Source organism: Helianthus annuus, chromosome 1 (assembly GCF_002127325.2).
Source record: "Helianthus annuus cultivar XRQ/B chromosome 1, HanXRQr2.0-SUNRISE, whole genome shotgun sequence".
In the NCBI taxonomy this organism is placed as follows: domain Eukaryota; kingdom Viridiplantae; phylum Streptophyta; class Magnoliopsida; order Asterales; family Asteraceae; genus Helianthus; species Helianthus annuus.
In genome coordinates this window covers 74,610,370-74,754,548 of record NC_035433.2, presented here as the reverse complement: position 1 = coordinate 74,754,548, position 144,179 = coordinate 74,610,370, and the positions used below count along the sequence as shown (strand labels likewise).

The following is a 144,179-nucleotide window of genomic DNA, read 5'->3' as shown; positions in this document are numbered from 1 at the left end:
GTTGTTAGGATCAATAGTACTGCACAGATTCAGATTTCATGTGATAAACAAGATAAGCAGAGAGAGGAGATGAGTGTGGGTTATTTCTTTTAATTTTTTTATTGTTTATGGGTAATTTGGTCATTTCACATGTACTTAACTGAAAAAATTAACATAGGTTAGTGATAAGGACCAACCGAGTGCAAAAATTACAACTATTAGGACCAACTTTGTAATTAATGAACCACTGGGACCAAGTCTGCAATTTTCGCAAACCATAGGGACCAACCAGGCATTTAACTCTTTTTTAAGCTAATGAGAGTACATTATCCTCAAGAGGGAAACTAATACTCATTCAGCCAGTGTTAACCTCGCCACTTACTATCTTTCTTTATTCCGTGCCCCTTTGTAGGTCTTACAAGAACTTATCCATTAGGACTTTTTTATGAGGCGGGTCGGTTGGGATCAAATAAATTCATTGGTGGCGTGGGGGAGGTTTTGTTAAGCCGAAAGATCAAGGTATATTGGGTATCGACAATATAAAGGCGGCAAACATGGCCTTAATTGTTAAATGGTTACAAAAGTACAAGACTTGCCCGCACGCTTTATGGTTTCGTTTCATCAACTCTCATAAAGGTAGAAGTAACACAAGTAACTTCCCATTGGAAAAAATAAAAAAAAAACAATAACCGGAATGTGGAAAAATATAATGAAGACATGTGAAGATCTGAAAACCTTATGTTTAAATACTCTTTGGAAATGAAATGACAACATTCTTTTCGGAAGATAGTTGTCTTGAATACGAGTTATTAAAGACATGTTCCCATCTCTGTTAGGTATCAAGTGGCATAGCAAACCAACAAACACGCATAAACAATATAAACATTCAGGCAAGAAAATAATACATTAATACATGATAAACACAACATAAGAATTTTACGTGATTCGGTCCCAGTAAGGGACCTACGTCCACGAGCTGCAGTTAGGTTATTTCATTAAACTCAAAGGCACCAAAGATTGCAACTAGGTTTAGGGTTTAACTTTAGGCTTTAACCTTTCGGGTTTAGCTTTTAGGGTTTATAGTTTATGTTTTACGGTTTTGCTTAGGTTCTAGTCTTATGGTTTAGGGTCTAAGGTTTAGCTTTAGGGTTTAAGATTTAGGGTTTAAAGTTTCTAGTTAAGGTTCGACGAGTGGTTCCAATGCTACTGGATTGAGTCCAATCAGGATTTGTTTGAGTCGGTTCCCCATTTTTTTAGTGTTCCACACACACACACACACACACACATAGAAAGTTTAAAATACAAAATTCCTTAATGTGCAAAGCGTATGCGAGTAAATCATAGCGTGCGTAATTATGAATATAACATGCGTGCTTTTTTTGTGTAACCACATGTGTGATTATGGTTGGTGTTCATGCGTGATTATAGTTTTCTGTTCATGCGTGATTAATGTTTGAGTTTTATAACTTTACTCGCGTATTTGAGTTTTATAACATGCGTAATTTTACTCGTGTATGCTTCGCACGTTAATGTCTTAATGTCGATTGTATGTTAACCATCCTCTCTCTCTCTCTCTCTCTCTATATATATATATATATATATATATATGTATATATATATATGTAGGGGAAGGTTCTATGCAGAACACTAAATATTGCGAGAACACACAGAACAAAATGAATCACTCATTTTTTCAATCCTAAAACTCTAAAAAGTAAATGAAAATGTTATAAATGTAACATATATTGTTTCTTACACTAGAATTTAAATAAAATATGAAAAATCTTCAGTTTTTAAATAACCTACACACTTGTAGGTTATGTGCAGGCTAAATTACCTACATGTATGTAGACTATGTGTAGGGAAAATATGTGATTTTTTTATGTATATATAATACACATATGAATGTAAGAAACATAAATATGAACCTTAAATCCCAAAATTAGTGATTTAGAGTTGTTCTTTTTGTTCTCGCAATAAGTAATGTTCTGTAATGATCCTTATCCTATGTATATATATATATATATATATGAGTAGGGTTCCTACGGAAAGTGTGTTTTTCCTAGAAAGTCTAGGAAGCGATCTGGTCCATCAGATTGGTGTGTTTAAGGGTTGAGATTAAATCAATGGCAATCTTGTAATTTTAACTATATTTAATAGATTGTTTTAAATGATAAGGGGCAATTTCGTCATAACAGTGTTTAAAATCAATAAAAAATAGCCGTCAACAAGTCACATTTCCATATTAGACGCGAATTTCCCTCTCTCTCACTTTCTCTCTCTAAACCCACAACGAAATCAATCAAAAATCATACCAAAAATACCTATAATCATGGATGAAGATAAGAGATTTTCCAAACTTCTATATACGTAAGATCAAACGGACATTGTGTTCTGTGTTTTAGTTGGCGATTAGGGTTCAATTGTGTTCTACATTGAAGTGTTTTATGTTTGCAGGGAAGAGATTAAAAAAAAATAGGGATTTGAACAAGATGGATGGGAGCAGACTTGAAGTCGCTGGAAGAGAAAACACAGTCGCCGGAAGCAACGCCGGAAGAGAAAACACGGTCGTAATCTGCTTGTAAAACACATTTGTATGAATCTGCTTGCTGTTAAAACACAGCTGTATGAATCTGAATTGCTGTTAAAACACAGCTGTATGAATCTGAATGATAAAACACATTTGTATGAATCTGCTTGCTGTTAAAACACAGTTGTATGAATGTGAATGCTAAAACACAACTGTATGAATCTGCTTGCTGTTAAAACACAACGGTATGAATCTGCTTGCTGTTAAAACACACATGTATGAATCTGAATGCTAAAACACAAATGTATGAATCTGCTTGCTGTTAAAACACAACTGTATGAATCTGAATGCTAAAACACAACTGTATGCATCTGCTTGCTGTTAAAACACAACTGTTTGAATCTGAATGCTAAAACACAACTATATGAATCTGCTAGCTGTTAAAACACAGCTATATGAATCTGAATGCTAAAACACAACTGTATGAATCTACTTGCTGTTAAAACACAACTGTATGAATCTGAAAAATAAAACACAGCTGTATGAATCTGTTTGCTGTTAAAACACATCACCCAGAACAAACTGTTAAAACACAGTACCAAGAATATGCTGATAGATTCCAGCAAGAAAACGAAAGAATAATTGATATTAAGTGAAATCAGAAATCGAATACAAAAAATTCCGAAATTTATGGATAGTTAGTTATTGAAGATAATTTCCTAAAATAAAAATAGATTGTGAAAGTACATAAATGCCATTTTAGATAAAATCCTTCAATGCCACATGTCGCGTTCTTATTGCTTCCTAGACTTTCTAGGAAAAACACACTTTCCACCCAACTCCTACTCATATATATATATATATATATATATATATATATATATATATATATATATGTATATATTAGGGTAAAGTTATTGTAAAAAAGACCAAAAGTGTGAGAAATGTAAGAAAGAATCTCAGCCATTAGATCTAAATTAATTGAAAAGGGTAAACAAGTAATTTTATCATTAATTCAATTAATTAAAAACTTCCCATAACCGCCACCTTAATTATAGGAACTATATAACACCATTCAGCAAGTATATAACACCATTTAGAAAGTATATAACACCATTCAGCAAGTATATAAAACCATTCATTGACTAAACATCTGATCGAAACATATTTTTTTCTCTATATAAGTATAACAATATGGTACTCATATTACAGATAAAAAAACGCTCGTTATTATGGTGTAATTTTTTTTAAAAAAAAAGTTACGTATAAAAAGTTATTGACGTTTAAAAAAGACGGGGGAAGTTACATGCGCATTACCTAATTTCTAGTGGGTTTAAAAGACTATATTGCCCCTAGATATTTCAAATCAGTCCAAATTAATGAAAATATTTTACAATTTGGTCTCTATTGATCTCAACCATTAGATTAAAAGATCTAATGGCTGAGATTCTTTCTTACCCTTCTCACACTTTAGGCCTTTTTAAAGGATCATCTACCTATATATATATATATATATATATAGAGAGAGAGAGAGAGTAGGAGTTGGGTGGAAAGTGTGTTTTTCCTAGAAAGTCTAGGAAGCAATAAGAAAGCAACATGTGGCATTGAAGGATTTTATCTAAAAGGGCATTTATGTACTGTCACAATCTATTTTTATTTTAGGAAATTATCTTCAATAACTAACTATATATAAATTTCGGAATTTTTTGTTTTCGATTTCTGATCTCACTTAATATTAATCATTCCTTCGTTTTCTTGCTGGAATCTATCAGCATGTTCTTGGTACTGTGTTTTAACAGTTTGTTCTTGGTGATGTGTTTTAACAGCAAGCAGATTCATACAGCTGTGTTTTATTATTCAGATTCATACAGTTGTGTTTTAACAGCAAGCAGATTCATACAGTTGTGTTTTAGCATTCAGATTCATACAGCTGTGTTTTAACAGCAAGCAGATTCATACAGTTGTGTTTTAGCATTCAGATTCAAACAGTTGTGTTTTAACAGCAAGCAGATGCATACAGTTGTGTTTTAGTATTCAGATTCATACAGTTGTGTTTTAACAGCAAGCAGATTCATACAGTTGTGTTTTAGCATTCAGATTCATACAGGTGTGTTTTAACAACAAGCAGATTCATACAGGTGTGTTTTAACAGCAAGCAGATTCATACGGTTGTGTTTTAGCATTCAGATTCATACAACCGTGTTTTAACAGCAAGCAGATTCATACAAATGTGTTTTATCATTCAGATTCATACAGCTGTGTTTTAACAGCAAGCAGATTCATACAAATGTGTTTTATCATTCAGATTCATACAGTTGTGTTTTAACAGCAATTCAGATTCATACAGCTGTGTTTTAACAGCAAGCAGATTCATACAAATGTGTTTTACATCAGCAGATTTCGCCCCAGCTTTCGATCGGCTTCCGGTAACTGTTCCGCTGCTATCTATCCTTTCCAAAGTTTCCTGCTTTTTGAATCTCTTCCCTGCAACCAGCAAAATACCGTCAATTACAAACAAGAATCACCCGTAATCGCTTTGTAAAACACGGAGTACAATGAAAGCTTGATCTTACGTATATGGAACAAGGAAAATCTCTTATCTTCGTCCATGATTTTAGGTATTTTTGGTATGATTTTGGGGGTTTTCGAATTTGGGTTTAGAGAGAGAAAGAGAGAGAGAGAGAGAGAGAAATTGGCGTGTATTAAGGAGATGTGATATCTCTGACGGTTATTTTTGATTGGTTTAAATCACACATAAGGACGAAATTGCCCCTACTCATTTAAAACAATCTATTAAATATAGTTAATTATTACAAGATTGCCATTGATTTAATCTCAACCCTTATACACACCAATCGGATGGACAAGATCGCTTCCTAGACTTTCTAGGAAAAACACACTTTCCGTAGGAACCCTACTCTATATATATAACTCTATATATATATATAGGGTAGGGTTCCAGCGTGAACAACCTCTCAAGAGTGAACTGCGTAAACAGATATAGACCCTTGATTTCCTTTTTAGTTGTTAAGGGTTGGATTGTAATTATATAAAAAAATAGATTTAAATCATTATTTTAATAATTGAATTAAGTTACATCTTTCCTAACTTAAATTCATTATCCACATTATGTTTATTTATTAATAAGATAATTATCAAAACAAACAACAAATCATCAGATTTCAATTTTAATTTTTATTTCAGATTTCATCACCAGAATTCAAATTTTGATTTTTAAGATCCACGTAACCTTCATATTTCAACGGTATACACATGTGTACTTGGATATAAATAAAACAGTACACATGTGTACTCAGCATCGTACATATGTGTACAGTAATTCACAGGTGTACATTAACATTCAATACAAAAAAAAATTCTGAGATATCTCAAAAAACAGACGATATACACATGTGTACATCGCATTAAAAAGAGGGCAAAATCAGAATACACATGTGTACATCGCATTTAAACAAATAATTATTTTAATAATTAAATTAAGTTACATCTTTCCTAATCCTTGATTTGATTTGTGAGAAATTTATGCAATCAATTTAAGAGGATAATTGATTACTTGATTTGTGAGAGATTTATGCAATCAATTTAAGATTGAAATTACACATATACCCTTTTTGTATTTAATTAAATGGAAAAAATTAACCAAATAATTACCATCATGTCACTCACTTTAATCTCAAGATCATAAAAATCAAGGGCCCAGATCAGTTCACGCAGTTCACTCTTGGGATTTTGTTCACGTTTGAACCTAATCATATATATATATATATATATATATATATATATATATATATATGGTTTTAGGCTTCGTGAACAAGAAACCCTAACTGGACATTCTAAACACCCAATTAAAACAAACATGATAACAAAGACTTCAAACCCAACAATCTCTCAACTGACTGTGTTATGATAAAAACCAAACCCGCAAATAAGCACGCAGTAATCCAATCTTCAATTCTTAATAATCTCTCAAAAAATGTTTTCCAGATCACAAACCAAGAGTCCAAGACTTCAATCCATCCACCTAGTTGTAGCAGCCATTCCCATCCACTTTGTGGTCTACTTGGAAAACATGTAATTATAAGATTTTCAACAATCATGAGAAGAATCCGAAGAAATAGTGGAACAGATCAAGGCAACCCCATTTGTCTGGGTTAAAAATAGAGTAAAACTCAATAATCTTACCATGAATGATTGGCTTACCATTCAAATGGTGTCATGATACTTTAACTTTACCATTCAAAAATAAAAATAAAAAAGTCTTAGATTAAATATTATAATAAGAAAATAAAATAAAAAACTGCCTGAAAGGATTTTATTAGCTCACTTTTTTTTAATTTGTTTGAAGCAATTTCCCTCACAAGCGTGAGGACAACCACGCTACGTTCGTGACTTGAGTGTGTCACAATGCTTGGATAGTAGCGAGTCCAAAGTGACGTCTTTCCCCCTCATGACCACCCACCATTATATATGTTCATCTTAAATCTTCGTTTATATATGGCTCCCTAGCAAAGGTAGATGGGGGATGCATCCAATCTGCCAAAAAGTCAGTTTGTTTCAAATGGTGTCGTGAATCCACATTTATTGTCATCTTTTAGCAAAAACTAATTGCCTAAGCCTCGAAATCAAACACATAAACCCTAAATCAACTTATGATTTGAAGAAACACAGAACTAATGATTGTTTAATAATTGTTACATTTTGGTTTGTAATAACTGAAAATAGTGAAGAGCAAGGCCAAGTCAATGGCTGAAAATGCTGGGTTCTAATAGTTTGGGTCCAACAATTTACTCATATACATTTAAACCTATTTTTTTTAGGTATTTAAATACCCACAATGAAATTAACGGTTTTGTCAACAATTACCAAAACCCTCAATCAGCAGAACACCTTTTTTAAATAATAGGCTATACAGTCCATGTAATACATTATTCTATTCTACTTGGGTATTTTATGCAATTCTGTCTCAATGTTTGATATACAATTCCTTTTTTTAACCATTGTTCATTACTCTTCATTCCCTTTCAAGGTAAGTGTGACACATACACTCAAAATATCACGTTTTTAAATAAAATAAAACTATGGAATAAATTAAAATCTAGAAAAGAAATATAGCTTCGTTTACTGAACCATATCCGTCATGAAAAAATCAAGAGGTTCACCCAATAACGATGCCCACTCTATATTCCTGACGTTTACGGGAGACCGATTCACAAAGGCAATCGATCCCTGCTTTTATACATCAGGTTCCTATAATATATTCAATTTTGTAAGAAATTATAAATAAAAAAACAAGTGTAGGTCTAATCCAGGCCCCCAAATCAGAGAAAATCAGAGGGAGCAGACATGACGACCTAAATGTTACTTAATCTCCGTGCACATTACCATGCTTCCTTCATTACTTATTATTATTATCCAGAGCATCGGCTTATTGTACACGGATCGAATCATTCTTCGATGAAATAAACGAACGAAGTAAAACTCAAAATAAACAGAAATTAGAAGCTGAAAACGAAAGCATAGTTTCAGTTTCTTTGAACAAATATTTAGAAAACAGTTATAAGAGATCTGAAATCGGCACAAAGAGGAGAGATGAATGTTGGAAGAAACCGAAGGTTGAATATATAAGTAGGATGATGATGTGTGATTAGTTAGGGTTTGTTATTAAATTCGAGCAGAAAACAGTCTTTGATGGGCTTTGGTAGTCTTATAGTGCAAGCCCATAATATATATTTTTTGGACAAGTTTGGCCCATTTTGAGAAATTCAAAGTAGGAGAAAAAGACATATTTTAAGTTGAAAGCAGGTAGCCAGGTAATAACGTAGCTTATAACCGAGACCTGGAGTCGTTGGCAAACTCGACTTGTGTCTTTTTTTAACGGCAAAAATGGTACTCCTTTACACCAATAATTCTAAATTTCTCCTCCTTGCTCAAGTTTGAACCTAAACATGTGACTCTACCAACACATAAATAAGTGTATTCAGTTTTTTATTTTGTCAACATGTAAATTATGTCATAAAACGTTTTTACTACTTAACAAAACAATACAATGGAGGTTAAAACCTGGTTCAAAGCAACAAACTTTTGAATAAAAATTGAACAATACATGAGCATCGCAATTATTACCGACATCAGACCCATCATCTTGTTGTGATGGCATCGTCACCATATTGTCATTTCGGTTGTTTAACACTCTTGATTTAGCATGTGAGAACTAGTTCTGAGTGTAAGTAGGAACAACACTTTGCCGAGGTCGTACCACCAACGACCTCTGCCATGGTAAGTTTTTTTTATCATTAGAAGTTATTTGTAGTTATGTCATTTAACCACAAAACTTTCTTAATCTTTTCACCTGATGCTAGATTTTTGTTTGACCATAAATGGTGAATGTCATATTGTGTATATATATTTAGTTGTATAGTGATGTATGTGACAGAATATAGATTCTTCATCGTTGATCTTTATAGAAGTGTATCTTCGTGTTCAAAGTTTGAGAGTTTGACTTTTGACTAAACTTATACTTACGTAGAATGTGGATGTTTATTATTATTTTTTATAAGTAATTTTTAGGTATAGGTGATCGGGGCATGATTGGTTGATTTAAAGCTTATTAAATAGTTAAATATTTATTAATTCAATATTAAAGAGTTTTACATCACAAATAATCCAAATGAAACAAATACGTAAAAGACATTGTACAAAGTAGATAATCAACAATAAGTCCATATCTTGTTACTAAAGCCCAATCCTATGTTGATCTCCTTTTCATTCCTGTTCACATGTATCATGTGTAAAAAATAATTTTTAGGTCAACAAATGTTAGTGAGTGAATCTTATTGTTTTTGTGAAAATGATAAGCTTATTTTTTGTATATAGAAAATGTGCATATAACCAAATGATAAGCTTATTTTTTTAGGTCAACAAAGATTAGTAAGTGAATCATATAAACTGAACTAAACATTTATTCTTCTTCATTTATTTATTTTGTTAACATATAAACTCAAGTCGCAGTTGATAATCAAATCGAATAGAAGAGATGAAGAAAAGAATTTAGATCGAATAACTCTCAATCTTATTAATCAGAAAATAACTCAAAACTGATTACAGACTCTCAAACCATAACTCGGTTTCTCTCTAGTCTTGTCTCTTATCTTCTCTTGACTCTTAATAATGTCTAACCCTACCTTGGTTTATATAGGCAAATCCTAACTTGGTAGCCAAGACATTACCAAATAACCCTAACTTGGTGACCAAGACATTACCAAATATAATTATAATGTAATTAGGAAACTTAACCAATTTAACCTACTTGTCAACATTGATCCCTCAAGTTCACCGACTTGTGACTTGAACTCCTTTGTCACCCTTTTCACATCACCGACTTGTGATGAGTCGGGAATTACCGCCAACAATCACCCCCTTAATTTCCGACTCGAAATAGGTAGGCTCTAACATGTCTTCTTTGTCTTGATTCTCATAGAACTCATCTTGATCTCTAGCTGTGTTTTTCGGCTCCTTCCTAGCTCGAACATTCTTGCGACCTTGTACTCGACTAGTCCTTTCTCCATGACTCGCCCTTTGATCATAAGAACTCGCATCACTATTGACTCGGCTGTGATCTTGAGCAAACACCTGCTTTCTTGGATCATTAAATGTACCTCTTTGGGTTTGAATCTATTGTTTGATCTTTTCTTTGAATTCTTGAACATTTTTCTTTGGACTTTGAATTTTGGGTTTCTTCGTTAAACTTGGATCTTTGAGAAGATTCTGACTCGTACTTGGCGTTTCATCTTTCATTTCAACTCTTTGTAGATCCCTACCCACAAAATTCTTTATTCCAATCATTTTATCTTGTGTACCTTGACTTGCTATCTTGAGGTTGATCTTGTATAAACGGTCTTTGGTCTTTGTCACCTTCATCATAAGCTTTCCCGTATCATCATGAATGGTTAGCAAATCATGTTTCATGTGAATGTCGCATCCACCTTCCGTTGCTTGACCAAGACTCGTGATATTGCTTTGCAAACTCGGTATGTAGTAAACATCGGTTAACAGGCGCTTCTCCCTAGTTTTCCCTTCAAGTAATACCGATCCCTTTCCCCGTATGTCAATACAAGATCCATCTCCAAACTTCACCTTTCCCGTGACACGTTCATTAAGTTCAAAGAAATAAGCTCTGTTACGCGTCATGTGATTCGATGCTCCGTTTTCGAGATACCAAGTGTCTTTCTCCATTGGCTCAGTCTTGAAACGCTTTGGAATCACCCATTCTTCATTTAGAAAAACCGTTTCTTGATCACATCTCATCATGAATAATGATGGATCAAAATCATCGTTTTTAGCTAAGTTAGCTTCATCTTGTTTCTTCATACGTTCCGGACATCCTGACGCAAAGTGACCAAATTTATCACAACGGTAACACTGAACCTGTGATCTATCTTTCCTTCCTTTTTTACGATCATTGGTTCTTCTTTGACCCATGATCTTGACCATCTCGACTTTGACTTCCATCTTGGCCCTCATCATCCTGGTCTTGACGTCTGCCTCGGTAACTTGAACCGCCTCGCCCACCCCCACGCGTATTTTCATAGGATTTGGATTTCGAGGATGACTCGCCATTGGCAAACATTAGATTACCTTGATTTTCTGCTAAAGACTCGATACCCTTAATCCTGTCTTCGAACGTCTTCAGTCTACCGATCGCTTTCTGAAACATCATGGCCTTCAAATCTGGGAATTGTTCAATTGATGCGACAATTGGAACATACTTAGCTGTAACAGAGCCTAATAACTTTCTGGTTAGCTTTTTGTTTTCGTAGGTGGTTCCCAAACTGGCTGCTTTGGTAACCAACTGACTTATCCTGCCCGCGAAAGAATCAACTGTCTCTGTTTCTTTCATCTTCAAGGATTCGAACTCATTTTCCAGTTGCTCAAGCTTTGCCTCTCGAACCCGTTCAACCCCAACATATCGTGTCTTCAACGCTTCCCAAATTTCTTTTGTAGTCTGAAACTGAGCTACTTGAAACACGAGCTCTTCGGGTATTGCCTGAAGTAGAAGTGCAACTACCATGTCATCCTTTTTTGTCTCTACCTCCTTTTCGCCTGGTTCTAAAGCTTGCTGTATTCCATGAACCTTGAATACTGCCTTGATACGAATCGCCCAAATATTGTAATTAGTTTCTGTTAATATTGGACATTGTAAAGTTGTGGTACTTTTATCCTTAACCACAACCGGTGGTGGTCTATTCCCGTCCGTCATTGATTTCTGAACAACTTTTCAGAACCGAACGCGTTTGCTCGCAGAAACCCGGTCACGAATACCTCTCGAAAACCGAATAACAATCCTGAATTGAACCCGCTTATTCAATCCAAACAACGTTTAATAGTTAAACCCAAACTTAGTTTACCCAACAAAAAATAGAAAAAAGAAAAAAAAATAAACCAACAAGTTTTTCTTTTCTTCTAAATGTTAGAAAAAATCAATTAAATATTGGACTTTTTTTTCTCGTAGGTAGCTTTTGGTGTAAAACCAATTTCTATTATTATAAAGAATCTGTTACAAAAGACACTAACCAGCAAAACGATTTTCGCCAGTAACGTGAATTCCGTGACCAACGATACACCAAAAGAAATTAAATCAAACTTGTAACACAAGAACCAATCTGTATTATTCCTTCTTAATTTGCGAGCTTGCAAGCACAACAGAACTTTCTTATATTAAGCGAACCTTTGCAAGAAAACACGACAGACTTCTTCTGGGCGATAACGGTTTTCGATTCTCCAAACGACAACAGTGTTTGAACTCCTTGTTCAATATTGAAAGAACAGGTAACGATAACGCGAATGGTGTGACAACTGTCACTTTTCCGTACATTCCGTACACCAAATGAACAGTGATATGTACTTAAATAATTGTGCATGATCTAGTATACAAGACAAATGAATTTCTGATTACTGTTATATACAAACAATGGCATTTCATATTACAAGACTTTATTCGTTGCTACATGCAACACGAGATAGTTCAAATGATACACAGAACAAAATTGGCACCATTATCAGATAGATAAACTGAAAATGCTGACAAAGTTCAGTACATAGACAGACAATATTTTGAGGCCCTGTATGAGCCAGAGATGACGTAATACACTAGTATAGTGCGTAGGGAAGTAAGGACCACAAAACTGCTTTTCTAGGAAATAGGTAAAGTGTCGGAAAGTGCCTAAAACCCACATAAAGTGCATAATTCTGCATTAATCAGTAAAATTCAGCTTTTTAATAAGCAGTAATGTGCAAAAACATGGCAAAATGGTCCTGTATGCTTTCCTAAGTGTCGGGAATTAAAAGTGTCACAAAAAGTTACATAAAGGACACTATACGGTATAACTTGACACTTTAACGAACCGGTATCTAACCGAACAACCGGACATTACCCGAAACACTAAAATATTGCTAGAAACATTGTTTTACTTTTTCTGAGCTAGACTTTACACTTAACACCCTACTAATTACCTATTTTTACCATCAAAATTACAATTAACCCCCCCTCATCTTATGGACGGTTGAAAGGGGTGGCCCCCACCTCCAAATCTTGCAAGATATCTCTAAATCCCCTAATGATCTTTTCTTGGATTAAGCAAGATTGTGTCTTGTACTTATGAAACACTAGAACCATTGGACAATAGAGATAATGGGTTATAAGAACAAGCATCAACTTCACACATTACACCACACCATCATACCTCTCCCTCTCCTTCAAGTCTCGGCCGTGAAACCCCCTCCCCACCACCATCATTTTCATTTCAAATCCATGCAATCCAAGGTTATCCCAAGGTGTTAGAAGGTGGTTAACGAAGCTTGGAATTCTCGGATCTTGAAGGACCTCCTTTGTTAGCTTTTATCTACTCGATCTTCATCATTGTTTCTTCCCTAGCTTGAAGCTAGTAGTAAGACTCTTTTGATCCTTGATACTTCATATTTTTAGTGGTTAAAAGTTGTAGTATGATGATTAACACAAGAACACTAAAAGACATACACTTGAATCTTGAAACATAAGATGAAATATGATGAAATCTTGTGAAATGATGTTGTTTAGTGCATGAATGATATTTGTTTGTTGATTTCTTGAGATGATGATGTTAATCATCACATGAAGCTTGCTAGATGGTGATTTAACACATAATCTAGCAAGTAGGAAGATGATTATGTAACAACATAAGATAATCATCTTCACATATGGACATGAACTTGATAAACAAAATGATTTCTTGAAAAGTAATAAACAAAGTGAACTAGTAAACTTGTAGATCCAAGATTTAAGAATGATTTTTCCAAGAAAACCAAGTTCAAAATATGATTTTTGAAAGACCATGGTTTTTACTAAACTTACACTATTTTTGGTAATGAAATAAGTGTAGAAACACTAGAGAAACAAGAAAGTTTAATAAAAAAAAACGTTTTTGTAAAATAAGTTTACAAGTTGTAAACATCTAAAAATTCCAAGAACAAAGTTTATCAAAAAGTAAATATAATTTGGAAGGTAACTAAGGCTACTAAACACTTTACCAAGTTACTACGCATTTTTGTGAAAGATCAAGTTCATGTTACTATGTAAATTGAATAGTTTTTGCACTTGGTAAGTGCAAGATGTTTAGGGATTGATTGTTGATCATTGTGTGTGATTTTGAAAAGAAAATGATATGCTAAATAGCATGGACACCTCCATTTTCAAAGGAAACTATGGCGGAATTTTCTAAAAATGCAAACACTTAGAAAATATTTTCTAGACAAGTATTTACAAATATGATTTTGACTTTGGTTTTCCCATATAAACTTTGCCATAGATTTCGTTATAAAAATACAAACATTGGAGGTTGGTTTTTGTAAATAAAAATGGGTGAATATATATTTAGAATATATATTTTATAATAAAGACACTTGTGTGAACATGTGTATACTTTGTGTATAGTTATATTATTTTTGGATTTAAAGTAATATGACTTAACAAAAATACCAAGAATTTACAATCCAAATTAATACCAAAAATCACAAGGAATAAAGTATAAAAGTTACACACTGAAATATTGGCAAACCGAACAAGAACGTAACTTATAAAATATTCCGGAAAATACTCTTACAAATATATTTTTGGAAAGTATTATTTTGGATACAAGAAGTGAAAATATGATTTTTGTACATATTACCAAGTTATGTCATATTTTCAACAAGAAGAAAAATATATTATTTTTGGGAGATAAAAATATATATTTTCTTGGAATACGTTGTTTTTTTGACAAAACAAGTTTAAATATATTTTCTAAAGTAAGACTTGAAAATATATTATTTTGGAACTACAAATACGAGAATACGAAAATACACATATATGGAATACTCCCATCCTTGGGAAGGAAATGCGAAATTAATACTTGAGAAGTATTATAACTTCGGAAAATGTTAAAGACATAAAGGAAACGTAACTCAAAACATGAATACTAAGGCAAGGCACGGCCCGCTCGTCTAATAGACCCTAGCACATTGTAGGTAGTCGTGTTTGCTGACGAGAATTGAGTTACGAGTACTGAAGACGCAAAACAGTGAGTTCATGCTCCCCCTTTTCTTTAACTGTTTTTGGTTTTATAACTCTCGGGGGTGGAATACATGTTACGAATGCTTAAACGGTATGAAATGCCTATGAAATACTAGATCATGTGAGCATAGATTAGATATTGAAATGCCATTAATACTTAATTAGGGACGGGGGTTAGATCTAACGGATACGGCCGAACCCCACTCATGGTCACAACTAGTACCAAGTAGTGCTTCGGAGTCCCAGTCGAGGTTAATCGACACAGTCGAGGGTAATCGACACGCTCGAGGGTAATCGACATAGTCAAGGGAAATTGACACAGTCAAGGTAAATTGACACGGTCGAGGTTAATCGACACAGTCGAGGAAAATCGACAAGGGTATATGCTTACTCATTACGAGCGCTCCCTATGTCCTCACATGCCTTAAAGTCCTTGTAAAAGATTTATGTTCATACACGCTTTTCATACCTGTTTACAAAGGAGTCTCTCAAAGATTTACAAGATTGCTAGCACTAAACGCATGAACTCACTCAACTTTTGTTGATGTTTTCCAAAATTACATGTATTTCAGGTGACAGGATGGATCTTGGGCGCGGGTATCATATCTAGAAGTAGACTTCAAGTTTAGATGTCGTCCACTTTTTTTGGTTTGTAACCTAGTCGAAGGTTGTGTTTTAAAACTTAAATAACAAGTGTTTGTAATACTCAAATTTTATGAATGGATGAACATCATTTTGATCATGTAGTTGTTTATTACGATTGAATGCAATGATATTAAACCAGTCACACATCATACACTTCCGCAAAAGTCAGGGTGTGACAGTTTGGTATCAGAGCTTCGATTGTAGTGAACTAGGATTCCTTCTCGAGTCTAGACTACAATCACTAGGGTTCTCTCACAAAAACATTTTACAAAAAGGGCCTTTCATTGCATTCACGTAAGCATCAAGATCCATGAGTCAAACATTTTTCAAAGAAGAGACAAGGCAAGGACATTAGTAGGGAATGCCCTCAAGATAAGGTGCCAACTAAGGCATAGTCTACACGAGTTAGACTTGCCGAAGATAAAATACACTCTTGGTGATAACTAGTACCAAGTAGTGTTTTTGTGTCTCAGTCGTGAATCGACAAACTAGAAAAATGACCCCCCTCCAAAAAAAACGAGAGTTATATGTAATATGATGCATCGAAATGCCTGTTTATGCTAAGTAACATATTTGTTTATCGATAAATACATACAAATAAGTGTACAGAATGATTATTGACATGAATAAGATACTTTCGACTCCGACTCCGACTCCTACTATTGTACTTAACTCGCACGATGAAGCTATCGACCTCGCTTCATTGCAAAGCTCATGGCTAGAGTGATTACCAAACAAGATTCTGAGCTTGCTTCCGTAGGAAATGGTTGCTCTTCTCTCTCGATCGTGAAGGTGCCTGACTACGTTTGTGACGGCGAGGCAGAGGCAGCAACCTTGAACAACTTCTTAATCAGCAGGACGAGATCCCTGCGACTTTTATGAAGCGAGATTGACGACATACTTGACCAGAAAAGGAAGATGAAGTATTCATCTTGAAGGTGCCCCTCCAACTACTAGGAATTCTCTCTATTCCTATTTCATTTAATCATCGTGCCCATTCGCGCGTAACGATAACGAGTGTTAGCGCGTGGACCACCGCAATGGTCCTTTTCCATGACAGAGGTATAAGGGCAGTAGTGTCCCCTCCTTGATTGACATCTACTTGGACAAGAGAAAATTGGGGTAACTTGCAAGACAATTTATTATTACGGGGGCCCACGTAATAACGACTTGTAGTGCATGGAAATCCTGGTGGACTCTGCGGGCCAAGCTAACGATCACTACACAAAAATAAACTCGAGGTGTTCACACCTCCATATGGTAGAACAACACATAGACCAGTGCTTTAGCACTTTATAAAGTAGGAAACCTGTCTTGCCTACTTCGTGTCTACCCGTGTACGAGACGTTTGAGAAACGATATTTAAGCAAGTAAAGATGGATAACATTCAGAAAGATTCAGTGACGTTACACTCTACCACTTTGTGAAACTTGTATGACCAGGGCGATGTAGCCTCGAATACATTATTACAAACAATAGGCCAAGTCACCAAGCCTATGTGAAGGCTTAGTAATTGTTTCCTCGCTCATACAATGATGATTATATATATACATGTGATATTGGGTGATTACCTGTTTACTTATGGTACTATGTACCTCATAGACAATTATGGAATATTGTCTAACCCACCTCATACCTTTTGACAGAAAAGGAATGCCGCCCAGACGCGACACAGACACCAGTACGTTACCAAGGACAGAAGCCGAGCTTCAAGAACGAATCTCACAGGCAATTGCATGACATGAAGCCCTCCGCTCTAAGCACAGCGATGGCACTTTCGGAAATAGCCCTTCAACTGGCTGCACCTATAAACAATTCCTGGACTGCAAGCCATTGAATTTTGATGGCACAGGAGGTGCCGTTGCTTTTTTTCGTTGGGCAGAAAAGACTGATTCCGTGCTAAGAATGAGTAACTGTTCGCCCCAGCAGAGAGTTACCTTTATCTCAGGGTTATTTTTAGATGGCGCACTCTCCTGGTGGAACCTTCAGGTTCAGACCCTTGGTGCAGATGCTGCTTATGCACTGAGCTGGGACGAGCTCAAGGGAATGATGGAAAAGAAATACTGTTCTAGGACCGAAATCCAGAAGCTTGGGGTGGAGTTCTGGTATTTGAAAATGGACGGGCCGAAGATTCCTGAATATGTCCAGCGATTTCACGACCTATCTAGGGTCATCCCCTACTTAGTCAAGCCGGAATTCAAGAGGGTTGAACGATTCATTTGGGGACTTGCACCTCAGATCAGGAGCATGGTCACTACCTCAAAGCCCTTGACCATCACAGAGGCTATCGATTTGAGTGTCACTCTTACTGAAGAAGCTCTACGCATGGGAAAATTTTCAGAATATGAGGATAACAAGAAAGAGACTCATGTGGAGTCATCAGGCAACAAGAAAAGGAAGTCTTCAAACCTAAAGATAGGCACCCAAGTCAGCTGTGGAAGCTCTAAAGCAAACAAAAGAAAGAAAGTGAATCCGCCGTATGGCAGGAAAGCTGATGGAGCCACTAATAAGACTGGTGGTAAAGTTTACTCGGGGACTAAGCCGAGGTGTGGGGAATGCAATTTTCACCATGAAGGTCGATGTCTGAGGCCTAAGTGCGGAAAGTGTGGAAAAGAAGGACACATCAAGGATGCCTGTTGGGCGAATGATCCAGACAAAAGAAATAAAGGTAGAATACCAGGTTGCTACAAATGTGGTGAAGCAGGGCACTTTAGGAAAGATTGCCCTAGGGAGAAACAAGCAAGGACGGGTTTTCACGATCGAAACTCGTGAAACACGCCAGGATCCAGATGCGGTTACGGGTACGTTCCCTATTAACCAGCCTTATGCATCTATTTTTGATTAATACTGGCATCAACTTTAACCTTGCATGCTTAGAACATAAGAAACTGCTTGGCCTAGTTTTGAGTAAAATAGACGTCTCGTATTCTTTAGAAATGGGCATATAAAAGGCTAGTTTAAGAAAGCGAAGCAATTAAGGATTACATTTTGGGATTCAGAAGGCCGGAACCTTCTGTTACCATTGACTTATGAAGTCATGATATAATATTTAGCGTTGATCGGAAATCCAAGTATAACAGCTGAAGTCGTTCGATATGAGAAAATCAGTCGCATCCCTCTTGCGAATGATGAAACACAACCTTCCTGCAATAGGTGCAAGGGTGCTAGACCCCACAAAGCAGCGGATCTGCGACATCTCTCATTGGTCGAAGAGGCACAGAAACGCTTCCGAGTAGACTGCAGAGCCTGAGAACATTCCCGTAATAGAAGAAGTTCCAGTAACCTTTTCTGAAGACTTGCCAGGAATACCTCCACAACGTCAAAAGGAGTCTAGGATAAATCTCGTGCCAGGAGCAGCACCAGTACCGAATGACGCCTTACCGACTAGCTTCGTCCGCGAAGCATGAGCTTCCGATATAACTGCAAGAGCTGCTAGACAGAAGGAATTAAGGACATGACATCCTTAGTTAAGGACATGAGGAGAAAGTTGACAGTTTCCATTTTGCATAAATTCCAGAGAACTGGATATCAAGAATTGGTACCCTTTGCCAAGGATTGATGACATGAACAGACCAATCGACTTGAGGACAGGACGTCCTCAACTGTGAATACAAGAAGGAAATATCCCTAAAACAACCTTTAGGACTCGCTTCGAGCATTACGAGTTCCTCGTCGTACCATTTGGCTTAACACATGCACCGGTGATATTCATTGACCTCATGAACCAGGTGTGCAAGCCGTACGTGGATAAGAACATGATCATATTTATTGACTACATTCTTATATGGCTAACGACCAAGGAAGGTCGTGAGCAACCTCTGCAATTTATCTTGCAACTTTTAGAGAAAGAGCAGTTATGTGCTATGATGACGAAAAGCGGATTTCGAATTCGCGAAGTGAGAACTTTAAGATACATGGTGGATAAGAACTAGATTCATGCCAACCCTGCAATCAAGAGCTAAGAAGTTAGGGTTGCAATTATGTAACGCTTCACGACAAAGTCTCGATTGCACGTCGATGCAACGAGACCACAACATTGCATTCGCGACACATTGATTAAGGAATCATAAGAAGAAACCTTGATCTAGATACAGAAATTGCGCGCCGCAAATTTGACGTCATTACCTGAAAGAAAACGTTGCACAACCTTTACTAATCACAAGGGTTGCAGCACACCGTTGATCGTAAGAACTTAAATATTAACGAAGACTGTATGAACATGTTGCGTGCTTGCGTGATAAACTTTGACGAAAAGTTGGAACACTCACTTGACCTTAGTGGAGTTTTCCTACAACAGTATTTATCACACCGCCGTTTAAACCGCTTCGTGTGAAGCTTTAGATGGAACATAATAAGTCGATCCCAGTCATGTTGAACGGAGACCGGAGATAAACAATCTACTGGCCCGAGTTGGTTCAGGAAAAACTAGAGGCAAACCGTTTAGATATGTGAACATGTCAAGGCAGCCCGTGGAATACAGAAAGATTGTGCCGATAAGCGGTGGAAATCTTAGGAATTTGAGATAAGAAATGTGACTTAAATGGGAGCCTCGCCTAGAGAAGGAGTGGTGTGATTTGGAAAACGTAAAGGTTGGACCCCGATGTAGGGATCGGAACCATTGCTCACAAGATGAAACTTCCAGAAAAAGATCAGTAGTGATCGCGACACATTCCATGTGTCTAGTCTTTAGAGGAGTCTAACTCAAGGAACAGTCGATGTTCCCACAAATAAGATTCACGTCAATGACAAAACGACAAAATTACTATAGAACCTGTTAAGGTTACGGACCAAGAGTCCACAAGACACAGGAAAGACATAATTGATTTACTTGAGTACGATAGAATTCATAACATGACCCAGAGTACATGGGAACATGAAGACAAATTTTAAACATAAGTGACCACATTTGATTCACAACTCCCTTGCGACCGATGGCATCGCTTGAATTTCGGGACGAAATTCTTTTAACGGGGGGGGGGGGGGAGACTGTGACAACTGTCACTTTTCCGTACATTCCGTACACCAAACGAACAGTGATCTGTACTTAAATAATTGTGCATGATCTAGTTTACAAGACAAATGAATTTCTGATTACTGATATATACATACAATGGCATTTCATGTTACAAGACTTTATTCGTTGCTACATGCAACACGAGATAGTTCAAATGATATACAGAACAAAATTGGCACCATTATCAGACAAACTGAAAATGCTGACGATGTTCAGTACATAGACAGACAATATTTTGAGGCCCTGTATGTGCCAGAGATGACGTATTACACTAGTATAGTGCGTAGGGAAGTAAGGACCACAAAACTGCTTTTCTAGGAAATAGATAAAGTGCCGGAAAGTGCCTAAAACCCACATAAAGTGCAGAATTTTGCATTAATCGGTAAAATTCAGCTTTTTAATAAGCTAGTAATGTGCAAAAACATGGCAAAATGGTCCTGTATGCTTTCCTAAGTGTCGAGAATTAAAAGTGTCACAAAAAGTTACATAAAGGACACTATACGGTATAACTTGACACTTTAACGAACCGGTATCTAACCGAACAACCGGACATTACCCGTAACACTAAAATATTGCTAGAAACATTCTTTTACTTTTTCTGAGCTAGTTATGGTTCCCGAACACCCTAACATATTATATAATGCATCCTACACATAACGTACTAGACTTTACACTTAACACCCTATTAATTACCTATTTTTACCATCAAAATTAAAATTACCCCCCCCCCTCATCTTATGGACGGTTGAAAGGGGTGGCCCCACCTCCAAATCTTGCAAGATATCTCTAAATCCCCTAATGATCTTTTCTTGGATTAAGCAAGATTGTGTCTTGTACTTATTAAACTCTAGAACCATTGGACAATAGAGATAATGGGTTATAAGAACAAGCATCAACTTCACACATTACACCACACCATCATACCTCTCCCTCTCCTTCAAGTCTCGGTCGTGAAACCCCCTCCCCACCACCATCATTTTCATTTCAAATCCATGCAATCCAAGGTTATCCCAAGGTGTTAGAAGGTGGTTAATGAAGCTTGGAACTCTCGGATCTTGAAGGACCTCCTTTGTTAGCTTTTATCCACTCGATCTTCATCATTGTTTCTTCCCTAGCTTGAAGCTAGTAGTAAGACTCTTTTGATCCTTGATACTTCATATTTTTAGTGGTTAAAAGTTGTAGTATGATGATTAACACAAGAACACTAAAAGACATACACTTGAATCTTGAAACATAAGATGAAATATGATGAAATCTTGTGAAATGATGTTGTTTAGTGCATGAATGATATTTGTTTGTTGATTTCTTGAGATGATGATGTTAATCATCACATGAAGCTTGCTAGATGGTGATTTAACACATAATCTAGCAAGTAGGAAGATGATTATGTAACAACATAAGATAATCATCTTCACATATGGACATGAACTTGATAAACAAAATGATTTCTTGAAAAATAATAAACAAAGTGAACTAGTAAACTTGCAGATCCAAGATTTACGAATGATTTTTCCAAGAAAACCAAGTTCAAAATATGATTTTTGAAAGACCATGGTTTTTACTAAACTTACACTATTTTTGGTGATGAAATAAGTGTAGAAACACTAGAGAAACAAGAAGGTTTAATAAAGAAACGTTTTTGTAAAATAAGTTTACAAGTTGTAAACATCTAAAAATTCCAAGAACAAAGTTTACCAAGAAGTAAATATAATTTGGAAGGTAACTAAGGCTACTAAACACTTTACCAAGTTACTACGCATTTTTGTGAAAGATCAAGTTCATGTTACTATGTAAATTGAATAGTTTTTGCACTTGGTAAGTGCAAGATGTTTAGGGATTGATTGTTGATCATTGTGTGTGATTTTGAAAAGAAAATGATATGCTAAATAGCATGGACACCTCAATTTTCAAAGGAAACTATGGCGAAATTTTCTAAAAATGCAAACACTTAGAAAATATTTTCTAGACAAGTATTTACAAGTATGATTTTGACTTTGGTTTTCCCATATAAACTTTGCCATAGATTTCGTTACAAAAATACAAACATTGGAGGTTGGTTTTTGTAAATAAAAATGGGTGAATATATATTTAGAATATATATTTTATAATAAAGACACTTGTGTGAACATGTGTATACTTTGTGTATAGTTATATTACTAGCTTAAGACCCCGTGTGTTACACGGGTGGCCTAAAAGAAAATATGTTATTTAAGGGTGTTTTCATAAATCTTTTATTGAAAGATTTGTTTCGGTATATATTCATTTTGGTATCACCGCGAACTCATCAAGACACGCAACATAATTACTGAAACACAATAGTTTGATATATTCAAAGGCTCATACATTGTTGACGTAAATATTTTAATTATATATACGTTGAAAGATTAACGGGAATGACAGAGAGTACACCAAATAATTGAAATACATGAATACAACAAATAATCACAACTCATTGAAGATCTCTTTATAAACAACATTAGTTGTTTTATTCGTAGGTTTGCCGTTGTTAAGTATTAGTAGCTTGACTCGATCTCGTGTTTTAACCCTTGATAAAGCTACGTACAATTGACCATGTGTGAAAACGGGTTGTCTCAAGTACAAACCAACTCTTGAAAGCGACCGTCCCTGTCTTTTGATGGCGACCGACCCAAATGTAAAGTCTTTTAAATTTTATAGTAGAAGTGCAAAAACAATTTGGTACAAAAGCTTTAAATAAAAAACTGAAATCATTGTATAACCCGATTATTCCCACCTTTTTCATACGTGACCATACCCACCATGTATAGATTTCAACTCAGTCATACCCAAGTTGAACATTCCAAAAAAATAAAATAAAAATAAGACCTATATACTATATACCTGAAAGAAAAAAAAAAGAAAAAAACCTAGGTTAGAGACCTGTGTGGTATGCAGGTTGGGTAGAAAAAAAGTATTAAATTAAGAAAAAATATAATAAATAAATATACGATATACGTCCGACCAATGAGTTTAATCCCCTAACCTCAAAATCCATCAACCTGTCAACCCTATACGGTTGACACCGATTGCTTGTCATATTACGCTGTTCTTGCTATAACAAAGGATCTCTTTCAAGTTCGTGAAACTATTTGATGCGCATTCAACGACTTTTTATACAATCCATCATCCAATCACATTTCTCATAAATATCTCTTCAAATTAACATCACACAAAAGATTTCAAAACACATTCTACAATATTTAAATATAATAATATTGATAACAATCAACAAAACACATTCTACAATATTTAAGTATAATAATATTGATAACAATCAACAAACATTAAGACTGAAAATAATAATAATAATAACAATAATAAAGAAAATGAGCATGGAAAAAATACTTGAATGTAGACCATAAAAAACTTACAACTATGTTTAGGGATAATGAATATGGAAATATGCTATATTTATCAAGTACAACAGCAACGTTAGTAAGTTGCAGAAAGACTACAACAAAACAAAACCCCAAGGTACCATACAACCCTAAACAAAAAAAAGAACAATAGAATAGAAAACAAAACACACAGCCTACTCAAAACTTACAGTTTGTATACCCATTCAAAGTAGCCACTAAAAACCATGAGAAACGGTGTAGTGCAGAAAGGAGAATACGCCAACATCGACACGTCTTTTACATCGAGTGAAAACCATAAAAACAAATATCCGTACCGGTGTTGTTTGGCCGGTATCAGTTAGTTCGTTACGACCCTGGTATGGTTCCGCAGCGCGTATGTTTGCCATAAAATGTAGTATAGAATATAGATCTTTTATCGACATTGGCAGGTCCTTTGGAAAGTCAATTCGTACAGCGCCTCCGCCACAACACGTATTGTATTTCAGTCTACTCTTTTAAGGGGACAATTTCAGCCGCTCTTCATACAAAAAAATAGAATCTTTACAGTACTCACAAACATTAGTACCTCCCAAATCAATATGCGCTCGGGTAGGCATAGGTACGCTCGGGTAATTGCATTTAGATAAATAAATGGTCAGACAAAATATCATGACATAAATGTGTGTGTATTTTGGCTTACACTCCTGGTCCCACCTCATCAAGCACCATTTTTGCCTAAACAACAAAAATAATGCATCAGACTAAGTATTGAGGTTTTTAGCATGTGAAACTTTTCATACTTGTGTAACCATTCAATCAATTTAATTGTAATCTACCATAGAGCTCAATTACAATATCAAAAGTAAAAAACATGTGTGACTTTAAAAGTGAAAAAAAAAACCAGAACCAATAACAAAGTAACCATTTACTACCCCTGCACAGCCTTAGCCATTCCAAATGCGGCTGCAGATGTTAAGGCTCCAATCACAACCGTTTGCCCGGCACTCCAAACTGGTAATACCAAAAAACTAAAGTACACATATATTAGGGTTTACCACAAAGAACTTTAGGAGGATCAAACTGATCGGACAAAAAGACTGAACAACTTGCAGGGCTAATCCATTGTACCAGTACTCCTCCATGTCTCCTCATTGTCATACAGAAAACGTTAAAAACATGTATCAGTAATTCAATTTGTATAAAGCATCTTGTTGTCTAGAAATCCAGGTTTTAAATACAAAAAATACCCCTGGCTGTTCCCTATGTCGCTTCAGCCGGCAGTTCACCCTAGACGCAACCATACTCATTCACTGAATGTCTCGTTTGAACCATTGAACTATAAGAATTTAAATAAAAAAGAAAAGATCAGTTCAAATCGTCACAACCGACTCGCCAAACTACTAAGCCACCCTTTCTGGTTTAGTTTGTTATTTTCTAAAACCATATTTAACTATTTAGTCTATTTTTTTTTTCAAAACTGATTGAACCGAAGCATTATCATCTTTTTACGTCGAACTTATATGCACCTCTTCAGGTTAGTTTTCTTTAAACACATCAACGGCTTTCATACCTTTAATTTCACTATGCGCGAACCCCAACTCGCGATCCTTCTCTGCAATACAATACAAACCTACCCAAAACATCAGTCAGCTCATTTCGCACTCGTTCTTAACTGAATGAAACATCTAAACTACCACAAACTCACCTTTCATGTGGTTACACAGTCACCAAAACATACAAAAAAAATGTTATTTAACAATTCAAAAAAAGAATTAGCACATGTTTTCTAATAACATAATCAAAAGAAAGGATTAGCACATAATCGTGTCGTGTTTACGGGTCGTGTAAAAATTTACACCCCTAAAAGGTCGTCCAAAGTCTATTTTTAATGCATAAAACCTTCAAAAACAATTTTAAAAATAGATTATTGCTGAACTAATATAATTTTTTTTAATCGTGTTTGATGCACTAATTACTTGTTATAAAAAAATGGATAAAATGGGTTTGCGTCAACCCAACCCAGCCCATTTTGACACATACAAAAGTCAACCCATTTTGACCCATTTAAGACTTGAAGAGGAGAAACAGAACATAAGAACATTTTGGTACTTACAACCATATGAGGCATGAACCTGCCATAATAGCTGACATTACGCCTAATCCTAGCCCGAAGTTTCCTTTCCAGAACCGGGTCAAACCCGTCATACAACCGCTACTGCTCATCAATCTCCTGCCGGGTGCTAGTAATAACCACCTCAGATGAATCAAGACTCGATTCTTCCGCCTCTACCCTCCGCATGATTTTGTACGTAGTGTTAATTTCATCTTTCGTTAATCTTCCTTGTCTCAAAAGTTGTTCCAACTTATCTTGACCAAGCGAATGACCCGTGAAAAGCATTGGTATGTTTAACGCACCGGATAACCGGCCCGCTGAGTCACCAGCATCCGTATAATGACCGTGAATCGCAACGGGCCATACTGGGTGCCCACTGTTTAGCTGCTCGCCTAAAACTTTCGACATTTGCATTACGTTGAGATATGTTGCTCTGACTCGTAACAACTTCTTCAAGTAAAATAACCTAAAAAAAGACAAACAGTTTAAAAGTTCAACAAATATGAAGTAGAATATTTCTTATGAGAGGAAAGAATGTGCACCATGTTGATATGCGACAGCAGTATGCATTCCAATGCACTGATGGCCTTCTGACCCATGAACCGAAAATAATAATACTGAAGGAAGAAGAATGATTTGCATATAAGTTTAAAACATATAACCTATGTGTGCCACAATCAACTTAAGTTTATTTCGCTTACAAATGTCAATCAACTTAAGTTTATTTCGCTTACAAATGTCTGATACTTTGTCAGAATTCAAAAGTAGTTATAATGCATTATTATCCGAAACTGGACAATAGAGGTGGCAAAATAGGGAGGTTGAGTAACGCCTCAACACCAAAAACTTTATATTTTTCTGGCATAGGTTGAAACAGACCCGACCATGTTTTGTTGACCCAGAAAGCTTAACCATTTTTATAAGCAATCAATAATAATATAACTTGTCGAATAACTTGGTTCAGAAGAAGGTTTTATCTAAATATTTTTTATTTTATATGTTTGACCCGTTAGAGATATACTAGTTGAAATTGCCACCTCCAGTAAAATCTTGAAAGTAGAAAACTGACTGCGAATTAAAAGAAAACCCTAACTTCTCATATCTTGATTAAAAAGCGTCATGCATTGTCCAAAGCGACAAAACCAGGTTAACTTACATATTGTGAATACTTGTATTAACCTTGACCAGCAAAATACTCCATCCTATGGCTATACCCAGCCATTGTCGGCCCACCAACACCACTTTCCTTCCATTCCCACTCCCCGTAACCCTTCCCCTTCTTTCCACCACTCTATTTATTTTGTCCTTAAAGTTATCGTCAATAACTTCATGTCCATTGCTCCTTTTACCCTCACCAAATCATTGCTCTTATTCATCGATATCTCCACAAACCCTGTAAGTATTCACACCGATAGTTAACAACGTTAAAAGATGGTGTCACTCGCACTACTCAAAATATGATTTCCATAAATAGTTATTTACCCACATAAATATTTATTTACCCTCGGTCTTCCTGTCCGGATCTTGAATCTTCTTGATGCATCCTCGGCAGTGTAATGGTATCTTCAACACCGTTGTCATCACCTGATTCATCGAAAAAATCACACAACAATTATCAATAAAAACTAATTATTCAAAAGTAGCTCACCGTTGATGCATAACTTAGCAGGAGAGCTAACTTTTTTTGTGTGCACTCTCGTCTTTCACGGCAACAAACACCATCGTTATATAAAAAATCTATAAAATCTATGACAATAATATATTTATGGTATTCTTATAAGTATTAAAATTAAAAAGAACGTAAGGGTGATATATGACCTTGTGCAATTTATCTGAGAATGTGAATGCCTCTTGTATTTGTCGTCTTGCCCCGCAAAGTGGGTTATAAGAGTGACAATAAATTAACTTATTTGGTAAAACAAATATGGAATTAACGAAGAGTGGTAGTAGTATATCACATAAAAAAGTCGGTAATACAGTCAGGATGTAGAGTGTTCCTGTACCTGTGTTTTAATAAAAAAAAATCAACCATGAGGTAAACTTAGGGGAAAAAATTAGATACAATAGTATATAATAACAACTGGATAGTGTTGTGGGGGTGAATAAGCAACTCCCAAATGACTTAGTGTACTCTCTAATGTGCATATAATCTTGAATAAGCAATCGAAGTTTATGCACGCTATATACAACAACCAATTTAGATACATTACTATACTAATATTTGGTTGTTGCCAAGTACGGGTAGAAGAAAAATACCAAATTCATAGTCGCTGATTAAAGTTTAAACTAAGAAAGCCTATATAGCTAGGGCCGATTAAGCTTGTCTTAATTCATGCTTTTAATTAGCTGATGTCAAGTAACTCACGTATCATTTGACTTGTTTACATCCATGTGTTATCATCCGGACTTGCTGTTCATGGAGAAGCCACTTTTAAAACGTAAAAAAAGACCCCGTTTATATCCCAAAAAACCCATCATTTAGAAAGATCTCAAAATAACCCCATTTATTGAGAAAGAAATCCTCACCAAACTTCAGAAGACAACTCAACCTCCGGACATCGGATACAACAAACCCCCGGACAAAAGTCGGAGTCTTAACATTATATCGCGGTCATTCGTTAAAGCTATAAATAACAATTTTATCTCCTTCATAAGTGCAGCCTCATGGTCACCACTTCAATATCTCACTCTAATCAATATTATACCTGGTGTAGGAGTTGTTAATCAATTTCAAATAACTGTAATTCATTCGAGAGCCTGGCTCGATTCAACAGACATAAGAAACTATCAGATTCGACTTTACACTCGCCTATACCCTGTTCGATCAAATGCGTAAGAGGAGCGTGGTTCATCTGAATAGTTGGTGATGCTGCTTAATTTTCACAATAAAATTAGGCATAATATTCAGAATACAAATTCATGAAATTCCTACTGCTCGATACTCGTAAAGCATAGCATTTTTTTTCAATCAAAAAGCAAACAGTTACAAACCATATATCGATCGTGAGGAAAAAAGGAAAGTCGTTACTTGCCAGCCTTAGGTTCTTCTTTAATTTCCTCCGCACTACTCCCCTACATAAAACCAACATTGCAATTGATAATTGATACATAGATAGCAAGAACCCATTATAGTTAACGATCCAACCGAAAGAAAAAAGCCAACCTGCAAGTCGTAAGTCCACAACGTGAGGTTATCGCGAAGAAGCTGCATAATCAGGGGGTTGTCCTTGTAAGAATCCTCTCCTAGGGTATCCAGTTCTGCAGTTGCTTCATCAAAATCCTAGCAGATCACAAATCAAACACGAGCCAACTTCAAACATCCATAATAACAATGACTAATCTCTGAGTGATTTTATAAATATATAAAAAGGTCACCATGTAAATACTTTCGTTTTCTCAAATCCGACCCGAAAACAATTAAAAGAGTGTGCTTTGTTCAAACCAAAATTATAATTCCTCTTTTTCATAACTCTTTTTACCGAAATAGTTGTTTAATCAGATCATCATCGTAGGAAGCATACAAAATCAGTTTACCTGTAATAACGACAAAAGAAAGGCAAATCGCAAGTCACAATCAACAAACTAAAATTTCAAATCAAAACATTAATATGAACCACTTACCAAAACATAGCAGATTCTGTTAGATTCGAAGCAGTGGGCGACTGGTCTCCAACATACGCTAAATTTCCTTCTAATTATCAAAAATCTCTTCCGCTCCGCCATCTTATTCCATCTCTCTGCAACCTGAATTCTAAAGAAAAGGGCAAAAATCCTGAAAGAATATATCATAGTACAGTCTTTAAAACAGGTTAATCCATTCAGATAACTGAGCCGCAACGATTAGTGATTTAGGGGTTGAAAAGCTCTCAGCAATTCTAATCAACTCATTTGACCGATCAATCTCATCCTCAAAATCATCAACAAATCATAACGACTGAGAATAAGGGTCGGTGATTGGAAGATGACTAAAACAAAAAGGGGGAAAACATCAGACAAATTGGGCAACGTACCTATTAAATTCGATTGAAAAACAAAGAGCATATCTACAGTCTTCAACAAAACCCAATCAATTTTAAGATTAGAACAAAATATTGGCTATGAAAGGAGACGAAGATGAGAGAAACATGAGACCATAAGGAGAATGAAACGCCGATTTTAGGGTTTTTGATTTGGAAACAAAGCGTGGAATGAAAGGAATTAATAATTATGGAAATATGTTTTAGATTGAAGAGAGAAGGGCGAGGATTGATAAGCCGCGTGAAGTTAATGCATAGAAAATGAATAGCCCGCCTTTGGATGAATTCTCAGCCTTTTGAGCAATGCCACATCATCAAAATGATTGGCTAAGATTAAACCTTGTGGCTTAAGAGAATTCATTTAGTATAATAGATAGATTTTTGGATTTAAAGTAATATGACTTAACAAAAATACCAAGAATTTACAATTCAAATTAATACCAAAAATCACAAGGAATAAAGTATATAAGTTACACACTTAAATATTGGTAAACCGAACAAAAACGCAACTTATAAAATATTCCGGAAAATACTCTTACAAATATATTTTTGGAAAGTATTATTTTGGATACAAGAAGTGAAAATATGATTTTTGTACATATTACCAAGTTATGTCATATTTTCAACAAGAAGAAAAATATATTATTTTTGGGAGATAAAAATATATATTTTCTTGGAATACATTGTTTTTTTGACAAAACAAGTTTAAATATATTTTCTAAAGTAAGACTTGAAAATATATTATTTCAGAACTACAAATACGAGAATACAAAAATACACATATATGGAATACTCCCATCCTTGGGAAGGAAATGCGAAAGTAAATACTTGAGAAGTATTATAACTTCGGAAAATTTTAAAGACATAGAAGAAACGTAACTCAAAACATGAATACTAAGGCAAGGCACGGCCCGCTCGTCTAATAGACCCTAGCACATTGTAGGTTGTGTTTGCTGATGAGAATTGAGTTACGAGTACTGAAGACGCAAAACAGTGAGTTCATACTCCCCCTTTTCTTTAACTGTTTTTGGTTTTATAACTCTCGGGGGTGGAGTACATGTTACGAATGCTTAAACTGTATGAAATGCCTATGAAATACTAGATCATGTGAGCATAGACTAGATATTGAAATGCCATTAATACTTAATTAGGGACGAGGGTTAGATCTAACGGGTACGGCCGAACCCCACTCATGGTCACAACTAGTACCAAGTAGTGCTTCGGAGTCCCAGTCGAGGTTAATCGACACAGTCGAGGGTAATCGACACAGTCGAGGGAATGACACAGTCGAGGTAAATTGACACAGTCGAGGTTAATCGACACAGTCGAGGAAAATCGACAAGGGTATATGCTTACTCATTACGAGTGCTCCCTATGTCCTCACGTGCCTTAAAGTCCTTGTAAAACATTTATGTTCATACACGCTTTTCATACCTGTTTACAAAGGAGTCTCTCAAAGATTTACAAGATTGCTAGCACTAAACGCATGAACTCGCTCAACTTTTGTTGATGTTTACCAAAATTACATGTATTTCAGGTGACAGGATGGATCTTGGGCGCGGGTATCATATCTAGAAGTAGACTTCAAGTTTAGATGTCGTCCACTTTTGTTGGTTTGTAACCTAGTCGAAGGTTGTGTTTTAAAACTTAAATAACAAGTGTTTGTAATACTCAAATTTTATGAATGGATGAACATCGTTTTGATCATGTAGTTGTTTATTACGATTGAATGCAATGATATTAAACCAGTCACACATCATACGCTTTCGCAAAAGTCAGGGTGTGACAGTTTGGTATCAGAGCTTCGATTGTAGTGAACTAGGATTCCTTCTCGAGTCTAGACTACAATCACTAGAGTTCTCTCACAAAAACATTTTACAAAAAGGGTTTTTCATTGCATTCACGTAAGCGTCAAGATCCATGAGTCAAACATTTTCCAAAGAAGAGACAAGGCAAGGACATTAGTAGGGAATGCCCTCAAGATAAGGTGCCAACTAAGGCATAGTCTACACGAGTTAGACTTGCCGAAGATAAAATACACTCTTGGTGATAACTAGTACCAAGTAGTGTTTTTGTGTCTCAGTCGTGAATCAACAAACTAGAAAAATGACCCCCCCCCCCCTAAAAAATCCGAGAGTTATATGTAATATGATGCATCGAAATGCCTGTTTATGCTAAGTAACATATTTGTTTATCGATAAATACATAAAAATAAGTGTACGGAATGATTATTGACGTGAATAAGATACTTTCGACTCCGACTCCTATTATTGTACTTAACTCGCACGATGAAGCTATCAACCTCGCGTTCATTGCAAAGCTCATGGCTAGAGTGATTACCAAACAAGATTCTGAGCTTGCTTCCGTAGGAAATGACTGCTCTTCTCTCTCGATCGTGAAGGTGCTTGACTACGATAGTGACGGCGAGGCAGAGACAACAACCTTGAACAACTTCTTAATCAGCAGAACGAGATCCCTGCGACTTTTATGAAGCGAGATTGACGACATACTTGACCAGAAAAGGAAGATGAAGTATTCATCTTGAAGGTGCTCCTCCAACTACTAGGAATTCTCTTTATTCCTATTTCATTTAATCATCGTGCCCATTCGCGCGTAACGATAACGAGTGTTAGCGCGTGGACCACCACAATGGTCCTTTTCCATGACAGAGGTATAAGGGCAGTAATGTCCCCTCCTTGATTGATCATCTGCTTGGACGAGAGAAAATTGGGGTAACTATGCAAGACAATTTATTATTACGGGGGCCCACATAATAACGACTTGTAGTGCATGGAAATCCTGGTGGACTCTGCGGGCCAAGCTAACGATCACTACACAAAAATAAACTCTAGGTGTTCACACCTCCATATGGTAGAACAACACATAGACCAGTGCTTTAGCACTTTATAAAGTAGGAAACCTGTCTTGCCTACTTCGTGTCTACCCGTGTACGAGACGTTTGAGAAACGATATTTAAGCTAGTAAAGATGAATAACATTCAGAAAGATTCAGTGACGTTACACTCTAACACTTTGTGAAACTTGTACGACTAGGGCGATGCAGCCTCGAATACATTATTACAAACAATAGGCCAAGTCACCAAGCCTATGTGAAGGCTCAGTAATTGTTTCCTCGCTCATACAATGATGATTATATATATACATGTGATATTGGGTGATTACCTGTTTACTTATGGTACTATGTACCTCATAGACAATTATGGAATATTGTCTAACCCACCTCATACCTTTTGACAGAAAAGGAATGCCGCCCATACACGACACAGACACCAGTACGTTACCAAGGACAGAAGCCGAGCTTCAAGAACGAATCTCACAGGAAATTGCACGACATGAAGCCCTCCGCTCTAAGCACAGCGATGGCACTTCCGGAAATAACCCTTCAACTGGTTGCACCTATAAACAATTCCTGGACTGCAAGCCATTGAATTTTGATGGCACGGGAGGTGTCGTTGCTTTTGTTCATTGGGCAGAAAAGACTGATTCCGTGCTAAGAATGAGTAACTGTTCGCCCCAGCAGAGAGTTACCTTTATCTCAAGGTTATATAGGCTTACCCTAACTTGGTAGCCAAGACATTACCAAATAACCCTAACTTGGTGATCAAGACATTACCAAATATAATTATAATGTAATTAGGAAACTTAACCAATTTAACCTACTTGTCAACATTGATCCCTCAAGTTCACCGACTTGTGACTTGAACTCCTTTGTCACCCTTTTCACATCACCGAATTGTGATGAGTCGGGAATTACCGCCAACATAAACTATGTATATCCATCAACCATTAATTAATAGCACCTAAAAACCTTATTCAAATAAACAAACCATAAAAACCAATCGATGTGATTGATCCGTCAAACTTGACCAGTTTGGTTTGTCATTTTTCAAACCGTAGATAGCCATGTGGCCTGAAATGTTTAAAAAAAGTTGTTGAACTTGAGCATGAGTACCTCTGTTTCAAATTGTTTATCCCACGTTGTTTTGGTATAAAGAGTCCAGAATCGTTATTTCAACAATAACTATTCTACCCTTATTATAAGGCATTTTAGTCCCATTTATGCGAAAAACGTGTTAGAACATCCTCAATCAAAGGGTTGCACTCCACATACCGCAAATGTGGAAGTGATTGGGTAAGGAAAGAGAAGTGTGTGGTCCGTAGATAAGCCGTTTTTGGATTGGAAAGTCATGTATGTGAGAGGGAGGAGAGAGAAAGGTATCGCAGACGGTGAGAGGAGAAGAGAAATTTGTCGTAGTATGTGGGGAGTGGGGGTGTAAATGAACCAAACCACTCGTGAGTTGCTAGAGATCAGTTCGTAAAAGCTCGAACCGAGTCAAGCTTAAACGAGCTAGAGTCCGAGCATGAATTAAACTTGTATATAAAATAACGATTATTGTATATAAAAGTTATAATAAAATACCTAAATAATATACATTATGTTATATGTAATTTTTTATTATAAATATATATTAAAAATTGTATATAAATTAATTAATAAAAGAGACGAGGCGAGCCTGAGTTGGACTCGAGCTTGAAAAACTGCTCACGAGCCGAGCTCGAACTTTAAAAACTGCTCACACCCTTGGTGGGGAGCAAAGACAAAGGTGCCACGATTGATGGGAAGGAGAGAGAAGTCGGTGCTTTGCTGGGCAAGAGAGTAGTCTAACCATGAGACGTACATGACCTCTTGTTTTCTCAATGTGAAGACTATGTGTTATCGTGGGCGATGTTTGGGCAATGTTGCCATGTGACGCCACATACACACATTCTTTTTCACCTTTCAAATTGCTCCCCTTGTGGAAATGACTCCTCCTTTACCCTTCTCGATGAAATGCAACTCTCCTTGCTCCTTGCTCACACCTGCAGTTGGCTCGACGCCTCCCCCACGCCCGAGTGTGGTAGTGTTTGCTCTCCCTGCCGCGGGCTACGTAGCACTACTAACGCCGCATCCACTCCCCATAACAACTAGTCCAATAGTAATTCAAGGAATTAAATCAACAAACTAAGGATTCGAGCAACTTAATGTTTTCAAGGCTTAATCTAAAGCCATGGGTGGCCCTGGGGGTGGGCGGAAAAGACCACCAGCCAGGGCCTCCGATATTTCGAATGACACATTATTTTATGAAAAAAAACCCAATATGTATATGTAAAATATTTTTTAATAGGGTATACCGATACAAACACCAACATAGGCTCACTTACAAAACTATTCTTATGGTTTATATTAGTTATTAGCCCATTGACATTAGGTTTAAACCTTTAGTGAGCCCAATACCCAATTTCGTCAAGGCCTAAGGGCACGTTTTTTCGAACTCGAACAGGGTACATGAATTCTCATGGTCGGGCCGATCCTGCCTAAAGCAGAAATCATTTATGAAGCAACATCTTAGTCTCAAAACATGTAGGAAAACGACTTTGGAGTACATCGTTTCATCAGAGTTCCAAATAATATGCAAAATCATCAAAGTTACAACTTGTATTGTTAAAATTTTCATGGTTTTCAGATTACTTTAGACAATAGTTGGCATAAGATGTTTTTGTGGTGTAGTGGTCATCAGTGACAGCTGGCGTATTGTTTTTCTTTTTTTTTTTTTTTTTTCTTTTTTTTTTTTTTTGTTAAAAGAAACAGTTAATCATTGACCACGTTCATTTAAGTAACTGCAGACAAAAAGGTTTTTCAAATGCTCCAATTTGAGTTAACAAAAGAAGCAAAAAAGCTTACTACTAAACCAAAATATGCAGACACCTGATATTATGTGATTTCATATAGATTTTGATAATTTTATTTTGAAATTAATGTTTCGGCGAAGACGATGTCCGAAGAAGCTGACTTCAAAACAAATTTTGACCATTCATCGATTTGTCCGTTTTATCCTTGTGCAAGGGCATGCTAATCTTCTCTGTATCTTTCCGAAGGAACGATAACCATTGCTCCGCTTGGCTATACATAGAAGTCGGAAGTTCGTTTAAGAAAGAGATTATCTTTATGAAGACGATGATAAAATGGTGATCCTCCACTAAAAAAAAACAGATAAAGTTGATGGTGGTTTAGATGACCAATTAGGAGTGATGAAAGATTCTGATGAGGATTGAGGTTTAAATATGATGACATTATTCATGATGTGATCCTTAGGAGAAAGATAAAGAAGTTCAGGAAGATTCATTGGTCCTCATGATGTAAGTTTAGAACCTCAAGTGATGGATGAAGAATCAATAAAAATGCTCGATCCATGAACAAACATGACGATGAAGTATGAAACGAGAAAACGATTGGGAAAAAAATTTGGACCATTTCTCGATTTGTGCGTGTCATCCTTGCGCAGGGGCCATGCTAATCTTCTCTGTATCATTCCAATTTTATCGGATGTCCCCGAAGGGACGATTATTGCTCCTCACCTCGGCTATACATAGAAGCCACAAGTTTATCTCTGGGCCGATGTGGGACGAACTGAGTCAGACGTGATCTCGTTATGTGAGCTTAATTGCGTCTCTTTTAATCAAACTGTATGTATGGTGGAAATGCTTCAATGTTGAAACAACAGACTGACGAGAAAGAGGCCAGTTAGAGTAAGTATGTCTATGAGTATGAGATAAAAGGGTAAGAATGATTGATGATGAAAATCACGTTATTTATAATATAAAATCATTATGTTATTGTTCAGACATAGTTCTGAAATCATATTCAGCACATAATTGCTAAGCAAAAAAATTAACAATTCCGTAAATATGTTATTTTCAGCAAATGACTTTATAAAGCATAATTGACACATAATTGTTTGTTAAAAGAAAATTATTGATTCAATCAGCATGCCAGACCCGTTTAACCTGCTTTGACCCATTACCAAACCCGTCATTTTTGTCACGAGTGCATGAACTAGCTAGAAGTTTCTGTCCTAGTTCGTGTACCACAAGTTGACCTGACAGCATCTCGTTAAGCAAACTAATCAACAATTCTATAGTTACCATAAATTTATCAAAACTACCTAGCGTACTAAAGCATGCAATCTGACATGAACAAATGTAACCTAAAGCATAAGTAAATAAGGGTGTTCAGTTTGGAATTCAATCAGATATCATGGCAATTGCTTATAATCATCGTTGCTGTTACTCATTTTATAATCTTAATTATCGTAAGTCATTTTAAGCATCATAATTTGTTACTAAGCAAATAAATTGGCCAGATTTATTACTTGAAAAACAGAATAGCTAGTATGAAGTCACAACAGTAAACTATAAAACTGAAACACATAGATTTTACAAACCTTTTAAATATTAATTTTTCATAAATACCTCCTCAAAATGCAACCATAGTTGCTTCACTAGAATTTTGTTAACTTTCATGTTAACACTTTCATCAGCTAATAATTGACATAAAATGTTTCTGTGGTGTAGTGGTTATCACGTTTGCTTTACACGCAAAAGGTCTCCGGTTCGATCCCGGGCAGGAACATATGATGATGGTTTTTTTGCTGTTAATAAACCCAACTTGTCATGATTTGAGATTACTTTAGCGAGAAGTAGACATAAGATGTTTATGTGGTGTAGTGGTTATCACGTTTGCTTTACACGCAAAAGGTCTTCGGTTCGATCCCGGGCAGGAACATTTAGAAGTACTTTTTTGTTGTTACAAAAAGCTAACCGGATTCATTCAAATAAACCTTCATAAGATCCAGAAAAAGGGATTGCACCCAGATTCAATACAGTTCTCAAAGATTGAAATATGATGCATAGTTGGATGCCTTATCAACATATTTACAACCCATCAACCAATCTGAACTGTTCAAATAAGTGTGTTATACCTTACATAGGTAATGCTCGGGTTATAAGATTTTAAGTGTGTCCCAGTTAGGGATTATGTTGGCAAGTATCAATATATGATCACGTTCAGGTTCATTATGTTAAACCGGCCAACCTGACATAACTACAACCCTAGTTTTCCCCTCCAAAAATTCACCTCAACCCATATTTTGTTTTTGCCAATTTCACCTGCGTCTACACTCTGGAATGCAGAATATAATATGTTTATCTCACGTAGCATTCTATAGAAAACTTATGCAGTCAGCGAGCATTAGAGTTGCCAGAATTGGCGGATATAAACTCACAACAGATGATTACAATTATTGTTTGTACTAACATTACTAATTTTTTTCTAGTAAAGAATTAGTGCATTACAAAAACTAGAGTAAACTTCCGTTTTGCTCCCTGTGGTTTGGTCACGTGTAACTGATGCATCATTTTGAGCATGATGCTGCAACATAAAATCTGAGCATATTTGTTTGACAGTTTAAAACTAACATTTTTTTCGGAAACTATACCCGAACCCACACACGTTACGAATCCAAAAATTGTGTTAGACACATGAGCACGAACATGACTCTAGTATTCGAGGGTTTAAGATATAAATCATATAATGTAAACACATTAAAAGAAAGAAAAGAAACTTTATAAACTCATTTTCCCTTGAAGCTAGCTAAACGTGTTCATAAGTTCCATTTGAAACTAATCCGGACCCGTTAGACCAAATCCAAACCCGCAAATTTCATGACAAAACCATGTTGTGTGAAAAAATCATACTATAAGCATATATAAAAATCTGAAAAGTATATCTTTAAATGATTTTTATTAAATCTCATAAAAAACAGGCATTAATTCATAACACAGTCAACAACAGGAAAAAAAAGAATGCTCAGAACCGCTTCATAATTCGAAAGATCGAACAGGCGTGATGACCCAACATCACATGGAGCGCAGTATCTTCATTGCAAGGGTGCACCAGCCGGGAATCGAACCCAGGTCTGTACTGTGGCAGGGTACTATTCTACCACTAGACCACTGGTGCTTCATGCATGCTTATGGAGTGATGATTTTTATAACTTATTTGTTTAAGCTCCAACTTAAATGATATATCATTTTGAGTAATCTTTTTTGTATGGATCAAGTCAGCTTGCATGGGTTGGGAGCGCAGTTTCTACATTTTGAGATATACATACATGTAGATTCTAATTAGTAGTTGTTAGAAAATAAAATTATAGGATCAGAAATTATTCATCATTTCCTTTTTTAGGAGATTTCCTGCATCATATTAGCTCAATCATTTAGCCGTTAGGATCTCATCCAGCTCATATTTCCATTTTTTTTTTATTCTTGTATCCCTATATATTGGGGCTGTTTGTGTTTGTCTAATCAATCAAGCAATATACAATATAAGTTTTTCTGATCAAAGTGAATATGGTATCAGAGCAGTTCTGAATCGATTCAGGGAACTGCTCATCACCTACCCTTTCCGCTTCAAACAACCATAGTCAAGGCCACCAGGACTCCCGACGGTAGCCCCACTGTTCAAAATAATACCGACCTTTCAATCCAATTAGCCAACCTTCTCAATGGTTTTCAATCATCCCAAAACCAAAACACCAAACACAATCTGTCCGATAGCCTCACGATCAGCCTTAAACTTAACAATCAAAATTATGCCCTATGGGCTCGTATGATTCGTGTAGCTATCGGAGGTAAATCAAAAACTCTTCTTGGTCATTTGTCAGGAAATCCGGCACCTCCCAAACCAACCGAAGATGGGTATGAGCGATGGGAACAAGACGACCTCGTAGTGTTTTCATGGCTTATAAAAAATATTGAACCAACAATTGCAAGCAACCTGACCGAGTTTCCCACTGCCAAAGCCTTGTGGGATGCTCTCGTTACCACATACAGCAGTGGTAAAGATAAGCTCCAAACCTTTGACTTACATGTCAAAGCGAATGGAATTAAACAAAATGGAACTCCTCTTGAGGAATTTTGGATCATAATGCAAGGAATCTGGGGAGAAATAGATCGAAGAGATCCAAACCCCATGACATCCCCAGTCGATATTACCACTTACAATAAACTGAGAACAGAGCAGAAATTGTTTCAGTTCCTTAATGCAATTGACAGATAGTATGATACTATCAAGAGGGAAATCCTTAGGATGGATCCGCTCCCCTCGGCAGAAGAAGCATATACGGCGGTCCGGAAGGAAACCGCACACCAAAACATCCTTGGGACCACCGCTGGAACTCAATCAGGAATCGGAGCGGGGCTAGCTACTACTCGACCTGACCACAATGACAGAGCCCTAGGGCTTGCGGTCAGGGGGCAGACGCGCCGCTCAGACGTCCCATTCAAACCCAAAATCGAACTAACCTTAAGTGTGACCATTGTGGAATGATGAGGCATACCAAAGATCAATGCTTCAGAATCGTTGGCTACCCTGAATGGTGGAGCGATGGCCACAAGAAGAGTACTAAGAGTAATAAGGATGGAGGAAAAGCAGCAGTCGCCACCAACCGTACCGAAGAATCCAGCAGGGGCGGCGAAGATTCCGGCAGGAGCGGCGAGCAGAACAGTGGAGGATTTGGTGGAGTTGCTTTCGCCAGAGAAACTGAGCCAAATGAAGGAGGTAATGGGTCTGGGAGATTAATCTCAGATCCCTCTTTATTGAACCCTAGATTTTTTGATTATAGAGTTTTAGAGTTACTCAACAAAACCCCTTTAGAATATAATGTGTATGATACTGGTTAATTGAACAAAACTAATAAAAACCTTTTTATTAAACAAAATAATAATAAGGATCAAATTTTTTCTAGGGAAAATAAGAATAATATTAATAAAGGTAGAAAATCTAGATCTTTTAAAAAAACTAAATATTTTAAAAATTCTAAATATTGCAAAGGAGGAGGACATGTGTAGAACTCCCAAGCCAATATAGCTAAAACCTGTGAAAACTCGGATGAATCCTGGATATTTGATTGTGGTGCTACTGACACCATGACATATGATTTATCCGATATTAGAAATGAAAATACCCCTAGAATTGACCATATCAAAACCGCTAATGGGGGGGGGGTTGTTCCTGTCAAAGGAGGAGGAACTGTTGAGATATCTCCCACTTTAAAACTTTCAAACTGCCTTTACGTCCCGTCCCTGTCACATAAACTGTTATCCATTAGTCATGTTACAAAAGAGTTAAATTGCACCGTCTTGATGCATCCAACCTTTTGTATTCTCCAGGATATCAGGACGGGAATGATCATTGGGCGTGGCACTGAACGATTGGGATTGTACTATGTGGACGAAGTGACTCAACCGGGAAGTGTGATGCTTGCTCATGGAACAACAAATAGGGAAGCTTGGCTCTGGCATAGGAGATTAGGACACCCATCTATTGGCTATTTACGTCTTTTATTTCCAAAACTTTTTTCTAATAATAATAATTTCCATTGTGAAACTTGTGTCTTGGCTAAAAGTCATAGACAAACCTATAAATTAAATAACACCAAAGTTGCGTTACCTTTTTCTCTTATGCACTCAGATGTTTGGGGACCCGCTGAGGTCATTGGAGGACAAAACTTTCGTTTTTTTGTTCTTTTTATTGACGATTGCACTCGTATGACATGGATTTATTTTTTGAAAAACAAAAATGAAGTTTTCGAGAAATTTAAAATATTTTATACCATGATACAAACACAATTTAAAACTAATATTCAAATCCTTCGATCCGACAATGGAGGAGAGTATGTCAACAATTCCATGAAACAATTTTGTCAAGACAAAGGCATTATTCACCAAAAAACATGTCCACATACTCCCGAACAAAATGGCACCGTTGAACGAAAAAATCGGATCCTCTTAGAAATTACACGCGCCCTATTGCTTGAGTCAAGGGTTCCTACATCTTTTTGGCCTGAAGCAGCTTCTACTGCAACTTATTTGATCAACCGTCTCCCAACTAAAGCTCTTGATTCAAAAACTCCCATACAAGTTTTGTCCGATTTTACTAAAATTCCTCCACCTCTCACGTTACTACCACGAGTTTTCGGATGCACAGTCTATGCCCATATACCTAAACATGATCGAGGCAAACTTGGCCCGTGCGCTGAGAAGTGTGTTTTTGTTGGCTATGGGGTCGATCAAAAAGGATATCGATGTTATAGTCCAAAACGACGACATATGTACACTACCCTTAATTGTGACTTTCTTGAAACCGAATACTTCTATACCCCCAGCACAGTGGTCAGGGGGAGAAGACCTATGGCACACTGAGCTGGCTAACCAAGATTCCTTTTTCAGAAGAAGTCAGTCACAATAACCGGGATGAGGCACCTGCTCCTAGTCCACAAATTGATGCTCCCACCGTTAGTGCCACTAACCAAGATTACCCTAATCCAGATATTGAGGTAAGTCACGTTGAAATAAATGAAACTCAAAATATTGAAACTAACAACAATGAGAGTGCTTTAGATCAAAATTTGCAGGAAGAGTCTATACAGGAACAAGAAGAACCAACACAAGAACAAGAAGAACACGATATGGAAGAGGAAACAACAGGAAAATATGTCTTGCCTCCAAGAGCGAATAGGGGGATTCCTCCAAAACGATACTCTCCAGAAAAAGAAACGAGGCCATCTAGATATCCCATGGCAAATATTGCAAATGGGAACTTACCGAAAGAAGCCAAAGCGTTCACCACTTCCTTGTATAAGGAGCAACTACCAACCTCCATAGAACAGGCCTTGAATTCAAAAAATTGGAAAAACGCTATGGAAACAGAAATGAAGGCACTCAAAAGAAATGATACATGGGAAAAATGTGTTCTCCCCTTAAGAAAAAGACCAGTAGGATGTCGTTGGGTCTTTACAATCAAACACAAAGCTGATGGAACCATTGAAAGATATAAAGCTCGACTCGTAGCTAAAGGCTACACCCAAACATATGGGATTGATTATTCCGAAACTTTTTCACCTGTTGCTAAAATTGACACTATTCGTGTCCTTTTCTCCATCGCTGCAAACGAAGGATGGCCCCTTCATCAATTTGACGTCACAAATGCTTTTCTACATGGAGAATTAAAAGAAGAAGTTTACATGGAGGCTCCCCCCGGTTTTGCCAAAGACTTTAAAGCTAATGAAGTGTGTAGATTAAAAAGGACCCTGTACGGTCTTAAACAATCCCCTCGGGCCTGGTTTGGCAGATTTACATTAGCAATGAAATGATATGGCTTCCGGCAAAGCAATTCTGACCACACACTTTTCCTCAAACAAACAGGTAAATTTGTAACTTGTTTAATTATATACGTTGAGGATATGATTATTACAGGTAATGATGAAGAAGAAATTAAGAAGTTAAAGAAAAGTCTTTTCACCAAGTTCAAAATGAAAGATTTAGGAAGACTGAAGTACTTTTTTGGGATTGAAGTTCTTAGATCTCAACAAGGGATTTTCATATGTCAGAAAAAATATATTCTTGATCTCCTTGCTGAGATAGGGATGCTTGACTGCAAACCAGTTGACACTCCCATAATGACCAACCAGAAACTCTGCATAGAAAAAGGAAAAGATTTGGCAGACAAGGAAAAGTATCAACGATTGGTGGGCAAACTTATATATCTTTCACATACCCGCCCTCATTGCATACGCAGTAGGAGTTGTCAGTCAATTCATGCACCGACCACAAACTAATCACATGGATGCAGTTCTAAGGATCATAAAGTACCTTAAAGGGACTCCTTAAAGGGACTGTAGGCCATGGGATTTTGTTTCGGCCAAACAGACACTTGAAGATTCAGGCCTATACAGACGCAGACTGGGTAGGAAACAAAGATGATCGGAGATCTACTTCGGGATACTTTACTTTGGTTGGTGGAAACTTAGTTACATGGAAAAGCAAAAAACAAAAGGTTGTCGCCTTGTCTAGCGGTGAAGCAGAATTCCGAGGCATTGCACGAGGATTAGCAGAAGTTCTTTGGATACACAAACTTTTATCAGAGATTGGTTTTCCCCAAACTGAGCCCAGTAAAATCATGTGTGATAATCAAGCCGCCATACAGATTTCAGAAAATCCTATCCAACACGACCGTACAAAGCATGTGGAAGTTGATAGACATTTCATCAAAGAAAAGCTCGAAGCAAAGATTGTAGAACTCCCATTTATCCCCTCTAAAGATCAACTTGCAGACATTCTAACCAAGGCCGTCAACGGAAAATTGTTCAACAGTTGCCTCAACAAGTTGAGCTTCGGAGACCCTACTACTCAACTTGAGGGGGAGTGTTAGAAAATAAAATTATAGGATCAGAAATTATTCATCATTTCCTTTTTTTAGGAGATTTCCTGCATCATATTAGCTCAATCATTTAGCCGTTAGGATCTCATCCAGCTCATATTTCCATTTTTTTTATTCCTGTATCCCTATATATTGGGGCTGTTTGTGTTTACAATATAAGTTTTTCTGATCAAAGTGAATAGTTGGTATTTGAAATCACACATTATACGTCTTATTTCGTTAGTAAATTACTTTATATCTTACATGAAATGCAGACATGTAGTTTGTATACATTGTTGGGTTTTTGACATATGCATCATATATTTTTTTGTTTTGTTAAAGACACATGTGCATGCCTGCATGTTTTTTAGAAAATGTATACATTTGCATCTATATGTGCAAAACATATATATTTGAATTTTTATTAATAATGTGAATTGCATCAAATACCAAAGGGTTTGTAAGCTAACGGTTTCGGTGTGTACATAATTATATTTCTCCCCAAGTGGTTGCCGGTTCTAATTCCATAGTGGACAAAGGTGTAGAATTAGGAATATGAAGAGTTATAAAATAAAACATTACTTTCATATCTCATTATGCCTTTTCATTTGAACTCTCAATCCTTTCTTTTGAATCCCTAAGAGACGTCCGACTTTCGATGAACGAGAAGTCAGCAAAGAACCATGTTTTCTATAGCATGGTAAGTAGCCACACTCAATTTCCATCAAATGTGTGCCCTTGCCAAAGACCTAACCGAAGAAGCTGTACTGGACCAATCAAATGCATGCCCTTGCCAAAGACCAAACCAGTCGTTAGTTGGTATTCTGAAAATCACTCGTACATGCACATATAAAATAAAGGTTGAAGAAATGTTACTTTATATATCTATTTGCACCACGAAAATCGCAATAAAGGTATTTGATCCACATAGATTTTACACACCTGTAACTATTAACTTTTGATGAATACCGTTCTAAAAATAAAACCATGGTTGCTTCTATAGTATTTCGTCAACATACATAGTTAAAATTGTCATTATTTGAGATTACGTTGGCTAACATTCAACATAAGATGTTTCTGTGGTGTAGTGGTTATCACGTTTGCTTTACACGCAAAAGGTCTCCGGTTCGATCCCGGGCAGGAACATTTGCAACTACTTTTTTTTTTCTTAAAAAAGGAAAAGCTAATGCACCAATTTAACTACAGAAGCAGAAAAACGAACTACTAGACAAAAAATATGCAGACATCTGATCTTATGTGATTGCATACAGATTAGATACGGATTTTGAATATTTCATTTTGAAATTAACGTTTCGGCGAAGACGACGACTGGAGAAGCCGGGCCATACTAATCAATTAGAATGCTGGATCCATGAACTCATGTAGAAATAGTTAGCTCACAACAGTGTTGATGGAACACGACGATGAAATGCGAGAATGAAATAAGGGTTTACACAAGGACAACGAAAAAACGAAGAGGCAACGAAGAAGAAAAAAATTTGGACCATTTCTCGATTTGTGCGTGTCATCCTTGCGCAGGGGCCATGCTAATCTTCTCTGTATCATTCCAATTTTATCGGATGTCCCAAGGGGACGAAATCCATTGCTCAGCCTGGTTATACATGCCGGCCACAACTTCATCTCTGGGCCGATGGACAAACTGAGTCAGACAGGATCTCGTAATGTGAAGTTAATCAAACTGCATAGTTAAGGGAAAACACACTGAATCCCACTATTAAAAAAAAAACCCATTTGTTTCTGCTAAGACCATGGTTGCAAAAGTCGCTAGGCGCTCCCTAGTCGGTCGCCCGGGGAGTTGAGAGTACTCGGCCTAGGCGGAGAGTACTCGGGGAGTACTCGGACATGTTAATTTATAAAGAAATTAGTTTTTGGAAATTAAATATACGTCAAATAACATACATTTACTTATATCTATAAAAAATACGTGAAAATGGTATTCATTCTTTAATATGATAGGCATAGAAATTATGTTTTGTTATTTTTTAAGTCAAACTCGGCCCGGGTTAACCTACTAGATACGATTTTGGCCGAGGTTGACCGCATTTGACCGATTCCGAGTAATTAGGCGGAGTTAGAGAAAGTCGCCTCGGCGACCTACCTTGTAGCGACTACTCGGAGAGTACTCGGCCTTGGAAACCTTGTTTTACAACCATGGCTAAGACATACTTCCGTAATCACAGTGAACACAAAATGTTTATTACAAGAAAACTATTGCATTAAACAGCACACCTGACCCGTTTTAACCTGCTTTCACCCATTACCGAACTCACCATTTTGACACAAGTGTATGAACTAACTATAAGTTTTGATCCTAGTCCGTGTAACACCAGTCAACCTGACAGACTCTCGTTAAGGGAACTAATCAACTATTCTGTATTTACGAAAAATTTATACACAAAATACTACCATTTCTAGCACCTTTTGTCTTTGGATGTTTTTTATTCCTTGAATCACTAGAAGCAGCCTCTCTATCATCTGCAATAGAGGTAAGGTTTGATCCCATCCGACGCTCCTCAGACCCTGCTAATGAGAAGATACTCAACCAAAACGCATCCAGTAACCAAAATGTCAAACGCGGTGTTTCACCATAACCACTGTCAGTATTACTAATTTAGTATCAAAGTCATCATGATCGACAAACTAAATATTGACCTTGCCTAACACACAGGTTTAGAAGTTACATGTTTTTCACCTAAACAAATCCCACAGTTCTTACAAAAATTAATGTAGAAAATACTTGATTGAATTTTAGCAAATAGAGTATGTATCATGAAACATGACGATGAAGTACGAAACGAAACAATAGGGCGATCACAACAGTGTCGAATGAAACATGACGATGAAGTAGGAAACGAGAAAACGATTGGGAAAAAAATTTGGACCATTTCTCGATTTGTGCGTGTCATCCTTGCGCAGGGGCCATGCTAATCTTCTCTGTATCGTTCCAATTTTATCGGATGTCCCCGAAGGGACGATTAACGTTCCTCACCCAGGCTATACATACCATCCACAGCTTCATCTTTCAGCCGATATGGGACGAACTGAGTCAGGCAGGATCCTGTTACTAATGCAAGTTTGGTCTATTGTGACAATATTAGTGCTATCTACATATCGGGTAATCCTGTCCAACATCAATGTACAAAAAACATAGAGTTGGATATTCATTTTGTGTGTGAACTTGTTCAACGTGGTGCAATTTGAGTCCTTCATGTTCCAGCCCGATCTCAGGTTGCAGATATATTCACAAAAGGATTACCCAAGGTCCTATTTGACGACTTCCGTTCTAGTTTAAGCATTCGGCCTCCTCTCGCTTTGACTGCCGGGTGTAATAGATAATATAAAATAGGAATGTAGATATCTTATAAATGGATGTATATCTCTCCCTAAAAAAAGGAGATATTTGTGTATTCTTATATATTGTGATTATCAATGAGAAGAGGGCAAGTTCTCTCAATTCTATCAACATCAATTTGTTTCTGTTAAGACATAATTTTGTATTCACACTGAACATATAATGTTTATTACAAGAAAATTATTGCATTAATCAGCACACCTGACCCGTTTTAACCTGCTTTCACCCATTACGAACTCGCCGTTTTGACAAAAGTGTATGAACTAACTAGAAGTGTTGTATCTAGGAAAATCTACACACAAAATACTACCATTTTTAGAACTTTTTGTTTTTGATGTTGGTGATTCCCTAAATCACACACTATGCTACCTGGATACAATAGAATAGAATTCTGAAGCCAGGGGTCTCATGACTCTCATTGGAAACAACCTTTCTATTTACCCAACCCATAAATCATGATATGTGCGGAACAAGGAACTAAACAAAAGTATGTTTGGAGTCTGCGAGGAAACGGTAGATCATCTGTTAGTGGGCTACTGGGCTGCACCTACGCCAAAACTGTTTGGTGGTTCATATGTGTCTGGACCAAAGTTACACTTCCAGACAGCTTTGACTCGGTGAAACAGATATTAAAACATTTCCTAGACATCAATAAGGATGAGAAGATTTTTGAAGGTTATCTATGCTATCGCCCTCATGATGCTTTGGAGCATTTTGGCGCAGAAGGAATGAAAAGGTTTTTAATGCTGAAAATCTCTCAACAACCTGATAGAGGAGATCGAAGCCGAAACATACTGGTGGATGGAAAAAAGAACAAAAATCGTTGGCGGGGACATGGATAAATGGAGTAATTTTGAAGATTTCCAATTTGTTTAGCCTCTGTATGGTTCTGTCTTTTTTGGTTTAGGCCTTGTTTGGCAATAGTTATCATGTACTGTCCCTTTAAGCAGCTTGCTTGATGGCTGGAGTTTTTGGTTTTAATGGATTCCCTTTTGCTGGCCAAAAAAAAGATATAGATTTTGAAGGTTTCACGGCGAAGACTACCGGAGAAGTCACACGTTGGACGAACTGAGTAGTCGATGAAGTAAAAAACTAATCTGGACCCGTTTTAGACTAAATTCCAAGTGTTGGACAGTAACCAAAAAAACAAAAAAAAAAAAAAAGAAAGAACATGCTCAGAATCGATTCTTAATTCGAAAGACCGAACAGTTGTGACGACCCAACATCACAATGAGCGTTGCTTCATCATTGCAAAGATGCACCAGCCGGGAATCGAACCCGGGTCTGTACCGTGGCAGGGTACTATTCTACCACTAGACCACTGGTGCTTCATGCATATTCATCGTGTGATTATTGTTATGACTTATTATTTTAAGTTCCAGCTTATAAATTTGAGCATGATGCTGCAACATATAATCTATTAATCTGGTGAAATTGCAGTGCAATGCATATGGTAAAACACACAAGTTAGAACTTTAGACCATGTCTGGGTTTAAACTGAATAGTTCCAGGTGAGTTGTTGGTCGAACGAGCACTACATTTAGCTAAAGTTCTAAACGAAACATGTTGTGTCAACCCATCTGGTTCACAGGTTGGCCCTTTATTTTTAAATAAAATATTCAGAATAGATTGTGTAAAAGCTTTAGGTTGTGGGTGGTATTATATACTAAAACAAAACAATAAAAAATGGCACGCGAATAAAGTTTTGGGGTAGTATAGATCATGTGTGTTTTCACAATAAAAAATGGCACGTGAAAAGTTTTCACTACATCTGTGCTTCTCGAGTCGACTTGCCTCCGTAATTGTCTTCATGTGTGTTTTCACGTACAATTCAAAAAGGCAGGAACTAGAAAAAGGAAAATTAGTCTTCATGTGTGTCACAATTTTTTACATATCAAGTACTAAATCGTTCTGATCAACAAAAGTAAACCAAAAATCGTAAAAGTAATTTTTTTAATCATAATAGACAATTAGAGACCCCCCCCGGCTGAGCGCCATAGCCTTATATACAAAGTTAGTTTACCATTGTCTCACCTTTTTTTTGTTCTAAAGTTTGACAAAGGCGGGGAAGACGCTTTCTTTGTGAGCTGTTACAATGGTGGGTCGGGTCAAGTTGACCCATAAACGTTTTGTGCCTTCTTTTTAATTTCTTGTTCCTAATGGGTCATGTCGAGTAATCTTTTTAATACAGATCAAGTCCGCTTGGATACACGTAATTTTTTTTTTATTTATCATAACTATATGTTAAAAATAATTACAATACAATGTTACTATTACAATAATAATATAATCATCTAAACAAATAAAATTAGGATGTTTATGCGCATGTGTTGTATCTTGTTTACTGCGGATGAACAATTAAAGCATAATGGTTAGAGGTGATAATTGGTCAACACCAACCAGAATAGCAACTGAAATTGGAACTGAAAATATGTTCTCGAAAACAGATCCGTTGAAGAAAGTGGACCTAATCAAGGTGCTGATTCACTCATTGGCGCTGGTTGCAGCGAATGTTTGAATGGCAATTGGCATTGGCGCTGGTTGCAGCGAATGTTTGAATGGCAATTAGGGCTGGAACAGATGTAGCAATCGAAGCCGCAGATGTAGTGTTGATTAATGTCAACAGAACATGTTAAAGTACAAAATAAAAAATTCTTCACCAAGTTCATTAGGAAAAAGAATCAGCTGGGAGTTTTGGGTAACGGACACGAATACATTCTGATCGGAAGTAGCTGTTGGGGTAAAGGTTAAAAAAGAATGCTCAGAATCGCTTATCATTTATGTATACATTTTTTAAGGGGAAAAGGTAAAAAAGGATTGCTCAGAACCGCTTCATAATTCGAAAGATCGAACAGCTGTGATGACCCAACATCACAACGAGCGCAACTTCTTCATTGCAAGTGTGCACCAGCCGGGAATCGAACCCGGGTCTGTACCGTGGCAGGGTACTATTCTACCACTAGACCACTGGTGCTTCATGATTATCTTCTGGGTGATGTTTATTATGATCTATTAAGCACCAGCTTGTAAATGATACATTAATTTGAGCATGATATTGCAACATATAATCTGGAAATTGCAGTACAATTCATTTGGTAAAACACAAAAGCTAATAATCTAGATCATGTTTGAGTTTAGACTAAATAGTTCAGGACAAGTTTTTGGTCGAACGAGTACTACTACATTTAGCTAAAGTGCGAAATGAAACATGCTGTGTCAACTCATCTGGTTCTCATGTTGGCCCTTTATTTTTAAAGAAAATACTCAGGATAGATTGCCTTAAATAATGGGTGCGTCAATAAAGTTTTGAAGCTCCGGGTAGTAAGAAAAAAACACTTGAATCGACTTCTCTCTTCATGTCTGTGGCTCATCTCTGCTTCTCGAGAGTCAAGTCAACTTGAAGAGTAGACTTCAGTGGCGGATCTAGGATTCCGACCAAGCGGGAACGTTTTATAAATAAGCGGTAACGAAATCGAAAAAACGTCAAATTTTTCCAAAATTTACACTAAAAATGTCAAAAATTTTCCGACCAAGCGGTAGCGGAGGCTACCCCTTGATACACTATACATCCGCCCCTGGTAGACTTCCCTCCGTATTTTAGTCTTCATGTGTGTCTTCACATACAGTCTGGAAGAAGTAATTTATGATAAGGTGTTTGAGTTGTGTTCTACTCAAACAAGTCAAATAAAAAAAAAGCTAAAGGGAAACTAGTCAAACGGGTAAACAGGTTAAAGCATACAATTATACAACTAACTATAAGTTTTTAATCAATAAAAGCAAGTTAAAAATCGTAAAAGTACTTCTTTTACTCATAATAGACAATTAGTCACAACCCTGTACCCGCCCAGCACTATAGCCTTACAACCCATACCAAAAATTACATGTTCCGACTGTTACCCGCCTCAACGATACAAAGGAGAGGAAGATGCTTTCTTGTGAAACGTTACTATGGTGGGTGAGGTCAAGTTGATCCATAAACGCTTTGTGCCTTCTTTTGAATTTCTTGTTTTTAATGGGTCAAACAGGGTAATCTTTTTAGGAATATTGGATTTTAATAATCCCAACTATGCGTCATTAGCCGCCAACAGATCCAACTTTAAAAATAACCACTGGCAGAATTAAGTAATTTTTTCACAAGGACTTCATCTTCAAGAGTTGAGCCAAGACTCTTGAATTTGGTTCGTACACTCGAAAGCTTTCCGGCAAACTCCTCTATGGAGTCAGACTCCTTCATCTGCAATCCTTCTAGTTCACTACTAGGGCCGGCAATTTTACACGAATACACGACACGAACCTACACGAAGTTAACAGGTATCGTGTATGGCCTTAACAGGTATCGTGTACCAAACAGGTAGACACGAGATTACCTGTTAATTTTCGTGTATTAACAGGTTAAATACCTGTTTACCTGTTAATACCCGTTAGTACACGATAAGAAATTAAATTAAATAAAACTCAGCAGCCATGTGCGTGTGGGTTCCTTAATTCCTTTCTATTTCATTCCTAATTCAATTAAAAAAATAAAACCTTAAACTCCCTCTGTAACTCTCAGATAGCATGTCGTGTTCGTGTTAACAGGTAATTTTCGTGTATAACAGTCGAACAGTCGTGTTAACAGGTATTAACAGGTAATTTTCGTGTAATCGTGTCGTGTTCGTGTTCATGTTCGTGTTTGAAAAAAAAAAGACACGATAAGTTATCGTGTCGTGTTCCTGTATGGGATTTCGTGTATCGTGTCTTATCGTGTCGTGTCTTATCGTGTACGGGTATACACGATATGCCAGCCCTATTCACTACGCAAGGTCATTAGTTGAGCCTTTATGTTTGTTTATGTTTGTTCAATCATGTTAATTTATGTTTGTTTATGTTTATTCACCTCATAAAAATGTTTGACCCATTAAAATGATCGAATCGCTCTTCTCGTTAACATAAAAAATGGATGAAGTTAACCCAGTGGACTAAAATGGCAACGGTGAAACCTTTTTGGACCCACATGCGAAAAATGAAACATTTGGACTAAACTGTCAAAATGACCCAAACCACAGGGACAAGAATGGCATTTAACTCAAATAGATAAAAAGAAACTCCGCAACATGGCGTTCATTCACCTCATTCATACCTATCCTAGGGTTGTCCTTGCATATAGGCCTGTAAATGAACCGAACGAACACGAACATAGACATGTTCGTTCATTTAACTTTAACTGAACACGAACATATAATCGAACACATTTTTATGATCGTGTTTGTTTAATAAGAAATCAAACATGTTCATGTTCGTTCGTTTAAAGCCTAAACGAACAGTTCATGAACATAAACGAACACAAACGAACAATTCACGAATATAAACGAACACAAAAGAACATAAACAAAAAAAATTAACTAGACGTATTTGAATAAACATAAACAAACATAAATTAACATGATTGAACAAACATAAACAAACATAAATTAACATGATTGAACAAACATAAACGTATAAAAATGAACGTAATTGAACAAATATAAACAATCACAATTTAACATTAGTGAACACAAACAAACAACTCTAATATATTACAATTCATCTGAAAACACGTCTAAATTAGGGTTCATGGATACTAAATTTAAGTAGTTTTTATAAAAATTTTAAAATTTCATTTTTATTACTAGAAAACTCAATTACTAATTAGTTAAATTTATAAAAGTAGTCAGAAAACCTAATATTTATATAAATATAACTATTTACGTGTTTACTAAAATTTAAACGAACGTTCACGAACATAAATGAACGAACAAAAGGTGTGTTCATGTTCGTTTCATTTAATTAAACGAACAAAACTTTTTGTTCGTGTTCGTTCGTTTATTAAACAAACGAACATAAACGAACTTCCCGTCGAACAAGTTCACGAACAGTTTATGAGCGTTCGGTTCGTTTACAACCCTATAGACAAAACGGTTTTTGGATTGAAAAGCCATGCATGTGAGAGTAGAGGAAAGAATTTGTTAATATTAATAATAACTTTACGAATTCAAATTAAGAAACTACGAGAGGCTTAAAGTTAGCATAACCCAATCACAAATTTCTTGTATGGCTAAAGTAGAAATCATTTATTTTAGTCTCAAACCTGTAGAAAAAGATCGTGGGGTACATTGTTTCATCAGAGTTCCACATGATCAAAAAATTAATGTAAAATCATCGGTTATATTTCTATTGTTATTATTGTCTATATGAATACAAACTCACGATGAACAGTGTTTTAGTGATTTTGTTCAATATTATTTTTCTTTTAAGTTTTTATTATTTTATTCTTTTATTACTTTATTTGATTTTAATAATTTGTTTTCTCATATCACTTTTAAGATATGATCAGAGTATCCGTTATTAAACAAAATTATCTATATGAATACAAACTCACGATGAACACTGTTTTAATGATTTTGTTCAATATTGTTTTTCTTTTAAGTTTTTATTATTTTATTCTTTTATTACTTTAATTGATTTTAATAATTTGTTTTCTCATATCACTTTTAAGATATGATGAGAGTATCCGTTATCAAACAAAATACTATATGAATACAAACTCACGATGAACAATGTTTTAATGATTTTGTTCAATATTGTTTTTCTTTTAAACAAACTCACGATGAACAACAGTGTTTTAATGATTTTGTTCAATATTGTTTTTCTTTTAAGTTTTTATTATTTTATTCTTTTATTACTTTAATTGATTTTAATAATTTGTTTTCTCACATCACTTTTATGAATCCGTAATCAAACAAAATACCATAAAAATGAATGCATATCGGTATCTATGTTCAGTTTATCGAAAACATTAACAATAAAATTAAATATTGGTATCGACTGATACAGATGTTGTTTAATTGGTTTCAATCCAGTTTGGTACGACAACGATACAACGTCCACTTTCGAAAAAAAATATGGCAATGTTTAAATAAAATAAACAAAGAATGCAAACGAACATAACCGATATCAACTGAACAAGATCAGTAACGATGTTTTAAGGTTTTATTATTTTATTCTTTTATTACTTTAATTGATTTTAATCATTTGTTTTCTCATATTAGTTTTAAGATACGATCAAAGTATCCGTTATCAAACAAAATACCATAAAAATGAATGCCTACTGGTACCTATGTTGTTCGATTCAGTTTGGTACGCTATCATAACAATAGGGTGTCAGTTTATCAAAAACATTAACAATAAAATTAAATATTGGTACCGATTGATACAGATGTTGTTAAATTGGTTTCAATTCGGTTTGGTACGACAACGAATCCGTTCTCGAAAAAAATATTGCAATGTTGAAATAAAATAAACAAAGAATGCAAACAAACATAACCGATATCAACTAAACAAGATCAGTAACGGTATTTATATTCATTTTTATTGTTTTCGACTGATGTAATGTTTTCTCTTTGGAATAATACTATAGCAAATGTCGATGCCATAACAAACCAAATTAATACCGACTGATTCCCGCCGCAAAGCGCGGGGGACTCTCACTAGTTTGAGATTACTTTAGACAGTAGCTGCCATAAGTTGTTTCTGTGGTGTAGTGGTTATCACGTTTGCTTTACACGCAAAAGGTCTCCGGTTCAATCCCGGGCAGAAACATCTAAAGATACGTTTTTGTCATAAAAAAAGCTAAGGGTAGGCGGTATGGTTTGTTTGAGTTAGGGTGTTTGAGTTTTCTCTACCCAATAATAGCATGTCATGTCAACTTCCCATTCTACTCCTCATTTTACACTCAATCACTAGGTATGGTTCAAACACCCCTCAATTAAAAAAACTCATCGATGACTATACACCGAAATCAACCCTCCCCACTCAACTCAACGATGGACCCGGTGTGGTTCACCGATCGGTGACCCCCATCCCCGAATGAGGTCCCCGCAACCATACCGCCTGCCCTAATAGTTGGCCGGATTCATTTAGATAAACAGCACAACTTAAAATTTGATATATTTGAAACCATCATAAGATCCAGAGAAAGAGATCACACACAGTTTCCGCAAATTGTAAGTTATTTGTGTTCATTAAGAAATTGTGAAATAATTTCATCAAACCTCCATATAACAGAGTTAATTTCACAAATTTGACATCATTACAAGGTCTTTTAGATACAGATTAGATATAAATTTTGAAGATTTCATTTTGAAATTTGAAATTAAAGTTTTGGTGAAGACAACGACCGGATAAGTCGATTGAAACAAATTTGGAACCATTTATCGATTTGTGTTTGATATCCTAGCCATGCTAATCTTCTTTGTATCGCTCTGAAGGGACGATAACCATTGCTCAGCTCGGCTATACGTAGAAGTCAGAAGTTCATTAAAGATAAAGAATTTCAGTGTACTTCATTGGTCCTCATGATGTAAGTTTAGAACCTTAAGTGAATGATGAAGAATAAAAAACGTTCGATCCATGACCCCATGTAAAAATAGGCCGCTGACAACAGTGTTGAAGTACAACGAGAAAACAAAGAAGAACAAAATTTGGAACATTTCTCGTGATCGAGACCCTTTTCGTGAAAAGGAAGAAGAAAAAAATTTGGACCATTTCTCGATTTGTGCGTGTCATCCTTGCGCAGGGGCCATGCTAATCTTCTCTGTATTGTTCCAATTTTATCGGATGTCCCCTAAGGGACAATAAACATTGCTCAGCCTGGCTATACATACCATTTACAACTTCATCTCTGGGACGAACTGAGTGAGATAGGATCTTGTAATGTGAAGTGCATGTGGAAAAAATGTTTCGGTGTACAAATAAATACCTGCAACTTGGATTACAGATTGACGATGACAGATGGAGACCATGTTTTATTTCAATTTGTTTTACGGGACGTATATTATTACTTTTATGATAAAATATGTATTAAAGTATTAAACCATAAAACACGTAAAAGCATTCAAGTTAAAAATGCAGAGCAAAGCATTCGAAGGCGTAGTTTGATGAATACCCCTCAAATGCAAACCAAGACGAAAAGGGTAACTCGCGTATGGAATGCCCACTCTTGCGCAAGGAAGGTTTAGTGTTTATCTGAGAACGAAGAAAACAACAGGAAAATATATTTGGACCCGGGGTTGGTTACAACACCAAGAACAATTATTTGCTACACATGGAAGAATGATGCGTCAAGCGTTCAAACTACATGATTTGACCAGCTTTTTATTTCAGGAGATACGACTTATATGAGACGACATCTTGAAACGTTATCAATTATGTGACATTTATGTAAGAATATGAAAGACTTAATTGATTATTATTGAATGAGTAGGTTACAATATATAGGGATTACGAGTAACCCTAGAAACCTAACTGAGCCCGTGGGCCCATAGTCTAATAATTTATACCTTAGGAATAATGTTTAGGTAATGTTCTTTCATTACATATGGTAAACGAATAATAATTTCATAACATATTTTACACATATGTACTGCACCAAAAAAGAAGGATCTTGTAGCCACAAGAAGTATTAAATGGGAGATTAACTTATCCATGCTACTAAGTTTATACAGTACAAAATTAATTAAAACCTACCAAGTGCAAAAAGATTGTAAATTCAACATAAAATGATATATAAAATGCATTAAGAACGTATGAAACTGAAGTAAAGCAAACAATATTCAGTGTAAGTTGTATTAAGTTATCAAAACAAGTGGAGCTAATAGATTACAAGAGTCGTTATTACTAAGACATAATTATGTTATCATCTTTGACACATAATTGTTTGTTGAAAGAAATTTATCACTTCAATCAGCATGCCTGGCCCGTTTTAACCTGCTTTGACCCATTACCAAACCCGTCATATTGGCACGAGTGCATGAACTAGCTAGAACTTTTCGTCCTAGCACGTGTAACACAAGTCGACCAGACAGCCTCTCGTTAAGCAAACTAATCAACAATTCTGTATTTACGATATATTTATCAAAACTACCTAATGTACAAAAGCATGCAATCTGACATGAACAAATGTAACTTAAATCATAAGTAAATAAGCGTATTCAGTCTGGAATTCAACCAGATATCACGAGTCATTTTAAGCATCATAATGTGTTACTAAGCAAAAAATTGGGCAGATTCATTACTTGAAATATAGTTAACAGAATAGCTAGTAAGATGTCACAATAATAAACTAAAAAACTGAAACTCATAGGTTTTACATACCTTTTAAATATTAAATTTCATGAAGGCCTCCTTCACTGGTATTTCGTCAATTTGCATAGTTACAATTGTCTTAATTTGAGAATACTTTTAGATAATAGATGACATAAGATGTTTCTGTGGTGTAGTGGTTATCACGTTTGCTTTACACGCAAAAGGTCTCCGGTTCGATCCCGGGCAGCAACAGCAAGAAATGTTTTTTTTTTTTGCTCTTAAAAAAAGAAAAGCTAATGCACCAATTTAACTACAGAAGCAGAAAAACAAACTACTAGACCAAAAATATGCAGACATCTGATCTTATGTGATTGCATACAGATTAGATACAGATTTTGAATATTTCATTTTGAAATTAATGTTTTGGCGAAGACAACGACTGGAGAAGCCGGGCCATACTAATCAATTAGAATGCTGGATCGTTGAACTCATGTAGAAATAGTTAGCTCACAACAGTGTTGATGGAAACACGACGATGAAATGCGATAATGAAATAAGGGTTTACGCAACGACAACGAAAAAACGAAGAGGCAACGAAGAAGAAAAAAATTTGGACCATTTCTCGATTTGTGCGTGTCATCCTTGCGCAGGGGCCATGCTAATCTTCTCTGTATCATTCCAATTTTATCGGATGTCCCAAGGGGACGAAATCCATTGCTCAGCCTGGTTATACATGCCGGCCACAACTTCATCTCTGGGCCGATGGACAAACTGAGTCAGACAGGATCTCGTAATGTGAAGTTAATCAAACTGCATAGTTAAGGGAAAACACACTGAATCCCACTATTAAAAAAAAAAACCATTTGTTTCTGCTAAGACATACTTCCGTAATCACAGTGAACACAAAATGTTTATTACAAGAAAACTATTGCATTAAACAGCACACCTGACCCGTTTTAACCTGCTTTCACCCATTACCGAACTCACCATTTTGACACAAGTGTATGAACTAACTATAAGTTTTGATCCTAGTCCGTGTAACACCAGTCAACCTGAAAGCCTCTCGTTAAGCAAACTAATCAACTATTCTGTATTTACGAAAAATTTATACACAAAATACTACCATTTCTAGCACCTTTTATCTTTGGATGTTTTTTATTCCTTGAATCACTGGAAGCAGCCTCTCTATCATCTGCAATAGAGGTAAGGTTTGCTCCCATCCGGCCTTCCACAGACCCTGCTAATGAGAAGATACTCATCCAAAAAGCATCCGGTAACCAAAATGTCAAACGCGTTGTTTCACCATATACCATTTCTCGATTTGAACCCATCAAAACTAATAGTGTTCCAAAAGTAAAAAGGCCATATCTAATCAACCATAATCACTGTCAGAATTACTAATTTAGTATCAAAGTCATCATGGTCAACAAACTAAGTATTGACGAATAAACACCCAACAAGTTTGACCGAATTTTGACCCAATCCTTTTAGGCCATTGCCTAACACACCAGTTTAGAAATTACATGTTTTTCACCTAAACAAATCCCACAGTTCTTACAAAAATTAATGTAGAAAATAGAGTATGTATCATGAAACATGACGATGAAGTACGAAAGGAAACAATAGGGCGATAACAACAGTGTCGAATGAAACATGACGATGAAGTATGAAATGAGAAAAGGAAGAAGAAAAAAATTTGGACCATTTCTCGATTTGTGCGTGTCATCCTTGCGCAGGGGCCATGCTAATCTTCTCTGTATCGTTCCAATTTTATCGGATGTCCCCGAGGGGACGAAATATATTGCTTAGCCTGGTTATACATACCATTTACAGCTTCATCTCTGGGCCGATGTGGGACGAACCGAGTCAGCCAGGATCTTGTAATATGAAGTTAATCAAACTGCTGCATAAGGGAAAAATGTTTCAGTGTTCAAAACATATACCCGAAACTTGGATTGCAGATTGAAGATGACAGATGTATACCATGTTTTAGTTGAATTTGTTTTATGGCACCTACATACATTTTTACTTTTATTACAGTTATTCATTATAATAATAATAAGATGCATTAAACACGTAAAAGCATCCAAATGCAGAGGAAAGCATTCGAGGGCAAAGTATGATGGATACCCTCAAATGCTAAAGATGAAGATGCCTAAGTTAAGTACAAAAAGGCTAACTCCCTCGCGTATGGAATGCCCACTCTCGCGCAAGGAAGGAAGGTTGTTTAATGTCTGTCTATTCATAAATTGGGTTGCAAATCAATGTAACTTGTAGTACTAAGTTATCAAAACCAACAAGTGTACAAAAGCTTGCAATCTGACATGGATATTCAGTGTAGCTTGTGTGAGATTAAATATATAAATGTAATATTTAATCTTGTAGCCTATATAATCATTTATATTATATTAGATCGAAATATATTTATTAACCTATTAATAATTAGTTGGTAATTGTTGATGGACCATATTACCCTTATTAACTAATTGGGTTTCCTCTTGGGTGTATAAATAAGGGGCTTATTAGAGAGTTAAAGGGTTACACACATTACACAATCACAACCCTCATTAACATCAAGAATTCGTGACTCTCTCCCCTAACCGAAATTACCCTACTTCGGTTTTCATCACCATCATAACTTACACCCCAAAGAGGAACCAGATCATCCTGACAATCATGTCGAACTCAATGGCTGCATCTCTGACTGGATTCTCTGCTGGCCTGTCTGCTGTAACAGGTATTATTCATGTTTTCCATTACATTTAAACAGAACTGATCCAACATGTGGTATCAGAGCATATGTTGATAAACCAGTTCTGTTTTCGTATCCATTATTCTTGGATCAAAAATCTGGAAAACGGAAGTTTTTTAAGCCTTAAAATCAAAAAACTGTTTCGGGTTGTTTGTGACCGAAATCCCTGTTTTCGGAAACTGTTAATTGATAAACCGACTCGAAATTATAAAGATTAAACTTATCATCACGAAATCCCTTACAAAACCATTAAAATCAGGTTTCGGATTTCCAGATTATGTTCTTATTTTTGTTAGGGTTCATCATAATGTTCTAAGAAAACTTGAAAATTCCCTAAGATTTGGAATATAATTTAGATTAGTGGGTGTTTTTCCTGTTTTTGATCTTTATTTTATCTATTAAAATTTCGAAAACTGTTAAAAGATAATCAGTTATTATTTTCGAAATATTTTGATAAGTTTAGATCAGCATTAAAACAGGAAACATTATCCCACAATCCCTTAAATTTCGAGTTTTCAGTTATTATCACAAAACAGCTGTTAACGAGGTTGCTACTCGCAACCATGAGGTTGCTACTCGCAACCATGAGGTTGCTACTCGCAACCATGAGGTTGCTACTCGCAACCATGAGGTTGCTACTCGCAACCATAAGGTTGCGACTCGCAACCATAACGTGATTTATCGCAACCAGGAGGTTGCTACTCGCAACCATAAGGTTGCGACTCGCAACCATAACGTGATTGATCGAAACCATGAGGTTGCTACTCGCAACCATGAGGTTGCTACTCGCAACCATGAGGTTGCTACTCGCAACCATGAGGTTGCGACTCGCAACCATAACGTGATTAGTCGAGACTAAGGTTGCGACTCGAAACCATAACAGCACAACTCGAGACTAAGTTCGATCCGCGCTAACAGGTGGTTTGCTATTAAATACTTGGTTTTGTTAATACTTAATTCCTTAATCAGAATCAGATAATTTTACAAAACCAAAATAGCTTTACTTGAATGAGCTTCTGATGTATTAATTCTGGCCAAAGCTGATTTAATACATCTATTTATTGTTCAAGTATTATAAAAGGCTATGTTAAGCATGCATTACAAACCTGAAATGTCTTAATTCTGGCCAAAGCTGATTTAATTCATTTATGTTTAGCATGCTTGACAAGTGCATAACTAAAGTGATTGTCTCATTTCTGGCCAAAGCTGATTTGTCACGATTGCTTTGCACACATACTTAAATGATTACACTTCTGGCCAAAGCTGATTTGTCTTCGTTTAAGTAGAATTTTTACTAAGTCTATTATTTTGATGTTAGTAATAGACATTATCACAGCTTCATAATTAAAATGGTCATTATTTATGCCTGCCTTAGTATAACATGCCCATTAGATCACATTAGGACTTCTTCTTTTGTATCATAACTTGCTCATCTTATTTCCATTATCAGCACCCAATTGCGGGATTCCACCTTTGACTGGTGATAACTTTGCTGAATGGAAGGATGCTCTCATGCTTACGCTTGGGCTGCTGGACTTTGATTATGCCCTAAGAGAGAATAAGCCAGCGGACCTTACCGCCACCAGTACTGCTGCTGAGCAGATAGTCCATGATAAATGGACTAGGTGTAACCGCATGTCTCTCATGTTCATGAAGCAGTCTATTCATAACTCAATCAGAGGAGCCATTCCTGATTCTGAAAATGCTAAAACCTATCTGGCTTCTGTGGAGGATCAATTCAAGGGAACATCAAAAGCACACGCTAGCACTCTTATCCTCAAGCTGGTGACAACTAAGTATGATGGGAGGAGCGGCATTCGCGAACACATCATGATGATGCATGATATGGCCAATAAGCTGAAGGGCCTAGAGATGGAAATCAGTGATGGTTTTCTCGTTCACTTCATCATCACTTCGCTTCCTTCGTCCTATGAAGCTTTCAAGATCAATTACAACACTCAGAAGGACAAATGGACGATGAGTGAGCTGATCGCTATGTGCGTGCAGGAGGAAGAGCGTATGAAGATGGATCGCACTACTGATGTTGCTAACTTCACCACTTCCAGCTCAAAGAAGAGGAAGAACTCTTATCAAAGAAAGGATGCTTCTAAGGTTCAAAAGCCAAATCCAAATCCTAATTCAAGTACACCTTCCAGCTCTAAGAACTCCTTAGGCAAACCCTATTGCAAGTTCTGTAAGAAAACAGGACATAAGCAAAAGGAATGCCCTGACTTTAAGGAGTGGCTGGCTAAGAAAGGTAACGATTTTTTCATGATACTTGAGTCCTTTAATTTAAATGTTCCTGCTAATTCTTGGTGGTTTGATTCTGGTTCTATGGTTCATGTAACCAATTCACTTCAGGGATTCCTTACAATCCGGAAGCTGGGAAGAAACCAAAGAACACTTAAAGTTGGGGATGATCGGGAATTAGAAGTGAAGGCCATAGGAACATTACAATTATTTTTGAAAACTGGTTTATGTATTAAACTTTATGATACCTTATATGTTCCTGAGGTAACTCGGAACCTTGTATCAGGACCAAAGTTAGACATGGACGGTTTTGTCGTTTCTCATGGTCATCGCAAACTCTCTATTCTCTATGATTCCGTTGTTTATGGTACTGGCATTCTGGATGGTGGTCTCTATAGATTAGAACTAGATGATAATTTTTCCAAATCTTTGTTGTCATATAATATTAATGAATCACTCACAAAGATAGAAAAGAAACAAATTCGAGACTTAGAGACTTCATCTATGTTGTGGCATCAACGTTTAGGCCACATCTCAAGAGAACGATTAAATCGTCTCGTAAAGGATGAAGTCTTACCTCCTCTCGATTTCACCGATTTTGGAACATGTGTCAAATGTCTTAAAGGCAAAATGACATCAGCGAATAAGAAAGGTGCCACTAGGAGCTCTAATTTATTAGAACTCATTCACACTGACATTAGTGGTCCCTATCAAATCGCTGGCATCACAGGACATACTTCATTTATCACTTTCATTGATGATTATTCTCGTTACATGTACTTGTATCTTATAAAGGAAAAGTCTGAATCTCTTACAACTTTTAAAGATTATAAAGCTGAAGTTGAAAAGCAATTAGATCGTCAGATTAAAGTTGTGAGATCAGACAGAGGCGGTGAATATTATGGAAGACATACTGATGTGGGTCAAGCTCCTGGTCCATTTTATGAGTTTTGTAAGGGCCAGGGGATTGTGAACCAATACACCATGCCTGGTACACCTCAGCAGAATGGTGTCGCTGAACGAAGAAATCGTACCCTTATGAACATGGTGCGCAGTATGTTAGCCAACACTAATTTACCATTATTCCTCTGGACTGAAGCGTTAAAAGCAGCTGTTCATATACTCAATAGAGTTCCTTCTAAGTCTGTCCCTAAAACTCCTTATGAACTTTGGACAGGAAGGAAACCGAGTCTTAAATATATGAAAGTATGGGGCTGCATTGCTGAAGCAAAATTATATAATCCTTTCCTAAGGAAACTTGACCCTAAAACAGTTACCTGTTTCTTTATCGGGTATCCCGATCATTCAAAGGGTTATCGTTTCTATTGTCCTTCCCATGTCACCCGTATTGTTGAAACCAAGCGTGCTGCGTTCCTGGAGGATTTCAAGGTCAGTGGGAGCAGTACTAACCCTTATGAAGAATTGCAAGAAGTACAAGACGCGGGGGGGAGAGACTCGTCGCTTACCATTACTCCGTTTACTCCTCTTGTACCACATGCAACTGCACCTGAAGCCACTGCACAAACTCCAACTCCACAACCAGAACTCATTATACCTCATAACGAAGGCACATCAAACGCTCAAAACCAAGACAACGCTCAACCCGAAAATCAGCTCAGGAGGTCATCTAGGCAAAAACGGCCTACTAATTGGGATGATTATATTACCTACCTGACTGAAATGGATGCTGGAAAGCTCAATGATCCTATCTCTTATAATGAAGCCATTAGCAGTGATCAGTCTTCTGAATGGAACAAAGCAATGATTGATGAGCTTGAATCCATGAAGAAAAATGACGTTTGTGATTTGGTAGAATTACCCAACGGTATCAAACCTGTAGGTTGTAAATGGGTGTTCAAAACAAAACTGGATCCGAATGGGAACGTTGAACGCTATAAAGCGAGATTGGTTGCAAAGGGCTACACTCAGAAAGAGGGAATTGATTATCAAGAGACGTTTTCACCTGTCTCTCGTAAAGATTCATTAAGGATCGTCATGGCCCTAGTAGCTCATTTTGATTTAGAGCTGCATCAGATGGACGTCAAAACTGCTTTCCTTAACGGAGACTTAGACGAAGATGTTTACATGAAACAACCTGAAGGCTTTAAACCTGAAGGTCAGGAGCATCTAGTCTGTAAGTTGAAGAAATCCATTTATGGGTTAAAACAAGCATCACGTCAATGGTATCTCAAGTTTGATGAAGTCATGAAGAGGCAAGGTTTTATGAAGAATCAAGTGGATCAATGCACCTACCTCAAGATGAGTGGGAGTAACTTTACTATACTTGTCCTTTACGTAGATGACATTCTATTGGCAAGTAATAGTTTAGACATGTTGCATGAGTCGAAGCGGTTACTCTCGCATAACTTCGACATGAAGGATCTCGGAGATGCTTCTTACGTCATTGGCATCGAAATTCACCGAGATAGACACAAAGGGATCTTAGGATTGTCTCAAAAGACTTACATAGATCGTGTCCTTACACGTTACAACATGCAACAGTGCAAACCCTCCGTCGCTCCAGTAGTTAAGGGAGATGTTTTTGGTTCATTCCAGTGTCCGACAACAGAGGTTGAAAAGGAGCAAATGAGCCAGATACCTTACGCGTCAGTAGTCGGGAGCCTGATGTATGCTCAAGTCTGTACTCGCCCAGATATCGCTTATATTGCTGGAATGCTAGGCCGTTATCAGACTAATCCTGGCCTAGATCACTGGAAAGCAGCTAAGAAGGTCCTCAGATATCTGCAAGGGACGAAAGACTATAAACTGACTTATAGAAGAAGTGATCATTTAGAAGTGGTAGGTTATTCTGATTCTGACTTTGCCAAATGCAAAGATGACAAGAAATCCACTTCGGGCTACATCTTTATGTTAGCAGGCGGACCTATCTCATGGAAGAGTCATAAACAACAGTTAACTACAACTTCCACAATGATGGCAGAATACATTGCTGTTTACAACGCAACCTGTCATGGAATGTTGCTTAGAAATCTGATCACTGGACTCAAAATTGTTAATTCCATTTCTAGACCATTGAAGCTTTACTGTGATAACTCAGCTGCCGTTAGTTTCTCGAACAGTAACAGTTCGACTGGAGCTGGTTTATATCTCGATACAAAGTACTTGTTCGTACGTGAACGTGTTGAGGAAAATAATCTTTGTATAGAGTATATTAGTACTAAAGATATGCTAGCGGATCCGATGACTAAAGGTCTCCCACCTAAAGTTTTCGAAGAACATGTATCGAATATGGGACTTATTAAAGACCTTGTTTAATGGCATATTGTACTAGCTTATGTTTTAATTAATAAAATTTCCTCAGTTTGATTTTGTATGTCTCTAACATATGTTCTGCCGGTGTAATGACATATAGACAAATATAAATACAAATCAGACGCTAAAGGGCTTATACATATTTTGATCGTAACTATTAGGTTTTAAATTGAGGCTATAGTATGACTAATGGGGGTCCTGAGTCGAATGATGATTCAACGGCTGTATTTCTCTGCTATAGTTCTTGGTTTAAAGCTAAAATGAGTGTTAACTCCTGGCCAGGCTTACCTAATACTCATGATAAATGATTACTTGGCTAAGTGGGAGAATGTGAGATTAAATATATAAATGTAATATTTAATCTTGTAGCCTATATAATCATTTATATTATATTAGATCGAAATATATTTATTAACCTATTAATAATTAGTTGGTAATTGTTGATGGACCATATTACCCTTATTAACTAATTGGGTTTCCTCTTGGGTGTATAAATAAGGGGCTTATTAGAGAGTTAAAGGGTTACACACATTACACAATCACAACCCTCATTAACATCAAGAATTCGTGACTCTCTCCCCTAACCGAAATTACCCTACTTCGGTTTTCATCACCATCATAACTTACACCCCAAAGAGGAACCAGATCATCCTGACAATCATGTCGAACTCAATGGCTGCATCTCTGACTGGATTCTCTGCTGGCCTGTCTGCTGTAACAGGTATTATTCATGTTTTCCATTACATTTAAACAGAACTGATCCAACAGCTTGTAGTATAATAAGTAATTAGTTCATTCATTAAAGGGTGTTCAGTCTTAAATTCAACCAGTTCCCCATAACAAGAAGATAGTCAACCAAAAAATGTATAAGGTGTCTCCGTCATTTTAACCGCCAGGTCAGCTTCCAAAGTTTTCATGAATTTTATCTTTAGTTATCATGTTACCGACTTTTATTAACGATTTATTGTCTTAGGTTACGTCACCTGTTTAATGGGAGACAATGGTAAGGACACTTTTGTCGAGGGGACTAGTAAAGTGTTATGAACTCGGGCCTGGAAAGGTAAAATCTGGACTATTGTTAAGTTTCATTTTTCTTTTTGAGTAAAATGTCATTTTCGACCCTGAAGTTTGACTAGTTTTGCTTCGTCCGAAGGTTTGTTTTTCGCATCTGGATCCAAAATGTTTGAAATCTTGCCATTTCATCCAGCTTGTTAACTCCATCCATTTCTCTCCGTTACATCAGGGTATTTTTGTCTGTTTTGTTAACTTAAAGGGTAATTCGGTCCTTTTTAGGGGTATTCGGTCTTTTTACGTAACTGAAAAAACCGAAGTAAAAAAGACGGAAATACCCCTGACTTAACAGAGAAAAATGGTTGGAGTTAACAAGCCTGATGAAAATGGCAAGATTTCAAACCTTTTGGATCCAGATGAAAATGGAGTTAACAAGCCTGAAAAACAAACCTGTGGACCAAAGTCGCATAACTGGCCAAACCTCAGGGACGGAAATGGTATTTTACTCTTTCTTCTTTTGTTTTCTACTTTTTTTCTTATTTTGCTAAAGTTATGCACCAATTTGAATGTAAAATTAGGTTATTGCTGGGATTGTGAAGAGAATGCACAAAACATCGCCGATTGAGAACATTAGCGCTTGATTTGTTGCCATTTTATAATAACTGATTTTTTTTTTTTTTTTTTTTTTTTTTGTAAAATCATGAAAGGGGATTATGGAGCTCACACGGAGCAAATTAATGTAGTTGAGTTTTTGTGTATGATCATATGCTTTGTTAGTAATTGTATTCGAATCGATTATATTCTGTTTTGAGTTTGATTATTATGAGTTATTTTCCAAGTGGTTGTTTAAGCTCCGGCTTTCAACTGATGCATCATTTTGAGCATGATGCTGCAACATATAATCTGAGCATGTTTGTTTGACAGTTTAAATCTAACATGTTTTTGGAAACTTTACCCGAACCCACACACGATACGCATCCAAAAATTGTGTTAGACACGTGAGCATGAACATGACTCTAGTATTCGAGGGTTCAATTGAACATGGTGCGTAAATATGAAAAAAACGTAGTTTTTTTTTAGCGTATCAACACTTTAACATTGCAAATTTGCAAATGAGTTAAATGCCCGGATAGTCCCTGTGGTTTGCCCCTTTTTCACTTTTAGTCCCTAACTTTCTAAAATTACAGCTATAGTCCCCAACTTTTCAATTTTCATTCCCGGATAGCCCCTGTGCCTAACATCAGTTAGTTTTCTCAGTTAAGAGGGTGTGAAATGACAAAAATACCCTTTCCTTAAAAAGGCCAAACCACAGGGACTATCCGGGCATCTTCTTCATTTTTATTTGTAAAACCCCACCACCACACTTCATCTTCAACCTCCACCCACCATTACCCTCCTCCACCCTCCACCATCACCACCACAGTCACTCTCCACCAATTGTGACTACAGATCCCACCATTTTAATTTGATTAATCGCAGCTGAGATCTGAAACCAAGGCGATCAAACTCTCACCATCACAAAATATCAGGTGTCTGCATATTTTGGTTTAGTAGTAAGCTTTTTTACTTCTTTTGTTAACTCAAATTGGGGCATTTGAAAAACCTTTTTGTGCAGTTATTTAAATGAATGTGGTCAATGATTAACTGTTTCTTTTAACAAACAAAAAAAAAAAAATACACCAGCTGTCACTGATGACCACTACACCACAAAAACATCTTATGCCAACTATTGTCTAAAGTAATCTCAAAACCATGAAAATTTTAACAATACAAGTTGTAAATTTGATGATTTTGCATATTATTTGGAACTCTAATGAAACAATGTACCCCAAGGTCCTTTTTCTACATGTTTTGAGACTAAAATGTTGCTTCATAAATGATTTCACAAACCCTAATAACACATAACATCAATCTCGCCTCCCTCTCCATAACCGATTCCCTTGTCGGTTTCTTATCATCACCATCATTAGATTGCACCCTAAGGAGGAACCAGATCAAGTTGACAATCATGTCAAACACTGTTGCTGCGTCTCCATCTGGATTCTCTTATGGCCTGTGCTGATGCAATCAGGTATGTTTACATGTTTTCCACTATGCCTAAAACAGAACTGATCAACAAAATTTACCATTTTTAATGGGTTTATGTTTATCTTCTTTATTAATTTTTATTTGCATAATCACATCTCGGTAAGCATATTTGAGAAAAAACGATCAAGGTGTGATCCGAGGCTGTCACATAACTTACAAGAGGTGGTTTCTGTTGGATATAATGTTCAATTGTCGATTAAGATTCAACGTTGCCGTCAAGGTACGACCCAAAGAGTTACACTTTGGGCAACGAACATTTAATGGTGTTTTAATCGTTAATCACCGGATCACGAAATAATAAGCGTAATAAACGAAACGGGTAATTATTTGGAATAATTACGGAGAACCGGATTTAATATTATAACTAATTTGTTAATTATAATATTAAATTATATATATAATTAAAAAGAGAGATAATTGTTTTAATTATGAGATAATTATAGAGGAGTTGTGATTAGATTACAATTCCTAATCCTTATATATCTTTAAATAAAAGACTTTCATAAAATCTCTAGATTATCTATCAAATGCTTGATAGCTATGAATATGAAGGGGTGTACGAAAGTGATATAAGTGGATTACTAATTATTCTTGAACAACAACTCTCACATTAATAAATATATTGCTTTGGACGTTGTCTTCTGATTGCTTTTGATAGACGACAAACAAGAAGAAAAGGGTGAAAAACTTGTTTCCTCTCATACCTATAAACCGGAGATTCAAGATTCTGGTGAGGAGTAGAAGCAAGTTTTGTTTCTTTGATTACGCAAAAGGGTTAGTAAAGTTTTTGAACTTTATTTTTCTTTAGTTTAAAGGTTTCGTTTGAAATTGTTTCAAACGAACAAATATGATTTCGTGGTCAACGATCATCTAGCGAGATCGTTCGTTGAACCAAGATGTCTTTCTTGGATGTCACGATTCTTTAATATTATATAACCTATTTTGATTGTAATGAGATCACTGGTGGAATCGGTTTAGAACCGAACCTCGTGTACATGTTTTCCGCTGCGTTCAGTTTGTTTGACAAATTGACAAAAATTATTTTCTAAAAGTTACACGAAAACTCCAACAGTGGTATCAGAGCCACCTTACAAATCAAAGTAGGTTATTTTATAGATGTGTTTGTAGATCTATAAAATAGTTATAGGATTGCATGCTTAAAATCGAGTAGATTTGGCATAGGATCCTATCACGTATAATAGTTATATGCAAGTTTTATTAAGGCCAAACATGAACACTTGTCAAAGTACTCTTTGACAAAATATTTGGCCTTAACCTATTTCGTTTAGCTTAATGATCGTAGTATGCAAATCCGGGTCTAGAATCGTTTTTCATAATAACACGTGTACTAAATTAGTTTTTGGAGCTACACGCGTTAAATTAGTTTAAAGAAAAACGATTATATTAAAATAATTATTTTTAATATATACCAAACTAAAATATTAAAAAAAAAACGTAACTAAAGACTTTATTTTAAAATAAAGTTATAATTTTGTTAAGTCTTTTCGTTACAATATTTAAAGGAAATTTAAGTTTTCTTTATATTAAAGTTTTTTTTATTTGGATTGGATCTAAAATTAAGTGGGAGCACAAAAGCGTTTGTGCTACACTTAATGGGCTCGGTTCACGTTCTTGGGCTCGAACGAACCGAACATATTATGAACCCGGAATTGCATATTTATTTATTTATTTATTTTGCGTTTTGTCATGAGATGTTTATTACGCCATAAAATTAATAACTAATACACGATCATTAAAACGACAATTTTAATAAAAGGTTTATTAAGTATTGGATAGGTAATTAAAATAAACAGTTTATTTTAAAATACAAAAATCAAAAATTGGTTTTTCAAAAAATTAAAAGTTAATTTGAAAACCATAATTAATAAAAGTTATTGACTAAAATAATTTTGCGACACGACCAACTTAGATTAAATAGGGTATTTAAAATTAATCGGTCGAGTGATTGAAAGGTGTTTCAAGTCGTCACAAATTAAAACGTAAAATTGATTTTTACAAAGGAATTGTATAGCCTATGTTCATGCCATAGGCCGTACAAGTATTTTAAAACGACCCGAACTGGTAATTTTAAAATATAACCCAAACTGAAATCGATATTCTACGCCACCCTGAATTAAGAACACCCGAACTGATCTATCCGAACCCCTGGTGCTAGTGTTTACCCTGCATCCAGGCCTACGGTTTTGGTTAGGGGTAGTTCCGCGATTTCCATGCTTACATGGGCCGGGCTGCGGTTCTCATTTGAGGAAAAATATCACTTTTGCGACACGAGAGCGAATGTTAGTGTTTACCATGCATTCGTCTTCTACGGTTGTGAAAGTGGGCGTAGTTGGGGTTAACGTACCAATGCTTGACAACACTCGTCATGCGACCCCAAACCGAGAATTGTGTAGTTGACACAATTGGTGATCGTCACCTACCCTTCAATCTATGCCAGTGAAGAGTGCTAAGTCCATTCACTGAGTTATGGGGAGATGGGATCTCATCCTAATTCCTAAAATTTTGTATATCTTGGGTCAAAATTGAATTAGGTTAATGCATGAAAATTACTAATAAAAATTTCTTCTAAATTCTACAGATGTCTACAAACAATTCTGATAACACCAAATTCTCGCTTAAGTCCATCCTTGAAAATGCTAAACTTGATAATTCTAACTTCATGGATTGGTATCGCAACCTGAAAATTGTTCTCAGGGCGGAGAAAAAGGCTTATGTCCTTGAAGGACCAATTCCCGAAGCACCTGCTGCTAATACGGGTGCAGCCCGTAGGACATGGGAAAAACATGTTGATGATTCCCAAGATGTGACATGTCTTATGCTTGCTATGATGATTCCAGAACTTCAGAAGAATCTGGAAAACTTGGGAGCATATGAGATGAGTGAGCAGCTGAAAAACATGTTTCAGCAGCAAGCTCGTCATGAGCGTTTTGAGGTGATGAGATCTCTCATTACATGTCGCATGCAGGAAGGTACTTCGGTCAGTGCTCACGTACTGAAAATGAAGTCTTTCGTTGATCAACTGGAGCGTCTGAACGCACCCCTTAGTAATGAGTTAGCTACGGATGTGATCCTTAACTCGCTACCCAATTCATATCATCAGTTCGTAATGAACTATAACATGAATGGGTGGGAAAGAATGATCCCAGAGTTGCATCAGATGCTAAAAACTGCTGAGACAAACATCCCAACTAAGGGCAATCCAGTGCTGGCGATCAGGGAAGGAAGAATTACCAAGAAGAAGCAATCCAAGGGAAAAGGCAAGGCAAGTAAGCAAGACAAGGGCAAAGGCAAAAAGGTTGCCACTCCGAAGGCAAAGCCTCATAAAGATGCCAAGTGTTTTCACTGTGATGAGATCGGGCATTGGAAGAGGAATTGTCCCAAGTACCTGGCTGAGTTGAAGCTTAAGAAGCTGCAGATTGGAGAATCCTCAGGTATACATGTTATTGATCTATTTTCCTTTTCGAGCAAATCTTGGGTGTTTGACACTGGATGTGGTTTTCACATTTGTAATGATTTGCAGGGACTAAAAAGGATTAGGAAGCTGAAGCAGGGTGACTTAGAGCTGCACGTTGGGAACGGGCAGAAAGTTGCTGTGAAGGCAGTTGGAGAATTTATTCTTGAATTACCTTCTGGATTGTTTATTACTTTAGACAATGTTTTTTATGTTCCTAGTTTGACTAAGAATATTATTTCTGTTTCTGCTTTAAGAGAACAAGGTTTTAATTATGCTTTTGATATTGTTAATGGTAGCATTTTTGCATTTTTAAATGGTGTGTTCTATTTTGAGGCTAAGCCTCACAATGGTGTCTATGAAATAGATACTTCTAACAATAGATCAAATAATATAGTATGCTCTCTTTCCTCTAAACGTGTTAAAACTAGCTTTAATCAAACATATCGTTGGCATTGTCGTCTTGGCCATATTAACATCAATCGCATGAGGAAGCTCCAGACCGCAGGGATTCTAGAATCCACGGGTCAAGAGACTTATGATTTATGCGAATGTTGTCTAAGTGGCAAGATGACTAAGGCCCCTTTTACCGGAACTAGTGAAAGGGCCAAAGACCTGTTAGGACTCATACATACTGATGTATGTGGTCCATTCAGGACTATGTCAAGGAACGGGGAAAGATACTTCGTTACATTTACTGATGATTATAGTAGATATGGATATGTTTATCTTATGAAGTTTAAACATGAAACCTTTGAAAAGTTCAAAGAATTCCAAAATGAAGTACAGAATCAACTAGGGAAAACGATTAAGGCACTTCGATCCGATCGAGGTGGTGAATACATTAATCAAGAGTTTGATGAACATCTCAAGAAGTGTGGGATTATATCCCAACTAACTCCACCTGGAACACCACAACTTAATGGTGTGTCTGAGAGGAGAAATCGAACCTTATTAGATATGGTTCGATTAATGATGTGTCGTACAAACTTACCACACTCCTTTTGGAGTTATGCTCTTGAAACTGCTACACGTCTTGTGAATATTGCTCCTACTAAAAAGGTAGAAAAGACACCATATGAGATGTGGCATGGTAAACCACCTAAAGTCTCTTACCTTCGCATATGGGGATGTAACGCTTATGTTACCAGTGAGTCTTCGGACAAACTTGATCCTCGCGGTGAAAAAGTTGTTTTCATTGGATATGCATATCCGGTTGGTTATTATTTCTATAATCCTGCTGAAAATAGAGTTTTCACTAAGCGTCGAGGAACATTCCTAGAGGATGAGCTTATGGCGCGAGGAATTGGAGATAATCTTGTGGATCTTGAGGAAATTCGAGAACCACAAATTAATCAACCAATAGTCGAATCTGCCTCTCAACAAAATGTTGTTGGACCTGAACCTGATAGGATTCAGGAATCTGATGTAACACTAGGCGTCCGCAGAAGTACGAGGGATCGTCATGAACCTAATCGGTATTCACCTGATAGGTACGTCTTGATAATAGATCAAGAAGAGCCCTCAACCTACAAAGCTGCGATTTCAGGTAATGAATCTGAAAAATGGCTCGAAGCCATGGGCGTCGAGATGCAATCCATGTATGACAATCAAGTCTGGGATTTGGTTGAACTTCCTCCCGAATGTCAGACTGTAGGAAGTAAATGGGTTTTCAAGTTGAAAACAGACATGGATGGAAATTTGCAAACCTATAAGGCTCGGTTGGTTGCTAAAGGTTTTACTCAGACTCAAGGAGTTGATTATGAAGAAACCTTCTCGCCAGTAGCCATGCTTAAGTCTATTAGGATTTTACTTGCCATAGCCGCGTATTATGACTATGAGATATGGCAAATGGATGTCAAAACCGTGTTCCTAAATGGACACCTTACAGAAGATGTCTATATGGAGCAACCTGGAGGTTTTGTAGATCCTAAGAATCCTAAGAAAGTTTGCAAGTTGAATAAATCCATTTATGGATTGAAACAAGCATCTCGAAGCTGGAATCTTCGTTTTGATCAGAAAATCAAACAATTTGGTTTTATCAAAAATGAAGATGAGCCGTGTGTTTACAAAAAGGCAAGTGGGAGTTCTATTACTTTTCTAATCCTGTATGTAGATGACATACTTCTCATTGGAAACAATATCCCGATGTTGCGGGACGTTAAATCCTGGCTTGGTAAATGTTTCTCAATGAAGGATCTTGGAGAAGCTGCTTATATTCTAGGAATAAAGATTTATAGAGATAGATCTAAGCGGCTACTTGGACTTAGTCAAAGTACGTATATCGATAAGGTCATTCGGCGCTTTTCGATGCAAGATTCCAAGAAGGGTCTCTTGCCAATGGCAAGTGGAACCGTACTGAATAGTCATCAGTGTCCCAAATTGGACAAAGATAAAGAGGATATGAAAAAGGTTCCATATGCCTCTGCTATCGGTTCCATCATGTATGCCATGTTATGTACTAGACCGGACGTATCGTTTTCTCTGAGCTTGACTAGCAGATATCAACAGAATCCTGGTAAAAGTCACTGGATTGCTGTGAAAAATATCCTAAAGTACTTAAAAAGAACTAAGGATATGTTTCTGATATTTGGCGATTTGGATGAAGAGCTGAAAGTAAAATGTTACACTGACGCAAGCTTCCAAACGGATCGTGACGATTCACGATCTCAGACAGGCTATGTTTTTACTTTAAATGGTGGTGCTATAACTTGGAAGAGTTCTAAGCAAAGCATGGTGACCCAGTCGACCACTGAATCAGAATATATAGCGGCTTCAGAAGCTGCTAAGGAGGCTGTTTGGATGAAAAAGTTCATTGCTGATCTCGAAGTTATACCAAGCATACAGAAGCCTATCGAGATATTTTGCGACAATACAGGTGCAATTGCTCAAGCAAAGGAACCAAGGTCGCATCACAGCACGAAGCATATTCTCAGAAAATTCCACTACATACGGGAAGTTTTGGAAAGAGGAGACATCGTAGTAGAGAAAATTGATACTGATCAGAATCTAGCAGACCCGTTTACTAAGCCTATACCTCAAGTGAGACACGAGAAGCATGCTGATTGTATAGGTCTTAGATATGCTAGACAGTGGGTCTGATTTTGTAATTTAGTAATTTGGTGCATTTTGAACTGTAAACAGTATTTTATGTTTATTTGAATTTAATGGTTGAATGTCTTTTAAACTATTATATTTGTGTTCAAATATTAGTACGTTAAGTATCTATGAATATTGTATTCTAAAATGTCCGTAGTCTATCAGATTCGTGAGAACCAATCTGGTAAAAGACTATTGTGAATTAGATGGTTGATCCATATCATGGATACTCAAAGTGTTGAGAACCATATTCACTGATATGATTAGTTGAATCATATTGGGCGTAACTCGTTTCAAAATGAACTTCATGGATCTTAGTCATAAGACATTTTGAATAGGTACGATCATTGTATCCTTAGACCTGCGGTACATACTAGAACTAACTTAAATGAATGGTTGCTCTTTGATTCTATCTAACGCTGTACGTAACTGGCAGTAATAAGGATAGTTTTGGGAATGATCTGAAGTTTAGTGGGAGTTGTTTGTAGCCAAAGGGATCTGTACTTCTATACTTAGAAGAGGAACACTCTGGCGCCCTTCGTTGGTTTGAACTGGTGTTAATGCGTGGCCACGCTCGAACTAGTAGTAGTTTGATAAACCACTTCAAATCAGGAACAAAATTAGAAATGGTTGAATAATATATGAGAATGAATTGGACCCATGTCTCATGTTCAATAAGTGTTCAATACAGAGGGATAAATGAGTTGATAACCCGGGCTATAGTATTTGCATAACCAAAGGTTTGATTAGTGCAAAGAATTAGTTGACATAAATTTGTCATACCTTGCCGGGGGCAATATGATGCAGCTAGGCACCCACTATTGTCTACATTGAAACTTAATCGGCCAATCGACCAAGTGGGAGATTGTTGGATATAATGTTCAATTGTCGATTAAGATTCAACGTTGCCGTCAAGGTACGACCCAAAGAGTTACACTTTGGGCAACGAACATTTAATGGTGTTTTAATCGTTAATCACCGGATCACGAAATAATAAGCGTAATAAACGAAACGGGTAATTATTTGGAATAATTACGGAGAACCGGATTTAATATTATAACTAATTTGTTAATTATAATATTAAATTATATATATAATTAAAAAGAGAGATAATTGTTTTAATTATGAGATAATTATAGAGGAGTTGTGATTAGATTACAATTCCTAATCCTTATATATCTTTAAATAAAAGACTTTCATAAAATCTCTAGATTATCTATCAAATGCTTGATAGCTATGAATATGAAGGGGTGTACGAAAGTGATATAAGTGGATTACTAATTATTCTTGAACAACAACTCTCACATTAATAAATATATTGCTTTGGACGTTGTCTTCTGATTGCTTTTGATAGACGACAAACAAGAAGAAAAGGGTGAAAAACTTGTTTCCTCTCATACCTATAAACCGGAGATTCAAGATTCTGGTGAGGAGTAGAAGCAAGTTTTGTTTCTTTGATTACGCAAAAGGGTTAGTAAAGTTTTTGAACTTTATTTTTCTTTAGTTTAAAGTTTTCGTTTGAAATTGTTTCAAACGAACAAATATGATTTCGTGGTCAACGATCATCTAGCGAGATCGTTCGTTGAACCAAGATGTCTTTCTTGGATGTCACGATTCTTTAATATTATATAACCTATTTTGATTGTAATGAGATCACTGGTGGAATCGGTTTAGAACCGAACCTCGTGTACATGTTTTCCGCTGCGTTCAGTTTGTTTGACAAATTGACAAAAATTATTTTCTAAAAGTTACACGAAAACTCCAACAGTTTCAAGGCTGATAAACCAAGGGCGGGGTTGTAGGGGCTGTTGCGGTCGGTTGCAATCGTCGGTGAATGACGGTTCGTGACGGTTTGGGGTTTCAGTAGCCAAGTGTGTAAACACTTGAGGTGAGTTCATAACCCCTCTTTTTAATTGCTTTTAAATATTACTGGGGCTGATCATGTACAAAGAGTCAAAGAGTTAATTGTCTAGGAAGGGTAATGCTCTATTGACGGTTATAAGTTAAGTAGCCGAATGTCCCGTTTAGGTGACTTCCACTGCTGTTTTGAATAGGATTTAAAGGGATATGTTTTAATAACATATTGGTTAAAGGGTTAGTATGGTAGACGTTACAATAGCTTCAAATTGTGAATACGTTTATTGTTAACGGTGCATGATACTTATGTGTTTTAGGGATTATTGTCGGCAGAACTGAAAGAGGTCAAAGGTGACATGTTTCAACGTGATAATTACTTCAATATGATTGACTATGATTTCATGATGGTTTCAGTTCGAGAATCTGCAAAGTGCTCAAGAAGGAAAAACAAGTACATTTAACAGATCTGGAGCAAAAAGTATGTATCAAGTATTTAGTTATCTACTAAAAATTATTATTTTACAATGTCGATGTAAAGCAATAAGAACATGTTTGGAAACACCAACTAGATATAGGAACGAGAGGTGGAGAATCTGACCCGTGTATTTATCAGCGCGCTTATTTGTGGTATACGGTAAAATGAAAAAAAAAAAGCTTAAAACGAAATAGGTTAAAGGTTGCCCAAAGTGTACCTCTGATGTGTAAAGGCCCATGCCTTGGCTTGGTGCACACGCTGCTAAAGGCCCGGTTAGACCTTTGCATCGTGCTTTTCAGGCTATACCTAATTGTCAATGTGATAAATAAACTTAAAAGAATCTATTTTTAAATAGTACATGATTGGTACATTTATTAGGGTGCCCGATTGTGTATAAATGAAGCTAGAGCCTAGAGATAGTTGCATACTAGGTGACATATAACATAGTTTCAGTATATGTTTGGTATCAGAGAAAACAATAAAATCAATATAATAATTTTTTAATAATGAGAATAAAAATAAATAATATATTAATACAAAGTTTAGTTTAGATTATAAATAATTTGGTTATCTAAAAATATCTTAAATTAACAATTTAAATTTAAGGATAATATTCTATTGGAAAGATAGAAGTATTCTATCCGGCATTTGGTAGTGTTTAATTTTATCTTTTGTGGCAAATATAGTATCTTTTTTAAACTTTTATATGATATTGTACATCATAACAGTGGATGGTAGATGAGAAAGAACTATGTGTTGTACACTATACACTTGGCCCTCTCAAACCATGGGATTGGTGGACATCATGGCTATTGAAACCTATTGATACATAGCAGGTATTCTTCGTATTTAGTTTGTTTTTATTCGTTAGGTAATTTTCTAACGATACCACCTTAATTAACAGGAAGTTAGAGAGCATTTAGAAGAATCTCTCCCGGGAACTGGTGGAGGACGAAACCCTCATGATCATCTTTTAGTCGATTTTCTATTTTTGCTCCCGGTTTTCATTTTACTATTTTGTTATTACCGATCTTTTAAACAGGTTAGCATTGCCATTTCTCTTTCTTTTTTCCTTGAACTTTAGATTCATTATTTCGTTACATGAATGTTGATCGATTTCCATGTTTGTGTGGACGCGTTCTTTATGTGATCACGCCAGACATATATACTACAAGTTCAGATCAGGAGGTGCACTTGCTTATTCTACAGTATCTTCATCCACCATTAGTTCTAATCAACCGGTTTAGTTCTCTAATAATTATAAATTATTTTCACGATATATATGTTTAAAACTTCATATATACAGAATTTCTGATTTTTGTATAATTGTGATTTGTAGTTTGCTAATGGTGCACGCTCCATGGTGCCTGACTACCTTGGTGGAATTTCAGTATTAATTTGTTTCGTTGCGGCTGTTGTGTCTCTTGGATTTGGTTTTTCGGTTGTGCCTAGACAAGTGAAGCCATGGACCGGCTTGATTCTGATGTATGAATGGATTTTTACGATATTCTTTCTATTATTTGGATGTTACTTGCACATGATATATAAATGGGGGGAAATGGTGGCCAGTCAAACTGGAAATCGTGGTCCTGGAGCTTCAGATTACGATTCTGAAAAAGGTTTATTCATCTATTTATAATTCGGAAAATGCAGGTCATCAAAGGGTGTCTTGTGATGTTGCACCATGGTAATATGGGTTAGGGATGGCGTATGTATTAAACTATGCCATAGGTTTGAGTTTTATGTTTTGAAATATGTGCTTACTGTCATTTTTTCATTGATAAGCTGAGTTTGATGGTTGCGGGTGGCTTAGTTTTGGCGTCTTTTATGACATATGCCTCGGAACATCTAGCCATCAGGTAGTTCATGCGAGGCCTTGAAGATAGGGATACTTCAAAAACACGGAACGCTTGTGTCTTATGCTGCTAATTAGATATTCAAATTGAAAATGTGAGTTGTTTAGTTGTAGATGTCATTGGTAAGTAGTAATTGTTATGGTCAACGTTTGACTTTTGACTATCAAATGGACATGAAAAATGGTTGTTGCAATTAAGAGAGCAATGACAAGCAATACCAGAATGTTTAGTTGTCCATCAGGACTTCTTTTCATGAACTATATATCATATAAAGGTGTGTACAACGAGATTTTTAGTGAAATTTGAATTATATTTTGTACTTTTTAAACTTTCCCATATATTTTTAACTATATTTTGTTAATATAGAATAAAATTTCATTCTATTTTTTTATTAATTCCAAACAAACTTAATTAATGTAGAATAAAATTTCATTCTATTTTTTATTAATTCCAAACAAAATTAAACTGTCTTCATTTGTTAAACCGCGTGTATACGCGGGTTTTAACCTAGTGCACATATAAAATAAAGGTTGAAGAAATGTTACTTTATGGATTAGGATCAAATACAAAGGATCCTAATTGTAAGAAGTGTAAGAATGATTTATAGGGTGACAAGTGTCCAATAATCTAAAAAAACCCACTACACAAAAAAACCCCACTACAAAAAAAAAAAAAAAAAAAAAACCCTTAAACATCCACCACCACCAAAAACCTAAACCCCCACGGGGGTGGGGGTTTAGGTTTTTGGTGGTGGTGGTGGGGGTGGTTGTTTATTTTTTTTAGATTTCTTTTTAGGTTTTTGGGGGGTTGGGGGGGGGGGGGGGTTAGTTTTTTTTAGGTTTTTGGGGGGTGGGGGTGGGGGGTTTAGGTTTTTTGGTGAGGTATAGTTTTTTTTTTTGCCCGGGGGGGGGGGGGGGTTAGGTTTTTGGGTGGTGGTGGGGTGGGGTGGGGGTGGGTGTTTTTTGTGGTGATGTAGTGGGTTTAGTTTTAGGTTATTTGACACTTGTCATTCTATAAATCTTTCTTACACTTCTTTTAATTAGAAGCCTTTGTAGAATAACTTGACCCGTTACTTTATATATCTATTTGCACCACGAAAATCGCAATAAAGGTATTTGATCCACATAGATTTTAAACACCTGTAACTATTAATTTTTTATGAATACCGTTCTAAAAATAAAACCATGGTTGCTTTTATACTATATTTCGTCAACATACATAGTTAAAATTGTCATGATTTGAGATTACTTTAGCTACCATTCAACATAAGATGTTTCTGTGGTGTAGTTGTTATCACGTTTGCTTTACACGCAAAAGGTCTCCGGTTCGATCCCGGGCAGGAACAGTTTGTTTTTTTTTTTCTTAAAAAAAGAAAAGCTAATGCACCAATTTAACTACAGAAGCAGAAAAACGAACTACTAGACAAAAAATATGCAGACATCTGATCTTATGTGATTGCATACAGATTAGATACGGATTTTGAATATTTCATTTTGAAATTAACGTTGACGACGACTGGAGAAGCCGGGCCATACTAATCAATTAGAATGCTGGATCCATGAAGTCATGTAGAAATAGTTAGCTCACAACAGTGTTGATGGAAACACGACTACGAGAATGAAATAAGGGTTTACGCAAAACAACGAAGAAGAAAAAAATTTGGACCATTTCTCGATTTGTGCGTGTCATCCTTGCGCAGGGGCCATGCTAATCTTCTCTGTATCGTTCCAATTTTATCGGATGTCCCCGAGGGGACAATTAATGTTCCTCACCCCGGCTATACATACCATCCACAGCTTCGTCTTTCAGCCGATGTGGGACGAACTGAGTCAGGCAGGATCCCGTTACTAATGCAAGTTTGGTCTATTGTGACAATATTAGTGCTATCTACTTATCTGGTAATCCAGTCCAACATCAACGTCCAAAACACATAGAGTTGGATATTCATTTTGTGCATGAACTTGTTCAACGCGGTGCAATTTGAGTCCTTCATGTTACAGCCTGATCTCAGGTTGCTGATATATTCACAAAAGGATTACTGCGCCAAATAACTGACCACATTTATAAGGACAACCTCCATATAACAGAATCAATTTCACAAATTTGCAGACTCAAAGTTTTTCAAATGCCCTGATTTGAGTTAACAAAAGAAGCGGAAAAATGAACTACCAAACAAAAGTATGTAGACATCTGATCTTATGTGCTTGCATACAGATTAGTCGATTAGATATAGATTTTGAAGTGCCCAATGTGCGGAGTCTGTGAGGAAACGGTAGATCATCTGTTAGTGGGCTACACCTATGCCAAAACTGTTTGGTGGTTCATATGTGTCTGGACCAAAGTTACAGTTCCGGACAGCTTTGACTCGGTGAAACAGATATTAAAACATTTCCTAGACATCGATAAGGATGAGAAGATTTTGAAGGTTATCTATGCTATCGCCCTCATGATACTTTGGAGCATTTGGCGCAGAAGGAATGAAAAGGTTTTTGATGCTAAAAATCTCTCAACAACCATAGAGGAGATCAAAGCCGAAACATACTGGTGGATGGAAAAAAGAACAAAAATCGTTGGCGGGGACATGGATAAATGGAGTAATTTTGAAGATTTCCAATTTGTTTAGCCTCTGTATGGTTCTGTCTTTTTTGGTTTAGGCCTTGTTTGGCAATAGTTATCATGTACTGTCCCTTTAAGCAGCTTGCTTGAGGGCTGGAGTTTTTGGTTTTAATGGATTCCCTTTTGCTGGTCAAAAAAAAAAAGAAGATATAGATTTTGAAGGTTTCACGGCGAAGACTACCAGAGAAGCCACACGTCGGACGAACTGAGTAGCCGATGAGGTAAGAAACTGATCTGGATCCGTTTAGATTAAATTCCAAGTGTTGTACAGTAACCAAAAAGAAAAAGAAATGCTCATTGTTGTACAGTAGTAACCAAAAAGAAAAAGAAATGCTCATTGTTGTACAGTAGTAACCAAAAAGAAAAAGAAATGCTCATTGTTGTACAGTAGTAACCAAAAAGAAAAAGAAATGCTCATTGTTGTACAGTAGTAACCAAAAAGAAAAAGAAATGCTCAGAGTCGCTTCTTAATTCGAAGAATCGAACAGTTGTGATGACCCAACATCACAATGAGCGCAACTTCATCATTGCAACGATGCACCAGCCGGGAATCGAACCCGGGTCTGTACCGTGGCAGGGTACTATTCTACCACTAGACCACTGGTGCTTCATGCATATTCTTTGTGTGATTATTTTTATCACTTATTATTTTAAGTTCCAGCTTGTAAATTTGAGCATGATGCTGCAACATATAATCTATTAGTCTGGTGAAATTGCAGTGCAATGCATTTGGTAAAACACACAAGCTTAGAACTTTAGACCATGTCTAGGTTTAAACTGAATAGTTCCAGGTGAGTTGTTGGTCGAACGAGCACTACATTTAGCTAAAGTTCTAAACGAAACATGTTGTGTCAACCCATCTGGTTCACAGGTTGGCCCTTTATTTTTAAATAAAATATTCAGAATAGATTGTGTAAAAGCTTTAGGTTGTGGGTGGTATTATATACTAAAACAAAACAATAAAAAATGGCACCCGAATAAAGTTTTGGGGGTAGTACAGATCATGTGTGTTTTCACAATAAAAAATGGCACGTGAAAAGTTTTCACTACATCTGTGCTTCTCGAGTCGACTTGCCTCCGTAATTGTCTTCATGTGTGTTTTCACATACAATTCAAAAAGCAGGAACTAGAAAAAGGAAAATTAGCTTTCATGTGCGTCACAATTTTTTACATATCAAGTGCAGAAGAACTAACTTATGATGTGTAAAACTTACTAAATCGTTCTAATCAACAAAAGTAAACCAAAAATCGTAAAAGTAAATTTTTTTAATCATAATAGACAATTAGAGTCAACCCCCCCCCCCCCCCCCGGCTGAGCGCCATAGCCTTATATACAAAGTTAGTTTACCATTGTCTCACCTTTTTTTTGTTCTAAACTTTGACAAAGGCGGGGAAGACGCTTTCTTTGTGAGCTGTTACAATGGTGGGTCGGGTCAAGTCAAGTTGACCCATAAACGCTTTGTGCCTTCTTTTTAATTTCTTGCTCCCCGACAAGTTTATGGTAAACCCCTCTCACTGTTCTTTACTTTCAGCTGTTGATGGAGATTGCTGTTGTTGATTATGATGAGGATTTGTCAAGGTTGAAGATGATGAACGATTATGGTGCTGGAGAGTGACGGCAGGAGCGGTGGCCGTCGGAGATGTTGGCCGATGACAGCGACGCAGGACCCGGGTTCACGTAAGCGGGTCAGATTTCAGTTTCATCTCAGATGCCAGTTCGAGTTCCGGGTCAGATTCAACGGGTATCGGGTCAAGACAAGTCTACGGGTCAGCTTGGTTCGAGTTTTTCAGCGGGTTTTCGGGTTTAGTTCGAGTTTTACAACTACAGGGACTGTTTGTGTAATAAATACAACTACAGGGACTGTTTGTGTAATAAATAAAATTTAAAAACTAACTTCAGTTAAAAAAAATTAACGAAAGTTCATTGAGTACCAACATGTTGATAGGTAGGATTATTATTTACCAATGGGGCAAAGGTTGGTTTATTAAAAACCAATTTTCCTAAAAATAATTACAATACAATGTTACTATTACAATAATAATATAATCATCTAAACAAATAAAATTAGGATGTTTATGCGCATGTGTTGTATCTTGTTTACTGCGAATGAACAATACAAGCATAATGGTTAGAGGTGATAATTCGTCAACACCAACCAGAATAGCAACTGAAATCGGAACTGAAAATGTGTTCTCGAAAACAGACCCGTTGAAGAAAGTGGACCTAATCAAGGCGCTGATTCACTCATTGGCGCTGGTTGCAGCGAATGTTTGAATGGCAATTGGCATTGGCGCTGGTTGCAGCGAATGTTTGAATGGCAATTAGGGCTGGAACAGATGTAGCAATCGAAGCCGCAGATGTAGTGTCGATTAATGTCAACAGAACATGTTAAAGTACAAAATAAAAAATTCGTTTTTTTTAAACACCAATTTCATTAGGAAAAAGAATCAGCTGGGAGTTTTGGGTAACGGACACGAATACATTCTGAACGGAAGTAGCTGTTTGTGTCAGCCGACGATTTGTGGACATATAATCTAAATGGCAATGGGGCCTCAAATTGATGTATCATTTATGTATACATTTTTTAAGGGGTAAAGGTTAAAAAAGAATGCTCAGAATCGCTTATCATTTATGTATACATTTTTTAAGGGGAAAAGGTAAAAAAGAGTAAATTTCAAAGTTCGTCCTTTATGTATGTCTAATATATCAAATTATGCCCTTTATCTTTAATAACCTCAGAAAACATCCTTAATGTTTGAAAAACCATTCAGGTTATGTCCTTTACCCTAAACCTTGTTTGTTTTACCAGTTAAATCAGGTCACGTGAGAAGCACATGAGGGCATTAATGTCATTCTACCTACCACCTACTAATTACAGTCATATTTTCTAAAAACCCTAAACCCCAATTTCACCCACCATTGTTCCCCCAATTGCTCAACTCGCCCCTTAGGTTTCTTCACCGATTGCATCGACGATTTCCACGACGAAACAGAACCATGTCTCAATCGGAGACTTGGTACATACGAGAAGGAGTTGATCATGATGAAGTGATGCAGCTATACGGTAATGAATCCTAGATTTCTTTCTATAAACTTATAATTTTCTACATTACGTTACTGATCAAGCTCGAAATTGTTGAATAATGCAGAAGGATTCCCTAATCTTTTCTCCTTTCGGATTCATCATGGTGGTAGGTTAACACATCCTCCTGGTCGCACTTATGTTGGAGGTAGGATTAACTACGTTGACCTAATTGATATCGATTTGTTCTCTGTCCATGAGGTGTCCTTAATGATTAATGAGTTAGGTTATTCAGTGAATGATCATATAATATACCATTACCTTAACCCTAAAAAAGATATGGATAATGGTATTGAGGAGTTAGGCACTGGCAGTGATGTTTTAAGGTTCTCTGCACATGTTGAAGAGCATAAGCTAATTGAGTTGTATACCACGCATGGGTTAACTAACATAAAGGAGTATTTCAACCCACCAGTAAAACCTCTGAACCCTCTTACTATAGAAGAGATAGATGATCCTGGACCTTATGCTCTTGTCCCAGCATCAATAGTCTTTAAAAGTGTAGGCAACCATTCTAGTGAGGATGGACAATCAAGTGTGTTGGGGCAGTCAAGTAGTGTAGGTGGACAATCAGGTGTGTTTGGACAATCAGATGTAGGTGGACAGTCAAGTAGTGTGCTGGAAGAAGCTGATATTGGTGACTTTGATTTCGATGATTTCCTGGAGGATAATGTGCATGATCAGCAACATCAAGATAATGTGCATGAACAGGAACATCAAGATAATGTGCATGAACAGGAACATCAAGATAATGTGCATGAACATGAGGTTGCCCAGGATAATGTGCAAGATCAGGAGGTTCCCCAGGATAATGTACAAGATCAGGAGGTTTCCCAGGATAGTGTGCATGATCAGGAAGAAGAGGATCAAGAAGATGAAGGTAGTGAAGAGAATGATAGTGATAGTGATTTTATTGTTGAGGAGGATAATGCCATGGTAGATCCTGAGGTTGATATGACAGATTATAGGTTGAACATTGATTTAGAAATAGAAGACAATATGGCAGGCAATCATCAAGATATAGATTTGGGAGATGAAGTGTTAGACAATGATAAGTTTCCAAGTGGCTCAGATTCTGATGATGTTGAGACTAGCCTTAGGAGACACCACCTAAGAACCATTAGAAAGGAACATGAAAACTTGGCAAACTTTTACTTAGGCCAGGTATTTAGTACCAAAAAAGAAGGCAAGAGGCTGATTAACAAGTATGATGTTGAAAATAGGAGGTGTATTAAGATTGTGAAGGATGATAATACAAGGGTAAGGGCAGTTTGTCATGGCATGCTACCAGATTTTGAGATTGATGATAATGGTGTCCATATTGATACTCAAAGAAGCAGAAGAGGGAAAGAAAAAGTGGCAGATGTGCAAGGTAAAGGAAAAGGGAAACAAAAGGTGGCAGATGTGAAAGGTAAAGGAAAAGGGAAACAAAAGGTGGCAGATGTGAAAGGTAAAGGAAAAGGTAATATCAGGGGTTCTAAAGTAAACAAAAAAACAAGGAGGGGGCTGATGTGAACAACAAAGACAAGGAGGGGGCTGATGTGAACAACAAAGACAAGGAGGGGGCTGAAGTGGTAAATGTTGGTGGAAGGGGGAAGAAGACAAAACCTGAGGAATATTTATGTCCTTGGGCTTTGTTAATATCTAAAGTTAGTGGTACTGAATCTTGGATGGTCAAAACATACATAAGTGAACATAAATGCTGTCAATCTAGAAAAATTAGGGCTTGCACAGACACCTTCTTGTCTGAACAAATGATAGAACAAATTGAAGAAAATCCTAATATTCCAGTTACTGCTGTGCAAGAACAGTTCCAGAGAAGATATGCAGTTGGTGTTTCTAAGCAGAAGGCATACAGGGCAAAGACAAAAGCAAAGAAACATGTTGAAGGAGACTACATCTCACAGTATGCTTTGCTAAGAGACTACATTCTTGAGCTGAAAGATAAGAATCCAGGTTCTACTGTTAGGTTAGAGGTTGAATCACCTTCTGATCATAGGGAAACAACTAGAAAGTTTAAAAGGATATATGTATGTTTGGGTGCCTTAAAACAGGGTTTTAAGGCCATTGGGAGGGATCTGTTGGGTCTGATCATAGGGTACATTTTTTTAAGGGGAAAAAGTTTAAAAAAGAATGCTCAGATTCGCTCCATAATTCGAAAGATCGAATAGTTGTGATGACCCAACATCACAACGAGGGCAACTTCTTCATTGCATTGAAAAGATGCACCAGCCGGGAATCGAACCCGGGTCTGTACCGTGGCAGGGTACTATTCTACCACTAGACCACTGGTGCTTCATGCATATTCATCGTGTGATTATTATTATGACTTATTATTTTAAGTTCCAGCTTATAAATTTGAGCATGATGCTGCAACATATAATCTATGAATCTGGTGAAATTGCAGTGCAATGCATATGGTAAAACACACAAGTTAGAACTTTAGACCATGTCTGGGTTTAAACTGAATAGTTCCAGGTGAGTTGTTGGTCGAACGAGCACTACATTTAGCTAAAGTTCTAAACGAAACATGTTGTGTCAACCCATCTGGTTCACAGGTTGGCCCTTTATTTTTAAATAAAATATTCAGAATAGATTGTGTAAAAGCTTTAGGTTGTGGGTGGTATTATATACTAAAACAAAACAATAAAAAATGGCACACGAATAAAGTTTTGGGGTAGTACAGATCATGTGTGTTTTCACAATAAAAAATGGCACGTGAAAAGTTTTCACTACATCTGTGCTTCTCGAGTCGACTTGCCTCCGTAATTGTCTTCATGTGTGTTTTCATGTACAATTCAAAAAGGCAGGAACTAGAAAAAGGAAAATTAGTCTTCATGTGTGTCACAATTTTTTACATATCAAGTGCAGAAGAACTAACTTATGATGTGTAAAACTTACTAAATCGTTCTGATCAACAAAAGTAAACCAAAAATCGTAGAAGTAATTTTTTTAATCATAATAGACAATTAGAGACCCCCCCCCCCCCCCCCGGCTGAGCGCCATAGCCTTATATACAAAGTTAGTTTACCATTGTCTCACCTTTTTTGTTCTAAAGTTTGACAAAGGCGGGGAAGACGCTTTCTTTGTGAGCTGTTACAATGGTGGGTCGGGTCAAGTTGACCCATAAACGCTTTGTGCCTTCTTTTTAATTTCTTGTTCCTAATGGGTCATGTCGAGTAATCTTTTTAATACAGATCAAGTCCGCTTGGATACACGTAATTTTTTTTTTATTTATCATAACTATATGTTAAAAATAATTACAATACAATGTTACTATTACAATAATAATATAATCATCTAAACAAATAAAATTAGGATGTTTATGCGCATGTGTTGTATCTTGTTTACTGCGGATGAACAATTAAAGCATAATGGTTAGAGGTGATAATTCGTCAACACCAACCAGAATAGCAACTGAAATTGGAACTGAAAATATGTTCTCGAAAACAGATCCGTTGAAGAAAGTGGACCTAATCAAGGTGCTGATTCACTCATTGGCGCTGGTTGCAGCGAATGTTTGAATGGCAATTAGGGCTGGAACAGATGTTGCAATCGAAGCCGCAGATGTAGTGTTGATTAATGTCAACAGAACATGTTAAAGTACAAAATAAAAAATTCTTTTTTTTAAACACCAATTTCATTAGGAAAAAGAATCAGCTGGGAGTTTTGGGTAACGGACACGAATACATTCTGATCGGAAGTAGCTGTTGGGGTAAAGGTTAAAAAAGAATGCTCAGAATCGCTTATCATTTATGTATACATTTTTTAAGGGGAAAAGGTAAAAAAGGATTGCTCAGAACCATTTTAGCCCCTAAGTCTAGAGATCATGGAGGCCAAAATGGTTAGTTATAGAGACCATATGGGCCAAAATGGTTAGTTATAGAAACCATGAGGGCTGATATGTTAAAAATTCTTATTTTGGACTAATATAGTAAAAGTGATATAACCACAGGGACCAAAAATGTAATTTACTCTAAAAAAAGAGATAAATTTTATAAAGATGATGATGAGATGGTGATCCTCCACTAAAAAAAACAGATAAAGTGATTGCATATAGATTTTGATAATTTTATTTTGAAATTAATGTTTCGACGAAGATGATGTGCTTGTGCACAGCCATGCTAATCTTCTTTGTATCGCTCCGAAGGGACGATAACCATTGCTCCGCTCGGCTATACATAGAAGTCGGAAGTTCATTAAAGAAAGAGATTAGCTTTTATGAAAATGATGATGAGATGGTGATCCTCCACTAAAAAAACAGATAAAGTTGATGGTGGTTTAGATGACCAATTAGGAGTGATGAAAGATTCTGATGAGGATTGAGGTTTAAATAGGATGACATTGTTCATGATGTGATCCTTGGGAGAAAGATAAAGAAGTTCAGGGTGATTCATTGGTCCTCATGATGTAAGTTTTGAACCTTAACATAAGTGAATGATCAACTATAATGCTCGATCCATGAACCCGCAACGACGAAACAAAAATGGGAGGGGGAAGAGGTAGGAAAAAAATTTGGACCATTTCTCGATTTGTGCGTGTCATCCTTGCGCAGGGGCCATGCTAATCTTCTCTGTATCGTTCCAATTTTATCGGATGTCCCCGAGGGGACAATATCTACTGCTCAGCCTGGTAATACATAGAAGCCACAACTTCATCTCTGGGCCGATGTGGGACGAACTGAGTCAGCCAGGACCTCATTATGTTAAGCTAATCAAGGTGCATAAGGGAAAAAATAAAAAATGTTTCGGTGTTCAAACATATACCTGAAACTTGGATTGCAGATTGAAGATGACAGATGCAAACCATGTTTTAATTGAATTTTTTTTATGGCACCTACATACATCATTAATTTTATTACAGTTATTCATTATAATAGTAAGATGCATTAAACACGTAAAAGCATCCAAATGCAGAGGAAAGCATTCGAGGGCAAAGTATGATGGATACCCTCAACCAGATATCATGGCAATTGCTTATAATCATCGTTGTTGTTACTCGTTTTATAATCATAATCACCGTAAGTCATTTTAAGCATCATAATTTGTTAATAAGCAAATAAATTGGCCAGATTTATTACTTGAAAAACAGAATAACTAGTATGAAGTCACAACAATAAACTATATAACTGAAACACATAAATTTTACAAACCTTTTAAATATTAATTTTTGATGAATACCTCCTCAAAGTACAACCATGGTTGCTTTCACTACAATTTTTTTAACTTTCATGTTAAAATATTCATCAGCTAAAAATAGACATAAGATGTTTCTGTGGTGTAGCGGTTATCACGTTTGCTTTACACACAAAAGGTCTCCGGTTCGATCCCGGGCAGGAACATTTAAACTTGTTTTTTTTGTTGTTACAAAAACCTAAGCGGATTCATTCAAATAAACCATCATAAGATCCAGAAAAAGGGATTGCACCCAGATTCAAATTCAATACAGTTCTTAAAGATTGAAATTTGATGCATAGTTGGATGCCTTATCAACATATTTACAACCCATCAACCAATCTGAACTGTTCAAGTAAGTGTGTTATGCGTTACATAGGTCATGCTTGGATTATCGATTGTAGTTGTACTAACATTACTTAATTTTTTCAAGTAAAGAATTAGTGCATTACAATAACTATAAAGACAATATTATCAAAATAAGACGCTGAAGGGGTATGGTCCCAAAAAGTCGCGCAAACCTCATAACAGGTTGCACGTGAGACCATACTCCTTAGCATAACAGCTTGATAATAACAACCTCGCGCGGCTCACATCACATTGTGACTTATCACCGCGCGAGGAAAGAGCACATAATAAACTCAGATAGCAACACTTAGCATAAAAACAACGGCATAAGTGAGCACACTAGCCCCGCGCGGGTTAGTTGCCATCAAACAAAATCCTCTCCATAGGAAGACGCGCTGTTACCTACAGAGGTACACAGGGTACAAGTGGCAGTAAAAAGGACCAATGAGCGTCCAGCAGGCTCTGTTCAATCGTGCGCCACGATCTTCTGACGATAAGTACACAAGGACGCCTACATGGCACCAATCAAGAGACGGGGACAACTGTCCCACGATCTCCACTTGTCTGCTGATGACAGAAGGGTCAACAAGGCCGACAACAATGACACGTGGCTCCAATCAAGGTGCGCCAGCACCGACGAGCATCTAGAAGCCACTAAGCAGTCGAGGCCAGCAAGGCAAAGAGCATATTCGTTGTTGTCCGTTTCTGGCCCAAGGCCCATCAGCCCACAACCTCTTACACCTCTCCGGCTATAAATAGGGACCTTCATTCCTCAGGTTATTCTATTCTATTCGCTCGGCTCTTACTCTTAACTACTTAATTACTCTCAAAGCAGTCGCTTATTCTCACGCCGGAGCCCGGTTAAGAGGGAAACCCCCACATTCCCCTCTTAACGAGTAACGGTGTTCTGTTTTGCAGGTTGATTAACCAGTCGAAGCTCAAATACCTAAAAGATGATTAACCACTATGATAGTAACATAAACCCACCTAATTAATTCCTTAATTAGATCACTGTTTCTTCATTGGCGCCCACCGATTTTTTCTATAACCACCCTCATCTTCTTTATTTGAGCCTTTGACATCTTTTCATCCTTCGACTATGACTGGTCAAGGAATCTTTCCAGAGTTCGGCTTCGGAGCCAACTCTAACACGGTCTTGGGAGAAGGAGTCCAAAACCTTCAAGCCCAAGTCGAAGAAATAGGTGAAGTTGAGATCACCAACACGGGGGGTCAGCGCGGGAGCGTTACCCGCATCACACAAATGGTTACCCCAGGTAACAACGGCGAAGGACCGTCCAACCCAGCGCCACCTCAAAATGTATCTGCATTACTTGGCTTACCAGAGGGCGAAACCCCAGCCTCGTGGTATGCCAAGAACATCGCCACCATCAATGCAGCATACCAATCGCTCATCGCGCAGCAGGCAGTTTTGACGGCAGAACCGTCCTTGGTCACCCCTCCGAGTCAGGGGGTGCGCCAAATGCCACCACCGGCAAATATACAAGGCAGAACCAACAGGCCTCCCCCTACAAGGCGTTTAAGCGTACAAGACACGCGCGATACAACAGGGGAAACGGATAGTTACTATGAATATCCGTCGAACCTTCAACGAGGCCCTGTTCACAGCCGGCTCACGCCGCGCAACATGAACAATGAATGGGAAGAAACCGACCCATATGATCCTACATGGGAAGGTGATGAAGAGTCGTCAGTCTTCAATCGTTTACCAAAAAACCACGAGTACTATAAGCCAAGACAACACATTGGCTATACAGAAGAGGCTGAAAGAGATTTCCGCCTGGCTTACAGGCCAGCGGAAGCTGCGGAACACTCCAAGTTTATCCCGAAAATCGCACTCGCACCACTCTCACGAGAGAAGCTACCCCCAACCGTCGGGAAATTCAATGGGTTGACTGACCCAGACGACCACGTCAGAACATTCACGAGTGTGGGCTGCATGGGAGGTTGGAACATGCCCATGTGGTGCCACCTGTTCATTCAAACGCTGACCGGAGCGGCTCGCGCCTGGTTTGACAGCCTTCCGCCCGGAAAAATTAAGTCGTGGACAGACTTCAAGACACAATTCTTAAGCTATTTTAGCCAACAACGTCGCTATCAGCGTGATACGGCGGAAGTAGAAGATATATGGCGAAGGGATGGTGAAGGTCTGGAGGACTTCATCACGCGTTTCAACAAAGAATGTTTAGAGATTGGCGGCGTCAGTGAGCAACTCATGCGCTGCCACTTCAAGAAGGCTATACGCTGTGATAGCCTCATTAGAACCATCACAGGCAAAGATGGGATGCCAAAAGAGTGGGATAAACTGATGGAAGCAGCAAAGATCGTCGCGCAAACCGAGGAGTCCCTTGCTGGTGGAAAGGGTTATTACTCCGAAGATCGATTCTCAAGAGCAAACGAGAGGCCGCGCGACAACAACAACAAGCGCAACAAGTACAAGAGTCATGACTGGAAGTCTGAAAGACCCAGAGGCCGCGACGACAGGCCACGATACAGAGAAGATGCGCGAGATACGATTGACCGAATCGGTTACAAGAAAGCAGTCAGAGACGACAACCGCGACAAACACTGGACTCCGCTCACAAAAACTCCAAAGGAGGTATTGATGACGGAGAATGTCGATTTCAAGGCGCCAAGGCCGATGACAAACAAGAAAGGGCAAGACCCTAACTTATACTGCGATTTTCACAAAGACTCGGGGCATTTGACCGACGACTGCCACAGTTTGCGCCAGGAAATCGAAAGAGCGCTCAAAAGCGGCAAGCTAAGCCATTTAGTGAAGAATGTGCGCAAGGACACCCGTCAGCTCCAGCGTCACGATGAAGGCAGCCACAAAAAGGTGAGACGGCTAGAGACTCACATGGTCAACGGACCAAGATACACCGCGAGAGAAAAGGGCAAACGGCCCTACGAGCCTTCTTGGCAAGAACAGCAAGTCATATTCCCAGTAGTGCGCGGCGGTCCTCGCGCTACACGACCCGTCGTCATTACTGGTATAATTGGTCACTATGAAACAGAGTACATCTTCATCGACCCAGGAAGCACAGCCGACATCATCTACGAACAATGTTTCAATCAATTCGATGAAGAAGACAAAGCGAGACTCGAGCCAGTCGATTATCCTTTGTCCGGCTTTTGCAACGAAATGGTCTTCCCTCTCGGCCAAATCAGTTTCCCTGTCACACTCTCTGACGGGAAACATTCAAGAACAACAAGTGTGAACTTTATGGTAATGCCAGTGAAATCAAGGCATGATGTGCTTCTTGGAAGGGAAACACAAGGCGAACTAAATATGGTGACTTCAACACCTCATTCTGCCATAGGTTTTCCTACCAAGACAGGCGTCGCAATCATATACGCCAAGAAAGAAGTGATGTCAACTGAAGAGCTGCGCCCAACAAAAGCGGCGAAGGTCTCTACGACCGAGCCAGAAAAATGGGTCCTAAACCGCAAGTACCCAGAGCAGACAGTGACAATTGGCCACGCCATTTCGTCAGACATCAGAAAACATTTAAAGCAACTGCTGTTCCGCAACATGGATATTTTTGCCTGGACCCCGTCAGACATGACCGGCGTCCCGCGCAACATAACTGAGCATTGCTTAAACACGTACCCTTCTGTAGAACCAAAAGCCCAGCGAAGGCGCAGCCTAGGCGCGGATAAGACAAAAGCGATGAATGAGCAAGTATGTGAGTTGCTCAAGGCTGGAATCCTGAGAGAGGTACGATATCAAAGCTGGGTCGCGAACCCAGTAATGGTGGAAAAATCAAATGGCGGATGGCGCATGTGTGTAGATTACACCGATCTCAACAAAGCATGCCCAAAGGATTGCTATTCCTTGCCAGAGATCGATAAAAAGATTGACTCCCTCGCGCCTTACAGATGGAAGTGTTTCTTGGATTGCTATAAAGGATACCATCAAGTGCAGATGAAGCTGGAAGATGAAGACAAGACAGCCTTCAGGACTGATCTTGGAATATTCTGCTACACCAAAATGCCTTTTGGTTTAAAGAACGCAGGCGCGACTTATCAACGCTTGATGGACAAAACCTTCGCAGGTGACATCGGGAAGCACATTGAGGTTTATATCGATGATCTAGTGGTGAAAAGTCCCGAAGAGGACCAAATGTTAAAAGACATCGAAAAAACGTTCAACTCATTGCGCAGCGTAAACATGAAGCTAAATCCAGCCAAGTGTTCCTTTGGCATGGAAGAAGGGAAGTTTCTGGGCTTCATTGTCACAAACGGCGGTTTCAAGGTGAACCCCGAGAAGGTCCAAGCTATAGAACGAATGCCTTCACCAAGAAACATCAAGGAAATGCAACGACTAGCCGGCCGGCTGGCCGCGCTAAATCGTTTTCTCTCCAATCACGCCGCAAAGTCGTATCCCTTCATTAGCACATTGCGCAATTGCGTAAAGAAGCAAGAGTTCAAATGGACCCCGGAAGCCGAAACAGCTTTTCAACAAATGAAAGCGTGTCTGATCGAACTCCCTACGCTGACGGCACCGTTTGAAAAAGAGCCCCTTGTGCTGTACTTGTCCTCCTCGGATAAGGCAGTAGGGTCAGTATTGTTGGTAGACAGGAATGGCGTGCAAACCCCGATCTATTACGTCAGCAGGGTACTCACAGACCCGGAAACAAGATATTCCACAATGGAAAAGCTGGTTCTTGCACTACTACACGCCTCCCGAAGATTGCGCCGATACTTCACAGGCCATGTGATAACTGTGCTTACCAACTTCCACATTGGCACTATACTTCAGAAGCCTGAGACATCAGGCAGATTGGCGAAATGGGCCATTGAACTGGGCGGCCATAACATCTTGTATAGACCGCGCCCAGCCATTAAGGGGCAGGTCCTCGCCGACTTCATCACGGAAGTGCCGGCTGATAAGATCAAAGAATGCGAGATGATAGAGACGCCCAAGGAAAACACAGCAGAGGAAACTTGGATGCTTTACACTGACGGGGCATCAAATGAAGATGGCGCGGGAGCAGGTTTACGTCTAGTAAGCCCAGAAAAGCACGAGTTTACTTACGCCATTAAGCTCGACTTCAAAAACACCAACAATGAAGCTGAGTACGAGGCTTTTCTGGCAGGCTTACGCCTCGCCATCAAGATGGGAGCAAAAAACTTGCGCGCACATGTGGATTCACTCCTGATAGCCAGTCAAGTAAACGGCATATACGACGCGAAGGGTGAAGTCATGGCTTTGTATCTGGAACAAGCGAAAGAACTGCTCCAACAATTCAAAACCCACGAAGTCATACATATCAATCGCTCAGAAAACAAGCCCGCAGATGCCCTGAGCAAGCTCGCCTCGACTTCCTTTCAACATCTCGCCAAGGATGTAAGGATAGAGGTACTCAAGAACCCATCGGTTTTATTGCGCCAAGTTAACGTAATCGAAACAGGGCAGACATCATGGATGACCCCCATCATCCAATACTTGCAAGAGGGGGTGCTTCCCGAGAACAAAGCGGAAGCAAGAAAGATCCAAAACAAAGCCCTACAGTACGAAATGAACAGCGGTATCTTATACCGAAAATCCTTCCTGGGACCACTACTGCGCTGTGTGGACCCCCAGGACGCGAATTACTTGATAAGGGAAATCCACGAAGGGATTTGCGGCATCCACTCCGGACCAAGGATGGTTGTCGCGAAGATCATGAGCGCCGGTTACTACTGGCCTGGTATGCATGTTGACGCAATGAAAGAGATCCGCAAGTGTGACTCTTGCCAGAGACACTCCCCAAAAACATTGCGTCCTAAAAACGATCTCATTCCCGTGTCCACCGCATGGCCCTTCCAACAATGGGGAATTGACATGGTGGGACCTTTCCCGGATGCCCCCGGCGCCGTGAAGTTCATTATAGTAGCTGTCGACTACTTCACGAAGTGGGTAGAAGCCAAAGCCCTTGCATCCACCACGGCTATGATTGTGCGCAAGTTCATATGGGAGCACATCATATGCAGATTCGGCCTCCCGCTCAAGATCGTGACAGACAACGGCACCAACTTTGCTTCAGACGATCTTAAGAACTGGATGAAGGAGATGAACATTGAACACACTTTCACCTCCGTTGCGCACCCACAAGGCAACGGACAAGTGGAAAGTGTGAACAAATGCATCGTCGAAGGGATAAAGGCCAGATTAGGAACAAGGCGGCGCGGATGGGTCGATGAGCTCCCAAGCATTTTATGGGCTCATCGGACCATGCCAAAGACGAGTACCGGCGAGACCCCTTTCAGCCTGGTCTATGGCTCAGAGGCGGTAATCCCGGCGGAGATTGGCCTGCCCTCGCCGCGAATGACCACGGTCAACACGGTTGACAATGAAGCGGAAAGGCGTCTAGACTTAGACTTGTTAGAAGAACGACGCGAAATCGCAAGAATCAGATAGGCCAAATACAAAACCCAGCTGGAAAGGTACTACAACACAAGGGTTCGCATTTGTACCTTCAATCCAGGGGAGTACGTCTTTCGCGACAACGAAGCATCAAATGCGGAACGCCCAGGGAAATTGGCACCTAAATGGGAAGGCCCATATCTGATTCATGAGGTCCTAGGCAAAGGGGCCTACAAATTGCGCACCTTAGATGGCCACATCTTACCAAGAACTTGGAATGCGCAACAATTGCGCAAATGCTATATGTAATCTTTTCGGCCTTGCGCCATTTTTCAATTTCGCCACGCCGGCTACGAGCCATTGGCAAATATGTATGAAGGCCTAAGAGCCAACTTCTGACTTGAATGAAAACATACGACATGTTCTATTACATTGTTTTTTCGTTACAAATGCATGTTAAACTTCTGATTAGCGCGAAAACACTCCAGCATTTTGAGATGGTTCAAACCACCTCCAAGGTCCTCCGCAAACAAAGCGCGAGACCGGGTGGCCACCTTATACTTAGAAAACGCTTCCATTTATTCAAGCTAATTTAGCATAAGTTTTTATAACAATGCAGTAATTGCAACAGAAAAACAAAAGGTTCCATTAACATCTTGCGCAACTGCGCAGCATCATACATAAGATTTTTCAAAGAAATTACAAAGGCACAAATGCCTATCCACTACCTACTCAACAAACTATCCTATCCTTCGCGACCATCATCACCATCATCTCCGTCGTCTTCACCATCATCATCATTGCCATCATCACCGTCGTCACCAGTGGGCTCTTCGTCAGAAACCTCGACGGTAACTGGTGGATCGAGGATTGCCTTAAGACGCTGGCACCAGTCGTCTTTCTTTAACGATTCGACAACTAACTCCATGATAGGTAAGGAGAGGTTGTCATAGGAATTTTCAGCACTTGCCAGCGCAGCATCGGCACGATCTGTTACTGAGCAGTGGCTTGTGTCAAATTCTTGCCCAAGCATTTGCTCAACATGATCAGCACACTCCAGGTAACCTCCTCGGTGACCCACCGCACGCGCCGCATCTGTCAGAGCCGCCACAGCGCGATCTAGCTCGTTCGCATTCAAGATGGAGTTGGCAACCTTCAACAAAAGATAAGCATTAAAGAAAAAACTCTTCAAATCAACTTAAGAAAAAAGCTCAAGGCACTTACCATCACTACTCCACGAGTGCGCATCCACTCCGCTTCTGAGACAAGTGTATCGACGATACCTTGAGCCTCAGAGTAGTTGGTTTGAGCCACATTCAGCGCGGCAGTGCTCACAGCACGCGCCTCCTCAGCATCAGCAGCCTTGACCTTCTCAGCCTCAAGGTCAATCTCCAAGGACTCGCATCTGTCGATTTGCTCATTCAAGCGACGTTTGAGTTCCGCTATCTCAACGTCCTTGGCATGGAGATCCTTGTCCTTGTTAGACAATTGCACCTTGGCTTCAGTCAGCTCAACCTAAAAGTTGACAAACACCTTGAGAATTGACTTTAGAGAAATCTCGTAAACAAAAAGGAAGAGCGAGAATCAGTAGAACTAACCTCCATCTGCTGCTTGGCAGTTTTTTCACCCTGCGCTTCCTCCACCTTTGAGGTCAAGTCCGCAACGGTAGCCTCAAGACCAACGATCTTCTGTCGTAAAGCATAAGTACGCTCGTTGTCTTGGGCGCATATACGCTTGAACTCGGCCTTCTCCTTGGCCAGTTGCTCCTCAGCATTGTGGAGTTTTTTCTGCAGCCCCTCGCGGCCCCACTCCTCCGCCTTCTTGTCAGCCTCAAATTTGGCTCTTTCTTCGTCGAGCGCAGCTTTCGACTTCTCAAACTCCGCAATTCGCTTCAGAGTACGCTCGCGATAACCCTCCCAATCGGCACGTTCTCTGACCATCGTCCGCCATTCGCGAACGATCTGGTGGTTGGCAGAGCGGGCATTGGCCTCCCCAAGAATATAAGTGCGATATAACATCTCATGGGTTTTTGCCCTTTGCCGATTGACCTCACCAGGGGGGAAGGAATTCAAAAACGATTCACGCGAAGCGCTAAACTCAGCAAATGTATCCTTCTGTTTTAAGCTCCAGGGGGCATGATGGAGGGCATCACCGCGCTCTTCTTCAGTATATGTCTTGTAGTAGATATCTCCAACGGTATCTTTTGCCCCTACCACATTGGGGTTATAACCCCCAGCTCCACCAGAGCTCGCGCCACTTGAGGAGAAGCGGCCAGAAGCCTTGGAAGTGGTAACGGGACCGGTGTTAGGTGGCTTGGTGACCTCAGGGCCTGGAGGTTTAAGAGGCTGATCCATAGCCTTTTTCGCCGCCATCTCCTTCTCCAAGGCCTGCTTTTTAGCCACCTCAGCCAGCCTCTCCTGCTCCGCCCTGCGCTTCCTATCCTCCTCCTCCTTTTTCTTCCTCTCCTCCTCCTCTCTTTTCTTTCTCTCCTCCTCTACTTTCTTCTCTTCTTTCTTTCTCTTCTCCTCTTCTTTCTTACGCGCCTCCTCCACCTTACGCTGCGCCTCAGCCGCCTTCGCGGCGTCCTGAGCTGCAGCGTCAGTGGGCTTGACGGTTATCTTGGGCCTTTTTACCCCCACCTCAACGAATGTAACCGCCTTTTCAGGGGTCTTCTTCTTGATCTCTACAAAACAAGGCAAGTATAAGCAAAAAAGTTTTTTAGAAAAGAAGAGAAGAAAAGAACATACCAGGAGAAAATTGATACAACGAGCGCAGCCTGCTCGTCTTCCCTATCGCAGGGATCACAACAGATTGAGGCGCGGAGGCCACACCAGTTGTAGCCTCGCTCCTACCCCTCTTTCGCCCAATTAGTCGAGCACCAGCATCTTCCTCCTCTTCTACATCTTCGGGAAAACTGGGGGTCGCGCCAGCATCGGGGTTACGAGAACCCGCGCTCCCAGAACTCTTTGACCCACCAGCACCAGCTTTTCCCTTAGCTACATGAGATAAACCTTCATATGAGTCACTGATGATCACATAATCATCCAAGTCACGTTGACGAAGGCGAAGAGTACCTTTGCCAGCAGCAGCTGTTGCGCGACTAGGGCCAGTGCCCTTGCTGGTCACCTCCGGCTCCGCTTTCTTCTTCTTCTTCACCGGTTTCTTCTTTTTCTCCTCTGGGTCAATCCCCAGGTCGCGCAACACACCTGCAAATATTTTAGACCAAGAGCTTAGCTCGCCGTTGGAAGATCCTACGGACTCCTCGCTGGAAAGATAGAAAGTTTCTTTCCCAGCGAGAGTCAGAGAGCGCAATGGACGAGGTTTTGGGTATTGCGCACCTTCAGTAGCAGTGGGCGGCGAAGCGAAAGCATCAGCAGCTGGAAACATGAAGTTTCCTTTAATCTGGTCATACCAGCTCTCTTCATCATCGCGCACTGCGCGAACACCCATGGAGCCACCAAAGGTAGTGAAGGCAGCTTGGTAGAGTTGCGCTTCTATAAATAAAAAAGGGTAAGAAGCATTTGCAGCAAATTTACTTAGAAAAAAAAAAAACAAACAAACAAACAAAGGTCTAACCTTGATCGCCAAGCTTTAGCACAGGAACCTCCCTGCTGCTAGGTGACCACTGGTCACTCATCTTGGCTGCAACCAAAACATTTTCCCCAAACACCCGGTTAGGGGTTGGGGTCAGCTGTTGGTACCACAAAGCCGTTTTCGGGATCGGCAGGTCTTCCTTGGGTATGGCCTCAGTCCATTCCCTAAAGGTCATAGCGACCGGCACGACTTCTTCCCTGATGAAGAAGAACTTGGGTTTCCAGTCATGGAAACTCTTTGGTGGATTTAACAAAATCTTTTTCGCCGCACCTCGGCTTGCAAACGAAAAGAACCCCATCGTCCTTTGGAGTTGATAGAATGATCGAAATTTGTCGACAGTTGGCTCGATGCCATGAGACTGGCATAAGAACTCGAAGTGTCGCACCCTCACCATCCCGGGTGGACTCATCTGAGATATGTGAAACTGGTAGTAAGAAAGGATACTACCCAGGAAGTTGGTCGCCGGCAACCGGAAATTACCCTGAAGAAAGAAATCTTCATAAAGGGTAATATAACCGGGTGGGGCATCAGCCGCGGTTTGGCCCTGAGCCGGATACCGGGCGTCCCACTCCGGTGGGAATCTGAAGCTTCGAACAATCTGTTCGAACAGACCTAAGTCCCATCTAAGGACTGGAACCGGTCCTTCCTCACTAGCAGGAACCTCTTGATGCTCTTCACTCATGATCTTAAGATGACCTGGAAAAAAGGCTCGAAGAAGGTTTGAAGATTTGCAGAAATCTTGAAGAAAATGAAGAACACTTTGAAGATTCAAAGAGTTTCGAGAGGAAATCGGAGAAGAAACGAAGAGAAAGTGAATCTCTCACCTTTCTCTTCGGATATTTATACCCATCGCATTTAATGCGATGGGTAACCGTGCCGCACTAGCCGCAAGGGCAACCAACGAGAGGTTGCCACGTCAAGCGGGAAAACAGGGACGACGGTTACCACGCGCGCGTGGCACCCACTCTCCTGACATGAAGTGCAACCGCCGCAGGCGGCATGATGACACCCGTGCCAGGGGTCAACTCAAACGTCGCCCTCAGCGACTTATCTCACCAACCTGTCAGAGGTTCAAATTTCGAAGTTTCCCGCCATAAAACGTGCAAGTAACTTCATGCAGAAGTCACATGAGTCGCGCCAGATATACGTAAACTACTAATACCTCGCGCGATTAAAAAGACAAACAAGATATCACTCGACACCTGCCTAGTACCTGCGCATCGAAAACAACAGTTTTCTACATGCGCCTTACAAGTCAAGACCAAAAGGACAACTTCCCCTTCTCTTATTTTTATCAAGTCCAGAGCTCCAACCACTTGCGTTGCGCATGGTGCAGCACTGGACTGGGGGGACTTGAAGGGGTATGGTCCCAAAAAGTCGCGCAAACCTCATAACAGGTTGCACGTGAGACCATACTCCTTAGCATAACAGCTTGATAATAACAACCTCGCGCGGCTCACATCACATTGTGACTTATCACCGCGCGAGGAAAGAGCACATAATAAACTCAGATAGCAACACTTAGCATAAAAACAACGGCATAAGTGAGCACACTAGCCCCGCGCGGGTTAGTTGCCATCAAACAAAATCCTCTCCATAGGAAGACGCGCTGTTACCTACAGAGGTACACAGGGTACAAGTGGCAGTAAAAAGGACCAATGAGCGTCTAGCAGGCTCTGTTCAATCGTGCGCCACGATCTTCTGACGATAAGTACACAAGGACGCCTACATGGCACCAATCAAGAGACGGGGACAACTGTCCCACGATCTCCACTTGTCTGCTGATGACAGAAGGGACAACAAGGCCGACAACAATGACACGTGGCTCCAATCAAGGTGCGCCAGCACCGACGAGCATCTAGAAGCCACTAAGCAGTCGAGGCCAGCAAGGCAAAGAGCATATTCGTTGTTGTCCGTTTCTGGCCCAAGGCCCATCAGCCCACAACCTCTTACACCTCTCCGGCTATAAATAGGGACCTTCATTCCTCAGGTTATTCTATTCTATTCTCTCGGCTCTTACTCTTAACTACTTAATTACTCTCAAAGCAGTCGCTTATTCTCACGCCGGAGCCCGGTTAAGAGGGAAACCCCCACATTCCCCTCTTAACGAGTAACGGTGTTCTGTTTTGCAGGTTGATTAACCAGTCGAAGCTCAAATACCTAAAAGAAGATTAACCACTATGATAGGAACATAAACCCACCTAATTAATTCCTTAATTAGATCACTGTTTCTTCAGACGCTAAATCAATTTCCAATCTAGTTAAAGGCATAAAGCAACGTGAAGAAAAATGAACGGGTCAAATGGGTTGAACATCACCAGAAGCACTGAATAACATTATTAAAAAAACATCCATTTGTTTCTGTGAAGACATGATTTTGTAATCACACTGAACACATAATGTTTATTACAAGAAAATTATTGCAGTAATCAGGCACGCTTGACCCATTTTAACCTGCTTTCACCCATTACGAACTCGCCATTTTGACACAAGTGTATGAACTAACTAGAAGTTTTGTATTTACGAAATTCTATACACAAAATACTACCATTTTTAGCACTATTTGTTTTTAATGTTAGCGCAATTGCCTAACTCAAAGGTTCAGAAATCACTTGTTTTTCTCATAATTCCAAATCGTAATCAAATGATCCAAATAAAATAGATAAGAGCTTGAGAGAAAACAAGACGTTTGGAAGTGACTAATTCATTTCTTCATTCATCATAAAAACTTAGAAACATAAATGGCTTTATATAGCCCTAAATATAAGTAACCAATACTACCATAACTAAAAACATGCAGCACAAAGGAAACAAACTAATTGCAATGCAGATGCATGGACTTCGTGGGTACTTCATGGGTTGACCGAATAAGGCACACATCAGTAATCAAATCCAAAATTCTTACAATTAAATGTAGAAAAGACATGTTTAAATTCTGCAAATAGCACAATTAAAAAATGGGTCAAATCATAATCCTAATATATGTTGAAATTGATCCACCGTGTTACACTGACCTATAAACACTTCTGTGCAACCAATGCAATATATAACTACAGAAACTAAATTACTAACATAATGGTTTAATGCTCAAAAAAACTATAGCATAATAATATCATCTATGCTACTAATTTCTTGGTCACCAAAACATCATGATTTGAGATTACTATGGCTACTAGATTTGTTATTATTAAGACATAAATGCTCTTTGCATCATCGTATAAAAAGTAAATGCTCAGATGCGCTTTAAATGTTTCGAATAATCGAACAGCTGTGATGACCCTACATCACAATAAGCGCGGTTTCTTCATTGCATAAGATGCACCAGCCAGGAATCGAACCCGGGTCTGTACCGTGGCAGGGTACTATTCTACCACTAGACCACTGGTGCTACATATTTGACGTTATTAGAAATAGATTAAAAATTAATAGGAAGCATCTTAGGTTGCATGGATCAAGTCAGCTTGCATGGGTTGGGAGCGCAGTTTCTACATTTTGAGATATACATACATGTAGATTCTAATTAGTAGTTGGTATTTGAAATAACACATTATATGTCTTATTTCGTTCGTAAATTACTTTATAACTTACATGAAATGCAGACGTGTAGTTTGTATACATTGTTGGGTTTTTGACATATACATCTGTTATCATAGTTGGTTTCATATAAAATACATACGTGTAAGCATATTTTGTATACATTATTTTTGGCGCACATTCAAAATTTTGGATCTTACATCTTGATTTAAATTCACGAATCTTCATCTATGTAGATGCTTAGACAGTGGCGAAGTATAATGCTCTTTACATCTTGTTTTATTTTTTAAGGAAATGAATGATTGATTTTATTTCATTTCATTCATGCCAAATAATACGTATAAAGTAAATATATATAGAACTAAAATGCAGATTCAAACCTATTGAAACAACCCACTACTACATAACTTAATTGACTAAAAAGAAACTAAGAATTAAAGCTACAAAAAACATCATGATTTGAGATAACATATCTATAAGATTTGTAACGATAGCCTCACAAACTCTGTAACAAATTAATGTTTCACAAAAATGACTTGTCGTAAGATGTTTCTGTGGTGTAGTGGTTATCACGTTTGCTTTACACGCAAAAGGTCTCCGGTTCGATCCCGGGCAGGAACATATAAAATATGTCTTTTTGTTGTTAAAAAAAGCTAACCGGATTCATTCAAATAAACCATCATAAGATCCAGAAAAAGGGATTCCACCCAGATTCAATACAGTTCTCAAAGATATGAATTGATGCATAGTTGGATGCCTTATCAACATATTTACAACCCATCAACCAATCTGAACACTTCAAATAAGTGTGTTATGCGTTACATACGTCATGCTCGGGTTATCGATTGTAGTTGTACCAACATTACTTAATTTTTTCAAGTAAAGAATTAGTGCATTACAATAACTATAAAGACCGGGTTATCGATTGTAGTTGTACTAACATTACTTAATTTTTTCAAGTAAAGAATTAGTGCATTACAATAACTATAAAGACAATATTATCAAAATAAGACGCTAAATCAATTTCCAATCTAGTTAAAGGCATAAAGCAACGTGAAGAAAAATGAACGGGTCAAATGGGTTGAAAATCACCAGAAGCACTTAATAACACTAGTAAAAAACATCCATTTGTTTCTGTGAAGACATAATTTTGTAATCACACTGAACACATAATGTTACAAGAAAATTATTGCAGTAATCAGCACGCTTGACCCATTTTAACCTGCTTTCACCCATTACGAACTCGCCATTTTGACAAAAGGGTATGAACTAACTAGAAGTTTTGTATTTACGAAAATCTATACACAAAATACTACCATTTTTAGCACTATTTGTTTTTAATGTTAGCGCAATTGCCTAACTCAAAGGTTCAGAAATCACTTGTTTTTCTCATAATTCCAAATCGTAATCAAATGATCCAAATAAAATAGATAAGACCTTGAGAGAAAACAAGACTTTTGGAAGTGACTAATTCATTTCTTCATTCATCATAAAAACTTAGAAACATAAATGGCTTTATATAGCCCTAAATATAAGTAACCAATACTACCATAACTAAAAACATGCAGCACAAAGGAAACAAACTAATTGCAATGCAGATGCATGGACTTCGTGGGTACTTCATGGGTTGACCGAATAAGGCACACATCAGTAATCAAATCCAAAATTCTTACAATTAAATGTAGAAAAGACATGTTTAAATTCTGCAAATAGCACAATTAAAAATGGGTCAAATCATAATCCTAATATATGTTGAAATTGATCCACCGTGTTACACTGACCTATAAACACTTCTGTGCAACCAATGCAATATATAACTACAGAAACTAAATTACTAACAGAACAGTTTAATGCTCAAAAGTCAAAACTATAGCATAATAATATCATCTATGCTACTAATTTCTTGGTCACCAAAACATCATTGATTTGAGATTACTATGGCTACTAGATTTGTTATTATTAAGACATAAATATGCTCTTTGCATCATCGTATAAAAAGTAAATGCTCAGATGCGCTTTAAATGTTTCGAATAATCGAACAGGTGTGATGAACCAACATCACAATGAGCGCGGTTTCTTCATTGAAATGAAAAGATGCACCAGCCGGGAATCGAACCCGGGTCTGTACCGTGGCAGGGTACTATTCTACCACTAGACCACTGGTGCTTCATGCATATACATTGTGTGATTATTGTTATGACTTATTATTTTAAGTTCCAGCTTGTAAATTTGAGCATGATGGTGCAACATATAATTGGGTGAAATTGCAGTACAATTCATTTGGTGAAACACAAAAGCTAATAACTTTAGATAATGTTTGAGTTGAGACCGAATAGTTTAGGGTGAGTTTTTGGTCGAACGAGTGCTAAATGAAACATGTTGTGTCAAGTATAATTACAATACACTATTACTATTACACTAATAATACAATCTTTTAAATAAATAGAACTAGGAGGTTTATGCGTATAGATACACTTTGGTCTACGTTCAACCCGTTTGAACCAGTAGACTTGTTTCCGTTTTAGTAATCTAGTTGCGACAACTTCCCAACACTTTGGTCTACTAGAACACTTGGCTTATGTTTTATCTAACGGCTCAAACCAATAGAACCAAAATAAAAAGGGTAAACAAAAATGAGTTCAAATTAAGTTGTACAAAAGTGTAGTTTCAAAGCATTAAATCTTCTAAATCATTTACTTCAAAAAAAATCATAATCATTTGTACAATAGATATTTCATTCGACCCAACCCGCACCACAATAGATATTTCATTCGACCCAACACGCACCAAACATCTGATGCGTAGTTAGATATACCAAAAGCCAAAATAAACCAAATTCTAAAAAAAAATCAACCAAAAGGTGTTTCAATAACATTTTGAGTAATCTTTTTAGTATGGATCAAGTCAGCTTGCATGGGTTGGGAGCGCAGTTTCTACATTTTGAGATATACATACATGTAGATTCTAATTAGTAGTTGGTATTTGAAATCACACATTATATGTCTTATTTCGTTCGTAAATTACTTTATAACTTGCATGAAATGCAGACGTGTAGTTTGTATACATTGTTGGGTTTTTGACATATACATCTGTTATCATAGTTGGTTTCATATAAATACATACGTGTCAGCATATTTTGTATACATTATTTTTGTCGCACATTCGAAATTTTGGATCTTACATCTTGATTATAAATTCACGAATCATCATCTATGTAGATGCTTAGACGAGGCTTGTATACAAGTTATGCAATTTGACGAAGCATATACCTAAGCAAAAAGCCACTTGAAATCCAAAGTACACCATGCATCACGTCGCTTGAAAAAAGAAACCACTACTATCGACAGCCATAAATTTGCGAGATAAACCAATTGAGGGACATGTTTTAAAACTAATGTATTTTTGCACCTTGCACTATTTGTAGTGGACCAATCAAATGCATGCCCTTGCCAAAGACCAAACCAGGCGTTAGTCAGTAATCTGAAAATCACACTTACATGCACATATAAAATGAAGGTTGAAGAAATGTTACTTTATATATCTATTTGCACCACGAAAATCGCAATAAAGGTATTTGATCCACATAGATTTTACACACCTGTAACTATTAATTTTTTATGAATACCTCCTCAAAATAAAACCATGGTTGCTTCTATGGTATTTCGCCAACATACATAGTTAAATTTGTCATGATCTGAGATTACTTTAGCTACCAGTTAACATATGTTTTTTTGGTGTAGTGGTTATCACGTTTGCCTTACGCGCAAAAGGTCTCCGGTTCGATCCCGGGCAAGAATATATAATTGTTTTTTAACTACAGAAGCAGAAAAACAAACTATGTAAGAATATATAAGAAAAGCTAACCCACCAATTTAACTACAGAAGCAGAAAAACAAACTACTAGACAAAAAATATGCAGACATCTGATCTTATGTGATTAGATACAGATTTTGAATATCTCATTTTGAAATTAACGTTTTGGCGAAGACGACGACTGGAGAAGCCAGGCCATACTGATCAATTAGAATGCTGGATCCATGAACTCATGTAGAAATAGTTAGCTCACAACAGTGTTGATGGAAACACGACGATGAAATGCGAGAATAAAATAAGTACGCAAAAAAAACGATTGGGAAAAAAATTTGGACCATTTCTCGATTTGTGCGTCATACTTGCGCAGGGGCCATGCTAATCTTCTCTGTATCGTTCCAATTTTATCGGATGTCCCCGAAGGGACGATTAACGTTCCTCACCCAGGCTATACATACTATCCACAGCTTCATCTTTCAGCCGATGTGGGACGAACTGAGTCAGGCAGGATCCTGTTGCTAATGCAAGTTTGGTCTATTGTGACAATATTAGTGCTATCTACTTATCGGGTAATCCTGTCCAACATTAACGTACAAAACACATAGAGTTGGATATTCATTTTGTGCGTGAACTTGTTCAACGCGGTGCAATTTGAGTCCTTCATATTCCAGCCCGATCTCAGGTTGCAGATATACTCACAAAAGGATTACCCAAGGTCCTATTTGACGACTTCCGTTCTAGTCTAAGCATTCGGCCTCCTCTCGCTTCGACTGCCATGTGTAATAGATAATATAAAATAGGAATGTAGATATCTTATAAATGGATGTATATCTCTCCCTAAAAATAGGAGATACTCTTGTATTCTTATATATTGTGATTATCAATGAGAAGAGGGCAAGTTCTCTCAATTCTATCAACATCAATTTGTTTCTGTTAAGACATAATTTTGTATTCACACTGAACGTATAATGTTTATTACAAGAAAATTATTGCATTAATCAGCACACCTGACCCGTTTTAACCTGCTTTCACCCATTACGAACTCGCCGTTTTGACAAAAGTGTATGAACTAACTAGAAGTGTTGTATCTACGAAAATCTACACACAAAATACTACCATTTTTAGAACTTTTTGTTTTTGATGTTGGTGATTCCCTAAATCACACACTATGCTACCTGGATACAATAGAATAGAATTCTGAAGCCAGGGGTCTCATGACTCTCATTGGAAACAACCTTTCTATTTACCCAACCCATAAATCATGATGTATGTAGGTTATAAAACATATGTTCTCACCATATCATTGCACTCAGTACTTTGACAGTCGCCCTACATCCTTAGGCCTTAACCTTCTTCTTTGCAGCCCTGCTTTCGAATAACAATCACATGCAACCCTATGTTCGAAGTTTCAAACCGCCACTACCTACGCCATGCAAGTTTCATTTTAACTTTTTATGTACTTGTTTTATTTTTTAAGGAAATGAATGATTGATTTTATTTCCTTAGTATCTTGGTGTTTATTACGAACCTAATTGTTAACCAATTGATCCAAATAAAATAGATAGAAGTTTGAAAGAATTTAGGGACTTTTGGAAGGGACTCAATTCATCGTTTCATTCATGCCAAATAATACGTACAAAGTAAATATATATAGAACTAAAATGCAGATTCAAACCTATTGAAACAACCCACTACTACATAACTTAATTGACTAAAAAGAAACTAAGAATTAAAGCTACAAAAAACATCATGATTTGAGATAACATATCTATAAGATTTGTAACGATAGCCTCACAAACTCTGTAACAAATTAATATTTCACAAAAATAACTTGTCGTAAGATGTTTCTGTGGTGTAGTGGTTATCACGTTTGCTTTACACGCAAAAGGTCTCCGGTTCGATCCCGGGCAGGAACATATAAAGATGTTTTTTTGCTGTTAAAAAACAAACATAAGCTAATATTTGACAGGATTCATTTAGATAAACTAGGCAACCACTTAAAATTTATATATTTGGAACCAGAAAAGGGGATTACACAAAGATTCATGAGAACTGAGAAGATTAATCAGTTACAATTGTAAAGAGCCTGAAATTGATTGTAAGTTATTTTTGTTCATTAAGAAATTGTGAAATAATTTCATCAAATAAACATCACATTTGAAATTAATGCGCCAAATAACTAACCACATTTATAAGGACAACCTTATAACATAATCAATTTCACAAATTTGCAGACTCAAAGTTTTTCAAATGCCCCGATTTGAGTTAACAAAAGAAGCGGAAAAATGAACTACTAATCAAAAGTATGTAGACATCTGATCTTATGTGCTTGCGTACAGATTAGTCGATTAGATATAGATTTTGAAGTGCCCAATGTGCGGAGTTTGCGAGGAAACAGTAGATCATCTGTTAGTGGGCTGCCCCTACGCCAAAACTGTTTGGTGGTTCATATGTGTCTAGACCAAAGTTATATTGAAATCGAGAAGCAATGTTGAACGTAGGGTGGTACGGTGGTCTCGAGGGGTGGTAGGAGGAGATCTACAAAAGTTCAAGGGCTAGCTAATTAATTTTGATTAAGTAGTTTAATTAAATAATTGTTTTTCTTGGTTCACACGTAATTTGAGTTCTGTTCAAATTAGGAGTCCTAGTTTATCTAGTAGTCAAACAGGTTAGTATAAATAGTTCTTGTTTTCTTTCCTTCTGATGTATCCAATTTCACGTTTCTGAATTAATAAAAAGTGTCGCTATTGTTTAGCAACAACACGATCAAAGGGTTCGGGATTAGGGTTGGATTCGAAGGCCACAAGTTTCACAAAGTGGTATCAGAGCCTATTGAAACTGATTATAGGCTCGTGTGAAGGGAAGTCGGCAACTAGTTTGTCGATCAGAAGGGATACCTGAAACCACTCAAAAAGTAATCAAAGGAAGAAGACCTGTACGTGATTCAGATGGCTGAAGTTCAGGTGCTTGGTGGGCTAAAGAAACTGAATCAGTCCAACTACAACACCTGGTCGACATGTATTATGTCGACATGTATTATGTCATACCTCCAGGGACAAGATCTTTGGGACGTGACGAACGGATCAGAAACCACGCTACCAAGGAACGATACAGGAGGAGCGATTGGCAAGTGGAAAATCAAGACCAGAAGGGCGATGTTTCTGCTGAAAACTACAGTAGAAGAAGAAATACTGGAACACTTTCTTGATCTAGAAACTCCAAAACAGGTTTGGGACTGCCTTACAAAGTTGTATTCAAAACGAAACGACACCCGACTACAATTACTTGAAAACGAACTGTTATCTTTAAGTCAAAAGGAGATGACAATTCCACAATACTTCCATAAGGCAAAGACACTGTATCGAGAAATAGGAGAACTGGATCCGCAAGGAAAGATTGGTGAAGCCCGAATGAAGAGGATCATCATTCACGGTCTTAAACCCGAATTCCATAGTTTCGTGGCTGCAGTACAAGGATGGCCCACGCAACCAACCTTGGGAGAGTTTGAAAACTTATTATCCGGGCAAGAAGCTCTTCTTGCTCAGTTCAATGGAGCGTCCATAAAAAGTGTAGAAGACAAGGTTTTGTTTGTTGAAAAGTCTAAGAATCGAAACCAAGGCAAGCCGTGGCAAAACAAGTACCGAGGACAAGACCGAGGGAAGAAAACTGATGATCGAAAAGGCAAGTCGACTCATCATAGTGAAACCGCGTCTGAGAAGAAGGGAAAGAACAGAAAGAATCGAAGGTTTCCGTTTAAATGTTACAATTGCGGGATTCGTGGGCATATGGCTAAAGATTGTACCCAACTGTCACGACCTCCGACCCACCCTGGACGGAATCGGAAGCCGCGAACAGCCTAGTGGTATCGGTGATTATTTTGAAAAACATTGCAGCGGAAATTTCATCAGGACCGTGAGTTAGGAAACATATCAGAGTTTAGAAAACACCGGATTTTATTTATTAGATAGATGGAATAAATCCATGTTTTGCAAAGATAACTTTAATAAAGATAAATTTTATTACATAAAACAATATTTCTTAATTTGATTTTTAATTAAAAAAATCAGCCACTTCTTGAAGTCCTTCAGTGCCGGATCCAATCCTTACTCCAATCTACTGTAATTACCTGAAACGCGTTTTAAAAAGGTTTTGTCAGCGGGAAATACTGAGTGAGTTCATTCAGTTTGCACAAAAAAACATATTTGTTATAATTTACAGTATTAAGAGAGATTACAATGTTTCTGATATCAAACCAACTACCCACAGTATTTATCACTCGACTCATTTCGGTGACTGTGGTCATATCCCCCATTGGCTGCCCCAATGGTGACGAATATCACTAATTAGGTTCGCCCACCTAACGTGATAACAACACTAGTAATGTGCACAATACTCCACATACCGGCTGTAATTTGGTGATTACATAAACTTAGTCACTGTAATTATAACTTTGAAAATAATTTGGAGTATTGTAAAACAGTTGATAAAAAGAGAATGACTCACATTATAAGCATGCAGTATTTGAATTAACAAGCTTCATGATTCAGATTCTTTTGAGAATTAGCATCTACTTTGATTGTAAGTGTATGGGGTAAAGTTTAGTCTACTGATAAGACTAATAACCTAATTTAAGAAATGATGCACACAAACTAGGTAAATAATTAATGCAGCATTTACGACAATTCACGAGATTAAACCCTCACAACGATTAATAAAGTGCAATACTTAACAATTCAGCGGATTCACAACGAATGACAGAGTATAGCCCGAATTTGGACAGCACTCAAACATTCAAGACGAAATCACGATGAATAACAAAGTATAAACTCAATTTGAGCAGCACTAAATCATACATTGGATAGTTTCAATCGATCGAACGTTGAATCGTAGTAGCGATCAAGTTATTACCCTGATTGCGGCAGCGATTTGTGTATCGTGTGTGTTTTTTTATAGTAATTCTATGATATCTCAGCATATATTTGGAGTTTTTACGTCGTTTCAGTGTCCAAAATCGAGTGCCAATGTCTGCTATTTATACACAAAATTTGGACATGCTTACGGACCGTAAGACTATTCCCTTACGGTCCGTAAGGGACACCTGCTCACTATAGGGTAGCCACGTTTGAGACTAGGCCTGCTGAGTTGATGAATTCGAAATTTTAAATTTTGCGCCTCATCGCCCACGCCACGCGCGCGCGCGAGCGTGTGCGAGTGCGAGTGCGAGTGCGAGTTAGGGTGCTCCGCACCCTTCGCGAGGACACTAGTGAGTGCTTCCATGAAACAATAAGGATGGAGAGTTCCACCTTAAATACCCATTTAAGTTCCATCCCTCCTCCTATGTGGGACAAGGTGCTACTTTCCCTTTAGTTTCAACATTGAATGTTCCAAACACCCAACTTTGAGCATCGATATCTCATTCATCTTAGCTCGGTTTTGGACGTGGTTTAGTTCGTTGCGAAGCTCTTCCAACATAGAACACAAACCCACAAATAAATACATAAAACCCGCTCATTTTATTATATTTATTTCTAGTCCAAAATAGGAAAAAATCATTTTCCTATATTTGTGAAAAATGCTATTTTCACTTATTTTCCAACAATCCCCCACATGAAAAATGCTATTTTCATCAAATTTCCAACAATCCCCCACATGTATGGAAATGGATCTTTTCCTTACACTTTTCAACGATAAACTTCGACAGTTGAGTATTGCAAGATAGGTAGGTTGACTATCTTCTTGTTTTTGATGTTGTTGATTCCCTAAATCACACACTATGCTATCTGGATACAATAGAATAGAATTCTGAAGCCAGGGGTCTCATGACTCTCATTGGAAACAACCTTTCTATCTTTTGCGATAGAGGTAACGTTTACCGTTTATCCCCATCCACCCTTCACAGACCTTACTGATAGCTTTGTTATTAGTGGGATTTTCTTGGGTACGATTTTTTTGTTTGTTAATTATACACAAAAGCATACAATCTGACATGAACCAATGCAACTTAAACCATAAGTAAATACGGGTGTTCAGTCGAGAACTCAACCGGTTATCATAGCAATCACTTAGAATCATCGTTGTTGTTGCACATTATTGTTATACAAACCAGTGAAGCAAAAACAATTTCACCAGATTCATTACTAGCAAAATATAGTTGACAGAATGGTCACCAACATCATGACTTTGAGCGAAAGTTGACATACGCATTAAAATTATCAATTTTTAATACTTTGATGGTAAAAAAGAATCATGATTTGAGATAGATGTAGCTAAAAACTGACCAAATTCGTAAGGGTAAGTTGAAAAAAAATTTGGACCATTTCTCGATTTGTGCGTGTCATCCTTGCGCAGGGGCCATGCTAATCTTCTCTGTATCGTTCCAGTTTTATCGGATTCATTGGTATACAAACCAGTGAAGCAAAAACAATGTCGCCAGATTCATTACTAGCAATATAGTTGACGGAATGGTCACCAACATCATGACTTTGAGTGCAAGTTGACATACGCATTAAAATTATCAATTTTTAATACTTTGATGGTAAAAAGGAATCATGATTTGAGATAGATGTAGCTAAAAACTGACCAAATTCGTAAGGGTAAGTTGAAAAAAAAATTGGACCATTTCTCGATTTGTGCGTGTCATCCTTGCGCAGGGGCCATGCTAATCTTCTCTGTATGGTTCCAATTTTATTAGATGTCCCCAAGGGGACGATTACCCAAGTTGACTTGACAAAAAAATTTGGACCATTTCTCGATTTGTGCGTGTCATACTTGCGCAGGGGCCATGCTAATCTTCTCTGTATCGTTCCAATTTTATCGGATGTCCCCGAAGGGACAATCATGGTCACCGAGTACACCATTTAAAGCAGCCCTAAGTTCATCTATGGGCCAATAGTGTCAAATGAAACATGACGATGAAGTACCAAATGACTAAACCAGAAAACGATTGGGAAAAAAAGTTGGACCATTTCTCGATTTGTGCGTGTCATGCTTGCGCAGTGGCCATGCTAATCTTCTCTGTATCGTTCCAATTTTATCAGATGTCGATAAAGGGACGAACTCGATCACTTATCCTGGCTATACATAGAAGCCACAACTTCATCTCTGGGCCGATGTGGGACGAACTGAGTCAGACAGGATCTTGTAATGTGAAATTTATTAAAAATCGAGCGATATTTGGATATATGTTAGGGTGGTTCGGATTGATCTCATAGGGGTGGTTGGAGGAGATCTAAAAGATAATATTAATTTAGCTATTAATATTAAATTAATATCCTAAGTTTGTTTTTATCTGTAAGTCAATTTGTTTGACATTTAGATTAGTTTTCAAATATTTCCTAGTTGTAGTCTATTCAGAATTAATAGTTGTAGTCTATTTAGAATTAATAGATCGGTGACTTAGGTTTATTAATATCTCTCATGTATGGTTTATTTTTATTGGAAGTGATATTCAAGAATTAGAACGTGTGTTTCGTTTTCTTCTGTTTATTTTGCTTACGAACAGAGAAGTCACGACTTTGTGTGTTCAAAGTCAAGGTTGAAGTCTCTATTTAATAATTGGTTTTTGATTATCACTTGTGTATTCGGTTCGACAAAGTTAATCAAACTGCTGCATGTGGGAAAAATGTTTCGGTGTTCAAACATATACCTGAAACTGGATTGCAGATTGAAGATGACAGATGGATACCATGTTTTAATTGAATCTGTTTTATGGCACCTACATACATTATTACTTTTATTACAGTTATTCATTATAATAATAAGATGCATTAAACACGTAAAAGCATCCAAATGCAGAGGAAAGCATTCGAGGGCAAAGTATGATGGATATCCTCAAATGCTAAAGATGAAGATGCTTAACTACAAAAAGGCTAACTCCCTCGCGTATGGAATGCCCACTCTCACGCAAGGAAGGTTGTTTAATGTCTATCCTTAAACTTGGTTGCAAATCAATGTAACTTGTAGTATTAAGTTATCAAAACCAACAAGCGTGTACAAAAGCTTGCAATCTGACATGGATATTCAGTGTAGTTTGTAGTATAATAAGTAAATTAGATCATTCATTAAAGGGTGTTCAGTCTTCAATTCAACCAGTTCACCATAACAAGAAGATAGTCAACCAAAAAATGTATAAGGTGTCCCTGTCATTTTATCGGCCAGGTCAGCTTCCAAAATTTTGAAGAATTTTATCTTTAGTTATCATGTTACCGACTTTTATTAATGATTTATTGTCTTAGGTTATGTCACCTGTTCAATGGGAGACAAGGGTAAGGACACTTTTGTCAAGGGGACTAGTAAAGTGTTATGAACTCGGCCCTGGAAAGGTAAAATCCGGACTATTGTTAAGTTTCATTTTTCTTTTTGAGTAAAATGCCATTTTCGTCCCTGAGGTTTGACCAGTTTTGCTTCGTCCAAAGGTTTGTTTTTTGCATCTGGATCCAAAATGTTTGAAATCTTGCCATTTCATCTAGCTCGTTATCTCCATCCATTTTTCTCCGTTAAGTCAGGGTATTTTGTCTTTTTTTTGTTAACTTAAAGGGTAATTCGGTCGTTTTTAGGGGTATTCGGTCGTTTTACGTAAACTGATAGTAAAAAGACGGAAATACCCTTGACATAACAGAGAAAAATGGATGGAGTTAACGAGCCTGTTGAAAATGGCAAGATTTCAAACCTTTTGGATCCAGATACGGAAAAACTAACCTTTAGATCAAAGTCGCATAACTGGCCGCCAAACCTTAGGGACGGAAATGGCATTTTACTCTTTCTTCTTTTTTTTCTACTTTTTTCTTATTTTGCTAAATTTATGCACCAGTTTGAATGTAATAGGTTCTTGCTGGGATTGTGAAGAGAATGGACAAAACATCGCCGATTGAGAACATTAGTGTGTGAAGCACGCTTGATTTGTTGCCATTTTATAATAACTGATGAATTAAAGTTTTCATTGTGGTAAAATCATGAAAGGGGATTATGGAGCTCACACGGAGCAAATTATGTAGTTGAGTTTTTGTGTATGATCATATGCTTTATTAGTAAAATCGATTATATTCTGTTTTGAGTTTGATTATTATGAGTTATTTTCCAAGTGGTTGTTTAAGCTCCAGCTTGTAACTGATGCATCATTTTGAGCATGATGCTGCAACATATAATCTGAGCATGTTTGTTTGACAGTTTAAATCTAACATGTTTTCGGAAACTTTACCCGAACCCACACACAATACAAATCCAAAAATTGTGTTATACATGAGCACGAACATGACTCTAGTATTTGAGGGTTCAATTGAACATGGTGCGTAAATATGAAAAAAACGTAGTTTATTTTTTTTAGCGTATCAACACTTTAAAATTGCAAATTTGCAAATAGAGATACAAATATGTATAGAACGATTACAAATTTTGCTATAAGTTATTTGTTCAGTTTAAGATATAAATCATATAATGTAAACACATTAAAAGAAAGAAAAGAAACTTTATAAACTCATTTTCCCGTGAAGCTAACAGTGGTGGACCCAGGAATTTTTTCATGGGGTGCGTAACATTTTTAAAAATTTTAGGCCCCAAGGTATATAAATAAAAAATCGGTTCGTATCGGGTCGGTTCGGGTCGAGTCGGGTCATGTAAAACAAAAGAACTTAATTTATATAACCCACCATAGCATAATGAAAACAAAACGAAGCACATGTCTATTATGGTTAGTATGCGGCTATAATAGGCCGCTGGAGGTGGATAATATCAACCAAAAACCAACCAAAAATCATCAAAAATAACAAAGAAACTTACCCGTGGCTGATTACGGTAGTATGCGGCTGCTGACTGTTCACTGTTGTCGCTGTTGATGTTCTGATCGCTGGCGTGCAAGGACGATAAAGAGAGCAGGATAGAATATGTAACGGTTTTGGGCTTGATTATTTTATTTTAGTTTGAAATATTGTTGATTTGTTGGGTTTGTTTATTGGGCTAAGACTTAGTAGTGGGCTAGTTAAATGTATTGGGTATTTGGGTTTAGTTATTTAGGTATTAAAAGTAAAATAATTTAGGTAGTATTTTTTATAAAATAGGAGTTTACTAAAGAATATTTTTAAAATATAAATTGATAACACTTTTTACCTAAGGGGTGCAGACGAAATAGTCCACGAAAAAGTCCAAGAGGTGCGGACAGAAAATTCCATAGAGTGCGGACGAAAAATTCCAAGGGGTGCGGACGGGATTTTCGACGAAACTTAGCACTAAATTTTTTTTTTCCCGGGGGTGCGCCCGCCCACCCTGGGCTAAGCTTAGGTCCGCCCTTGGAAGCTAACCTGATTAGCTAAACGTGTTCATGAGTTCCATCTGAAACTAATCCGGACCCGTTAGACCAAATCCAAACCCGCAAGTTTCATGACAAAACCAAATTGTGTGAAAAATTCATACCGTAAGCATATATAAAAATCTGAATAGTATATCTTTAAATGATTTTTATTAGTAAATCTCATAAAAAACAGGCATTAATTCATAAATCAAATTGTTGGGAAAAAAATAATGCTCAGAATCGCTTCATAATTCGAAAGATCGAACAGTTGAGATGACCCAACATCACAATTAGCGCAGTTTCTTCATAGCAAATGCACCAGCCGGGAATCGAACCCGGGTCTGTACCGTGGCAGGGTACTATTCTACCACTAGACCACTGGTGCTTCATGCATACTCATGAAGTGATTACTTTTATGACTTATTATTTAAAGTTCCAGCCAGAGGAGGCGAGGAGTAGCCCGTGATACCCCTCAACTTTCTTGGCGGAGTGCAATTTTTTCTTTAAGCCAGTAGACTTGACACATTTATGTCAGTAGACTTGTTTCCGTTTAGTAATCTACTTTCGACCCATTTAAGCCGGTAGACTTAATTTCTTTTAGAACAACAATTTCTAAACGGAAGTCGTTGTTTGTGTCAGCCGGCTATTTGTCGTCTTGAGTCTTGACCCTTTATTTATATACAAGTTTCTTCAGGGTAGATTGTGTAAATAAATTTAAGGTGAAAAAAATTAAAAAAAATGCTCCTCTAAAGATCGTACAGTTGTGATGACCCAACATCACAAATGAGCGCTGCTTCTTCATTGCAAATGATGCACCAGCCGGGAATCGAACCCGGGTCTGTACCGTGGCAGGGTACTATTCTACAACTAGACCACTGGTGCTTCATGCATGCTTATTGAGTGATGCTTTTCATGACATATTTGTTTAAGCTCCACCTTGTAAATGATATATCATTTTGAGTAATCTTTTTAGTATGGATCAAGTCAGCTTGCATGGGTTGGGAGCGCAGTTTCTACATTTTGAGATATACATACATGTAGATTCTAATTAGTAGTTGGTATTTGAAATAACACATTATATGTCTTATTTCGTTCGTAAATTACTTTATAACTTACATGAAATGCAGACGTGTAGTTTGTATACATTGTTGGGTTTTTGACATATACATCTGTTATCATAGTTGGTTTCATATAAAATACATACGTGTAAGCATATTTTGTATACATTATTTTTGGCGCACATTCAAAATTTTGGATCTTACATCTTGATTTAAATTCACGAATCTTCATCTATGTAGATGCTTAGACAGTGGCGAAGTATAATGCTCTTTACATCTTGTTTTATTTTTTAAGGAAATGAATGATTGATTTTATTTCATTTCATTCATGCCAAATAATACGTATAAAGTAAATATATATAGAACTAAAATGCAGATTCAAACCTATTGAAACAACCCACTACTACATAACTTAATTGACTAAAAAGAAACTAAGAATTAAAGCTACAAAAAACATCATGATTTGAGATAACATATCTATAAGATTTGTAACGATAGCCTCACAAACTCTGTAACAAATTAATGTTTCACAAAAATGACTTGTCGTAAGATGTTTCTGTGGTGTAGTGGTTATCACGTTTGCTTTACACGCAAAAGGTCTCCGGTTCGATCCCGGGCAGGAACATATAAAGATGTTTTTTTGCTGTTAAAAAACAAACATAAGCTAATATTTGACAGGATTCATTTAGATAAACTAGGCAACCACTTAAAGTTTATATATTTGGAACGATCATAGGATCCAGAAAAGGGGAATACAGAAAGATTCATGAGAACTGAGAAAAGATTAATCAGTTACAATTGTAAAGAGCCTGAAATTGATTGTAAGTTATTTTTGTTCATTAAGAAATTGTGAAATAATTTCATCAAATAAACATCACATTTGAAATTAATGCGCCAAATAACTAACCACATTTATAAGGACAACCTTATAACATAATCAATTTCACAAATTTGCAGACTCAAAGTTTTTCAAATACCCCGATTTGAGTTAACAAAAGAAGCGGAAAAATGAACTACTAATCAAAAGTATGTAGACATCTGATCTTATGTGCTTGCGTACAGATTAGTCGATTAGATATAGATTTTGAAGTGCCCAATGTGCGGAGTTTGCGAGGAAACAGTAGATCATCTGTTAGTGGGCTGCCCCTACGCCAAAACTGTTTGGTGGTTCATATGTGTCTAGACCAAAGTTATATTGAAATCGAGAAGCAATGTTGAACGTAGGGTGGTACGGTGGTCTCGAGGGGTGGTAGGAGGAGATCTACAAAAGTTCAAGGGCTAGCTAATTAATTTTGATTAAGTAGTTTAATTAAATAATTGTTTTTCTTGGTTCACACGTAATTTGAGTTCTGTTCAAATTAGGAGTCCTAGTTTATCTAGTAGTCAAACAGGTTAGTATAAATAGTTCTTGTTTTCTTTCCTTCTGATGTATCCAATTTCACGTTTCTGAATTAATAAAAAGTGTCGCTATTGTTTAGCAACAACACGATCAAAGGGTTCGGGATTAGGGTTGGATTCGAAGGCCACAAGTTTCACAAAGTGGTATCAGAGCCTATTGAAACTGATTATAGGCTCGTGTGAAGGGAAGTCGGCAACTAGTTTGTCGATCAGAAGGGATACCTGAAACCACTCAAAAAGTAATCAAAGGAAGAAGACCTGTACGTGATTCAGATGGCTGAAGTTCAGGTGCTTGGTGGGCTAAAGAAACTGAATCAGTCCAACTACAACACCTGGTCGACATGTATTATGTCGACATGTATTATGTCATACCTCCAGGGACAAGATCTTTGGGACGTGACGAACGGATCAGAAACCACGCTACCAAGGAACGATACAGGAGGAGCGATTGGCAAGTGGAAAATCAAGACCAGAAGGGCGATGTTTCTGCTGAAAACTACAGTAGAAGAAGAAATACTGGAACACTTTCTTGATCTAGAAACTCCAAAACAGGTTTGGGACTGCCTTACAAAGTTGTATTCAAAACGAAACGACACCCGACTACAATTACTTGAAAACGAACTGTTATCTTTAAGTCAAAAGGAGATGACAATTCCACAATACTTCCATAAGGCAAAGACACTGTATCGAGAAATAGGAGAACTGGATCCGCAAGGAAAGATTGGTGAAGCCCGAATGAAGAGGATCATCATTCACGGTCTTAAACCCGAATTCCATAGTTTCGTGGCTGCAGTACAAGGATGGCCCACGCAACCAACCTTGGGAGAGTTTGAAAACTTATTATCCGGGCAAGAAGCTCTTCTTGCTCAGTTCAATGGAGCGTCCATAAAAAGTGTAGAAGACAAGGTTTTGTTTGTTGAAAAGTCTAAGAATCGAAACCAAGGCAAGCCGTGGCAAAACAAGTACCGAGGACAAGACCGAGGGAAGAAAACTGATGATCGAAAAGGCAAGTCGACTCATCATAGTGAAACCGCGTCTGAGAAGAAGGGAAAGAACAGAAAGAATCGAAGGTTTCCGTTTAAATGTTACAATTGCGGGATTCGTGGGCATATGGCTAAAGATTGTACCCAACTGTCACGACCTCCGACCCACCCTGGACGGAATCGGAAGCCGCGAACAGCCTAGTGGTATCGGTGATTATTTTGAAAAACATTGCAGCGGAAATTTCATCAGGACCGTGAGTTAGGAAACATATCAGAGTTTAGAAAACACCGGATTTTATTTATTAGATAGATGGAATAAATCCATGTTTTGCAAAGATAACTTTAATAAAGATAAATTTTATTACATAAAACAATATTTCTTAATTTGATTTTTAATTAAAAAAATAAGCCACTTCTTGAAGTCCTTCAGTGCCGGATCCAATCCTTACTCCAATCTACTGTAATTACCTGAAACGCGTTTTAAAAAGGTTTTGTCAGCGGGAAATACTGAGTGAGTTCATTCAGTTTGCACAAAAAAACATATTTGTTATAATTTACAGTATTAAGAGAGATTACAATGTTTCTGATATCAAACCAACTACCCACAGTATTTATCACTCGACTCATTTCGGTGACTGTGGTCATATCCCCCATTGGCTGCCCCAATGGTGACGAATATCACTAATTAGGTTCGCCCACCTAACGTGATAACAACACTAGTAATGTGCACAATACTCCACATACCGGCTGTAATTTGGTGATTACATAAACTTAGTCACTGTAATTATAACTTTGAAAATAATTTGGAGTATTGTAAAACAGTTGATAAAAAGAGAATGACTCACATTATAAGCATGCAGTATTTGAATTAACAAGCTTCATGATTCAGATTCTTTTGAGAATTAGCATCTACTTTGATTGTAAGTGTATGGGGTAAAGTTTAGTCTACTGATAAGACTAATAACCTAATTTAAGAAATGATGCACACAAACTAGGTAAATAATTAATGCAGCATTTACGACAATTCACGAGATTAAACCCTCACAACGATTAATAAAGTGCAATACTTAACAATTCAGCGGATTCACAACGAATGACAGAGTATAGCCCGAATTTGGACAGCACTCAAACATTCAAGACGAAATCACGATGAATAACAAAGTATAAACTCAATTTGAGCAGCACTAAATCATACATTGGATAGTTTCAATCGATCGAACGTTGAATCGTAGTAGCGATCAAGTTATTACCCTGATTGCGGCAGCGATTTGTGTATCGTGTGTGTTTTTTTATAGTAATTCTATGATATCTCAGCATATATTTGGAGTTTTTACGTCGTTTCAGTGTCCAAAATCGAGTGCCAATGTCTGCTATTTATACACAAAATTTGGACATGCTTACGGACCGTAAGACTATTCCCTTACGGTCCGTAAGGGACACCTGCTCACTATAGGGTAGCCACGTTTGAGACTAGGCCTGCTGAGTTGATGAATTCGAAATTTTAAATTTTGACAACGAGATATTTAGATAATCGTCCACTAGGGTTTACCCCCCCCCCCCCCCCCGAGTTTTAGGGGCCCTGATCCTGATTCCGATTGTTCTGAAAATTTTAGGGTTTGTACAGAATCACTTGGGTGTCTTAATTAGGGTTTTCTTAATAAATAATTAACTTACTAAGTATTAATTTTAGTGAGAGTTATTACATCCTCCCCACCTTAAGAAAAATCTCGTCCTCGAGATTTACTGGAATAAATGAGGGTATTTTCGCTTCATTTCTGATTCCCGTTCCCAAGTGTATTAGGGTCCTATCTTTGTATCCTATTTTACTTGAACTAACACAAATCGTTTGTGTTTTGAGAAATTTGCTTTTTCTATCTTCTATTTGTAGTGGTTTCTCTACAATTTCAATTTTTCATTTACTTCTATGTCTTGAAGAGGTACTACCAAAGATTCGTCTGATAGACATTTCTTAAGATTGGATACATGAAATACATCATGTACTCCAGCTAACTCTCCTGGTAGTTGTAAACGATAAGCAACTGGTCCTATACCTTGGATTACTGAAAATGGTCCTACTTACTTTGGACTTAGCTTTCCTTTCTTACCGAATCTAATAACTCTTTTCCAAGGAGATATTTTTAATAACATTTTGTCTCCAACTTAAAACTCCAAGGGCTTTTGTCGATTATCTGTATCACTCTTCTGGCGATTTCTAGCCGTCTTCGTCCTTTCCTTCGTGATACTGAATAATACAGTCGTGGTCACTTAGGATTTTCATCCATCTCCTTTGTCTCATGTTTAATTCTTTTTGCTCAAAAATATATATCTTAAATTCTTATGACCCGTATAGACAGTAAACTTACTTCCATACAGATAATGTCTCCAAATCTTAAGGGCAAAATTATGGTTCCTAATTCTAATTCATGAGTGGTATAGTTTTCTTCGTGCTTTTTCAATTGCCTTGATGTATACACACTTACCTTTTTGCGTTGCATTAACATACATCCAAATCCTAGCTTTGAAGCATCACCATATACTTTAAAATCTTCTGTTCCTTCTGGTAAGGCTAAGATTGGGACATTTGTTAATTTATACTTTAAGATCCTGAAGGCTTCTTCTTGTTTAGGTCCTCATTCAAACTTAACTGTTTTTACAGGTTAGCTTAGTTAATGATATAGCTATTTTGGAAAAATCCTTAATAAACAGTTTATGGTATCCGGCTAAATCTACAAAACTCCTAATTTCCATTGCGGATTACGGAACCTGCTATTTGGTAATTGCTGCTATCTTGTCAGGATCTATGTGAATACGAGTTGTACCATAAGTAGGATTCAAAGATTCAACTGAATTAGTTCAAGAAATTGATGACCAACGAATGAGATGAAATGATATAATTTCTAAGGTGAATAGGTTCAATCCGAAAGATATATGATTAATAGATATTTAGAATGAATGTGAAGGATTTTTAGAATTAATAAAAATTCTTTGTAAAAAGAAAGCTTACTTTGATTGACAACTGAGTAAGACTTTAGAATTAACAGGTTCCAATTGAAATAAAGGTATGAAAAATGATTTGTCAAATATTAAATTATGATATGAGAAAATCAATGTGCTGACATGAGTGAATTGTAAGGATACACGGAAAGAAAATAGAGTTAGTATATTATTGTTTAAAGTTCCAAGTTGTTTTGGCATGACCAATTTATATTATATTTGTAAAGCAGATGTAATATATATTATTTATTACACATTTTACTATATGTAAATGGTTACCATTTTTAAATAATATTATAGTATTTTACTATACTATAAAATAACTTATATTTATTATGTAATATACATTACAATTCACCGCAATGAAGTTATTACATTACAAAATATTTTAGTATGATTATTTTGTAAAAGAATTCACTTTTATTTATAACGTTAAATGAAAGTGGTAAATAAAGGTGTAAAAATATTTATTGTACAAGAGTATTTGTGAAATATTTTGTAAATATATATAATACTTAATGGGTCGATTCAATGTGATTACTCATTTTCATTTTGAAATCATATAACGTTGTGAATGTATTTACAAATATTGTAAATAAGTGAAAAACGAGGACTATTCTTATATATTACCATGTTCCCCTAACCCAACATAGTTGATGACTACCTTATTATTCTTATATAGTCATTTTCTTGCCAGAGCGTTACTGTACATAGTTACCACAAAACATGTGATAGACTATTATTTATATAGTTTTATTTGTCCCTCTAATTCTTGTATTAAAATAATAAAATATTTTATATATAATTAACATTTACTAAATAAGTATGATGACTTAATTAACTAGTCATTATCATGGCGGATATTTGTTAGTGCTGCCTTGTTTAAGCATAGGTGGCCAGTCCATGCCTAACTAAGGCTAGGCTATTTAATATCTGCCCCTGACAATAACCCTAGTATTTTAAAATAATACTAATACTATTAATATTTTATTAATAATAAAACTAATATTAGGAATAAATAACTAAACATACACTTAAATGAGAATATTACTTAAACATAGTTTTTATACATATTTATAAAAATACAAATTCTTTACCTCAATGGTTTAATAAGAATATAGTCATACTATATTGTAAATTAGGTAATCATTTATGTAAGTTTCCATATATAAAATCTTTTTTCGATTGAAGATGTTAAAGCAATAATTATCACGAAAGGCTCGATTGATGTTGTAAGAATCATTAAGAGATATACTGAAAAATAAATTTGTATATCATTATCTTAGCACACAATTGGGTTACGATTGCTTTTATAGAATAAATCCAAGCAGATTCAATATAAATAAATAAATAATTAATTAAATCCGAAATTAGCTTAAGCTTTAGATTTTGTGAAAACGTCACCACAAGATGATCAACGATTCAATGAAGTTGAAGACCAAACAAGCATGTTATAGTTCAAGAGAATCAAAGTGCTTGTTGGGATTATTTTGAATATGATAGCTTCCAGGAATCTTGAAATGAATATGTAATGTGAGCAAGTCAATTGATTTGAACTTGATTTAAACAAACAAGTTTTTAATAAGAACGTTCGGACATGGTCGCAATAAAAACTATGTATGTCAAAGAAAATTAAATTTTCAAGAAATTCATTGACTCGATATCAAGGAGGTATTGTTTTGCAATAATGCGGTTCATAGTACAAAAAGTGGAATGGTATTTTGAGTTTGGATAAAATAACAAATCGGAATGAAGTCCTCCATTGGTCTTTATAAATGAATCACATGCATAATGAATAGTGCATGTGTGGATTTACCAAGAAATGAAAATAATATTTTCTAATATGAAAGAAATCCTCATGGTATGATGACTATTAGAGGAAGTAGAAACACGAAAGTTAATTTATTATATGCAAAAGTCAGAATTTCAATGAAAGAAATATAAGAACTTTTATCTGGAATTTCGTGTGATAACCGTTGTTAAGTGAAATTACCAGGGAATGTAGGGAATGTTTGAATAAAATAAAATACGGAATTTGCAAAGGTATATGACTCTTTTTGCAGTGATAAGAATTATGACTCTGATTAGACTGTGCACCGATAATTGTGAAATCTTGTTACAACGTACCTCAGCGAGATTTATGTCGGTTGTAGGATCATATGGCAAAGTGCTTCTTTTTTATTAGTAGTTTTTCTACTGACGGAATTAGCGTTGATGTCATCGTGCCTAATTTATATTTTTCAAATGTCTTGCCTTGGAAATCGTATGTGATATACTTTGACCTTTGTGGACGTATAATTTAAGTTTATGTGTTTTCTTGTGTATTAGCATAACTTTATATGCTTCTTACTTGCGTTAATAGTTTATGGTAACGTATTGAAATTCTTATACTTTCGATGATATCCCAACTTTAAAGGGTTTTCATTGTACGAGTTGTTATGGGTCATTTTCTAAGCATACATATCCTGACCAATATCCTGCCTTTGTTTGTTTATTTGTGACCAGGATGCTGGAAGAGGATATTGCTAACATCTTGGGTGATATCCTGAGGTTTATTAATTAACCACGTGCAGGTTAAAGGCTGAGGCTTACTAACGGTCAAGAGGACTTCTTCTCCTCAGGACTCGGACGAGTTTGTTGAAGAAGAGACGTTGAGCCCGAAAGACCAGGTCTACAACGTTCGATGAAGGAATATTCGGTGGATCCCGCAAGTTTAGGATAGTTTGTTAATTTATCTTTACTATAAATAGATGTGGCGGATCAGTTTAAGGCACACAATCTTTTCGCTAACACTCTCGTACACTCTTGCTCTCTAGATTACTGCAATCACCACACTTGTACCCAATTCACGTTGTAACACTTAGTCGATCCGCACCACATCCTGCACTGTATCCTGATATTTGAAGCAATAGAAGAACAAGGCAGCTGCGATTGTCAGCTGAGGTTTTATGCCGGCGATCTAGATTGATCAAGGGCTTTCCTCGTACATCTCGTGTCATTTACTTTACTTTTTTCTCATTGTTTGATCGCAGATACGACTCTATATCCTGAGCCGTATCCCCAAACTGTTTTTACAAATAACTCAATTGACATATTTTTGAACACATTCTCTTAGCACACTACCTCACTTAACTAATTTGATCACTTAATTGCTTCGGTAATTTTTGACCAAAACAATTTGGCGCCCACCGTGGGGCAAGTGGTGCTCTCTTTACTAAAAATTTTTATCAAATCGCTAATCAGTTTTCTATTTTCAAAACTTTTTGCCACATTGTCCATAATGGCCTCAAGATCAAACATGAGTTCCTCTACTGTGTCTGCTATGACTTCTGCTACTACTGGTTCGGTGCTTCCACCACCTCCTCCAAGGACGCCAGCCTCTTCACGACCTCAGGATATTATCCCTACCCGCAGTGTTCAGGAATCCGCTCCCGTTCTAGCTTCTAATGATGAAATCTTACTTTATTTGGAAGTGTGCTGTGACAACTCGAGTTTCCAAGATTCTATTTTCGCATTTATTGCACGTTTATTGTTGTTTAGTTATTTAATTGCACAATTAGTTTGCCGTGAATGTCACACCCCGACCACGTAAAACATCAAATCGTGGCGGAAACGTCGGGGAGTGTTGTAACAGAATTATTGTTCCACAACCAAGGTAATTTAAATAATATTTTATTCATCACCCAAGGGTGGAATACATTGTTTCAAACGAGAACCCACAAGTTACATTGTCTTAAAATAAAAGAAACAAAGTACATAACAAGTTTTAACTAGTCTAGATCCATTTTATCGTCACTAAGGCCCAAGTCCGTCCTAGTGTATCACGATCATCCTATGCATTTGCTCCTGAAACACATGTGAAAATAGGTACGTCAGCATAAAAATGCCTGTGAGATACATAGGTTTTGTGAAAATAGGATCCATGACTTAGGTTTTAGAAAAATGTTTAATGAAATGTAGTCATGTACCTTGTTGATTGTATTGTTTGTAAATCATTTGAAAAACTATGGTAGATATGTATTTTTGAAAGAATGATGTATGGTTAAATGAATAACCAAGTAAAATAAGTTGTATAAAACAAGTTGTTTGTAAAACAATGTATTGTGAAAATATGTTATATAGCTAAACTGAAATGATTTAAACAACGCTGCAATGCGTAATATCATACAAACACTTATATATAGGAAGTACCAGCAGCGTATCCACCATGTTTGTATCATATTACACACGCCTCGTTGCTTAAATCACTTACCCAAACAAACCACCAATGTAAACATGTTTATGTTTAACCAAATGTCAAAATGTTTATGTGAATGTCAATCATGTCATGTGTAAACAAAATGTCATGTATGGTAAGTGAAATATGTATCAACTAAACCATAGGTGAAAATGCACAAAACAAAGTATTGAAGTAAAACTCAGTTTAAATCAATGTTATGTTTTGTGGAGATGCATGTTACACTGAATACAAACATTTATGCGGTATTGTGAAAATGCATACATCCAAGCCTTGTGACTGTGGTGATAAACCTTTAAACAAATTAAAGGTCTATCGGTTTTTATGTTTAAATCGAATTCGGTCATTCCTTTCATCCAAACATACCCAGGATGTCAGGAACGGGAGTTGTCAATTCCTATGGTACCACTACCTACTAACGAGCGGCGTGATCAAAGTTAATGAATGTATATGGTCCCACTTAAACAAACCAAATGTCATACCCAAAATATAAACATGTGAAAACAATGCACTAAGTATGTAATCAAATGTACACACATAGCGTGAAATATCATGTAAAACAAATGTATTAAGTATGATGAACATACATAGCATGAAAATGGTAAATCAAATGTACTAAGTATGATGAACATACATAGCATGAAAATGGTAATTCAAATATACTAAGTATGATGAACATCCATAGCATGAAAATGTCATGTAAAACAATGTACTAATGAACATAGCAAGTATATAATGCGAAAACATGAAAGCATGAAAGTAACAAGTAGGCACATGTGTTTCACCCCAAAATGTTTGGAAAACAGTAAAAGAGGGGTACTATGTACTCACTTGAGATTGCTTAGAAGTCGTAGGATAACCACCAAGCAATGCTAGAAGGTCACGGAATCAAACCGCACCTATATAGGTATCTACATTAATAAACGGACCTAACGGAGGATCGGGTAGTACGAGGTTTCGTAAACCAAATAAGTGTGGGAACTTATGTAATATGGTCTAACAAAGCCTACGTACTAAAACGAAACCTATCCTAAGTGCTCTTGACCCGTTACGACCCGCTTAGGTAGCTTATGCTACTTTAACGCGTCGTTCGCGTAAAACGCGTTTGGAATGCCTAACTAGCCCTATGATAAACAAGATATGCCTTAACATGTTTAATATTGTTGTAAAATCAGTTTAGATACCAAAAATTATGTTACATAGGCTTAAAATGAATTTTGGCGTAAAAAGGGTATTTTGGTAATTTACCTAAGGCACATACATTACCTATCATATAACTAGTTAAACGATGTGACCATAAGGTATAACCTCGGAAGGTTATTCCCTATACAACTATGGTCACCTAAAGTGTTTGGTCGGATCCTAATGATCGAACAAATGGGTCGGGTTCGTAAGCATAAGCGATTGATTAGATCGCTTACCTTACGACCCTTAGACAAGCACAAAACTAGTAGCGACGAGCTAAACATGCTAGAACATGTTTAGTGAAGTTAGAAAACAGGTTTGGTATTAAAACAAACGGTTTTAATACCCTAGAGTAGTTTGGTTACAAAATACGTGAGAAAACGCATTTTGGCCGAAACTACGACTCGTCACTGAGCCTAGATAACGTGGTAATCAGTAGGTATAGTCACTAGGGACTATAACCATCGTGATTACGCTCACGTTATGAAGTTCAAACGAACTTCGCGTTGACCACAAACTGGTCAATGCAGAAAGTCAAACGCAGTTTGACTTTAACGCTAAAACGAATGAAAAACGCGAAAGAATACTTACAGAAGGTCCCCGCAAGATTGATCTTTCCAAGTATTCTCAGGTATGAAGTGGTTACACTTCAACTTAGAGAAATCTCAGAAAAATCAAGTGGGTTTGAGTGAATGGGGTGGGGGTATTTATAGATTTCGTAGAACCGTTAGGATCGTTTCTTGAAATCCGAGCTTCGATCTCCACCCTCCATGTGTGCCCATTGTTTTAGAAAACCATGGGACATCCAAAACCAGCCCACAAGATGCAAGAAACCATGGGTAAAGGTGTGTAACAGCTGGAAATGGCTGGAAAGCACATTCTGCTGATCTGGGGAGGCTTTACGGACCGTAAGCAGGTCCATACGGTCCGTAAGGACCCTGCAGACCAGCAATGTTTCAGTTTTGGCAGTTTTGGTCCCTGTGCGCGTATGGTCGTGTTTCACTTCTAACACCCGTCAAACCCATTTTTGAGCTCTACAAGGATGTTAAAGTATAGGGAACATAAAACATGCTCAAAAATATGTCGGATGTCGGTTCGTTTGGCCGTACGATTGCGTTGTTCGGTTAATTACGACGGAAGTCGTAACGGACGCAAAAACGGTCCAAATTGCGCGACGAATGGATTTTTGACAAGCTAATCACTAAAACATAATATTTTAATGATTACATAAATTTTTGGATGTCCGGAAGTATTCAGAATGTAAGTTATACGCGAAAATGCAAACTTATGCACTTTTTGACGCTTTTAGTCCCTGAATGAGCATAAAGTTTATTTTAGCACACCGAACCCCTCAAAGCCTATTTCTAAGCTATGTAAAGGATATTTAAGGTGTGTTTAACTTATGATCATGTTCCGGAATGTTCGTTACAGTTCAAATCGGCATACTTTTCGCAGTTTGTCAATTTTAGTCCCTGTAAGCGAATTAACTGGATTTTGCCATACCAAAGCCTGCAAAACTTATTTCTAAGTTATGTAAAGGTTATTTAAGGTATGTTAAGCATAAATTGGTGTTCCGGAGTATTTGTCGCTTTTAACTGACTATGTTTCCGCACCAGTTTGCGTATAATTCTCCAGAAAGCGATATAGAGTTTGAAATCGAATAAAAGTCAAAACATGAAAAACATCAAACATAAACAAACAAACATAGGGATCAAATAGCTTTATTTCATTGATAATTGAACTGTTTACAATGATTACAAGCACAGATGTCACAGTCTCCCCTACTTGTGGGAATTTCGTCCCGAAATTCGTTTAGAGGAAACTTGTGGGAAAAGATGTGGATACTTCGCCTTCATTTGATCTTCACGTTCCCAAGTAAACTCAGGTCCACGTTTAGATTCCCAGCGAACTTTAACCAACGAAATGCGCTTGCGTTTAAGCCATTTGACTTCACGATCCATAATTTCCACAGGTTTCTCAACAAAATGAAGTGTTTTATCGACACAGATTTCGTCAAGTGGTATGTGGAGGTTCTCATCAGCTAAACACTTTTTGAGATTGGATATGTGGAAGGTTGGATGAACATTTCCAAGTTCGGGAGGTAATGCAAGTCTGTAGGCTACCTTACCGATTCTTTCGACGATCTTGAATGGTCCAACGTATCTAGGTGCAAGTTTTCCTTTCTTTCCAAATCTGATCACACCTTTCCAAGGTGAGACCTTAAGTAATACACGATCACCGACTTGGAAGTCTAAGGGCTTGCGTCGTTGGTCCGCGTAACTCTTTTGACGGCTTCGAGCTGCCTGTAAGTTATCACGAACCTTCTTAACCTTGTCAGTTGTCTTTAGAATGAGGTCAGGTCCAGTAAGCTGAGCCTCACCTATTTCATTCCAGCAGACTGGTGAACGACATTTTCGACCATAGAGAGCCTCGAAAGGAGCCATGTTGATGCTGGAGTGATAACTATTGTTGTAGGAGAATTCAATCAATGGAAGATGTGAATCCCAACTACCACCAAAATCGATCACACAAGCTCTAAGCATATCCTCCAGTGTCTGGATTGTTCTTTCAGTTTGGCCATCTGTTTGTGGATGATATGCTGTGCTCAGATTGAGTTGGGTCCCCATAGCAGATTGCATGGTTCTCCAAAAACGAGAAGAGAAACGAGCATCTCTATCAGAAATAATGTTCAGGGGAACACCATGTCGAGATACGATTTCATCCACATAGATTTTAGCCAGATCTTCAGCAGATAGATTCTCACGGATCGGTAGGAAATGCGCTGACTTTGTAAGACGATCAACAACTACCCAGATGGCATCATGACCTTTCTTAGTGCGCGGGAGTTTGGTAATGAGATCCATAGCAATGTTTTCCCATTTCCAAACTGGGATCTCAGGTTGCTCCAAAAGACCATAAGGATGCTGGTGTTCAGCCTTAACCTTAAGACAAGTAAGGCACTTTGAAACGTACAAGGCAATGTCTTTCTTCATACCAGGCCACCAATACTGAGTACGAAGATCCTTATACATTTTGTCTGAGCCAGGATGAATAGAATAACGAGACTTATGGGCTTCATCCATAAGCAAAGTGCGAAGATCATCTTGGCTTGGGACCCACAAACGGTCCATGAAATAATATGATCCATCTTCCTTCAGCACAAGATCAGGCTTAATGTGATAGGGTAATTCCTTACCCATCAAGTCTTGTGAAACACAAGCCTGTTGAGCCTGAGTAATGCGTGCTTGGATATCAGATCGAGCTTGAACAGCAGATTGAACACGAACACAATGAAGCATAGTACGTTCCTTACGACTTAATGCGTCAGCCACAACATTCGCTTTACCAGGATGGTAGCGAATTTCGCAATCATAGTCGTTTAGGAGTTCGACCCAACGTCTTTGCCTCATGTTGAGTTCTTTCTGATTGAAGATATGCTGAAGACTTTTGTGGTCAGTGAAAACCACGCATTTTGTACTGTACAAATAGTGTCTCCAGATTTTGAAGCGAAGACAACTGCACCCAACTCAAGATCATGAGTGGTGTAGTTTCTCTCATGTACCTTCAATTGTCTTGATGCGTAGGCTATGACTTTATTCTTTTGCATCAGAACACAGCCAAGACCCAATTTCGATGCATCACAGTAGACAACAAAATCATCATTGCCTTCAGGCAAAGTCAGAATAGGTGCGTCACAAAGCTTCTGCTTCAAGGTCTGAAATGCTTCTTCTTGCTTAGAACCCCATTCAAAGGGTTTATTCTTCTGAGTTAGAGCAGTTAGAGGAACTGCAATCTTTGAGAAGTTCTCGATGAAGCGGCGGTAATAACCCGCAAGACCAAGAAAAGAACGAACCTCAGTAGGAGTAGTAGGCGTATCCCAATCCTTAATCGCACTGATCTTGGAGGGATCTACATGTATACCTTGTTCGTTGACAATATGTCCCAAAAATTGAACTTCCTTAAGCCAAAATTCACACTTGGAGAACTTGGCAAAAAGTTGCTCTTTCTTTAGGAGTTCCAGAGTAAGACGAAGATGGCGCTCGTGATCAGCTCGCGTCTTAGAATAAATCAAGATGTCATCAATAAAAACGATGATGAACTTATCCAAATAAGGCTTACAAACCCTATTCATTAAGTCGATGAAAACAGCAGGAGCATTGGTCAAACCAAATGGCATGACTGTGAACTCATAATGCCCATATCGAGTGCGGAATGCTGTCTTGGGAATATCCTCTTCATGCACACGAAGTTGATGATACCCAGAACGAAGATCGATCTTCGAAAAGCAAGTAGCACCCTGTAACTGGTCAAAGAGATCATCAATGCGAGGTAGGGGATATCGATTCTTGATGGTAAGCTTATTCAGCTCACGATAATCGATACACATTCTGAAGGATCCATCCTTCTTCTTGACAAAAAGGACGGGAGCACCCCAAGGTGAAAAGCTAGGACGAAGAAAACCTTTGTCAGAAAGCTCTTGAAGCTGCTTAGACAGTTCTTGCATCTCAGATGGTGCAAGACGATATGGAGCTCTGGCAATAGGATTTGCACCAGGTACAAGATCAATACGGAACTCGACTTGGCGTGCTGGGGGTAGACCAGGTAACTCTTCAGGAAACAGCTCCGGATAATCCCGAACAACAGGGGTATCTTGAATAGACTTACCTTGGTCTTTATCTGCCGTAACATGTGCCAGGAAGGCCACATAGTTCTTTCGCAGATACTTCCGAGCTTGAAAACAAGACATAAGCTTGAGGCTACTAGCAGGTTTTTCACCACGAACCTGTAGTATTTCACCTGACGAAAGCGGCACACGAACGATCTTCTCAAAGCAAACTACCTCTGCACGATGCTTGGCTAACCAATCCATACCCACAATAATGTCAAAGCTCCCAAGTTGCATAGGCGTGAGGTCAATAGGAAAAAGATGATCGTTAAGGTTCAACTGGCAGTTGCGAAGAACAGAATTAAGAACAATGGGTTCACCACTCGCAACTTCAACAGTCAAAGGCTTACCTAGTTTCGTTCTAGACACGCGAAGCAAGGGCTCAAAAGATAACGATACAAAACTCTTATCGGCCCCTGAATCAAAAAGAACAGATGCAGGTTGATTATTAACTAAGAACGTACCGTTCACCACCTCGTTGTCTGCTTGCGCCTCAACAGCATTCATATTAAAAGCTCGTCCACGAGCCTGAGCCTGAACTGGATTTGCATTAACCAGCCTTGGACACTGGTTTCGATAATGGGTCAGGTCTCCGCAATTAAAGCATGAGCCAGGAGGATAGTGAGGTCGTGCAGCTTGTGCTTGCTGTTGAACAGGTAGTTGAGCTCCCTGTTGGGCTGGATTTCTAGCAGAACGACAAACCTCTGCAAGATGACCCGATTTTCCACAGTTGGTACAGAAACGACACGGGAGTTGCTGTTGATGGTGACTATTGCACCTATTGCACAAAGGTGCATTCCCTTCATACCGCTTCTTTGTGGGAGGCTGCGCCGGCTGATTGGGAGCCGCTTGGTTCTGTTGGGCAGTGATGGCAAAATTTTGGGAAGCCTTTCGCTTCCTGGAGCCCTTTGATGAGCCAGAATCCTTCCCCTTCTTACCTTTCTTGCTATCCCCTTTGTTAGACGCCTGATTCTTGCCCTTGTCACCCTTCCTATGCAATTTACCCTTTCTGATCTGCGATTCTGTCAACGTTGCAGATAGTTCGATTGCCTGACGAACAGTGGTAGGTTTACTACCAGTAACGATGTCTTGCACAGAGTCAGGTAGACCATCGATGTATCTTTCGATAGCCTTGTCAAGTGGGGTGACTATCGTTGGGCATAACAAACTCAACTCTTCATATCTATCAGTATACGCCCGGTGCTCACCACTAACCTGTTTCAGATCGTCAAACTCCCTTTCCAACTTTCGTAGCTCATGACGAGGACAAAACTCACTCATCATGAGAGTCCTCAATTCAGCCCATGTTTGCGCTAAAGCGACTTCAGCACCTCGATCTCTCATAACCCCGTTCCACCATGTTAACGCCCTCTTCTGAAAAACACTTGAAGCGAACTCAACTTTGCGATTATCAGGACACTGAACATGACGGAAAGTATTCTCAATGCTCTCAAACCATTGAAGGAGCCCAGTTGCCCCCTCAGTACCACTGAACTTGAGTGGTTTAGCCGAATTGAAGCTCTTGAAGTTACAAGGAGCGTTCTGATTGATGTTGGCTTGGTTAAACTGAGCAATAAGATTCGGGAACGCAGCAGCCATATGCTGTGCGATGATTTCTGCCAGTTCGGCATTAGGTAGCTGATTTTCGCGTCGAGGAGGCATGCTAAAAAGAGGAAAACATGAGAGGAAACGAGTGAGATGATTAGATGAAAAGAACGAGACGAAACAAAATCAACAAAGCAAGGATGGTGGTCATTTGTCCGTATCACAAAGCAAACAAACGACACACAGTGACTAATCAAAGTAAATGGACTCATAAATAATGCTTAGCGAAGACATGCTCGCCTATAAGTGAACACTCACCCCAGGAGTTCCCAGGTAAGAGTGACTGGTCCGATTATGTGGATTTGTACGAACACTCTAGCCTTAGACAGAAAACCCAGGGTACAGGCATTCACCCTTCCAGTTTGCACGTGTTCACACTATTTAGAACCCAAAACTTTGACGAGATTTTGAAAACTTGGAAGGCACAAGGCCAAAAGAATCATTTAAAAACAAATGATAAAGTTTCAAAATCAAATTGAAAAACCAAAAAGGGTTCAAAACCATATAATAAATCATTTGAAAACAGAAGATTGTTTTTCAAAAAAAAAAAAAATCGTTTTAGAAAAACTGGGTTCTTGTTTTGGTGATCACCTAAGGATAGGTGAAGTGCATGTTTTAAAATCTAAACACAAGGCAACTTGTGTTGGGGTCCTAGAAAGGTTATAGTCTAGGTCAAAGCATTACTAATAACCTAATTCCCTATAACCATTGGCTCTGATACCAACTCTTATGTCACACCCCGACCACGTAAAACATCAAATCGTGGCGGAAACGTCGGGGAGTGTTGTAACAGAATTATTGTTCCACAACCAAGGTAATTTAAATAATATTTTATTCATCACCCAAGGGTGGAATACATTGTTTCAAACGAGAACCCACAAGTTACATTGTCTTAAAATAAAAGAAACAAAGTACATAACAAGTTTTAACTAGTCTAGATCCATTTTATCGTCACTAAGGCCCAAGTCCGTCCTAGTGTATCACGATCATCCTATGCATTTGCTCCTGAAACACATGTGAAAATAGGTACGTCAGCATAAAAATGCCTGTGAGATACATAGGTTTTGTGAAAATAGGATCCATGACTTAGGTTTTAGAAAAATGTTTAATGAAATGTAGTCATGTACCTTGTTGATTGTATTGTTTGTAAATCATTTGAAAAACTATGGTAGATATGTATTTTTGAAAGAATGATGTATGGTTAAATGAATAACCAAGTAAAATAAGTTGTATAAAACAAGTTGTTTGTAAAACAATGTATTGTGAAAATATGTTATATAGCTAAACTGAAATGATTTAAACAACGCTGCAATGCGTAATATCATACAAACACTTATATATAGGAAGTACCAGCAGCGTATCCACCATGTTTGTATCATATTACACACGCCTCGTTACTTAAATCACTTACCCAAACAAACCACCAATGTAAACATGTTTATGTTTAACCAAATGTCAAAATGTTTATGTGAATGTCAATCATGTCATGTGTAAACAAAATGTCATGTATGGTAAGTGAAATATGTATCAACTAAACCATAGGTGAAAATGCACAAAACAAAGTATTGAAGTAAAACTCAGTTTAAATCAATGTTATGTTTTGTGGAGATGCATGTTACACTGAATACAAACATTTATGCGGTATTGTGAAAATGCATACATCCAAGCCTTGTGACTGTGGTGATAAACCTTTAAACAAATTAAAGGTCTATCGGTTTTTATGTTTAAATCGAATTCGGTCATTCCTTTCATCCAAACATACCCAGGATGTCAGGAACGGGAGTTGTCAATTCCTATGGTACCACTACCTACTAACGAGCGGCGTGATCAAAGTTAATGAATGTATATGGTCCCACTTAAACAAACCAAATGTCATACCCAAAATATAAACATGTGAAAACAATGCACTAAGTATGTAATCAAATGTACACACATAGCGTGAAATATCATGTAAAACAAATGTACTAAGTATGATGAACATACATAGCATGAAAATGGTAAATCAAATGTACTAAGTATGATGAACATACATAGCATGAAAATGGTAATTCAAATATACTAAGTATGATGAACATACATAGCATGAAAATGTCATGTAAAACAATGTACTAATGAACATAGCAAGTATATAATGCGAAAACATGAAAGCATGAAAGTAACAAGTAGGCACATGTGTTTCACCCCAAAATGTTTGGAAAACAGTAAAAGAGGGGTACTATGTACTCACTTGAGATTGCTTAGAAGTCGTAGGATAACCACCAAGCAATGCTAGAAGGTCACGGAATCAAACCGCACCTATATAGGTATCTACATTAATAAACGGACCTAACGGAGGATCGGGTAGTACGAGGTTTCGTAAACCAAATAAGTGTGGGAACTTATGTAATATGGTCTAACAAAGCCTACGTACTAAAACGAAACCTATCCTAAGTGCTCTTGACCCGTTACGACCCGCTTAGGTAGCTTATGCTACTTTAACGCGTCGTTCGCGTAAAACGCGTTTGGAATGCCTAACTAGCCCTATGATAAACAAGATATGCCTTAACATGTTTAATATTGTTGTAAAATCAGCTTAGATACCAAAAATTATGTTACATAGGCTTAAAATGAATTTTGGCGTAAAAAGGGTATTTTGGTAATTTACCTAAGGCACATACATTACCTATCATATAACTAGTTAAACGATGTGACCATTAGGTATAACCTCGGAAGGTTATTCCCTATACAACTATGGTCACCTAAAGTGTTTGGTCGGATCCTAATGATCGAACAAATGGGTCGGGTTCGTAAGCATAAGCGATTGATTAGATCGCTTACCTTACGACCCTTAGACAAGCACAAAACTAGTAGCGACGAGCTAAACATGCTAGAACATGTTTAGTGAAGTTAGAAAACAGGTTTGGTATTAAAACAAACGGTTTTAATACCCTAGAGTAGTTTGGTTACAAAATACGTGAGAAAACGCATTTTGGCCGAAACTACGACTCGTCACTGAGCCTAGATAACGTGGTAATCAGTAGGTATAGTCACTAGGGACTATAACCATCGTGATTACGCTCACGTTATGAAGTTCAAACGAACTTCGCGTTGACCACAAACTGGTCAATGCAGAAAGTCAAACGCAGTTTGACTTTAACGCTAAAACGAATGAAAAACGCGAAAGAATACTTACAGAAGGTCCCCGCAAGATTGATCTTTCCAAGTATTCTCAGGTATGAAGTGGTTACACTTCAACTTAGAGAAATCTCAGAAAAATCAAGTGGGTTTGAGTGAATGGGGTGGGGGTATTTATAGATTTCGTAGAACCGTTAGGATCGTTTCTTGAAATCCGAGCTTCGATCTCCACCCTCCATGTGTGCCCATTGTTTTAGAAAACCATGGGACATCCAAAACCAGCCCACAAGATGCAAGAAACCATGGGTAAAGGTGTGTAACAGCTGGAAATGGCTGGAAAGCACATTCTGCTGATCTGGGGAGGCTTTACGGACCGTAAGCAGGTCCATACGGTCCGTAAGGACCCTGCAGACCAGCAATGTTTCAGTTTTGGCAGTTTTGGTCCCTGTGCGCGTATGGTCGTGTTTCACTTCTAACACCCGTCAAACCCATTTTTGAGCTCTACAAGGATGTTAAAGTATAGGGAACATAAAACATGCTCAAAAATATGTCGGATGTCGGTTCGTTTGGCCGTACGATTGCGTTGTTCGGTTAATTACGACGGAAGTCGTAACGGACGCAAAAACGGTCCAAATTGCGCGACGAATGGATTTTTGACAAGCTAATCACTAAAACATAATATTTTAATGATTACATAAATTTTTGGATGTCCGGAAGTATTCAGAATGTAAGTTATACGCGAAAATGCAAACTTATGCACTTTTTGACGCTTTTAGTCCCTGAATGAGCATAAAGTTTATTTTAGCACACCGAACCCCTCAAAGCCTATTTCTAAGCTATGTAAAGGATATTTAAGGTGTGTTTAACTTATGATCATGTTCCGGAATGTTCGTTACAGTTCAAATCGGCATACTTTTCGCAGTTTGTCAATTTTAGTCCCTGTAAGCGAATTAACTGGATTTTGCCATACCAAAGCCTGCAAAACTTATTTCTAAGTTATGTAAAGGTTATTTAAGGTATGTTAAGCATAAATTGGTGTTCCGGAGTATTTGTCGCTTTTAACTGACTATGTTTCCGCACCAGTTTGCGTATAATTCTCCAGAAAGCGATATAGAGTTTGAAATCGAATAAAAGTCAAAACATGAAAAACATCAAACATAAACAAACAAACATAGGGATCAAATAGCTTTATTTCATTGATAATTGAACTGTTTACAATGATTACAAGCACAGATGTCACAGTCTCCCCTACTTGTGGGAATTTCGTCCCGAAATTCGTTTAGAGGAAACTTGTGGGAAAAGATGTGGATACTTCGCCTTCATTTGATCTTCACGTTCCCAAGTAAACTCAGGTCCACGTTTAGATTCCCAACGAACTTTAACCAACGGAATGCGCTTGCGTTTAAGCCATTTGACTTCACGATCCATAATTTCCACAGGTTTCTCAACAAAATGAAGTGTTTTATCGACACGGATTTCGTCAAGTGGTATGTGGAGGTTCTCATCAGCTAAACACTTTTTGAGATTGGATATGTGGAAGGTTGGATGAACATTTCCAAGTTCGGGAGGTAATGCAAGTCTGTAGGCTACCTTACCGATTCTTTCGACGATCTTGAATGGTCCAACGTATCTAGGTGCAAGTTTTCCTTTCTTTCCAAATCTGATCACACCTTTCCAAGGTGAGACCTTAAGTAATACACGATCACCGACTTGGAAGTCTAAGGGCTTGCGTCGTTGGTCCGCGTAACTCTTTTGACGGCTTCGAGCTGCCTGTAAGTTATCACGAACCTTCTTAACCTTGTCAGTTGTCTTTAGAATGAGGTCAGGTCCAGTAAGCTGAGCCTCACCTATTTCATTCCAGCAGACTGGTGAACGACATTTTCGACCATAGAGAGCCTCGAAAGGAGCCATGTTGATGCTGGAGTGATAACTATTGTTGTAGGAGAATTCAATCAATGGAAGATGTGAATCCCAACTACCACCAAAATCGATCACACAAGCTCTAAGCATATCCTCCAGTGTCTGGATTGTTCTTTCAGTTTGGCCATCTGTTTGTGGATGATATGCTGTGCTCAGATTGAGTTGGGTCCCCATAGCAGATTGCATGGTTCTCCAAAAACGAGAAGAGAAACGAGCATCTCTATCAGAAATAATGTTCAGGGGAACACCATGTCGAGATACGATTTCATCCACATAGATTTTAGCCAGATCTTCAGCAGATAGATTCTCACGGATCGGTAGGAAATGCGCTGACTTTGTAAGACGATCAACAACTACCCAGATGGCATCATGACCTTTCTTAGTGCGCGGGAGTTTGGTAATGAGATCCATAGCAATGTTTTCCCATTTCCAAACTGGGATCTCAGGTTGCTCCAAAAGACCATAAGGATGCTGGTGTTCAGCCTTAACCTTAAGACAAGTAAGGCACTTTGAAACGTACAAGGCAATGTCTTTCTTCATACCAGGCCACCAATACTGAGTACGAAGATCCTTATACATTTTGTCTGAGCCAGGATGAATAGAATAACGAGACTTATGGGCTTCATCCATAAGCAAAGTGCGAAGATCATCTTGGCTTGGGACCCACAAACGGTCCATGAAATAATATGATCCATCTTCCTTCAGCACAAGATCAGGCTTAATGTGATAGGGTAATTCCTTACCCATCAAGTCTTGTGAAACACAAGCCTGTTGAGCCTGAGTAATGCGTGCTTGGATATCAGATCGAGCTTGAACAGCAGATTGAACACGAACACAATGAAGCATAGTACGTTCCTTACGACTTAATGCGTCAGCCACAACATTCGCTTTACCAGGATGGTAGCGAATTTCGCAATCATAGTCGTTTAGGAGTTCGACCCAACGTCTTTGCCTCATGTTGAGTTCTTTCTGATTGAAGATATGCTGAAGACTTTTGTGGTCAGTGAAAACCACGCATTTTGTACCGTACAAATAGTGTCTCCAGATTTTGAAGCGAAGACAACTGCACCCAACTCAAGATCATGAGTGGTGTAGTTTCTCTCATGTACCTTCAATTGTCTTGATGCGTAGGCTATGACTTTATTCTTTTGCATCAGAACACAGCCAAGACCCAATTTCGATGCATCACAGTAGACAACAAAATCATTGAAATGTTTGTCAGAGTTTTGTGGAACGAAGGAAACGTAACTGTTTCAATTACAAAGAACGAATGATTGAAATGTTTGTCAGAGTTTTGTGTTGTTAAACTTGTCCGATGTTTATGTGTATATATAACATGCTTGATCTGAGTTTTAAACATGTGAAGAAGGTCCGATCTTCATGTGATCCGTTGTCTGACTTTTTGATTACTTATGGCTGTCCGACTTTTGTAAGGGTGTTAGGGTCCGAGTTTTGTGACCACACCCCTTTGTCCGAACTTTAAACAATACAAGGGATCCGAGTTTCTTTGGCACCTATGTTGTCCGGGTTTTGTGGAACCAAACCCTATCCGACCTTTGTGACATAATGTATTAGGTCCGAGTTTTGTGTTAAGCACATAGAGTCCGAGTTTTACATTGTTGTTAAGTGTCCGAGCTTTGTTAAGGGCATTCTTGTCCGACTTTTTGACCAAGGACAAGCATGTCCGACTTTGGGAACCCTGTCCGAGTTTCATGACACTTCCTTGGTCCGAGTTTTGGCCCCCCAAACCTTTTGTTCGATTTTTAATCCCTAAACCCCATGATCCGAGTTTTAAACCCACCCCCATGGTCCGACTTTTGGCCTAGGGACTCTTGTCCGACCTTTAACAGGGGAACCCCCCCCCCCCACACGCACACTTGTCCGAGTTTTACAAAGGGCAAGGCCCTGTTCGAGGTTGTGTAATGATTTCTGTGGAACAACGAGTTGTATGTTAAGTGATGTGAATCTGTTAAGGTGTGTATGATTTAATTGAAGCCGCAAACTCTGTTAAACCTGTTAAGCTTATTAACGATGTTAACATGTTAAGTATGTTAACAGTGGCAATTAGGTTAATATCCACGTTAGATTAAACTGTGTAATCAAAGACGCGACGCATGAATTATGTGAATACGATTAACTGTTTACGTGATGTATGATTCTGTATATAATCGTATGATACTGAATGCAACTGTATGATCTTGCATGTATGAATCGGTCTATGTGATATCATCCTGTACACAATAAGCA

At 37.7% G+C, this 144,179-nt stretch overlaps 2 protein-coding genes, 33 non-coding genes and 2 pseudogenes across 35 annotated transcripts; 12 read left to right on the top strand and 25 right to left on the bottom strand.

Moving 5' to 3' along the window:
- Positions 1–7,634: 7,634 nt before the first annotated feature.
- Positions 7,635–7,766, bottom strand: LOC118483123. The gene has a single exon (XR_004869620.1). It is a non-coding gene; the product is annotated as a small nucleolar RNA snoR74 (small nucleolar RNA).
- A 54-nt stretch (positions 7,767–7,820) lies between these two features.
- On the bottom strand, positions 7,821–7,928 carry LOC118483109. Its single transcript, XR_004869596.1, has one exon. It is a non-coding gene; the product is annotated as a small nucleolar RNA snoR100 (small nucleolar RNA).
- A 3,057-nt stretch (positions 7,929–10,985) lies between these two features.
- Positions 10,986–11,786, bottom strand: LOC110910924. The gene has a single exon (XM_022155528.1). It carries the CDS (start codon positions 11,784–11,786, stop codon positions 10,986–10,988), a length of 801 nt encoding a protein of 266 aa, XP_022011220.1.
- A 12,345-nt stretch (positions 11,787–24,131) lies between these two features.
- LOC110937162 (sucrose-phosphate synthase-like) lies at positions 24,132–27,600 on the bottom strand (the record flags this gene model as incomplete). The annotated part of the gene is made up of 4 exons (XM_035988045.1): positions 24,132–25,464; positions 25,699–26,707; positions 26,784–26,858; positions 27,398–27,600. Coding segments are annotated over 3 exons (645 nt in total), but the record flags the coding sequence as incomplete, so codon positions are not given.
- An 8,514-nt stretch (positions 27,601–36,114) lies between these two features.
- Positions 36,115–36,218, bottom strand: LOC118483178. The gene has a single exon (XR_004869790.1). It is a non-coding gene; the product is annotated as a U6 spliceosomal RNA (small nuclear RNA).
- Positions 36,219–36,554: 336 nt separating this feature from the next.
- LOC118483044 lies at positions 36,555–36,657 on the bottom strand. Its single transcript, XR_004869503.1, has one exon. It is a non-coding gene; the product is annotated as a U6 spliceosomal RNA (small nuclear RNA).
- A 997-nt stretch (positions 36,658–37,654) lies between these two features.
- Positions 37,655–37,727, top strand: TRNAV-UAC. The gene has a single exon. It is a non-coding gene; the product is annotated as a tRNA-Val (tRNA).
- An 80-nt stretch (positions 37,728–37,807) lies between these two features.
- On the top strand, positions 37,808–37,880 carry TRNAV-UAC. Its single transcript has one exon. It is a non-coding gene; the product is annotated as a tRNA-Val (tRNA).
- Positions 37,881–45,427: 7,547 nt separating this feature from the next.
- On the top strand, positions 45,428–45,500 carry TRNAV-UAC. Its single transcript has one exon. It is a non-coding gene; the product is annotated as a tRNA-Val (tRNA).
- Positions 45,501–45,847: 347 nt separating this feature from the next.
- Positions 45,848–45,949, bottom strand: LOC118483161. Its single transcript, XR_004869718.1, has one exon. It is a non-coding gene; the product is annotated as a U6 spliceosomal RNA (small nuclear RNA).
- Positions 45,950–47,245: 1,296 nt separating this feature from the next.
- Positions 47,246–47,348, bottom strand: LOC118482961. The gene has a single exon (XR_004869377.1). It is a non-coding gene; the product is annotated as a U6 spliceosomal RNA (small nuclear RNA).
- A 1,636-nt stretch (positions 47,349–48,984) lies between these two features.
- Positions 48,985–49,055, bottom strand: TRNAG-GCC. Its single transcript has one exon. It is a non-coding gene; the product is annotated as a tRNA-Gly (tRNA).
- Positions 49,056–50,630: 1,575 nt separating this feature from the next.
- TRNAG-GCC lies at positions 50,631–50,701 on the bottom strand. The gene has a single exon. It is a non-coding gene; the product is annotated as a tRNA-Gly (tRNA).
- A 4,570-nt stretch (positions 50,702–55,271) lies between these two features.
- On the top strand, positions 55,272–55,344 carry TRNAV-UAC. Its single transcript has one exon. It is a non-coding gene; the product is annotated as a tRNA-Val (tRNA).
- Positions 55,345–56,274: 930 nt separating this feature from the next.
- On the bottom strand, positions 56,275–56,377 carry LOC118483153. Its single transcript, XR_004869699.1, has one exon. It is a non-coding gene; the product is annotated as a U6 spliceosomal RNA (small nuclear RNA).
- A 1,630-nt stretch (positions 56,378–58,007) lies between these two features.
- Positions 58,008–58,080, top strand: TRNAV-UAC. Its single transcript has one exon. It is a non-coding gene; the product is annotated as a tRNA-Val (tRNA).
- Positions 58,081–58,432: 352 nt separating this feature from the next.
- On the bottom strand, positions 58,433–58,534 carry LOC118483160. Its single transcript, XR_004869717.1, has one exon. It is a non-coding gene; the product is annotated as a U6 spliceosomal RNA (small nuclear RNA).
- A 984-nt stretch (positions 58,535–59,518) lies between these two features.
- Positions 59,519–59,621, bottom strand: LOC118483096. Its single transcript, XR_004869575.1, has one exon. It is a non-coding gene; the product is annotated as a U6 spliceosomal RNA (small nuclear RNA).
- Positions 59,622–78,828: 19,207 nt separating this feature from the next.
- Positions 78,829–80,034, top strand: LOC110910738 (annotated as a pseudogene).
- Positions 80,035–81,233: 1,199 nt separating this feature from the next.
- On the top strand, positions 81,234–81,306 carry TRNAV-UAC. The gene has a single exon. It is a non-coding gene; the product is annotated as a tRNA-Val (tRNA).
- Positions 81,307–81,614: 308 nt separating this feature from the next.
- Positions 81,615–81,717, bottom strand: LOC118483076. Its single transcript, XR_004869548.1, has one exon. It is a non-coding gene; the product is annotated as a U6 spliceosomal RNA (small nuclear RNA).
- A 1,396-nt stretch (positions 81,718–83,113) lies between these two features.
- On the bottom strand, positions 83,114–83,184 carry TRNAG-GCC. Its single transcript has one exon. It is a non-coding gene; the product is annotated as a tRNA-Gly (tRNA).
- Positions 83,185–87,884: 4,700 nt separating this feature from the next.
- On the bottom strand, positions 87,885–87,955 carry TRNAG-GCC. Its single transcript has one exon. It is a non-coding gene; the product is annotated as a tRNA-Gly (tRNA).
- Positions 87,956–90,169: 2,214 nt separating this feature from the next.
- LOC118483060 lies at positions 90,170–90,272 on the bottom strand. The gene has a single exon (XR_004869529.1). It is a non-coding gene; the product is annotated as a U6 spliceosomal RNA (small nuclear RNA).
- A 656-nt stretch (positions 90,273–90,928) lies between these two features.
- On the top strand, positions 90,929–91,001 carry TRNAV-UAC. The gene has a single exon. It is a non-coding gene; the product is annotated as a tRNA-Val (tRNA).
- A 13,373-nt stretch (positions 91,002–104,374) lies between these two features.
- On the bottom strand, positions 104,375–104,459 carry LOC118483131. Its single transcript, XR_004869643.1, has one exon. It is a non-coding gene; the product is annotated as a small nucleolar RNA snoR114 (small nucleolar RNA).
- Positions 104,460–105,228: 769 nt separating this feature from the next.
- TRNAV-UAC lies at positions 105,229–105,301 on the top strand. Its single transcript has one exon. It is a non-coding gene; the product is annotated as a tRNA-Val (tRNA).
- Positions 105,302–106,775: 1,474 nt separating this feature from the next.
- TRNAG-GCC lies at positions 106,776–106,846 on the bottom strand. Its single transcript has one exon. It is a non-coding gene; the product is annotated as a tRNA-Gly (tRNA).
- A 1,559-nt stretch (positions 106,847–108,405) lies between these two features.
- Positions 108,406–108,478, top strand: TRNAV-UAC. Its single transcript has one exon. It is a non-coding gene; the product is annotated as a tRNA-Val (tRNA).
- A 338-nt stretch (positions 108,479–108,816) lies between these two features.
- On the bottom strand, positions 108,817–108,917 carry LOC118483165. Its single transcript, XR_004869749.1, has one exon. It is a non-coding gene; the product is annotated as a U6 spliceosomal RNA (small nuclear RNA).
- A 1,416-nt stretch (positions 108,918–110,333) lies between these two features.
- On the top strand, positions 110,334–110,406 carry TRNAV-UAC. Its single transcript has one exon. It is a non-coding gene; the product is annotated as a tRNA-Val (tRNA).
- A 4,386-nt stretch (positions 110,407–114,792) lies between these two features.
- LOC118483168 lies at positions 114,793–114,903 on the bottom strand (annotated as a pseudogene).
- Positions 114,904–115,094: 191 nt separating this feature from the next.
- Positions 115,095–115,197, bottom strand: LOC118483158. The gene has a single exon (XR_004869716.1). It is a non-coding gene; the product is annotated as a U6 spliceosomal RNA (small nuclear RNA).
- Positions 115,198–115,220: 23 nt separating this feature from the next.
- LOC118483157 lies at positions 115,221–115,323 on the bottom strand. Its single transcript, XR_004869715.1, has one exon. It is a non-coding gene; the product is annotated as a U6 spliceosomal RNA (small nuclear RNA).
- A 117-nt stretch (positions 115,324–115,440) lies between these two features.
- Positions 115,441–115,543, bottom strand: LOC118483169. The gene has a single exon (XR_004869756.1). It is a non-coding gene; the product is annotated as a U6 spliceosomal RNA (small nuclear RNA).
- Positions 115,544–119,086: 3,543 nt separating this feature from the next.
- Positions 119,087–119,157, bottom strand: TRNAG-GCC. Its single transcript has one exon. It is a non-coding gene; the product is annotated as a tRNA-Gly (tRNA).
- Positions 119,158–120,382: 1,225 nt separating this feature from the next.
- On the top strand, positions 120,383–120,455 carry TRNAV-UAC. The gene has a single exon. It is a non-coding gene; the product is annotated as a tRNA-Val (tRNA).
- Positions 120,456–144,179: the final 23,724 nt, after the last annotated feature.

Coding starts and splice junctions, on each gene's coding strand:
- LOC110910924 (XM_022155528.1), bottom strand. CDS start 11,786: ATGACGGACGGGAATAGACCACCACCGGTTGTGGTTAAGGATAAAAGT.